At 43.6% G+C, this 121,896-nt stretch overlaps 2 protein-coding genes and 2 long non-coding RNA genes across 9 annotated transcripts; 2 read left to right on the forward strand and 2 right to left on the reverse strand.

Moving 5' to 3' along the window:
* Nucleotides 1-7,415: 7,415 nt before the first annotated feature.
* Nucleotides 7,416-47,865, forward strand: IRF2 (interferon regulatory factor 2). Of its 5 annotated transcripts, none has more exons than XM_086888374.1 (10): nucleotides 7,416-7,695; nucleotides 24,661-24,790; nucleotides 25,704-25,811; nucleotides 30,646-30,745; nucleotides 31,357-31,533; nucleotides 33,510-33,556; nucleotides 37,007-37,118; nucleotides 39,956-40,120; nucleotides 45,111-45,157; nucleotides 46,522-47,865. In XM_086888374.1, exons 3-10 carry the CDS (start codon nucleotides 25,725-25,727, stop codon nucleotides 46,831-46,833), a joined length of 1,047 nt encoding a protein of 348 aa, XP_086744500.1. In that variant the 5' UTR covers nucleotides 7,416-7,695; nucleotides 24,661-24,790; nucleotides 25,704-25,724; the 3' UTR covers nucleotides 46,834-47,865. The 5 variants fall into 5 exon arrangements, with proteins under 5 accessions (XP_086744500.1, XP_086744501.1, XP_023780797.1 ...); XM_023925029.2 differs by lacking the exon at nucleotides 7,416-7,695 and adding an exon at nucleotides 8,378-8,791; XM_086888375.1 differs by lacking the exon at nucleotides 24,661-24,790 and having other exon boundaries at nucleotides 7,443-7,695.
* LOC147653022 (uncharacterized) lies at nucleotides 8,798-65,781 on the reverse strand. Of its 2 annotated transcripts, none has more exons than XR_015286679.1 (3): nucleotides 65,514-65,781; nucleotides 13,271-20,682; nucleotides 8,798-13,228 (listed from the first exon to the last, which is right to left on the reverse strand). It is a non-coding gene; the product is annotated as an uncharacterized LOC147653022 (long non-coding RNA). The 2 variants fall into 2 exon arrangements; XR_015286680.1 differs by lacking the exon at nucleotides 8,798-13,228 and having other exon boundaries at nucleotides 17,589-17,717; nucleotides 19,724-20,682.
* A 14,824-nt stretch (nucleotides 65,782-80,605) lies between these two features.
* ENPP6 (ectonucleotide pyrophosphatase/phosphodiesterase 6) lies at nucleotides 80,606-112,445 on the forward strand. The gene is made up of 8 exons (XM_023925027.2): nucleotides 80,606-81,150; nucleotides 90,956-91,135; nucleotides 97,011-97,122; nucleotides 101,248-101,389; nucleotides 102,250-102,429; nucleotides 104,658-104,795; nucleotides 108,824-108,947; nucleotides 109,753-112,445. The coding sequence occupies exons 1-8, from the start codon at nucleotides 80,895-80,897 to the stop codon at nucleotides 109,974-109,976; spliced, it is 1,356 nt and encodes a 451-aa protein (XP_023780795.1). The 5' UTR covers nucleotides 80,606-80,894; the 3' UTR covers nucleotides 109,977-112,445.
* Nucleotides 104,401-114,637, reverse strand: LOC111927952 (uncharacterized). The gene is made up of 5 exons (XR_015287601.1): nucleotides 114,412-114,637; nucleotides 110,203-111,270; nucleotides 109,326-109,412; nucleotides 108,625-108,720; nucleotides 104,401-107,900 (listed from the first exon to the last, which is right to left on the reverse strand). It is a non-coding gene; the product is annotated as an uncharacterized LOC111927952 (long non-coding RNA).
* Nucleotides 114,638-121,896: the final 7,259 nt, after the last annotated feature.

Raw genomic sequence — 121,896 nt, forward strand, 5'->3', positions numbered from 1 at the left:
CAGTTTCCTTAAAAATATGCCACATAATGCCCCTGTAACCCTATCAAGATACGAGTAGCAATGGAAGATATTGGGAATAGATGACTTAAAATTGATGTCAGCTTTTACTGTGCCATGAAAGGTTTCTTGTTCAGACCCTGACACTGATTATCCACTCAGTTCTGAAAGCCTCAGTTACGTGGGCTTAGCAAACCTGAGAGCAGGGCAATGGCCAGAGTGGCAGAAATGACTTGTCAAAAAAGAAGTGCAGCGAGATGGGCTGCAGGAGAGATGAGTCATGGATGAGCTGCACTCCAGAAACAGCTCAGCAGGGCCAGCTGCTGCCTTTCAGAAAATTAACTTGCTGGACTCCGCAAGCTAGCTCTGAAGGTGCAGCAGAGGAGCTCAGCTTCAGCTAGCCCAGTGCATCCAGAAGATGCTGCATCTGCTCTTGCTTTGAGAGGATGGTCAGTTGGATGTGCAGAGGTTATGGAGAAGCACTCTGGAGATCAGTGTTTCCAGGCCACATACATGAAGGCAGTCAGCAGACAGGACTTCCTATCTAAAAATTACTCTTTTGTTAATAATTAAACACTTATTATTAATTATAATATATTATATAATATATAATAATTATAAATAATTAAACTGAGAAAAAATGAAAGAGCCAAAGATTTAAAGAGAGTGGTGAATTGGAAATGGATTCATAGCTTGTAATGACCATTTTAACTTCAGATAGAAAAGCCTTAAATTAACTGTTTGTAATTGGGTCCCTCTTTTTTTCTTTTTGTGGTTACTTTGGGTGGTGTTGCAATATGAGCTGGAGAGTACACCAAGGAGATGTAGCTGGAGCTGTACTTAAATAGCCTCCCAAAGTTGTAGCATCAGAGGCTGCTGCAGAGTCAGATAAGCTGGGGGGCACACTGAGAATTTCCTGTTTTGTCAGCAGGAAACCTCCTGAGGAGGACCCCCCCTTATTGGCACCCCTATGCCTCCTTCACCATTGAGAGGTCAGTGAGGTGGTCACATCCCAGCACCCAGCACTTCTTGCCTCTCCTTCTGAGATGGACAATGGTCCCTGACAACCCCCCTTGCCCAGCAAAGGGGTGCACTGGCACAGACCATGAGAAGTGAGGATGTGAGCTGGGATGCTGGTTTGTCTGTGTGGGCACATCTGTCAGGGGATGCCCAGCACAGTCTGGGGTAGGTCCAATGGGTGGGTTGGCTCCCTCTGTCCTCTTGTCCTCCAGTTTTGGAGAGGAGGAAAACACCCCTATCATGGGGTGGAACTTTTCTCCCCACAAAACCGTGGGACCATGGCAGGATTTAAGGAACAGTATCATCTGCTTCAGAGAATGATTGATGGGGCAATATGCCTGGTGAACATTTCTGCAACAGGTATCCCTGGAAAGTCTCTTTTTTATGTGAAAATCCACTACAAACAGGAAGGTAGAAAGAGAAGAGTGTCCTTCCCCTCTACAAAGAGAACTGAGCTATTTTTAACAATAAATAAATTTTGAATTAATAAATCAAAGGACGTGTTTATACATTATATGAAGCAAAGCTCTTAACAGCTGATTGTTATCCTGAAGAAACATATTCATTCTGCTTTGTCAAGATAATAGGCAACATATCACCTATCTTTATATTCTGCCTGAGTTTCACTGGGAAAATTGCCATAAAAACTTCCACTTCAGTGAAACACTCTATTGAAGCAGGGCTAAGCAGGATCACTTTCAGGTGTGATCTGCTGAAGCAGCCTGGCTCCCATCCAGGCTTTCTCTGCCAAGCTCCACTCCAGCTCTGAAATGACAAGATGCTGTACGTGTTTTTAAAGGACTTCTTTCCTCCCTAAATTTTCTTGCAAGGGCCAAGCGATGTGAGTAACCAAAACCATGTCACAGTGCTGTTAAGCAAGTTCCTGGTTCCCTTCTTTCTCTCCTATTAAATAAAGTGAATTGTGTACAGCAGCTGAGCTGGCAGAGGAATGGGCTGAAGTACTGCAGCCAAACAAAAGCAGTGACAAGTAACATAAACAGTCACTATAGTCCTCAATAGGGTTCCTCTATGTCACGTATTTGGTTTGGGCTGAGGAGACAGGCTCTTCCCTCCTACCTGTCCTTCTGCAGCTCCTAGCTGCAGCCAGACCAATATGATTTGGAAAGTAGAACAATTTCTTAGTAGAATAATGTCTGTCACAGGTTACTGTTTTATCCCTTGGCTCTTTCTGACTGAATTTGCTAAGGGCTGGATAAAACAACATCTTTGTGAAGATACTTGGCTTTTCTGAAACTGTAAGAGACTTTGAATTGCAGCAGAAAAGTTTTATTTTGCAGTTTAGAGAAACTACTCTTTAGAGATCTGGTCCAAGCAAATAGATTTTTCATCTGGAACACTTTTCTGTAATTATTACCTTAATTATTACCAATAAAAACAAAGCCACGCTCCCACCATCTCATTCCTTAGCAATCAGAAGAACGGCACAGCTGGAATATGAGAGCTGAGAAGTACTCACTAATTTAGATGCCCTGTTAAGCCTCTCATAGGTAGGTGTCCCTGCTGGCGCAGCCCAACCAAAACCAAAGGAAATATCCCACGGATGGATTTGCTCCAAAACGCGTTCAGGAAATTCCCTCTGCACTGCGTGAGTAGCACTGGGGTGGTGCTGCCAGTGCTCAGTCACGCTGCTGTCCCTGGCTCCCTGCTGCAGCTGGCCAGGAGGGCTCAGCCTGGGCTTCTGCTGCTGCAGGTGACACAGCTGCACCCCGCCAGGAGCGGGCAGGGGCCTGCATCCCATAGGAGAGAGGCCAGAGCGAGCCACACGCTTCCCTGCAGCCGCTAGAGTGGAGAAAAAAGGAGAGAAAGAGCACAAGTTAAGGAACCTGGACTAAATGAAGGCAAAGGAGGGGTGGGAGGCTCTCCCCATCCACGCTCCTGTGTGCACATTAACTTCAGATGTGTGAAGACTCTCCCTGCACTTGAGAGGAATTGCTCATGTCCTTTTATTTAAGGCCCTATTTCCCCAATTTGGACTTAATGTCAATTATTTTTTTTCCCTCCAGAGGCTGGGTAAGGAAGAAGAGACCCAGCTGTGTCTCCAGGGTTCTAGCAACAAGCTTTAGTTTCTATGAAATTTAACATGAGCATAAATAATTTTAGAACACTGCAGGAACACCAAAGTCCAGACTGTCCTTTTATTTACAACAGTATACACACAGAGTAAAAAACCAAAAAGCCCCACAATCAACCCCCTCCAACAAATGCAACTGATTTCAGAGGACAAATTAATTAGAATTTCTTAAAAGGTTAGCCAACACTTTTCCTTTACACTTTGGATGATTATTTGTGTTACAGTAATATGCAAATACTTTAAATACTTAGCCCTAAAAATCTCATGGGTTTTTTGACTGTTTTTCACTTTTTCGATAAGTAAGGTGTCATTACTATCTAGTATCTAAAAATATCAGTGCAAAAGATTACATCAGCATCAGAATGTTTTTCACAGAACAAATTAAAATTTAAAATAAGTTTAACTGTGCACCATGTCTAAAAATGGGTGTAGGCACTCAGGAAGATGTGGGTAATACTATTAAAGTAAGAATTACAAGTCTCCTGCAATTGATTTATTTTATTGATACTGGCCTGTAACATAAATTAGCTTTCCTACCTAATTGTATCAGAAAAATAAACAGCTGTAGGTGAGTGGGTAAGCTTGAGTCCCAGCTCCATGAGAAAATTCAACCTCTCTAATTCTACATATGAATAGTCCCAATGCCTGTGACACTGATTTTAAGAATCAAAATTATGGTATAGTTGGCTCCACATAAAGACAGGGTAAAATCCACATCAAAATCAGCAAAAATGGAAAATGTCATAAATGTTATTTATCTTTTTAAAAATGTTATTAAACTTTAAAAACAAAAGACAAGTAAAAAACAAAACCAAACCAAACAAACCCACAAAGATGGCTGGTATATTGTATACTTATTTATTTTCTGGAACTTAAGGGATTCCCAGTTTGAAGTTTTTTTCTCACAGCAATAAGCTCCAGGCTAGAAAAGAGACTCATTTGTGAAGGAAATGCAAGATGTTAATGGAAAAAACTGATTCCAGTAGCCAGATCTCTAAAGAAGGTCGTTAAAAGAATAAGTTGCAAGCTTTGACAGTTCTGCAGAGAAAAATCTGTGGACACATGATGCTTCTGGGTTAAATTATCTGATTTTAAAGCTGCCACATCTTACTGAAACAGCAAAGTCACAAGATTTTCTTTTTCGAAGGGAATGAGTCACTGCTGAAAGTTAAGTTTAGACAACAAAAGCTGTCCATTCCCATTATTTTTCAGCATTAAAAAAGGGAATCACAACAGAAGAATTAACTTCTGGTACAACTTCTGATTTTGTGGTGCTAGGAGACATGGAGGGAAAGGCCTTTGTCAATGCGCAGGATGCACCAAGATCCTTGAATGTGCTCCACTGGGATCAGGCAAAGGTGGTAGGAGGAAACGGCAAGAGTGAGCTGCAAATTCTGCCCAGTGGCTTCACTAGTGTTTCTCAGGGAAGTCAACTGTTTCCTTGGACCAAAACCAACCAATGCAATTCATAGCAATGCCATTTTGTGAATAGTGTCCTCTAAATGAGACATTAAATTATTAAAATGATGGTATTTTTTCTACATAATATTTACTGATACATAAGTTACAGTATTTTTCACAGCTGGCTCATCCTGCAAACAAATTAAAAGCACATACTAGGAAAAATAACAGCTACTGAGTACTGCAAAAGCCAGCCCAAGTCACTCTACTCTTTGCTTGGAGGGAGGTGTTGGAGCAGCATTCCTGCCCTGAACAATTTGCAGGCATTTCTATCCAGGACTTTTTGAAGGGTACCCAAGGGCTTCTAACCCTTAGGAATTTGTGGCTTTGGGGACTGCTTGAAGGCAGAGTTGGTGTCTTTACATTTAATAGACCTTGTGGAGTATTTTTTCTTCTGTGAACATGTACAAGTGCTTTTTTGGGATCCCCTGTGAACTACTGGCACCTCAAAGGAAGGTATCCTACTGTTTAATTGCCTGCTGCATGAAGGTCCACCTCCTTCTGTTTGCTTTAAATTGGCCACCTGCTATTATCACTCGATGCTCTCTAGTTCTTATATTAGAAAAGAAAGCAAATAATCCAGCCCTACTCCTCTCTACTCATTATTCTCTCTGGTCTCACTGTTTTCTGTCATTTACCACTTCTCTTCTCCTGTATAATCTTGGTCACTTAAATCCTTGAATTGCTCTAACACAAGGGTGGCTCCACATTCTTCTTTATTTTCATTGCTCTTCTCTGGATCTTTGCTATTTCTGCTGCACTTGGGCCAGAGTGATCATCAGGAGCAATGTGCCCATTCTGTTCTCTGCACTTCATCCTGCCATCTTCCACCAGCTTTGGGACTTCCACCAGTTTTTGAGTGCTGAACCAACTCTTCCATGAGTTATTGCAACTGTTAGATCTTATTTCTGACTGGGAACTAGCTGGTAAGAAATTTCTCACTTTCAATCAGTTTACTCCTCTCCAATCCAACCTGGCCATAGTAACTGTCTCCAGCCTGGTTAGAGGGCACTAATAACCTGCTGTTATGCTAGTTAGACCTTAAGTCTGTGAAAATTTGGCTTTAGTTATTGGAGTTTGATTTTGCTGTTTCTTTTGTCATGGAGTTCATAGCCCCTTTCCCTATAGCCACAGCCTAGTCTGATTCTCCTACATAACCTGTGGTCTGTCACTTTCATGTCTTGCTGATTATTTCCTTCCCCTGCACATTTATTCAATCAACATGCCAATTTGAAGCCAGGTGTCCCATATCCCTCATTCTCATTCCACTGTGGCTTCATGGAAATCAGCCTCTTTTGGACATATCTGGGAGCATCAGCCCCATGAGTAGGACCTTCCTTGCTTCTCTTGTGCAGCTTCCCTGGGAACCTGTGTCCCTCCAAATGAGTGTGGACCTCTCCTTACTGCTGGGAATGTTTCTAGAGAAGTTTAGAAGGAGATGCCTGATTTTACTGTCCTAGCTGGCACCTTGCTTCTCAAACCTCTTCCTTGACCTTTCCTACTTCACTGGTGCACATGTGAACCATGGCCACCTTCTAGGCCACAGTGATTTTTTGGGAAGTGGCAGATTGCTGACATCCATGGTCTCTGCCAACCTAAACTGTTTTGTGTTTATGTTCTCAATGCAAGGAAATCCTTTTCACGACAGGAAGAGGTCTTGTGACCCACAAGGGTAGACTCCCTATCTCTTTGCTAGCTCAGTGTCCTCTGCACGTCCAGGGATGCTGCCATAAAGGATCCTCACAGCACACAGCACCCGGAGAACAGCTCCCCCTCCATTTGCTGTGCAGCTGGAGAGCACACAGCGCCTTAACCACTCCCTGCACAACCCCGGTGTCCCGGCGCTTCTCCCACCGCTGCCGGCCGTGCATCATGTCTCGGTGCATCACGTACATTACAATGTACATAAATTACATTGTAATGTATCAGGGAGCTGCGCCTCTTGGCTACCCGAACACATTGTATGGATGCACACGTATAGACAAGCGTGCATGTGAGAGAGATGCATACACCGGTCTGTATCCATGTACAGCCTTTTGAAATTACTGCATTTCATATCTCCTCCAGCCTCCAAGCGCTCTTTTCCTTCATCATTCGTGTATGGCTAGGGCTAGGAATGGCGCATTGCAACCTCATTCAATTTTATTTACTGTAGATCGAATCGGGATTAGCAAAATCATGTGGAAAGCTTTGGTCTCTTCATTGACTCCATAACTAACGGCAGTTTGTATAATCTGTTGAAATCCAAGAACTCTCTCTTGAAGACAGCTGCTTGAGCCTCGCTGGGTTCTAAGGATCTGATCTGCGATTGTCCTCGTTGTGGAACTACGACATTGTCATTTTCCAAAGGCAATGACAGCCATAGCGTGCGCCTGTACCAGACCGAAACCAAGACTCCCACCTCAGCAGAGGGGCTAGAGAGACGCAAGGAGCGATTCAGTCGGTGCTGGTGGAGTGGCAGGGAAAACCTGCTTTGAGCCCTGGGTTTGAGTCACAGAACAGTGCTCCCTCGCTCCTGGCTACCCAGGGCTGGCTCCAGCTCTCGCTGCGCTTGTTGCCGGGGCTCAGCTGGAGCCGGTGCCGAGAGGGCGTCGGTGGTGGAGCCCCGCGCTCTGCCGTGCGTACCCCGGCGCTGTGCCGTGCCGTGTCCCGGCGCCGTGCCCCGGTGCCGTGCCGTGCCCCGGTGCTGTGCCGTGCCCCGGTGCTGTGCCCCGGTGCTGTGCCGTGCCCCGGTGCTGTGCCCCGGTGCTGTGCCCCGGTGCTGTGCCCCGGTGCTGTGCCGTGCTGTGCCGTGCCGTGTCCCGGCGCTGTGCTGTGCTGTGCCCCGGCGCGGCGGTGACGGGCGCAGCGCTTCCGCGCCCGCCGCCGCAGCCCTGCCCCCGCCGCCTGCGCGGCCGGCCCGGCCCGGCGGAGAGGCGGGGGGATTTCCAAGCGCCGGCGGCCTCGCCGCTTCCTCTCCTTGTTTTGCTTTCGATCTGGCCCTCTCTCCGCCCGGGCGGAGGCACTGAACTTTTAGTTTTGCTCCCAGGATTATTCAGCGCCTGTTTTCATTTCCATTTCGTGTCCCCTGGCAACGGCGGTAACCTTGAGGAATTATATAAGGGCCGCGAAAACGGGCCGGCAAGGTAATTTTGAATTGTTTTTTATTATTTTTTTCCTATTTATTATTTTCTTCTTGTTTAATTTTCATTTCATTTTTCCTCATTGCCGCCGTTTCCGTGTGCGGGGCAGCGGGGGGCTCCCGGGCAGATGCGCATCGGTTTTAAAAACAAAAGGTCGGGCTGCAGCGACCGGGGCCGAGCCCGATTCCGCCGCTACATTTGAGAAGGGGCGGGGGGGGAACGGAAGACGCGGCCGCGGCGGAGATGGAGCGGACGGGGGGCACCCGCCGTTTCCCGGGTGGGGAGCGAGTTCGGACGCACGGACAAAGGCGGGGGCGTCAGGTCGGGAGGGCCGCGGCGCGGGCCGGGCCGGACCGGGGTGCCCCGCACTTGTTGCGGGGTTGGCGGCTGCGGTGGCTCCGATAAGGGCAGGGGAGCGTTGGCGGCGGCGCGGGCGGAGGGCCCGCGGGCGGGGGGCGCTGAGGCGGGGGGGGGGGCGCTGCCCCGCGGGGCCGGGGGCGGGAAGGGGCGGGGCCGGCCCGCCTCACGGAGGGCCCGTTACACAAGCGGAGCGGCGGGGCCGCCGCCCGCAGGGCCCGGAGGGAGCCGCGGCCGGGGCCACGCCGGGATCCCACCCTCGGGAGCGCACGGCAGGGCGGAGGGGGGGAGATGGAGCGAGGCTGGCGGCGGGCGGGTGCCGCGGGAGCGGCGGAAGGAGGAAATGGCGCGGCCGCTCGGTTTCCTGCAGGACCGGCCTCCCGTGCGGGCACGGTGGCGCGGCCGCCTTTGCGGGCGCTGTCCTGCCCCGCGCTAGCGAGCAGAGAGCCAAGCGCTGGACGTCTGACCCCAGAGGGAAGTTAGCCTTTGATGTGTGGGAGCAGGATTTACTTTGTCTGCAGTACGCGGGGTCGTCCGTTCGAGCGTCTTGCCTTGGCTGGGTTCAAAGTTGCAAGTACCTGAAGGGTTGGGTCCCTCGGCTCAGATCCCCAGAGGTACTAAGGTCTTTAACTGCCGCTTTGATTAGTGTGAGTTCCTGAACAGCAGAGTCTGTGTCTTAACCTAACTTCTTTAGACACAGAGCTCAGATAAAGGAATTCCGGAGTGCAGAACTTTCCTTCCGGTACGTGTACAATTGTAATTTATAGCCCACCTTACCGTGCTAAGGTTTTGCGGACAGCATTCTCTTGCAGGTTCATTTACAACGAGCAGTTGTAAATGAAGGCCTCAGTTTCTGGAGATGAAATACAACATGTTTAGGTTTACAGTTATTTTGTTTAAGTCTTAACAACATTTGCAGGATGCCTGTGTTTGTACCACAAAAAGATAGTTGAGTGGAGCAGCAACATTTAAATTCACCCTAATACGGAGATAGTCACACAAATAGCAGAACTGATCTGTGAGGTAGATGGTCTCAGTCTGAATCACAGTCTTTCCTTGCCACCAGCCCTTTCAGATGCATCAGTGTCCCTCTTTGGCCCCTGTTGGTAACATGCTGCCATGGAATTACTTTGTGTGCCCCCTTCTTTTTGCTGGTAAACACCATGGTGAAGGGTGTGAGAGCTCCAAGTTCTTAAGTACAGTATCCCTTCATTGTGGCCATGTGCCACCCTGCAGCTCTTCAGTGAGGTACAGGCACTGCAAGGTGTCAGCCTGCTGAGCCCTGTGTTACCTCTCTGAGGCTGGGCGTCCCAGCAGACTGGCACATGCAGGTAGGGCAGTCAGACATTGTTATTGTTTGGCACATATATTAGCACTGCTACCCAGTTACTTTGCTGATGACAGAAGTGAAAGATTCTAGGAGGTGTCAAGTCAGTCTCTAGAGAAGAGCTGTTCATCACAGGCCATGCTGTGTGGAAATGGGTAGCCAAGAGGTATGAGAAGTAACATGCAGGCTGTTAGGAATTGGGGTTAAAGGCCCCTTTCTCCATTGAGTAAAGGTCTGATATGTGGGACCAAATGGAGTTAGAGGCAGTTTTAATACAGAGTTGAGAAAATTATGAAAAAAAAGGGTACTAGGGTTCAAGAGAAAATAAAAATATTTTTTTGAATAAATGGAGTCTACATTATAAGAATAGGCTTTATGTAAATAAATTTGCAGCCAGGCTATGTATGCCTTCATTGAAAACATGTGCTTATATATACCATATATATATATTAATATATGTTTGAAAACCAAACAGTGGGAAAAGCTGGTGGATAAAGATTGTAAAGTTTGCCATGACACACTCTCCATGGTGTTAAAACATCTCCATGATCAAATATTCAGAATATCAAAAACTTTGTGGCTGCAGAGAGAGGACTGAGTAGCTTGCACATGCATTATGTGGGAAACTTTTTGCTAAAGAGGAAATAACTGTTTGGGGAAATAACACAGGGTCCCATGGTTTGATGTTGACAATAACTGGCATGTGTTAAGGCAGAGTAGAGAAGCTACAAGAGTAGGAAATATGATTGTTAATGAGAGACCTCAGTTTCCCCCAAGTAGATTATGTCATGGCCCAACATGAAATTTGCCCAGGTGCCAAAAACAACCTGCTTTCTGGGTGTAGTTTGTACAGGTACACAGTGGGTAACAACTCTGGGCAAGGGACTGGCCAGCAAGAATTAAGTTCAGAATTTTGCATTTTAAATCCCAGCCAGCTCTAACATGACACTGGTCATAATGTCCTTAAACTCAATGTTGTTTCAGGAGCAGCAAAGGCAAGAGTTGTTGTGGCAGTGTTTACTCTTCCAAAGCAGATCTTCACAAGCAAGGAAAGAAATTAATCAAATGGTGAGAGGCAGCCAAAAGTGTAAAATAGTTGCAAGTGGCATGTAATTCTTCAAAGACACTAATAGTAAAGGCTCAAAGCAATTGGATGTCATCTGTCAAAAATACCAAAGCAGCTGAGCAGGCCAACAAGCAAAGTAAAGCAACCCAGTACAAGCAAAAAGACCTCTTTCAAATGTTAAGGTTGTCTGTTCAAATGGGGAAAGTGGAAAACAACATAAAATCTGTGTCAAACACAATAAGGTAAGGCAAAGAGTCATGCTGCTAAAGGCATGAGAACAATTAGATTATACTCTTTGAAGTGCATCAAACCCAGGAAGCTTGCTGATAAGTTATCCATGCATAGGAGTGCCCAAGGAAGATAAAGTCAGTGGAAGACTGAAACAAATTCTCTGAGCCTTGCTTCACCAAGAAAGAGTTTAAGGGGATTCTTTTGCAAGAGGCTTTCCATTTTTTTAAGGAGTGAACTTACCAAGGAGTTTTTCAAAGTTAAGGGTCTGTGAGAGAGAGTCTGAGAACGAACCAATGGGAAGGATAAAGTAGGAGGCAGGAGGTGATACTTGTTGCAGAGTTTTGAAACAACCTAAATGGAAAGTTGCTGATATGTTGCCTCTCTGTGTAACTCCTTGAGTAGGCCTGCTTTGGTGCTCCAGAAATAGGATGTAACAAATGAGCTGTCAGCTTTTCAGGGTTTCTGTGGAGACTCGGAACTCGAGGATGGGCATTTTTGGTTGGTTGGTTGCCATGGATTAGTGAATGGGACTACTGGACATGGGTGTAAATGTGAAACAGTGAGAAAGACTAAGCCTGACTTTTCTTGCCAGGGAGTTGAGTGTCATGACTCTTCTAGTGCTCTCTAAAGGTATTGCTGAGCTGTTGTCTGGTTGATGCAGTCCTTACTAAAGCAGGGCCAGTTTCAAGGTGGGATCAGTTTGCTTCAGGCTCTGCAGTCATGGCTAGTTTGCTCAGTGAAAACAGGTTGTACCCATCACCCCAAGTCTGCCTATGCCATCCAAGGGATGGAGGAGGGGATAGGTGGAAACATGACAAGTTTGCTGGTTGTATTAAATCATTTGGAGCATGAAAATCCCAAAGGCTGAACCACAAAGTCTGCAATAGAATCTTATTTTGAAACCATGGATGTAAGTTTGCAGATAAAATTCAGTATAGACCAATTTCAGTGTAATGCACATGGAAGGGATTGCAATCCTAATTTTCTGTACACAAAAATGAAGCATGAATTGACATTCTACTCAGGAAAAAAAATCATACAACTTTTATAATCCAGTGAAAAAATAAGCTCTGTGCCAAGGTATGGCTAATAAAGGACAGGACAGGTTAGGAATTATTAGGAAGGAGTTAGAAATAGAAAGCACCATCATGCCACTACAAATCCATATTTGTACAATCAAATCTACAAATCATTCCTGATTCAGGAAATAGTGGAAGTTGCTGAGCTACAGTGGAGGATGTCATAGATGATGAAGGGTAGGAAGGAGTTTTTGTGAAAGAGTAAGTAGCTTGGAAAAGAAGTGACTGAAGGGACCATGGGGATATTCTTTAAAATCATTAACATCATGAAGAAAGTGAAGAGATAAGTGAGACCCAAATAAAACAGTTGGGAAGCAACTTCAAAAAAACAGATGTTTGTCCTGCAATACATAAATTGTGGTGCTCACAGCCACTGCGTGTATGTCAGGGGTTTACTTGAGTTCATGAGTGATTAGGCAGTCTTTTGGAGAGAAACTTGCTGTGCAACTTAGCAGTCAGGACAGTTCAGTATCAAATTTTGGGCACTGGCTGCTGACACAATTACTGCAGATGCTGATCAAGAATCATTGCTGAAAACTGTTAACAGAAATTTCCACTGAGAAGTATAAGCTACAGTCCATTTGCAGATAACAGAGAGAAGCAAGACCATGTATTGCCCTTTGTTATGTGAAAATTGCAGCATAAGATTTTATCAAACTTCCAGAAAAAAAATAGTCTATGATGATCCTGTTTAATCTGGGCTCTCTACCCCAGACCTTGTTAACCCCACCCCAATTACAGTCAGGTTAAGTGTGTCCTGTATGCATTTAACATTGCATTGGAGCAGTACCCCTGCAAAATTCCTCTGACATTTGCAGGATTAGAACCACAGCTTGTATTTTGTGTATCTTATATTAAAAGTCATGGTCTGTTTCTAGATAAAGATACAAAACTTATCACGTGTTACTCTTGCTTATCTCTGTGTCTCATTTGTAAAGACTGCTCTTTTGAAACCTGATTCTTCAAAGTCCTACAATGATTGTGATATTGAGGGCATAAACCATGAGGCAGTGTTTACATAAGTTTTATTGTAGCTTGTGCTGCTACAAACTGTGATTAGTGCAAAACATTTTCTGATTTTTCCTTTGATATCTCAAGTGCAAAACTGAACAACAAATAAGTAAGCTGAAAAGATTCTGGATATGGTAAATGAGAGAAATAGATTTGTTAAGTTGCATATTCCTCATGTATGAATAGCATTATGCAAAGTATCATTCAGTGTAATTAAATAATTTCCTCTTGTGTTTTTTTGGTTTGGTTTTGGTTTTTTTTTTCCAGAAGTTTTATTGGAACTGTATGAAGGTACTTCTTTGTATTGACCATGTGTAAACTCTTGTGCTAAGATTAAAATAGCTACTTAAAAAACTGGAATCAACAATTAACAGTTAGTGAAAGGGAATCCATGTTAACAGTTTAATGTCAGCCTATGTGTATGTAAATATATATATGTAGATATACATATCTAGGTATCTACATCTATATATATCTATATTTAGATATACATATCTATATATCTACATATATAAATACACAAAATTAAGGTGTTTTGTATATAGCATAAAAAAGAAATAGTATTGTTAAGAAGTACAGCACATACTTCTTGTTGATAAACTGTGAAAAGGTTTTAATACTTTCTCTTACAGTTAGTGCTGGATGTGTTTTCAATTTACTGGAAGTTGATGTAAAATTTCAGGTCTTTGAATGACCTAGAGAAGAAAGAAAGAAAGAAAGAAGTGGTAAGCAATACCACTAAGTAATGTTTGGTTTCTGAATCTGTGATATATTGCAGCTTTCTGTATGCTGGAAATCTTCTGACCCCTTTGTTTGCTTGGGAGCAGATTGCATTAAATCAAGTACAGCAGTCTTTAGGACAGGCAAACATGTTATCTTATTGCAGCTTGGACACAAATCTGGGAGCAAACCTGCCTGCATGTGGCATGGTATTTCACTGCAGGTGCACAATTTAAATTTTAACTCTTAAGTTATTTTAACATTCAGTTGTTGCTATATAGGTTGCTATCTTTCAAGATAAGCCTGGAAGTAATAATTTTCATATTGCTGTCTATTAAAGAGTAGGGCAGATTGCTGTTTGATGGTTTTTCAGCTAACCTTGACAGGCTTGGTCTGTAGCTCTCAGCATATTTCTGGCCTTAGGAATGGTGTTAAGGTGTGTCAGAACTGTTTAAATTTGTCTTTGTTCTGAACTACATGTAACAGTGGATGTTGTCTAACCATTTCCCTTTTGCTGTAAAATTATTTTAAGTGCATTTTAAAGACTTAGATACTTAACATTAATAGAGTACAAAAGAAGGAAGAGTTGCTTACGCATTTGGTTTTCAAAAGTGTGACCTGTGTGTGGTTAAGTTCTGCTTTTTGATATGTATGGAGGGATATATGAGACTTGAAGGGCCTGAAAAGTGCACAGAAGACAAAGCCTGTACTGTAATATTTCTATTGATATTGCATATTGCTTGACAGTGTTCACAAGCCTCTTACAGCTTTATCTAAGCAAGATACTGCCTATGTTGTTTAATAAATTAAGGTAGCAATAAATTTAGCTCTCTATGTGTATTTCTTGCATATATGTATAACACAATTGATGCATGATATGGGCTTTTGTGCACTGGGTATATTGGCTGCTCTGTTAAGGTGTTTTGTTGAATCTTATAAATGGTCTTTATATGCAACTGAGACATGAATCAAGTGGAAAACAGTGAAGTACTGAATTTAATTGGATGATGTATATAAATCTATAAAATCAAAACTAAACAACCCCACCCCAAAACACTTTTCAAAATTGTGACAGCACCTTAAAAAGTTTATCTAAAATAAAAATAATTCTGCAATAGGAAAACAGGCAGGATAGGAGAGTAATGTTTTTAAATTACTGAAAGCTTGCCTGCAGCATTTGAAATCCCAACCGTGTTACATAAAAAAGATGAAAGCAAAACTTGAGGATAAAATTGAAACCAAATATAAACAAAAGTGAAACCGACTCCGTTGGTTTTCATTTCCCAGTTGGCAGAAATGAAAGAATAAACACAGAGGAAAGAAGCATGACAGCTTGAAAAATTAATTCAGTTTTACCATTTACTTAATCTGTTGTCTAAATTAGACTACTGCATGGCAGCACTCCCTTAGCAAACTACACAATAGAGAGTAGGGGCTGCACTCCTGGTTTATCCAGGCACCACTTTTCACAGCCAGAGGTCTGGGCAAAGGCCCTGCAATATGGGAAGAGGCATCTTCTTCAGTCACAGAAGCGCTGTTTTGAAATGCTGTGGCAAACACGTACACAAAGTACAGTGGAAGTGATGATGTCCAGGATGATGAAAGGGAGTCAGTAATTCAGCTGGCCAGAGTGCTTGAGTTTTAGTTGTGTTGAGATTCAAGCTGGGTATAGAATACATGGTCAGGTTTTTGGGTTTTTTTGTTTTGTTTTGTTTTGTTATTTGTTTTTTTTTTGCACTCCACCTTTGGAGTCATCCACTTAGATTGGAGGCAGATCAACAGTAACCAAAAGATGTAATCCAGCAGCAGTATGAAATTGAGTGAATGGTTTCACTCAATTTCCACAGATCAGTCAACAGCTATAATGTCCTTTGTGACCTTGAGAATTACTTGGTGAATTAATCAAAAGATGGACAAATGTTGGATGGCTGTGTAATCTCAAATGAATGTCCTTCTCCTATTTAGGGATGCATGTTTCTGGGCTGTATTGAAATAAGGTCTGGTATTGACTAGAAGCTTGGACAATCTCTGCTCTGCTAAAGCTGTACTGAGGTGAAATTAAAAACTTTAATTCCAGAGGTCCTGTTCTCACATATTTGAACACATTGCATTCAAACATATAAAAACTAAATTTTTTGGATGCCAGAACAATTCTGAGATTTGAGATTGATGAGAGAATACAAAGAAGCCTAACTTTGTTTAGGTTATTAATATTTATGCAGCTTAGATGAGAAATGAAGATGAGTTGAGTTGTCTCACTCTAGCTCAGTAGTATTTTAGGAAACTTCCGAGATAGAAATAGCTGCTGAAGATCACAAAGTGAGGCTAATTGCTGTTGGTCTGTGGTCACCACAAAAACTTTAAATTAAAAGCACATTTTATAACCAATCCTATTAACTATTCATATCCTGTATGTCCTGTGGCAGAGGAAAGAGTAACATTTTTAGAAAAAGGAGCATTAGATCATATCATTTCAACAAGCATAAGTACAAGCATTTAATACATAGTACACTTTAAGTGCATGCCTTTCAAATGTGCGTACAAGGGAGATATTTCTTGAATTCTCCAGTGTAAAGCAACATCTCTGTAATAACTAATTCAATTTAATTTTTGTGCTCAACACATCTGTGTCTTTCATGGTGCTATTTTTGTAACTGTAAATAAGTTCATGTGACAGACTTGTTTCCAGCTCACAGTGGGTGATTCAGAGGATCCCAGCCCCCAAGTCTGTGCCTGCCATGATCTGTCTGTAAAAAAAGTGTCTTAAGCATGAGAGTGTTCTTTACAAATCCAAAATAGTGTATACTTATTTTGAATACCTTTTCTTAGAAGTAAAGGAGAAATTGCTTTGCTGAAAGGGCTGGGTTTTCTTCTCTCAGTGAGGTTAGGCAGAGGTAGTTTATGTCTTTTGCTGCCGGATCTGGGTGCTGTGCTAACAATTAGAAGTTTGGGTAGCAAAGGTGTAGTTGTGGGTTAGCTATTAACTTCAGTGATAGAAACTGCCCTTGCCCAGACAATAAAATGAAAGCTTTAAGCAAATATTAAATCGCACTTTAGTGTAGTGTGTAAATAGTTCTTGCTGTGTGATGCAGAACAGTATGTTACACAAACAAAGGTAGCTGTGAGAAACAAGCCCAATCCAAGCAAGGTGTATTATATCAGGTGCAGGTCATGGCCAGTGAATCTGAAAACTCTTCCTTGAACATATTTCTCAGTGTTTGCTCTCTGGAATAATTTTTTTATGCATCCCTGAGTGCCTCTAAAATGTCATTGTCATACAATCCTGTCTGAGCCTCACAAGCCCTCAGTGTGGGAGCAATGAGATTAAACACTTTTCTTTTACAATGGCTCTTTTCTAATGTGTAGCACCCTAAAAAGTACTCACTCAAGGAATGTTAGGCAGGACACTGAGATAAAGATTCCCCAGCCTTTAAAAGGTGCTCTCACAGTTTAAGATCCCTATCTTGCATGTATAATTTCCCACTGGTTTCAGAGAGAGGCACAGTAAAAGTTCTTGTTAAAAGTTCTAGGGATGTCTCCTTAAACCTAGTCATGGAGCTCATGAGAATGCAGTGGTCTAACAGAACCATGCCCTTGAGTTGCATCAGTGAAGTGATTGTTTATAATTGTTGGAGCTTTAATAGCCTTCTGGTTTTCACCAGGCTGGAAAATTATTTATGAATCAGATGTCAAATGCTGAGTTTTCCTGTCAGCTTTAAAGAACACACAGAGTTTGTCTTCCTTGGGTTCCAACCGACACAGCTAAGCAGCAGCAGCAATTACGTCTTGGTATTCAGGAGTGGATTTGCATGTGGGCGCTTAATTCCAGAATAAAATTGATTACTGAGGATACTGAAATTGAGGATATCTGCTCCCCAGTGCAAGGAATTAATTACTCTCTGACAACCATTGCAACAAATCTCTTGTAAACAAGCCCCCCCACAAACTTTGTCTGAGTGAAGTTCAGGAAAGTCACTACCTCCCTTTTAGGCAGCTTTTGAGAGAACAATATTTAGAAATCCCAGATACTGAGGATAAATTATGCTCAGTCATCAGATGTAACACAAAGCTTAAGAAGAAAACAAATCAGATATTGGACTAATTATAAATAATCAATTTATGGCTGCTTTTGAGACTCCTGGAGGAGGTGGTAAAGCATACTGTCTCTCGTACAGATGTTGTCATCCTGATGCCTCCAGAATCTGGCATCTCCCATCTTCACTCCCTGCAAGACCTGAGAAAAAAATGAAGGAAACCCCCAGGAATTAAAGCTGAATTTTAAAGCTGAAACTAAAGCAATCATTTTGTATTGTCACCAGACTAGCAGACACCAATGCATGCAGATGAGCATTGTGGCAAGGATACTGTGGAGATGATCTTTAGCAATCTGTTAAAAGCCTGGCCCAAATTCCCAGCTGATTTAGATTGCAGCAATGCCAGAGAAGTGGATGTGCTCAGCCACAGACATTATGTTCTTCAAGTGTCATGATTATGTTCAACACAGGAGCCAGCACAAGGGAAATTTCATTGTGGGTATTGAGACGCTGAAGCCTTGCTTCATTATGGTTAAGGCCAGAAGCAAAAAAGAGCAGCTTTCTGGGTTTATTGTATTAAAATAAGATGAATTTTCTCCAGTGAACTTCTGGTCTGTAAATCCAAGGGCTAACTTTAATGAGGCTTGAGATCACTGCAAAATAACAACTCATGTCTTTGCTGCTGAGGGAGAATAAGCTCTGCATGGAAACCAAAGGAAAGAGTCTGTTTTGATGTGTAACGTCTGAATCCGCGCCAGGGCATGTTAACACCCTTTGGGTGGAACAGAAATGCTATAGGGCTGATGAAATACACTCCATATACAGTATGAGTTCTCACAGTACATTTTCCTGGGCGTGTTTAACATGCAGTCTGTAATGCTGATTTCAATACACATTTGAGTTACTTTTGCCTTTGTTTTTTTTGGTTTTTGTTTTGTTTTCAGGGAAAATTGAGTTTTTTGGGGTTTTTTTACCCTTGTCTCTTGAGGATAAATGGGCTTTTCTTCATTCTACTTTGTGTATCATACTTGGGTACAACAGCAGGAGAGGAATGCATGCTGAATGCTTCCCTCCTCCTCCATCTGCCTTGCAATGAGGTGGGCACAACCTGGACACTGCATCACAGAGCCTTGAAAAGCTGCGTAGCTGTTGATAGCATGAATCTGTCATGCAGCAGCCTGATTTCCCAGGTTTTTCACCATCCCACAAAGCTTTCCTCTTGGCAGCTATAGTCCTGTTGCAGCCCTGCCCTGTTTCATTTGGGAGCCTAGGGAGGCAGGTGAAGTATTGCCTGGTGGTTGCCTGTACAGGTCCTTCTTAATGGCCAGGCCATGCCTTACACCAGTCTGCCCAGGACCTGTGCTCTCCCACCCTGCCTGCTCTCCTATTCTTGGCTTTCTGGCCTGTCTTGATGAAGTTGCCTCCTTCTGGCAGGCACTGGAATAAGTAAGATACCACCTTTCCTGGCTGCAGTGGAAAGACCCAGTCTTTTCTGCTGCCACCAAAACATTAGGAAAGAGCAGGAAAAATATTGCTGTTGCTACAATGTAGATCAAGTGTTACAGCCAACAGGAGCTGGGTCTGTGGAGAAGACTGGCCATGGCCAATACTTCAATGGAGCTCGCAGCAAGAGGTGCTCAGTGAGAAGCAAATGCGCTAGTGATGTTTCCCCCATCCTTCCCTGTTCAACAGGCCATCACTGACAGAATAATGGAAAGGCAAAAAGAGGCACCATTACATGCAATTAAAAGACCAGAGAGGGAAGGTTTTGCTTTCTAACTAGTTTTGGGTCCAGAAAGTCTGTTACTGGCTTTTATGGGTTTTCTTGCTTCATATCTGTTTTCTAAGTGAGGATTTCACTTGGAACCTGTAACCCTTGTACCTCTAAGAATGGCAATGCCCACTTTTCCTCATTTACTACTCTTTGATGAAGTGTTTTGCTGTTGGTTGCAAAAGAAGATGTGGATATTTGCATAATTTGGGATTATCAGAAAGAAGTGCAGCACCTGTGGTAAGATTCTCCTGCACTTCATGGCAGACAGAAAATGTAGGCAAAAGTTTTGTCTCCCCCACACACTGTGGGCAGGGGGAGTTCAGGTATCCACAGTCAAAGCAGATGAGTAAAGTGCATGTCTGTTGTCCTTTCAGTGTCAATCTCATGTTCCTGAAGCATTTTTGGGCAGATGAGTCTAAGAGGTTTTCTTACCTGGAAGAAGGCTCTATCCCTCTGATTAGTTTGACTTCTAAGCAGGGCTTTGCTCAGAGTACAGATGGTGAAATCTTTGAAAGTGGTATTCACAGCAGAACAGCTGAAAAAGGTGGTCATATTGCAAAATCCTATATGAAGGCAGAGTTCAGTCTGTGACCAAAGAGCAGAATTTTGCTCCAAGTACTGTTCTTTAAAAAAAGATCATGTTTCCTTGTATGCTGGAACAGTCTTGGCACAGACACAAATACAGAACCCAGTTCTCTGAATCCTAAAATTAGCATGTGGTCTCATTTCAGCATATCTCTTTGGTCACACAAGATGATTGATGCTTTTCTTAACTGCATCAGCTTTAGCAAACAAAGGGAATGGTTTAAAAATTTATCAGCAAAGCACGAATAAAGATAACTTTCCAAAAAAATAATATTGCCCATTCTCTATTTGAAGAGAAAAGCTAAATTGATACCATGTAATATTCTGTACATGTCCTCTGAGGAACAGATGTTTTTCCACAGCTTTGAGCAAAGGCTGTGACCTATTTCACAAATGTGCCTCCAAAACCTTATCCCACCTTAACTTTTCACAACTATTAATAGTATTTCCAAATACCAACAAATCTTTTTACTAGGTACTTTGTGATAGGGAAAGAACTGCTTTTCTGGAGGTTTGGTTTTTTGCTGGTTTTATATTTTTTATTTTATTTTTTGTTCCATAGGAATATACTTTTAAGAAAGTGCCCACAGGCACAGAGTAGCTTGTGTTTTGGGGATAATCTTCATGCCTTTTCAGTTATCCAGATGCTGCCAGAGTGAAACTGAAGGAACGAGAACATTGTGTACTGCTCAGATGCAACTTCTGCCATGCCATTGCTTTCACTTTCTGTCTACAGCTGCTGTAATTCAAGTGAAGAGCTCTTCATTCTCAAAGGTTACACTTTCTGTATGGCAGGAGTGTTATCTCTGTGAAGGAAAAAACAAGTCAGACTTACTAGAATGTTCTTGCGGAGAGTAGGGAGGGACTACATGCTCTTTATCAGTCATTACGAAAATATGTGTATATGCAGATTGCAACCAGTTTATAGCTTGTTGGGGAGTAGCCTTCAGCATGTTCTTGAAGTTTCTTGCTGCAAAAAATAGGCTTACCTGACCACAGGACTAGCACAAAGAGTGCAGTAATTAAAGCTTCAAAGAAGATCAAAATAATCCTTCCATAAACTGTGGTGGCAGCGCATCCATGGGCCATGCTTCTTGTGTGGGAATGGCTCTTCACAGGCTCACAGTGGCTTCCCCCTCCATGCAAATGCCACTGAGCTGGGGCTGATATCTTGCCCACTCTCTGCTGGTTTGGGAATAATTTTATTGCTGTCTTCATGTCCATTGATATATTTAAGCTCCCACCCCCAAAACAGCAAATGCCCCTGACTGTGGCCCCATATAATATAATATAATATAATATAATATAATATAATATAATATAATATAATATAATATAATATAATATAATATAATATAATATAATATAATATAATATAATATAATATAATATAATATAATATAATATAATATAATATAATATAATATAATATAATATAATGACAGGTGGTAATAATATAATAAGGCAGGTGGTAAAAATAGAGCAAGAAAAGAGAAATTATATTCCTGGAGCTACCAATCTTAATACATTAATAGGAGGTATGGTTAAAAATAGTGATTTTTGAAGACTGGCTGTTTTACTAAGAACGCTGCACTAAGAATCATAGTGTAATATCCTAGCAGGTAGTCCTACTTACAATGCCTAAATGAGCTCCTCTTTTCAGACAGGGCAGAAAAATGCTTTCTGAGATCCCATCTGCACCTGACTGTGTTTCTAGGTGATTAGTTTTCCTAATCTCACCATGAGAGAGTGACAAACCAGAAGAAATAAACAAACAGGAATTATTTTCAACACAGTGCCAGAAAGACTTCAACATTGGGTCTCCGCAAGTATTAATCATTTTCCCATGTGCTCACCAAAGAGGTGCTGGGGGTCAGTACTATTCAGATCTAAAAGCACAGGAACAGTTTTGGATTAAGGGGTTCCTCCCTGTCCTTTCTACCACTAATGCCAGAGTGCCTTCCTCTCTTGGTTGTGCTGTCACTTGTGTCTGTGAGCAGGATGGGGGCCATGGTCCAGGTTCAAGCAGATGAGGAAGACTCCACAGAAAGAGGTGTTGCTTGTAAGCCTGCTAAGTTCCTGGACTTCTTCAGAAACCTTCCTATGCAAAGAGTAGCGTTAGCATGCAACAAAACTGGGATGGGACTGAAGGGTGATGGAATATGAGGTGCTTCTTTGCCACCAGTGGAGCTGGTGCTGGTCCTTTCCTCTGCTTCTGTCTTCCTCCCAGCTGGCTCTGTTCCTCTCCCTGGCTCCATCCATGGTCTCTGCAGTGTGGAGGAAGATGGTATCAAGTGAACCAAGGCAGGCATTACTCCTGGTTAACCAGAGTGTGAAGGTTCAGGCAGGCAAAAGTAACCAAGCTTCTGGAGAGGTTTGCTTAGGCCAGCAGATGGGTACCACAGCTCAGGAGGTCATGGTAGCAGTGAAGCCAGTGGGAACTGGATGCCTTGGCAGCTCTGAAAATACTAGATGTGCACTTGCCCCCGGTACAAAATATACAATGGCTGTATGTAACTTCTTCTAGGTGTGAATGTGCAGGGAAGTGCAACATGGAGGCTGACCAGGAGTGGGAGATAGGTGGGTAAGTGCTTTTAGTGTTACAGCCAGCTCCAGATGATAAATATTGATGTTTTGGTCTCCTTAAAAGGATTGACTGTTTCTGCTTTTTTTCTTTCAGCTGGGTAAACACTGGAGAGAGGCTAGCAAGAAACATGCCATACCTGCTGTTTTGTAGGGCTCACCTTACAGTTTCTGACTTTGTAGGTTTGTTTTATAATTGATATATTCTGGATGGTGAAACTGGCATGATGTTAGACAATGACCCCTGAAACTTTATATGTTTTTGCTGCCTATTTTGGAGCATTTCAAACATCTTTACAAACTGGAATGATTCTTAATGTCAGGTGATTTAATCTGTACTCACTGATGGACGGACTCCAGGTTTTCCCACCTGGAGCCAGTGGAATAAGGCTTCCAGTGCATCCAGTATTGCCATTTATGGACAAACATGAGCTGCTTTTAAGGCACTGCAGAAGCTGATGTTTCTTTCTGTACAAATAAATCATGCATTTGACAGCTCTGGATGGATATGTGGCACCTTCATTTCCCACTGGCAATTACTTGGTAGAGTTGACTTGGTATTTTCATCAAAGGGCTGCTGTTGACATGCAACTGACAAGAACCCTGCTACATTTTAGCACCATTGTGGTCAGTGCTGTCCTGAGGCAGACAGGTCTGGGAATGTCTTCTGAAGACACCCAGCTTTATTTTCAGCAGCATGTGCTCTTAAAGGAGCATGGGGTGGGGGTTGTATTTTGATGAGCAGAAGCATGGCTGTGTTTGTTCCGCTGTGAAGGACATAACTCCAGAAGATTCCCACTGTTCCCTCCAGCTGAAAATCTTTGTAGAATTATTTTTACCTGGGTTTGAATTTAATTTCAGATGAACAGGTCTTGGGAGACACTCCTCTCCTCTCACAAGCTAAATTTCTCTCTTGATTACCTTGGATTAATTTGTCTTGGTGTGGGTGATGGATGGGAAGGTGTGTGCTGACAGGTATAGTTGCTAATCCCAGAGGAATCCCAGGGTGCCAAAAAGGAGATGAGCATCTCTCTGCAGCATCTGCAGGGGAGCAGCTGGAGAAGCCCCCAGGGATGTGGGAGGGAAAAGAACAGGTTGGCTCAACTCTGCTGTTTGGGGCAAGACTGGCTTCCTTTGTAGTAGTGACTGTTGGCAGCTTTCGCATTTCCTGAAATGTGTTGCTTTTGTACAAAGGCAGCTTCTGTTTCTTCCATGTTGTCTGTCCCAAGTGGGGTTCATTGCTGCTGCTTTCAAGATGACTTTTCTGCCTTCTGTCTTAGTTGTTCATTCAGATGGGCTTGAAATTTGTCTTAGGGGCTCATCACCCAGAAGATGAGTCCGATTGCTAAATGGGAACATTCATATTGAATGTTGAATCTAATGCACAGTGTTTCCAGGAATTGTCTCAAAGTGCATGCATACTTAAAGGTACCTAACAAAGAAATGCATCTGTTGCAGATAATTGTTTCTTCTTTGTCAGACAAATAAAAATTTGCTCATGTTTTAAGTACAATATCATTTGCATTTTTCAGCTTTCACTCAAACTGTAGTAGGGGAAGATGGTAGAGATCTCCTGTACACATTCTGCAACCTGGATGAGGATTGTTGGTGCCAAGGGGAGGGGGTACAGCAGCATGGCCCGCAGTTTGCCACCAACCTGGGGGCTAAAAAAGCTGAACCCACACCACCCTTGCCCAGAAAACAGCTTTCCTCTTACACAGAGAAGGGATATGCACAAGGGCTTGTCTGCCGTTGGATTCCTGGGGTTGGCTGTTTTTTCATATCTGAAGTGAACTTGAAAGGGAGCTGAGCAGTTAAAACCATTTTCTGAGCTATTTTAGAAATTCATAGTTACTGCAAGAGGCTGCAGCCGAAGCACAAGTAGTAAACAAAATACCAATGCGTTTGCTAAGAGATTAGTGTGAGCATAGCTGCTGGTAAATGCTCTGAACACTTCAAAGTACCTTATTGTTACATTCAGGTTTTAATTCCTTATTAGTTTAAAGGAAATACATGTCCTCAGAGCAATGAGAGGAAACTTTGAACGTTTTTCTTCCTCTTGTGCTGGGTGTGGGCTTGGTACTGCCTAATTGTTAGTCTGTCCCATGTCTGTACTCCCATAGGAAGCGAGAACAAACCCATTTACATTTGTGACATTGCTGTATGCTTTCAATTTTTTCTTTCTCTTTTTTATTTTTAAGATCAAAGGTAGCAAGAATAGTGGAGCAGAGAAGTTAAGAATGATGCAGAGAACACAGATGTGAAGAGCAAAAGAGAGAGGAAGGAGCTGAGCCCGGTGCAGAGGGAGCAAGGAGAAGCAGCAGCCTAAATGCAAGTACTTGAATGTGGAAATGATGGGTTCCAGGGTGCTTAACAGGCATTTAATGTGGTGCTTTAATCTACATCTAGTGCCAGTTGGTTAATGTTTTCAAAATTTTCTGCCTCAGGTTCAAGACTTTGGACTCTTATGTCAATGATTTACAGCTCTAAACAGGGAAGTGGCATCAAGGTCATGTGTGCATGTGTGAGAGAGACAGAAAAAGAAGACTGTTTGAGTCTTAACTGGATAATATAAGGTGGTGTAGTGCAGCTGAGGGGTGTGTGAAGCACTCACTTCATAGCTGAACAGCCTTGAAATGTAAAATAACAGCTAATCAATGACTGGATTGATCAGAGAAAGCTGAAGGGAGGGAGTCAAACTACTCAGCCAGAACCAAAGTGGTCTGCTAAATTGCTGATGTAAAATGTACTTTTATTAATTCTAGTCAAGTTCATGGGTCTGAAATAGCCATTTGAAAGCTTTTTGTTAGCAGAAGCATCATTTTAGCTAGTACAGTGATACCTCCTGCATGTGATTTTTTTCGTAACATATTTTTTTCTTGGGAAAAAAAAGGTCCTCTGCAAATGCAGGTATGTGGACCAAAAAGAGGTATCTCCAAGAGTGTTTTTCTTTGTGACTTCTGGTATCCCACCTGTATCAGCAGACAAGCTTTTGCCAATATCCTATGTCATCTTCAGGTAAAGGTTTTCCTCATACAAGTGTACCAGAAGAGTATTTTCTGCCATAAAGACTTTATCATCTCAGTTGCTCTTAGGGGAGGCTCGCACACAGGTCTAAAATAATGATTTTATTTACAGTCATTCAGTGCCTGCAAAGCTTTAGTAAGTGTACTGAGCAGAGGTGGAGGAGCTGCCTGGGAGTTCTGCCTGGCAAACAAGTAACCTTGTCCCTTGTTCCTTGCAGCTCCATCCCAGGTGGGTGACAATGCCTGTCGAAAGGATGCGGATGCGGCCCTGGCTGGAAGAACAAATCAACTCTAACAGAATACCGGGACTGAAATGGCTAAATAAGGTAAGGGGGGCTGTGCATGCATGTGCTGAAGGGGAACTTGATAGCAGTGGCTGAGGTCTGCCTAGGTAAATCAGCTCATTCCAGGTTTTCAAAGGGGTGACGTGGGGAGGAAGGGCAAAGCTGAATGCTTCCTGCTGAACCTGTTCCTCCAGCCTTGCCTGCCAGATCTGAAGCGTCCTGCTTTGGCCTGGTGGATTTGTGGCTCATTTAAAAGCATTTTCCAACTCTTTGTTGTTGAAGGGAGTGTTTCTGGAGACTCTGCTTGGACTTTTTTTTAACCTAGGAACACATTGTTCAACAAGTAGCATCAGAGGGATGTGTTCAAAATACTCTCCTGAGAATGAAGACTGTGTTCTGTGTTAGACTCTGAGCTGAAGCAACAATCTTCTGCTTCAGACTTGTGAATACTTCTCAACCTGGGAGAAAACAGGGTGACTCAAACGTAATATTACTGGTCCTGAGCTCTTACTAAGTGCTCAAGACACTTTGAGAGCACAGTTATGAGCTCAAGAATGTCAGTGCCCAATCTGAATTTATTTTGATTGGTTGAGTAAAATCTGGGAGTGTATTTGAGACTTTGAATAGTAATGAATTGTGGAAATGTTATGTGCTTTCTGCACTACACAGGAGAGTAATTCACCACACAGAAAAGCATGAAGCTGTTTTTGCTACAGAGGCTACTTTATTATCAGAATGGGTGGAAATGCACAAAATCAGGTGCAGAAACATAGAAACTGCCTGTCTGATTAAGTCACTAAGCCAAATAATCTGGTATCCTCCCTATAGCAGTAGTAGTTGTGGTACTCAGGTGCTCATTTTTGGAGTTAAAGTATGACAATTGAAATTACTACTTCCTTTTTCAGCTTTCAAAGCTAGAAATGCTCATGACTATGAAATTATCAGGAGCGCTTTAAATTTCATCTGTGAATCTTGTTTCTCTGTAACTTCCTACATCAGTGACTCTCATAGTGTGGCTGGGTAAATAAATACTGCTTTATCCATTCCCTAGTTAGCTGCACTGTGAATTTGAGTAGGTCCTTGTTCATGCATAATGGGGTCATAGCTGAAGAGGAGACCAGTTTTTACTGTTGTCTTTGTAATTTGAGTCCCATGTTCAGGTCCTTCTCCTTGAATATCTCTATTTTGGTGTTAGGTTTCCTACTGACAGTCTATATCTGCTGTCCTTTGCTGGGCATTCCTGCCAAATCCTGAAATAATTTCTCTGCCTTGAAGTTTATTAAACTCTGATTCCCCACTTCTACCCTCTGATTTGGCAGCAGCCTGGATTGCTTTTATTATGCTCAACAAGGAAATTGCACTCCTGAGCATTTCTGTTTAAAAATGTTTATACATTCATTCCAACAATGGATCATTAAACCAAAAATATTTCTATTTTTACTGTGAATTCTGACCATAAACAAAGCCATGCATGGGATCAGTGAAGTGTCGTGTGTATCACAGCCTGTTCTATACCCACAGAATCAGCTTTATAGGTTGTAGTATTTTAATCAGAGCTTGGTTAGGGACAGTTCACAGTTTAGATAAGAAGATGTGTCAGATTATCAAGAGAATGAAACTCATGAGTGTGCCATTCTGGGTTGTCATTGGCTGTCTATTCTTGGGGGTTTTTTCTGAACTGAAGAAAGAATTACACCTCCCTCAGTTAGAAATGACAAATCAGGTACAGCTGACATATAATTCTTTCCCCTACTGTCAGTTCATCATTGTACCTCCAGAACAAACCCCTCCTTATAGGACTTAAAATGTAAATACTTGTGTATATCTCTGGTGAAAATGTTATCCTTCTGAGTGGCCTGAAGGAGGAAGGGAATTTTTTCACCTTCCCAGAGAGACAAAACTGGGAGGTGTTAATGAAACAACATAGTTCAGTAGAGGGCAGAGGGGATGTAAGGAGGGGGATTATGAGAGGTCAGTGTTCCTCATGGGTCTGGAAAAGGATACATTCTGAGTAAGTGTAACAGAGAGGCAACCTACTGATTTGAAGGATGCGTGGAGTATTACCTTGGAGATGGATACTAAGATTTGTCCTATGACGTTGTAGCTAATAGGTGATCTCATGCTCAAACACTTGCTCCAAGCATTTTGCAATGCCAGAGTTCCAAGTGATCACAGATCACAGAACATCCTGAGCTGGAAAGGACCCACAAGGATCATAAAGTCTAACTCTCAAGTGAATGGCCCATGAAGGGATTGAAACCACAACCTTGATGTTAGTAGCACCATGCTGCTCTAAGCAGCTGAGGTTTGATCTACTTTCCTTTTCATAGCTATTTCTGAGAATGTCACAGCTTTTCCCTTATGGTATTCACACCAGAGTTTGGTAGCAATTCCTGTTACAGCACAAAATTTTTGTGGGGTTTTTTTTTGACTTTAGGTGAGGCTAATTTTTTAACAGAAACATGAGATTCCTACACAAAAGTCCAGAGATGGAATGCTGGACCAGTCAGCACATGGTTTTCCAAATCTGAGAGAAAGCACTGATGAGCTCTTTCTTGCTAAGGTCATTATTAGGCAGCAATGACTGAAGAAGCATATAGGTAATGTTTGATAATGTGTGAAATAAAGATAAAAGTAAAGTAGTATTTAAATGAAGGTATCCAGGTAAACTAGAGCAGAACACTCACCTACATGGTATTGATGTAATCAGCTGTCTTTGCAGGATTTCAGGGAAAATTAGTTATTTTGTAATTGATGAGAAAATCTGTAATTTTTGTGTAGGAGTGTAAACTTTATATATATATATATATATATATATATATATATATATATTATAAAATTATAATACACATGGCTTCTGTGATTTTGTTATTTGTGTTATAATTTGGTATAATTCCTGTGCTTCAAGACTTCTGAGATTGTGAATAGCTTTCTGTAATGACCACTTAGACTGCTGTTGAGTGTCCTTGCAGCTTCTTTTGAAGCAATGAGTACAGTTGATGATGACAGCATGCTATGTCTGGAGTCTTGTTCAGTCTGCTAGGTTTTGAATTATCATATGGTCTATTTTAATCTGGTCTATTCTTAAAGTTCTTGTTGATAGAAACTGTTTTCTGTTGAAGTAGGATTTTTTTTCCCATGCTTATTATAGTCAATGAAAGAGTAAAGGCAGGGAAGCTTATTCTAAGTCTGATGAATACAGTAGTGTTGTGGACCACAAATAGTGGCTTTGAGCCTTCATTTTGACTGCTTTGAGTTGGGGAAAGAGGTATCTCTATTGATTTACTTATATGTAGAGGGAAAAGTAAAGAGGCAAAAGACAAGTGACAGAAGTGATGGAACTACATTAAGAGAGATTCAAAGTGTGAGGACTTAAGGGGATTGAGGAACATGTTAAATCAGTGCTTGCACCAAATTAAAGATGAAGCCAAGCAAGAAGGGAAGAATGCAATTCTGAACAAGCAAATGTGACAGAAAGGATTGAAGACAAGAGTTGAAGGACAAAATGCAGGTTCAGAAGATTAAGATCACATGGGAAGGAAGGGAAATAAACCTAGCCTTGGAATGAGTGAAATATTAACCAGACAGGGAAGAAAAGTGGTTGTTGGGGGAAGGGAAAGGGTGAAGGATTCATCTTACCCAACCAGATATCTACAATACAGATATTTAAATGAGAGCTGCCTGTCTAGAGTTGTATGTTGTCAGTAGAGGGAAATAGGCTCTTTTAGGGTGAAATTCAGGCAGCATAGCTCAGGTGGCTGCTGCAGGAGGAGGGTGCATTTTGCCCTGGAAGTAGTTTTCTCCTCATAGACTGATAAATTGATCTGCAGTGGCAGAGTTTATATAGTGCAAGATGTCTGCGTGTGAAGTCAGATAAGTATTCTTCCCAACACGGGAGAAAAAGCAAGGGCTGTGGAACAAACTCAGTTTGTATGGCTTTACAGAAAAGAGCACGAAGAGTTCTGAGGCAGCCCTCTAGATCAGGACAAGGGAATTCACGACCATATTGTGTGACATAAAAACACATCTGATCCAGCATCCTTCTGGCCCAGTATCCTGTGTGCCAAGCGCTTGTGGAAGGAGTGTAGGAAACAGGCTATTCAAGTTGTGAAAGCCATTTGGCCACCAGAGCTGGAGCTCCATCCTAAAACTATCATCTTTAATAGTTGCCAGAATCTTCCATGATCCCTTGGGGAATCAATTTATACTGACACCATGTAAGGCATGCCCTGATTTAGATGTGTGTTAAATGAATTTGTAAAAGGCCTTCCTTTGCATTTCTTTAAGTGCACTTCTCTTTGGTCTAAAATTTCTGAACTAAAATGTGTTCAGGTATCTTCAATGCACTTCTTCACATGAATGTCTGGTTTTTTTATCCCCACTGGAGAGATGTCTACCATTGATATATTCTTATATCTGTTTGCTTGGCATACATATTTGCAAGATCTTTTTTCTTCACCATTCTAGTATTTACTGGTGAATCTAAATTCCTTGATTTTGCTGTGTTCCTATGGTTGTTTAGTTTCGGATATATTTTTCCTAACCAGAGAAGTGTCTGTGCTGACAAAACTACCCTTTGTATGCAAGCTTAGAAATGTGTAGTACTGCATGTTTTTTCCGTGTGTCAGCTTGGGAAGCTGCCAGGCTTATCTTCCCTGAAGTGGCTTCTGAGTATTTCATAGACTTGGACTGTGTTCTGCTTTTGGTGACGCCACTGGATATTTTCCGGTTGATTTCAGTGACAGTGACACTGGGCTAGAAAGGAGCAAAACACTTAGAGATGCTGAAATTGTGCTTATAAATTAGTGACTTAAAATCATCAGTAGATTCCTCAAGTCTGTCAGTGTTGGCATTTCCTCTTTGTTTTCTCTTCCAGGAGATGAAGATTTTTCAGATTCCCTGGATGCATGCCGCAAGACACGGGTGGGATGTTGAAAAGGATGCTCCCTTATTTAGAAACTGGGCAATTCACACAGGTATTGGAACTGTCTTTTTGCAGGACAGATTTTCACATTGTTTTCCCTTTTAAAGTTACATTTCCTTCTTTCTTGTCTTTGTTTTTACTAACACAGAGAGTGAACTTAAGTTTCCAGATTTGTGGGAGGCTAAGTGTTTTTTTAAGGCCTATGATACTCTCCAGATTAATGGATGTGCCATAACTCATTTGCATTGAGGAACACAGTAAAACTTAATTGATTTAAATGTTAACAACATTGGGTTCAAAACTGTCAGATGTAGAGCACAGTCAGCACTTTGTAGACATAGGCCCTTAGGCTTTTTATGCCTTTCTATGGATTTGAGCCAGACATAATAAAGGTAAATGCTGTGCAAGCTTTTCCATCTTGTTATGGAGTCACATCAGATTTGCAGTACCCTGGGTCCTTCTTGAGCACAAACTGTTCATCGTCTGTTCTAGAAATGTGCATGAGAATGAGATCACAGCACTCTCTTGCAACCTCAGGTATTGTTAGTTTGCTTGTCATGGGAACCAAAGGCTGATAACTTGAAGCTAACCTACACTGCTATTAATTTGCCATGAATCTTCAAGTCACATGACATATGTGCCTAACTTTCTTTTCTTGCTTAGGAAAATACCAGTCAGGAGTAGATAAACCAGATCCAAAGACATGGAAGGCAAACTTCCGTTGCGCTATGAACTCCCTGCCTGACATAGAAGAAGTGAAGGACAAAAGTATAAAGAAAGGAAACAATGCCTTCAGGGTGTACCGGATGCTGCCGTTATCTGAAAGACCTTCCAAAAAAGGTAGTGGGCAGAGCCTGTCAACATGAAATGTTGTTGAGGACGTTGTGTTGAGGAAAACACCTACTGCAAGTAGCTCAGTATGCAACAAGCCACCAATGCAAGCTGCACATAGTGCCCTGGCTGTCTGGGAAATTACTAGAGCTTAGGAACAGCTGCATGAAAAATGGGCTACATTCAGAAGAGAGGATCAATGAGATGTGATACCCCCAAGGTGTTGATATTTGTCTGTTAAAGCTGATGGAGTTTTGTTCAGAATCTAGTCCCAGGTCTCCTTCAGTCAAGGAATATGATTTGGGGGTATTAGAACTCAACACATTTAACTGTGTAGAGGTAATTCAGAATATGGTGGCAGATATTTTGGTATCTTTTTTCAAGCAAGAGTACAGTTAAACTGGCTGTCTTGAGCTCAGTAAGAGCAGTACACTCTGCTCAGAACATTAAGCCACAAAACTACATTGTTAGTTACAAAGACCATGAAAAACCAGCCCACAGAGCACAATAATGATGAAATGGGAAAGTGTCTGAATCCCCAAATTTAGGGATTAAATCTCCTGCCTTCCAGGAGGAGACCTAACCACCAGGTCAATCTCATGAGTATTTGGTTTCTTTCAAAGCAGAAACATTGGTTTATTTAGGGCTCATGAGCTTTCATATGGCTTCCTTACTGGTTTATGCAGTAGAACAATGGTTTCCTTAGTTCTCTGGTATCCTGTGTTGTCTGCAATTTTGGATGAAAAGATAACCTGCAAACCAAACACACAGTGTTCCTCTAAAATCTGGTTCAGTTCATCTGTAGCTACAGTTTTCTGTTTTCTTAGATTGAGAAGTGAAAGGCAGATCTTTAGTTTAAGGTCAGTGTAACTGGAAATTATGAAGCCTGGCATTTTTGGGATAGAATCATACTGTGAAAGGGAGATCAACGTGCAAAAGGTAGAACGTTTGTTTTGAAACTGTTTCCGTCTCTTGTCAGTAGTGTATTTTGTATGTTTAGGCACATTCCCCGGGACTATAACATGACCCTTGGCAGTAGATTTGTGTAGGAACTACAGAAGTTCATCTTTGAAGCTGAGATTTTGGGAATTTGGGGGCTGTAGCAGGAGAAGATTCTGCAGAAAGTCCAGTTACTGTAAAACCTTGCCATAATTCGGGTCTCATGTATATTTTTACATGCCCTTTTTTTGTGGCATGTGGCTAAACATCCATGGTAACAAAGAATCTGGCTGCAAACATTTCTGATTTCTGTGGTATCGTGTAGTAGAGATGGGAGAAACTCCTGGAACTCTGTGCTAACAGTGGGGTAGAGCTGAGCTTGCACCAGCAAGACTGAGCTTCTACATCAGGTCAGAGCAAGGGCAGCAACACTGGGGTCTGCCAAGGCTCATGACATTTTGTGAGGGTCACATGCAGTGTGGTTTTTGGGATTCCCAAGTCCAGCATGATTGCATAAACCACTTTTGCATGAATTGTAATATGTATTTCCCTACCAGGTTGCAACTATTTACAAAAATATTGGTTGAGGTTTATTATGATCTCTTTTCATATTAAATCAATTAACAGTCTCCCTTTTACTGTAGCTACAGAGAAAATGTCAGAAATGTGATGAGACACATATTTTGATTTTTTTTCCTTTTACAAATATTTTTCTCCCCATTTCTTCTTTTTAACAGGTCTTGTTTTTTAATTTGTCATTCTTCCATATTTTTCACTTTGATTTTTTCACTGCAGCTGCTTTCCTTTGTCCCATAGTGGTTCTCTTTTGTTGCCTTTTAAAACACAAAGCCAGAGCACTCAAGGTGAATTTTTTGCTGCCCAGGCCTTAAAGGAAGGGTAAAATTAAGCAAAATATGTTCTCCCTTTACTAGGAAGTCCTGCCATTTTGAGGCTCATTTTAGGGCTATTAGTTGGTGAATATACAAAGTGTGAAGGGTAACTCATGGCATACAGGACTTTATGAAATCTTCCTTCTGTTGTTGCAGGAAAAAAAACGAAATCTGAGAAGGATGACAAATTCAAACAAATTAAGGTAAGATGTGTCTGTTTAATGGTGCAAGAGCTTGTGAATACAATCTGTTGCAAATATTTTTTAATAACACCAGCAGTATATTGTGGTGGGTACTTGCGAATGCTTGTGGTTTGGTTAAGTAACTACAGTTACCCGGCATGTTTGGGGTTTTTCTCTTTGAAATGTGAAGGCTGTTAAAGCCGTGACTTACGTCATCAGTGGACACAGCCCTTGTGTTACAATGCCTGGAGGTTGGAAAACTGGCAGTCTCAGCAATACGTTTGCCATTTGTTTGTCTCTGTAAGAAGTACAGTAATTAGGGAAGGAATGCTTCTGAACAATAGAGCTACCTTTTGGAGCAATTAATTTCTGTGTGTAAAGCACTGGAAATTAATTTTCATTGAGGCAAGGGTCAGAGCTGCACCTTGTGCTCATGTTTTGTCAGTTAGAAGGCCTCAGCTGTGAAGCTCTTCAGTCACAGCCTGAGATTTCTGCTTGCTCAGATCGTGGGCCCAGACTGACGTCTGATGTCCCTGTGAGGCACGGTGTTTCTTAGCTTTCACACCTCTGCTAAGGGCACCTGTGAGGTGGTCAGTATTTCACACCAGCAGGAGCTCACCTTCAGTTTTTTTAACAAAAAAGCAAATCTGAGAGATTTCAGACTCTTAGCTTTTAGGAAAATTGGTGTCCTTGGGCTGTGTGTAGCAGCTGTGTCTAGAGTGCAAGGGTATCTTGATCCCCTGCTGCTCACTTGTGAAGGGCTGTGCCACCCATGCTTGGGCTCAGGCTCTGCAGCCTCTTGGCAGGAACTTCTCTGGGCCAGGTGAACTCAGAAATGTGGGAAAAAATCCTCCACTGAAACCGTCTGGAAAGTGTGTGCTGCTGCAGCAGCTGTGACTTGTGAAGTTACACATCAGAATGCTATGCCTTTTAAATTGTCTTAAACCACTTTTTAACTACCCCGTTTGGCTCAACAGCCATGTGTGCTTGTTGTAAAGTGGCTGATGGCAGCTGATGTTCAGAGGGAGCCAGTAAAACTGCTTTGGTCGGAAAAGAGCAGTATGCCAGCACATACACCTACCTACCAGAGATACCTACTGTTAGTTCTTGTAGCTCTGAGCTGGGGTCAGGTAGTGCTCTTGTCTGTTCCCCCGTTCTGACGGATGTGTGCAGTGGCTGGCCTGCATTTTAAGAGCTTCTCTTTCTGTACTCAGCCACTGTTAGGCAGACTGTTGAATGTTGAAGGCTGTAGTAGTGGAGAAGGGGAGTAAGTGAATTAAAGCAAATGCACATTTCTGAGCATGAAAAATGCTTATAATTGCTTTGCTTGGTGATGTGAATTCCTGAGATCTGAGTTGCACATTTTGAATTGAATGCCTTTCAGTTACCCTGAAAAATCTTTTTCAGTGGAGCCCAGTGGGAAGCTACTCCACAATTTGCCTGGGAACTGCAATGAGGTGATAGCAGCAGAGGGAGAAGCTGAGAAACTGAGCACACACTTAAGCATAGCAAGAGCCTTGCAGTGAACTTCCCATTGTTGCCACTGCTGGATCCTGTGAGCACCCATAGCAATTGTTGGTGGGCTGAGTTTGAGCAGAGTGCTCAAGGCACTCACTGCTTATCCCTGTGCATGTGAGAGTCCTGGACCCTACCAAATCCCTGCTCCACATTAGCAAAGGTGCAAGCAAGTCTCCCACCCCACAGATAGGTCTCCTGACACTGGGCTTTTGGGCAAACAGAGACTGTCATTATAATTAAATAAATAATTGAAAAATGAATTCTCAATAGTGGGAAGGAAATGGAAATGTCAGAGCAACTCAGATAAAACCAGTCTGTTTCTTTTGAAACAAAGGACTGAACTGAGGCTCAAATTCTACCTTTTCCTAGGTGTATCCTTCTGACCATGCAGCTCCATATTGAGAGACATTTTTAAAATCTTACTGACAGCTTTCCCCATGCATTTAGCTTAGGCTAGACATCTGAACACTGAAAATTTAGGTGATTTAACACCAACAGTATCCAAGTCTTTTTGTGGATCTGGCACCATCACTGAATTCTAAGATGCATAATTGTTTCTGAAGCTTGAAAGGGGCTACTAAATAAACTTCTCTGTAATCAAGCCTCAGTAAAGTTCAGCAAGGGCTACATGCACAGTGTTTCCATGGGGGCTGCTCTGTTTGCTTTGTTGCACAACACCAGATACTCAGGGCTCCAGTGTGCAGCCCTAACCTATCTCTGCAGCTGTGACCCTCAATGGATCAATAGCAGCTAATTTTATCTTTTCCAGCTCTCCAGTTTTTGACCTGTGGGCCAGCACAACTGGTGCATCTCTTCAAAGACCTAGTTGCTGTTAACACTTAACTTTTCACCCTTCTGATGTGCCGAGGAATGTCGGGACAGGGTGCATGTTTGCCTTGCTTTAGTGTCTGGGGAGGTGTTTGTGTTGAAGTGACAATTATTTTGAGAAGATCACAATCACAGCATGTGACATCCAGAAAAAACCTGTCAGTATTTTGTGCCAAAGATAACAATTCATATGGTTAGTACAGGGATGAACTGGCACTGCAGGTCCTGAGGCTCACCTTTTCCCTGCCTTTGATGAAATGCTTTAGAGCAGTGAAAATGAGCACAGTGTGGACAGCTCTGCACCTCTCTGTGGGTATCTTTGGCTCAGCAAGCGGGGGAGAACTTGCAGCCTTGCAGGGCTGGTAGAGTAAGAACGGAAGACTTTAGACATTATAACCAAGAAGCCTGTGAGAGAGTCAATACCAGGGAAGAAGTTGCAGGTGTAGAATAATCCTTTTAAAGAAAACCTGAGTTAATGGAATTAAATTTTTGGTGTCAACTCTGAAGGGATTTTTTTTAGATTCCCACTCAAGTGTATCAGGCTTACAGAGAGGCATCTTGTGGAAAGCTCAGTCTGTGTAGAACAGGTGGTGTTTTCCAAATGCTGTTGCCCTGTGGTAATGTTTATGATGTGATCTAAAAGGCTGTATTTAGTGTAAACACTTTGGTTTGCTTTAAGGCTTGCTGTAGAGAAAAAAATAAGGCTAGAATTTAGTAATTGCTGTACAGAAACTAAGGCTTCCTTTTAGAGAGTGCAAAGAGAACATATTTGGAAGGGACTGAGGATGAATATTAAATAGAGTACTGTTTTAAAGCAGTGTTTCTTCCTTGTTTGTTTCAAATGTTAATCTCTTGTAGTAAATAGCTTATTACTTCCCTGCTCTCAGAAGGCTTACTCTAAATTTGAAAATAGCTAAAAATAGCTTTCATTTCGAAGCACAAGATTTGGAAATTAATTAGTCTCAGGCTTTTCCTCAGAGAAATACTTGTGTTAAAACAGTGTCTTGCAGAGAGCGGGGGGGTATATGGCAGGCAGAAGTGATGGGATTACCATCTCAAAACAAAGAGGTGAACTGTCTCCTAAAATAATGCAATCCTAACCAAACTGTACTGTTTTTATCCTAGCAAGAGCCAGTTGAATCATCTTTTGGGATGAATGGGCTAAATGATGTCACTTCTAACTATTTCCTGTCCTCCAGCATAAAAAATGAAATTGACAGTACAGTGAACTTTGTAGGTAAGTGCTCCTATGCTTTTTTTAGATATTAAGCACACAAGTGACTTCAAAAACCCTTTTGGTCTTCAAGACTTTCCATCAGCATTTTGCACTTCAGGGAGAGCCACAGTTGCAGTCAGGCAGTCCCATGTCTCAGTAGCCTAGGCCATGCAAGACTGTGGTTGCAGGTCAGCCCCACCACCTTGCAGAGACAGTGAGCAGTACCGTACCAGTGGGCTGTGTCCCTGGAGAGTAAGGCACTTACAGGCACTTTTAGCTGTCTTCTCGTGATGAGGACTTATTCCACATGGAATCCTCAGCCATGAGGAGCCAATGTCACGCAGGAGTTAAACTGCAGTCAGATGGCAGTTTCTCATTGCTTAAAGCAGAGGTTTGTCTAGAACACCATTTTATTTGGAAGTTCAAACCAGCAGGCAACATGTAGAAACTTGGTTCTTTTTACTGACACCTTAGTAGCAGAGATAGTTTTTAACATCATTGAGCTAATGAAAACGATCATCAAAGACGGCATTTAGAAACCAGTACATTAGAAATTAGCTGTCATCTCAGCATGTGAATAATTGGTCCTTGGTAGAATAATTGGACTGGGCTTTCACAGCTCTTTTTTGGCTAAGGTTGTCATTGCAGCAAGAGCTCCTAGTAATATGACCCACATACCATTTTGTCTAGAATTCCCCTTTTAAATGTGACAAATATGTTAGTATTCTGCTTGGAGAGATGGCAGAAATCATGTGCAGTGACTATTTTTGATCCCCATTTCTTAGGTCCCAGTTTTGCATAGTCATTCCCCTGAAGTACTTGTGTGGCTGAGGAGTTTGTGAGTAGTTTTGCTCTCTTTATGGCAGTTCATTTTATCAGCTGCTGCTTTATAAGGGTATTAGAACATGCTTGTTGTTCCTACTATTATAACTTGAAGGGGTAGCACCATCGTGCTATTAGTGCTTCCTGTTCACTGACTGAGGATCGAGTAGGGAACTGCCATCCAGTGTTGTTTAATTGTTGAGATGTGAGGTGTGCTCCTCATCCAGACTGGAGAAAGATGCTGTTATTTAGGGTTGCAGAAAGGATTTTAATGTAAACAGGGAGGAAAAGGTAATTAGAATTGTTCTGCAGAAAGACAGAAAATCAGCTGCAGGGAATGAAAGACAAACAGGATCTGCAGAGTTTCTGACATACATGCAGCTCACTGGAAGCTGTGGCATATTGCCCAAGCGAGCAGTAGTTTTTGCTGTGCATTTTATCTCTCAGGGTGGGTAAGAATTTGTCAGGTATTGAGGAAAAAGATAAAACAGTGGATAGCCTGCTTGTACCCTTAGTGGGTTGCGCAATATTGGTCTCTCTGAGATAAAAAATTAACTGTGTGCGCTCTTTCACCACTCTCACCACACTCAATAAAAAGCTTGTTGTTTCAGAACCAGGTAAGGTGAAATAAAGGGGAAACAATATATCTGAAACATAATTGTAGTAATTGTAGTGATTCAACTTAAAAAAAGTCTATCTAGTATGTATGTCATTTTCTTTATGCTGGCATTGTTTCTTAAAATACACATCTAAGTTTTGAATATTTTTCCAGTGGTTACCTGTCACTTCACAAAGCAAAATAATATGCAGCTTTTCCCTGGGAAAAATACCTGTCACTTTTCTTTTTCAAAAAGCCCTGTCTAAAGGTAGAATGCAGGAGTGGATTATGTGTATAGACATGTGCATTCGTGTTCATTTATCTTAGTTCATGCACGAATAGATGCTATCTTTTGACATTTTCAAATTTAATAATTGGTATACTCAGATTACTTAACAGAAGAATTGCAAGATCTGTTGTATTTCATTGCCTACATGTTTTTACCCTCATGGATCAAGAAAAAAATGGACTGTTTGAACAGCATTGTTTGTACAGAATTTAGCCTTTTGTTCCTTTTGAAGCTTTATGTTCAGTGAAAGAGTATCTATGGTCTTTTCCTTGGGTAACCATGGTTTCAGGCTAGCCATCCTCTGAGATAGCTCCATCCCTGTGCATTCTTCTGATCTAACTTGTGGCTTTCAGTTCTATGCTGGATTAATGCATTTGTCATGTGTTCATACAGCTGGGATGAAAGGAGGAGTTGTGCAAGACAGAGGAAATTCTGTCAAGCAGCTTCAGACAAGTGAGATTCTGGCTTTTACAATGCTTTTGCTTTGCTCAGTAACTGCTTGGTACCTGGGTTTGTCAACCTTTTTCCAAAGGTTGTTGTGTAGAACAACTAATATCTGCAAAGCATTTCAGGACACTCGGAAAACATCCACTGTTGCTTCACTTTGTAGAAATAAGTAACACTCCTTTGATATTAAATTTCATGTGCTCTCTTGGTATTAAATATCATGTGCCTGGGGGAATAGGAAACCCCTCTGTTAATAGCTAACCAAACTGTAGCTTTCTGTCACAGACAGTGGGGATTGCAGGTACAAATGTTATTTTCTACGTAGCGATGGCGTTATGAGGGTCGGTGAGAATAGCCATCTAACGAGCAGAAATTTTTCACAGATTCATGTCATATGTACATCAGAGTTCCACAGTGTTTGGCATCACCCTGTGCCTAGGTTTTTGCATGCCAGTTCTGGTCGTCTGTTGTATAGTTTACATGAGAGCATTCAGGCCATGCGATGTTGGCAGCTTGCTTATTGAGGATCACAGATTTCCTTTAGAACTCTCACTGAAACTTAAATCCTCTGAAAGCAGGTGGTAGGCATAGAAAAAAGTGCTGAGACTATTGAAGACTCGGTCAGATACCAAAGCAGACTCTTAGAGATTCAACAGGGTCAAGATGTTATCAGTAATCAATTTTTTTGTTTCTAATCCCAAGTTGTAGGACAGTCACACTTTGATGGCAGCAGTGAGGAGCAGGTGATAGTTGCCAACCCTCCTGATGTTTGTCAGGTGGTAGAGGTGACAACAGAAAGCGATGAACAGCCCCTCAGCATGAGCCAGCTGTATCCTCTACAGATCTCCCCTGTCTCATCCTATGCAGGTAAGCAACTGGGCATTTCTTTACACTCCTTTTTCTGGAAGTGTTTGGAAGACATCAAGGGAAAGAGGGCTCTTTTAGGGTAGCTAACAAAGATTCAGAAATACTCATCTGCCTTCTGAACTGTTAATGAAACTCAAAAATGCACAGTCCTCTGCTCATTTCCTTGGGAAACAGCTTGACAGATCTGAGTTTGGAAATGTGAGCTGCAGGTTTAAGCCTGCGAGTAATGGAAAAAGAACTTTTCTGGGTATCATGCAGAGGTCTTTTAGAGAGGGATTTTCAGTGGTACAAATGGCATGCTCCCTGCCTTACTAAAGATCAAAGGTCTTTTTTGCTCTATGTTTACTCAGTGTCAGCACAGTGTGCAGTGCTAAGGGGTGCACTAGTGACATGTATGCAGATATCGAGCTGAGGGTCTGCGGGGAGTGGATCTGTCTTGCTGCAGACTAGAAGAGCCATGTAGTGACTGATAACGAGTGATCTTTCAAGCAGCAGAGCTGTGGACATCTGGCTTCCAACGTCTGCCTGCCATCTGGATTCTCTGATACCTAAAAGGAAGATAACAGGCTTCCCCCTGGTCCCAGTGAGGGTGGTTATGGTTTCTCTTTCCATCTGGCCCCTTATTTTCATATAACTGTTAGGAAGTAAGAGTCGTTGGCACTAATTTATCCCTTATCCAAGCCTAACATTGTGTTCAGAAGTTTTTAGGAGAGAACAGACACAAATGTACATGTGGACATGCTATATAGGGTCCCCACAATCATATAGGCCTTGTTTCATAGGAAGCAGGACAAAGCCACATTTGAAAGTAGAAAAGGTTTCAGATCCAATCTGTCCTTTCTGTTTTAACATGGTGCTAATTTGCAAGCCTTAGGAGACTGGGTGGAAACACAAATGTCACCTTTTAAGGCAAATTTAAGTGTAAATTGTTCTTCATGCACTTTGTTGCTTTATACATGATTTTGCCTTTGACTCATTAGGCTGAAATTTCTTCCAGACACATTTTATAAAGTATGTAGTTAGTAATTTTTATCTTTGGGACCAAGTGAATAGTATGATGTTCTTTTGGATTGTCTCCACTGTTAGTCTCACACATTGATAAATGATTATGCTTCCCAACATGTTTAGTCTGCAATGACCAAAGCATTTAGAAGACGCTTGCAAAGCCCAAGGCAGCGAGATATAAGAGTTCTTGAATGTATTAGCAGCAGGGAGACAAGGGCCTTTGAAACATTTTTCCTCTTTACAAACGTTTCTTGGAAAACTTTTCCATCTATGCGAACAGGACAATGATTCAATCTTTTAACTACAGCTATAGGATGTAAATTCTTGAAATGCAAACAGAAGTCACTGTTCTGTCTGGAAGTCATGGTGGTTTCTTGAATGGGAATGATAGAAAAGGGTGGTCTGGTGACCATCTTGACGTGAGCAAATCACGACCTACCTGCCCTAAAGCCATTGCAACCAGCCTGCCTAAGGAAAATGAAGATGATTGCAATACTTCTGCTATCCCCTTACACTGTCTTAGTACCTTGCTGGCCTTCAGTTGTCTTAACTTGTACCTGGACCTGCCAGCCTGAAACTCAGATAACAGAATTTCATGCCCCTGGCATGCTTTTGAGTGCATCTCAAGGCAGCTCTTGATGATCCTGGCTACTGTACCTACAGGCCAGTAAGAAGTGGGGTACTGCAAGGGTCTGTCCTGGAACAAGCCTTATTTAATATATCGATGAACAGAAGATATGTTGGAGACATGTTTGTGAACTTTACGTGTGACACCAAATAGGCTGCACCAGTCAATATGTTTGAAGGCAGAACCATCATCCAGAGAGCCCTGGAGAGATTGCAGGAATGGGTCAGCAGAAACCTTATGAAATTTAGCAGGGGCACATGTGAAGTCCTGTGCATAGGAAGGATCTCTGCAGCAATAGCAGCTGGGGCCAATAGTATGGAGAGCAGCTCTGCAGAAAGGTGGGTAGGCGGCGAGCTGAGCACAAGACACCAGAGCACCTCAGCCACAGAGAAGGCCACCAGTTTTCAGGTGCATGGCCAGTAGATCTAGGGAAGTGATTATCCTACACTACTCAGCACTAGCTGCACTACTTTAAAAGTACTGCATCCAGTCTTGACCTCCCCAGTTCAAGAAACTTGAAAACAAACTGGAGCAAGTGCAGAGATGGGCTACACAGTGTATGGCCTCTCACTCTGTGAGAAGATAGAGGGACTGGGGCTTGTCTGACCTGGAGAAGAGATGGTTTTGAGAATTCATAGCAGCTGCTTCTACCGCAGGGATGTTTCTGAGAAGGCAGAGCCAGGCTCTCCACAGCAGTGCACAGTAGGACGATGAGAAATAGCAGGCTAAATTGAAATAAAAAAAAATCAGTCTAGTTGGATATAAGAAAAAATATCACCTGTTTCACCACAAGGACAGTCAGGCAGTGGGGCAAGATACCCAGAAAGATTGTGCTGCCTCTATCCTCAGAAGTTTTCAAGACCTGAAGGGATGAGGCCCCAAGCAACCCAATGTAGTCCTGTTGCTGGCCCTGCTTTGAGCAAGAGGTTGGGCTGTAGACCTCCTGAGATCCCTTCCAGCCTGAATTCTTCTATGAACTGCTTTTTTATTTTTTTAAGAATATGTTTTCTTTTGAGGCCAGACTGAGGACAAGAGTCTGTGTGTTAGAACCCTGAAGTTTCTAGGACACTCTTGTGACTATTTCTGCTGTGTCTTGCTCCACACAGACCTGTATAGAACCACAGGAACCATGGCCCTGTGCTTGTGGGTTTGCTCTATCAGGTGCTACTGGCTGAATGGCAGGAAAGAGTATGACCATAACAGCTGTGCAGGAACAGTTAGCTGAGCTTTTCTAAAACAACAACCAAAAAAAAGTAGCCAGATATGTGAGCTGTCCTATAAAAATCTGGTTTATTTCAAAACACCTCTGGTTCCTTTCTGAGGTTACTCAGGCAAATGGTGTGAGTCGCCCATGTGAGTTTTTTCATATATCCGCTGATGTCTATGAAATCCTTTTGGTTTTTATTTCCAGGGCTGTTGCAAACTGCCTGTTGTGTTTGACACTGATGTGAATACCCTTCTTGATAGAAATAACCTCTCTAGCTTTCCATGCCTGCGTGGCTAGCTTCCCTGTCTTTGCTAACTATAGTGCTATCTCTTGCTCAGCATTTTGTTAAGTATAAACACCAAGGATGGATTCCTCTTCAGCTGCATCACTCTGTTTTTGTTGTGACATGCTTCTTCATGTCAAGGAATATCTGTTACTTGTCTTTACATGGATTCCTTCTATTGATTCTGTCTTCAGGGCTGCTTCTCCTTTGTATGAATTAATTTTTCCTCTCCTCCCCCCAATATGGCTTAATTAACCAACTTAGTCACATTGGCACATCCTTCTCTGCTTGGGTCAGTGAAAGAGAAGCCCTACAGTGCATTAGCTTCACAGGGCAATGCAGTTAGATTTAATGTTTTGGACTGCTCCTCTGCTTACTGCACACTGTGGTGGAGACTGGCACAGGAGAGGTGCTGGCTTTTGGAGTAGCTGGGCTGGAGCAGAAGGACTTTGGGTGCAGTTTAGATCCTGGGGTCTGAAACAGTGATTCAGCCCTTTGCAGTCTTCTGCCTAAACCTAATGCTTAGCCAAGCCTTGAGAGGATGGCAAGGTAGTGCCAGTCATGATCCATGCTCTCTTAGCACTCGTGTTATGTCCAGTGCAGAGCATGAGGCTGGTCTCTGGGAAGGCAGAGTTGCAGGGCCTGTACAAAGCAGTTTGCATGGACTAAAATGCCTAACACAGAGCTGAGGGTGAAAATTGGGGTTTCAGAGATCTCTTGCCTGCTATGATAATTCATCACATCATTCCTTGAATTGTGTGATTTCTGTGTTCCTTGTGGATGAGCATTCTCTCTGCAGCCCTGCTGTGGGGGTTGGAGTGTTGGTATCCTGACAGATGCCTATGGTTATCCTCCCAGGAAACACAACACAGTGATTCAAAATCCCACAAGCTGAGGGGAACCTGCAATCTACTCCTCCACTGTTTTAGTCTGGGGAACCAGTGGCTGTGCTGAAGGCAGTAGCCATTGCTGCAGACTGTAAAGATGGGTTTATGCCCTGTCTCAGGTGGATCTGAGGCACATTAGTCTCAACCACCCATGGGCCAGGAGCCTGACACTCGGACAGTAGGAGATATGTCTTCAGGCACATGTGGGCTTGAAAATCCAGTAAAAAGTCCTGGGTTTCAGGCTCTTCTGCAAGGGAGGGATGCAGCTGTGGGAGGATGGGTGTCCCACTGGAACTGTGCCTCTCTATTTGTGCTCTGGTTGAAGTGATGAGGGTGAGGGAGGCCCTGTGCAGTGGGGAGAGGTGATGGGGCTGGAAACTGTAGTATTGCTATTTGCTCAAGTGGTGGGTGAAGGGTTGAGAAATAGGTTGGGGAGTGGTAGCAAAAGCAAAACTATACCAACTGTACCATAGTATATCAACAGTAATAAAGCCCCAGAAGTGTCAACAAGCCCTTGAGTGGCAGGCTGAGATAACAAGTCATGAAACAAAACCACATTTGTCTGTTCTAGGGTGGAGTTGTTGCTGATTTTTCCAGAAGATAAAGATTTGGACAGAACTTTGTCTGTTGCAGAGCCTGGAGTAGGGATAGAAGGGCAAGGGAAAGGGGCAATCCCCTGCTTGCTGGAGATTCTTCCCAGAAAACACAAATCTACTTCTTTACTCTCTGTTGCTGTCTTTTCCAGAATATAGACATGCCAACTGTGATAACCATGTGAATTTACCCCATTTGTTCAAGGCAGCTGTGTAACTGTCTAGCCCTGCTGGGGCAGGGTCTCCCTGCTTCTCCATTGTTTTCTGGTTGTTTGACTTGACTGTTTGCTTCCACTTGTTGGACATACATCAGGCCTCTTGAGTTGTAGTTTATTACTATAGATAGAATAGCATTAATTTAATTTTTGTTTCTATTTTGTTTGACAGAAAGTGAAACAACTGACAGTGTTCCAAGTGATGAAGAAAATGCAGAGGTAAGCACTGTCTGGATTTTTAGCAGTTTGGACCAAGGTCTCAAGATCCATGTCCTGAGATATTTTTCCCCTTCTCCATTGCAACTCTGTCTACCAGTGGAATATTCATTTTGGTAGTAGCTGGGTGAGAAAAGCAGACCAGGAAGGACAGACAGACAGGGGACACAGACATTTGGATGATTGTCACAGAATTAATATCTCTACAAATTAATTTCTCCTCATCTGTCCAAACTACGAGGTTAATTTGTATAATAAGATGTTCTGCAGAGCCATCAACAGTGCCAGCTAGTATGTTAACATGATGCATGATGTTGCTGGGTAGCGAGTATTTTGTCTTGGTTGGAAGCTCACTCATTTCATTTTCCTTGAGTGGCCCTGGAACTCATGTAACTGTACGAAATGCTTACATGTATGACTGAAATGAAGCTAGAATGTTTGAGGTAGGTGAGGCAGGAAACTTTCCTGAGCAGTCAGTTGGGTATTGCTGGGTGAAAGGAATCTGTGGGTAAAAAAACAAACCTGGGGAGCTGGACATATACAAAAACACCACTTGCCTTTTATTTTGGGGCTGCTGTCAAAGTACCAGACGTACTGATCTGCATGTGTACTAAAGGCAAAGTGAAGCTCATTGAGGGCTCTTGGATGCCCTGTGCTCCAGCTGCATTTTTGCATAAGGCCTTTTGCAGAGCTCTCTCCTGCTGTATCCCCCACCAAAAGCTCTCTGAATCCTCCTTGGAGGAACACCAGTTGTGCATCTGTATCAGAACACAGCTAACCCACCTGGTCTCTGGTGCCTTGGCTGGGGTGGTACCCATAGGGAGACCTCCTTCAACAGAACATGCCATTGCAGCATATGTGGTGGGCAAACAACTGAGTGCTCATCTTCCCTTGATGAGCTCCTTCCCTGTGATGAGGGATGTACTGTCAAGTGACAGTGGCTTCCAAGCAGCCTCCCCTGTATTGCTAGTTTGGGTAGTGTTGGGTCTCTGTGCCTGCATCTTGGCAGGAAGATGCTCTCTCTCTGGTACCAGAGGAGACACTACCATTTGGAGTTCTAAAGGTCTGCATTGATTTTTGTCTCTGGCATACTGGGAATAAGGCCTTTATTTTCCATTCAGAAGAGCAGATAGTGCCTCTTGAGTGCTGGAGAGCCAACAAAATTTAAGCATGTGACTTCAGAAAAGGAGAAATGGTTGAGAGTAAAGACATCCTAAGCCAGTGGCTAGAGGCTCAGGCTCTTAGAGTTGGGATAATTCCTGTTCATTTTGCAGATATTTCTGTCTTCATCTTGTTACTTGGAGTACTTCACAAAGTTGTGTTCACTTATACAGTCTTTCCTTCTTTCTTCCTTCCCCCATTTCTAGGGACGACTTCATTGGCAGAAAAAAAACATTGAAGGCAAACAGTATCTCAGCAATCTAGGAATGAGGAACACTTCTCATATGCTTCCCAGCATGGCAACTTTTGTAGCCAACAAGCCTGACCTCCAAGTCACCATCAAAGAAGAAAGCTGCCCACTGCCTTACAATAGCTCCTGGCCTCCTTTCCCAGACATCCCTCTGCCACAAGTAGTGTCCACAGCCTCCACAAGCAGCAGCCAGCCAGACCGTGAGACAAGGGCCAGCGTCATCAAGAAAACGTCAGATATCACCCAGTCAAGAGTCAAGAGCTGCTAAGCCTTTGACAGTGTGGTTTTTTAGCTTTGTTTTGTTTGGTTTTGTATTTTACGTTTCTCTAAGAGAGGTTCATCCCTTGACGCACACAAGACAAACCCTAAGGTAAAGCCTTGGCAATATAAAACATTGCAGTGTCTGACTCCAGTGCCGGAGTGTTTTTAACTCAGGACTCCAGCAGTCAGTGTGTATACCTGAACCCCTATTTCCAAGGTTGCTACATAGGAAAAGAACCCAAGAACTTTGGCCCACTCACAGGTTCCAGTGTTTCATAAGAGGACCAACCGACCACAAGGGAAGTGGTGCTGCTGCGCTTCTTGCTGTCAAGGCTGTGATGAACTGAAAGCCTCAGAATGGGAGAGAAAATGTGAACTAGCTGGAATATTTTTAAAGAAAAATCTATTGTGAATATTGTACATAGTGCAGTACTAGCAAAGTTGCAGTCTGCTTCTGCACCTTATTAAGAAAGCACTTACAAAAGGCCTTTTATTACCTTGCTCTACTTAATGGCACATTGAAGGTCCCTCTCCACCTGTATTCTTTTCCAAGGCTATTCTTGCTAAAGTGTCTTTAAAGAATAGAGGAAGGGAAAGGAAGCTAAAACTTTCCATGTGGATTTCATATGTTCTGAGACTGCTTTCATCATGTTTGTTTCTAATCTGCTATGCTTGAATGCCGCGTGGTACAATAGAAAAAAGAAAATAAACTTATTACAGAGATATTATGCAAATTCCCAGATTTAAAAAAAGAAGAAAAATACTCTAATTCTAACCAGAGCAAGCTTTTTTATTTTTTATACAGGGGAATATTTTATTCAAAGTAAAATTCTAAAGTGAATATAATTTTTTTTAATCTTTTCTACAGCAAAATTTATAATTTTAAGATTCAGTCCTTGGTTATCAGCAGTTATGACATCCTTGTGGCACATTTTTTTTTTAATTTTGTAAAGGTGAAATAGCTTTTATGAGCTCATGTAGCAATCAGATTATCCTGTGGATTGATAATAAATATGGTATATAGTTAAATTTTTAATAATCCTCTTGTTTGTCTCTCATTTTTAATCTTTCAGAAGCCCCAGATGGCATGGGTTTGATAGGTGAATGTGACCTCTCAGAGTGAGCAATTAGCGTAAGCTGCCTTTACAATTTCTGGAGCACCCATCCAACAGAATGGGAAGCGCTGTGCTTGAGGCAGTTCGAGATGGGAAGAGCAGCTAAAACTCAAAGGTGCCTTATTCAGGTTTAGAGGTTGGGAGCTGGGGCACCTCTTCAGCTGTGGTACTCCATGGCTGTGCTTTGAGCAAGTTACCTCATGGAAAGGATCTTGTCAAAATCCATCCCCCACCCAGTGCACACTCAGCTGTACTTCCCCCATTCCTCATAGATCTCCTTGTGGCATGCTTGCATTATCCTTGTCTGGGAAAAAAAATCTGATTTTGCAGTTTCAAGCAATTAATGGAATGAATCAGAAATCACGTTAGCATTGTCCAGGGCTTTTAACATTACTACACAGTGTCAAGTCCTGATTCCTGGAAAGCTGTAGTGTATCTAAGTAAGGGTGCACAATGACTTGCACGGTTGTGGTGGTGGGCAGGCTGTGTCCACTGCAAAGTGCTGTGTACTTCGGGCTGGCACAGACAGAAGTTGAGGGCACTCACCCTTTTACAGTTTTTTTAAGGTTGGGTGTGACACAGATTGATTCAGGTACATAAAATATGTGCACAGAGTGCCCTTCAGATGTGATTGCCATTCTCATGCCAGCCTGACAGGTGTGTGTGCTGAGAGCAGTGTAGTGGGCTGAAGAGCAATAACATGCACAAAAATGGCTGTGTCACAGGGAGATATGCTAGCTGGCTATTGAAAAGGGAAAATAAACAGAAGAATTTTCCTGTGTTCTTAACCTGGTCCTACAGTTCCAAGCTTCATCACAGGTCCATGTGAAATTTGTAATTTTGTCACCCACTGCTGGGTGGCCTGGGAAGACAAGATTAGAGCTTTGGTTAGAGTTGGGAGAAGAGGAATGCCCAAGCAATACTTGGAGTGGGACTGAAATCTTGCAAGGGTTAAAATTATGGATGTAAACTTCCTACTTTCTGTCCCTTTCATTTGGTCATGCATTTACCTTTCTTGTTTCTTAGTTTCCAAGGCTGATTCAGGTGCTTACATGGAGCCTGACTCCCAACAGGGCTGCCAAAGCAGAGTGAGGGCTGAGCTGTCCTTCCTGTGTGTCCTGCCTGACTTGCCTTCAGTAAGCCTGGCTGGTCACTGGGGTGAGAAAATGGTTGCCCAAGGGCTGCCCAGGGTATAAAAACACTTGTTTGCAAAGAGCTACCACTTGCCAGGAGAAGGATTTGCTGCTCTTAGCCTTACCTATCTGAAACTTAGGAGTAGGCAGCAGGGAAAGACAGGCACCTTCATCTTAACCCGTGAGTTAAGCTTTACATAGCTGAAAAAAGTTATGCGGTCGCATCTCCCCTCTGGTCATTCCATGTGAGAGTCAACACCAGCATGCAGATGGCCAGGCAACCTGGCTTGCTCTCCCCTTGATCCTCCGAGGAGGGCAGCTGAGCTGCAAAACCACTGTCCCCCACCCTGCTGCAGCAGCTGAGCAACAGGAGATACACGTCCCCACTCTCGGAACAGGGTGTATGCTTGGCAAAATCCCCTCTTCTCAGGGCTTGTGTGTTTGAAACTCTTCCAAGAGGTATCCAAACATGGGAGTTACAGTATGTATCCATAACACTGATCCATCAAAGACAGTATACACCTTGCAGAGACAAGGTGATGTCTCCACAACGTGCTCAGACCAAATGCGCTGTGGGGTGATGAAATGCAACAGAGGATTTCTTTGGGCTGGGACATCAGACGTTCATTCTGAAATCCAGGTTTCTACTGCGTTTGTTACCTGTGTTTGCACAAAATCATAAAAACCATCCAGCCTTTAACAGCATAACTACCAGTTCAGCTCTGAAACTCTGGAACCAGGTGCCTGTCCATTACTGCTACAAGCAATACCAAATTAATCTTGTGCAATTCTGTGATGTGCTCAGCCAACCTGCCTGCAGGAATCTCTGATGGAAAGCTGGGAGGGAAGTAACGGAAAGCAGTCAAGGGAAGCTGGGTTGGATCTATTCCCTTGACAGGAAAGCTAAGACCAGTCAATTTTTTTTTGCAGGAGAGTTTATGAATGATTAATTTTTTTTCTTGGTTTGGAAGGGGTCAAGACTACTGCTGAAGGACTCCTGTGAAGGTAGGATCACTCTTTCCATAGTTCAGCTGAAGTAATGGGAAAAATGAAGGAGAGCATGAAAATGAACTAATGTTCCCAAGCATAGGTTTATCCAGGTATGCTTATGAGTCACATAATGTTATAATCCAGGTTCCTGCTGGACATCCTCCTGGAGCCTGGCAATATCCTCACACACAAAAGATATTCAAATCCCATTCAAAACTACTCTAGTTGAGTCAGCTCAAAATTCCCTGGGACCAAGCCCTTACTCTTTTTTTTTCCCAGCAGGTAGGGATGGCCTCAGTTCCTGTTTGCAGCAGTGGCCACCCCATTCCCTCCCCTGCCTGCGCGCGTCAGCATCTCGGCAGGTGGGGAAGCATGGTGTACAGCCTGATGCTTTGCATCTTTGTTGGGAGTTCCTGGGAGGCAGTAGCCATGCATAAGCTGAATATCTCTTCTTTCCCACAGGACTGCAAAATACATTCATTCTGTATTGGGATAAATGCGAGAAAGGAGGAAGTGTGAAAATTGTCCATGCCATTGCATGCTTTGGCTTTCCTTGGGGATCCTTGGAATCACCAAGGTTTGCTAAAGGGTTTCTGCCTGGGACAGCAAAAGCCATCTGGGTCTTTAAATCATTCCCTCTCACCCAAGATGCATCTCTTTGTCTCTTCTTTCCCCCTGGGCTTGCTGGGTTTAGAACAGGCATTGCTACACCCTTTGCTCCAGTCTCTCCCTTCCTGTCACTAGCTTGGATTGGACACCTGGTAGGGGAGCCAAGAGGTGGCCATGGCATGGGGCTGTGTGATGGTGGCTTGTGTAATAAGGCCGGGGGCCGGGACACCCATCTCACATCCTTGGATGCCTCAGGGAAAAATTCCCTGCCCCTGTGCCCTTCTGGCATCATCCCACTTGGTAGTGCAGGTGTCAGGCCAGGCTGGCTTCATCCCTGCTGCCTTAGGTTAGCTGCTTTTGCAGTCTGTCCCTTAATTACTTTTGCTGACTGGATTTATTATGGGGGGCTAGTGAGGGGATTGCTGGCATATGTGTGGGTGTTTCTTAAGCTGGAGAGGGTGCACTGTCTCCCTGCTTATGCTACAGCAGAAGAAACAGCTCAATGACCTTTCTGGTGAGTGCTTTGAGGGGGATTTCCACTTCTGCAGTAACAGCAGCAGGTGCAAAATGTTTCTGTCAACAATAATGAAAATAGTAGTGGGGAGAAAGGAAGCCATGGGGACCACAAATAGTGCTTTGCCCAGGAGCCCAGACTTCTGAGGAGGCAAAGGCTCTTCAAATGAGCTTTTTTTTCCTCTGTGTGGCAGCTTTAAATAACTCAGCAAAGGCACAGAAAACCCTATCGAAGATTGGTGTATTACTTTTTGATGAGTAGCTGATGGTAGGTAGCTCTTTTGGGCTAGTTCTGCTCTCAGTTGCACACCCATGGTCTAAATAATTCAGTAGCAGCTAAAAGGTGTGTTGCATGCTTCTTGCCACTGCAACTCCAAGCACTGCCCAGCCTCCTTGGTGAATCTGTGATCAGAGCTAATTTTGGACTGGTGTCAGAAGGTGAAAAGTCAGTGGAAATAGCTCCTTGTTTTACACAGGCTAGTATTGGTGTAGAGACAGTGGAGAGGAATCCAAGTCATTGATTTTATTTTAATTTTGTAAGGAGCGCATCTCTCAGACCTCAGTGTTGTAGCTGTTCTCTGGAGAACACGATAGTGCCTGCTGTGGTACTGCCTTCTTTCCCTCCACTCTTCTGAGGTATGGTTTCTCAGCTGATTTACACAACTCACCCTGCCCTCTAAAGTCAGGGCCTTTGTATATGTTTCTCCAGACTGTTTCTTAGGAGAAGGTGAACTTTTAAGGTGTCCAAACCCAGGTAGCAGGATGGGGATTTGCCGAGGTGCTGCATTATTAACCCCTCACAGTTTCTGCCCTGAAACATGGGGGAGCAACAGGAAGTTGGGCGGGTGCTGTGTGCCCGTTTAGATGTTATCTCTCACAGTCAAGGCTGTCAAGTTTCAGTTTTCAGTAGTATTTTTACTCTCAGGCAATTTTTAAAAATTTTTTTTAAGTACTTAAAAAAATTGCACCACACAAGTCACTGTAACATTTTAAAGGCCATTTTTTGTTCCTCTTGCACACGACAAGGCACAGGTCTGTCAGACCCAGCAGCTGGGATACTTTTCTGAATACAGTTCTCTTGAGGGCAAGAAAATACAGACATACAAATAGGGGTGTGGGCTTGTTTCTGGTGCAAGTCCTTGAGAGCTGATGGCTGTTAAAGCATATTTTTGTGCCTGGGGTGGGGTCAGTCTCAGTGCCCCGGGAGGCTGTGTCAAGCTCCCAGGTGGTCGTGGCATTTGTATGCACATTCAGCCACCTGGGTATCTGTGGGGCTACTGCAGCCCAGCCCAGCTCCTTCTGCCTTCATTTTTGTTTTCCATTTGGCTTCCCTTCACATCCTTGGTTCCTTTAGCCAGGTTTCAGCCGTTTCACACAGGCACTGTGTGATTCCTGCAGCTGGAGTCTGTCTCATATCCCTTCCAATCTGGTCCTCCCTTACCCCTCCTCCCTGGCTGCCTTTCTGCCCTCTGCCCCCACCAGTCTGTAGGGCTCTGACAACCCCCTTGCCCCACCCTCCAATTTTGCCCTGTTCTACGATTTGGTGCTTTCATCCTCTCATAAGCAGGCTCCAGCAGTGCTCTGTAGGGAATCTGTAGGGAATACTTTGATCCTGTACCACCCTTGGGCCAAAGTCTTGGACTAAGTGAACTTGATGGACATTCTATGGACACTTTATGGACATTTTATGGACATTTTGCAGGACTGGTCCTAAGGGAATGATATATGTGTATTTTTCAAAGGAAGTGATGTAATTAGGATGTATTGGATAAGCATGACATAAATGGTGTGGGATAAAGAGTGGAGAATTTGCTGCTTTCAGCTGGGGTAGAGTTGATTTTCTTCATAGTATTAGGAGGAGGCTATATTTTGGATTTTGAGCCAGAACTGCCCATTGTGCCAGCTAAGCCTTTTTGCCTCCACTGGACAGCCGTGCAATGGAAGAGGATAGAGCAATTCACACAGATTACATAAAACATGGTGTGGGGCTTTCCCCTGCCCCAAAACACCACCGTGCTCCTCCCAATGCGGCTCATGGAACACGAGCTGGGGGCTGTGCACCCACCCACCACCCACCATGGGCCTTTGGGGTGCTGTATCTCCCCGTGGGGTGCTGTGGCACTGTGCACAGCCACAGCCCTGCTGGCATGAGGGCAGAGGACCCTGCAGATGACGCCATTCAAATGTCTTTCCCTAAAAACCATTTCCCTGAAGGTTTCCGCTGCCCCGGCACACGTGGTGTGACTCATCCTGGTATTTGCACTTTTTGCAGCTTCCTTTGGCATTTGCCATACTTTGCTGGAGAAAATGAGATAATTCCTGTTTTGCTGGAAGGCCTTACAGTGTCATGGAATTTTGGGAGAATATTGCTACTCTGGTGACTGCTGTTTGGAGACACGAGTTTCTCGGTAAGATAAATTTTGTGAGCATCTGATGTTTATTGGTAGAGAAAAATTTACAGGGAAAGTGTAAATGAGCGCAAGCAAAGCTGATACAAGGCCTCTTCTTGGGCATTTCAAAGGGTTCTTCTAAAATGAATTATATAAAATCAATTATATAAAATAATAGAATCTCCTGAGGTTGAAGGCACCCACCAGGATCATCAAAATCCAACTCCTGGACCTGGACCTGCACAGGACAGCCCCAAGAGTCACACCATGTGCCTGACAGCATGGTCCAAACACTCCTTGAGCTCTGTCAGGCTGCTGCTGTGACCGCTTCCCTGGGAGCCTGTTCCAGTGCTCAGCCATCCTTTGGGTGAAGAACCTTTACCTGATTCTCAACCTAAACCTTCCCTGACACAACTTCCTGCCACTCCCATTGGTCCTGTCACTGGTCACCACAGAGAGGGCATCACTGCCTGACTCTGCTTCCCCTCACAAGGAAGCTGTAGACCATGATAAGGTTTCCCCTCAGCCTCCTCTTCTCCAGGCTGAACAGACCAAGTGACCTCAGCTCCTCCTCACATGGCTTCCACTCAAGGCCTTTCTACACAGAATGAATAGCTCTAAAATTAATTGTGTGGCACTTAGGGATATGGTTCAGTGATGGCCTTGGCAGTGTTAGATTAATGGTTGGACTTGATGATCTAGGAGTAAATGATTCTATGACTAAAATATAAATGCAAGCTTTCTGAAAAAAAAAAAAAAAAAAGAAAATAAAATTGAAATATCAGTTTAGAATCAGTTACCCAGAGATAAACAACCCACTCTGCCATGCCTGCCATGGCTGGTGCCTCTGGGGAGTCTGGTCACCCACATGCCCTGTGCCAAGATGAATACACCCTCCCTTGGGGAATGCACCCAAACATCCCAGCCAGCTCCTGCCACAGCTGGAGAGCCAATGTGGTGGAGCCAAACACTGACTGGCACAGCAACTGGTAAAAGCTGGGGAGTTCACGACACTGTGACAGCAGGGCTTCCTTCTCACAGTCAAGTGGCCACCTCTGCTGAAGTTATCCTCACCTGAGCTTGTTCATTTTATGGTTTTATTCTTTCGGGTTCCAGATGGGATAAAAGAAAAGCAAACCCAGAGCAGCTCAATAAACAGTAGGGAATTACATTTACAGCAAGTCCATATTTATTCATGGAAATCTGGTTAACTGGGTTCTAAATAGTTTTACTTAAATCTCTGAAGTTTCTGTCTGAATAAGGTCTTTAAAAGCAGACAGATGATACTAAATTAAGTTCGCTGCAGGCTTAGCTGCAGGAACAAGTTATCCCATCCCACTGATCCACTCTGCAGCAAATGCTAATTTGAGGTAACATAGCCTTGATGAAGGAAAAAAAGGGGATTAGCTAAAGGAACATCCATCCCAGCAAGTCAGGGTGATGCAATTTTTATTTAGATGCTTTAATTAACCAGACACCAACTTCTTGTGTAAAAAAGCTTCTCTCTGCCCTGTGGGACTCAGAGCATTCAGGTGCAGGACAGCAGTATCTGAGGCCACTTCATCAGAATTACTACCCCTCTCTCTCTCTGTGCACATAATCACCACAGTCCTGCCAAGCTGAAACAATGTCCCAGCTGAGTCACTTCAGGTGAAGCCAACAGGATGTGCACTGGCTTCCCTTCCCTTGGCAGCAGCACAGACATCCCCGGCGGCACGCCGGGAGCTGGTGTCTGTGGCCAGATGCAGGCTGTCTGGCAGCGGCTGGCACCCTCTAGGCAAGAGGTGCTTTTTCTCCTCCTGTGCTAAATGACACACAATGCCAAGCCATTCAATTGCCTTGCAAAAGAAAGCCTGGTCTCAGCAGGCACAAAACAGCCAGGGTTATTTTGGTCCTCCTTTGGATGTTTCTTCATGTGCTAACTTGAAGTAAGTTGTTACAAAGATAGGCTTCAGCATCAAAGAGTAGTGTGAGGAAGAGCAAGCTGCCTGCCCCAAGCCAGCTGGCCTCAGTGGAAGAGGAGAAGGCATCAGGTACAGCTGTCAGGTCGCCAGGTATGGCTCCAAAGCCCCCAGATGGATCTGTACCCTGATGGAGAAGAAGGATGGAGGAAAAGTGTGCTTGAGGGTTTCTAGAGAAGGGCTGTCATGGGATCTGGGGAAGGATGTCCTGCCCAGCACCTCTGCTGTTTTTTCCAGTGGCGTTTGTTGATCTGGAGACAAGAACATGGTTTGTCCCTTAGAGCTACAACAGCTCTTATGTTGTATATCCCTTAATATGTGCTCAGTGAGCCCTCAAATTCCTTGTTAGGACAGAGACAGCAACGATATCCTCCAGGATATCCCCACATCAGCTCAGATGCTGGGGTGCCTCTGCATCAGGGGTGCAGAGCCTGAATGGCCATACCCTGATGTCCAGAGGGCTCAGGCTGTGAGAACTGCTGTAATTCACAAGCCAATTGCATTTTTCCTAGACACCTCTCCTTGAAGCAAACCAGGTCTGTTTGGCCAAAGCTCAGGTTACCCTTCTGAATGCTGTGTCTGTTGGAAAACAGTGGGAACCCTGTTTTTTGGAAGGGCAAATCATGTGCTTGAATAAAAATTTGTGCCAAATTTATGCTGAAATTTTATCTGCCTGATAAAGTTTATGTGCATTGATTGAGGCCAGTTCTTCTAGATTTTTGGCAGAGGCCAAACTGATGGAGACTTTACTCTTAGTAGTGCCCATGGCCTTCAGCTTCATTTGACCATCTTTTACACGCCCCTTATTGTAGCAGCAGCACCTTTCACAAAGTTCAGAGTCCTTCACTCAGGCAGTAATGTCCTTCAGCTGACAATCTTCACACCTTCTTATGCATCCAGAAAATGCCAAGAGCTGCTTTTGCCACAGTGCTACCCTGCAAACTCACACTGGATTGTTTCTCCAATGGGAACCCCACACTGTCTATCATCTCTGCTTTCCAGGATCCAGGGCAGAGCCTGCCCTCCTTGTTCCCAAGCTGCCTATCTTCATGCTTACAAAAAACCCCAGTATAAATACTTTGGCAACTTAAAAAAGAAAAATGAAATAGTATTCCTCTTTGACCCCATTTCTATTTAAAATCCTGCCAAACTGGGTGTCTCCTGCAAATACAGATGCAGTTACTGTCAGATGGGCAGTACTGCCCAACAGAATTGAGCTCAATTCCATTTTTGTCACAATTGGGCAGCAGTTTTGCAAAGGTCCAACCACATCTTCTGCTGAGACTGCACCCTCATTCTGCTTCTGTATATCTCTGGTAGGTGTTTCTGCTCTGCTTGGAATGAAACTCCTTTTTTCATTGCTTTCCCTGAGTAAATATGTACTCAGTGCCATGACATTGTTCTTTGGGCTTGGGCTGTTTCCAGATGATTAATTATTACAGCCATGAGGTAGTTTTTACAACAGGAGGACGGGGATGTGCGTCAGATTGCTGGCCTGAATGGACCGGTATCCTGTCTCCAAGATTTGGACGAGTACTTGGACAAGATTATGGGAGCCAGGGCAAGTGAATTTGCCTTGCCAGCGTGAATTTGTCCTTGGTAAATCCCCCTGCCATTTGCTAATCAGCATTTTGAAGAGTTTTGTCTGTTCAAGACACAATCCTGACACGGTCAAGAGCTGGAGGTTGTATCCGAATGATTATTTAATCCCAATGGACATAGCTTGTACAAATGGGTGCTCTGATATTCCCTGGCAATGAGTTTCTTCATCCAGATATATGTTGTGTAATAAAGCACTGCTCTTCCACTTCTTCAGAGCAATTGCCTGATAATTTACCATAAAACAAGCATTCTGATTTTGTCAGATATACATGCTAGGAAAGTGATGGCATGCCCTCTATGTTCACATTTCCCAGAAAAACGCCTTCACGTGGTTTGGGCACCTGTTAAATCTCAGTTACCTGGACAAATGCATTAGCAAGTGGCAGCATTCAGTGATGCTCTCTGGGCACACATTACTGGTGCCACCTCTGCAGGAGCCCAGATGAGACCTACAACATTTGTGTTTGCTGTGTCCCTGGGTTGCCAAATGGAGACAAGCGGTTGCCGTTCCTGAGCGGTGCTCCCAGGAGAAGAGCGGTCAGGGAGAGTCAGCTGGCACGAGCAGTGCTTTCAAACTTGAGCAGCCGAGCACGACCCACTGTGTAACTCATCCCTACTGCTTTGGGAAGCATTCTGGAGCTGCCTGCCATTGTGCTCCTGACCATGGGCTACGGCACTCTGCAAAGAGACAGTGCTTGTGAATGTCTTCCACTCTCTATTTCCAACCATACAGAGAAAAAACCCCATTGTTTGCAATGAACAAACCTGTATTTGAGGGGTTTTTGAAAAGCTTTTCCTTCAGACCACTGTCTGGTTTTCACTGAGGAGTGTTACTTTCTTTTAAAGAGGAAGCAGGTGCTTAGAAAGGATTTGTTTTTGCAGTGAGGGGAAATTGCAGCAAGCTTGGATGTAGCTCAGCCCAGCTTTGCCTGGTCCAGAAAGCCCCATGCTCAGCAGAGCTGTGTGTCTGAGAATCCCTCCCAGCCTGTGGGGTGGCAGCAGCCAGCACCCCCTTCCCCTGGCAGCCCAGGCATCCACATGAGCTCACACCTGTCCTATGTGTGCCCACCCTCAGGCTGTCCCCACTGTGAGAAGGGCAGCAGGCTCTCTTTACCTTTTACTGCTTGATAAAAAGGAGATATGAGAGAAATTTCTGTGGTGACAAAATGGGCCTGGAAAAAAGTGTCACTGTCACTCAGGGGCTGGACATGGCATCCTGTACTTGGGGAGTCTCACAAGCTTTAGCCACAAGCCTAGACTTGACAGGGATGGGAAGGGGGAGGAGAGGAAGGTAGTACTGACTTGTTTCTCTGTCCTTCTCTTTGCCTACCCTTTCTTTCCTACTTGAGGGAAGGTGGCCACTGGGTTGAGAAGCTTTTGAGCAGGATTTACTAACTGCTATGTCACCTGCTTCTCCACAAACCTGGCAGAATCCAATTATTTTCTTATTATTCACAGGCTTTTCAAAGAAATAAACACAGGTAATCAGTTTTAACCAGAGATTCATTTCACCTCACTGCCTCACCAATACTTTGACCATTTCAGAGCAGTTGTGGATGAAATGCTGTTTCATTACACAGAAATTGCTCACAAACGTGGGGAGAGGTCCCACTATCCACCCCCACTTCCCACGGCAGTGGTTTGCAGGCGTGCGGAGCCAGGGTGGCCACGGTGCCTGTGCCCAGAGGGATGCTCCGTGTGGCCTTGGGAGCAGGCAGTGAGCAGGAGCACGCTGAACAGCAGCTGATTCCCAGGCTGTCTGCTGACAGGTGGCCCTCGGGGCAAGGCCAGCACAGGGTTGAGGAGCAGGGCCTTGCCCCCTCTCGGCACCCCATGTCTGGCACTGCTCAGTTCAGGGGCTGCCTGGCCATGGCACGGGACAGGCACAGCCTGCTTACCCTCCTTCCCCTCCAGCAGCCCTTTGCACAGGCCTGCTGACTGGAAGTGGGGAGAGAAAAGAAACAGGAACCTCTCTTTGGAATCACATCATCCCAAAACTGAGAGAAGAAGTGAAAGTTAAATAAAAGGGATTGGTTTTAGTAAAGGCTGTTGAACTTCCTGACCTCACAGTGAGCAGTTCCCATGCTACAGTCTGTGGAGGCATAGCTTGATTCAGTGCAACAGTTTCAGCTCTGTATTTCCTGTCACTGTTTTGTATTAATTACCACCTGGCATTATATGAAACATTCTCTTGGTGTCTTCTAATGTGGGGGGAAATCTCAGATTACATCTAGAGTGAAATCTAGCAAAAAAGTATTAAAATCTCAGTTTCTGAGTTACAAGGGAAGCATCAGAGGAAGGTAGGTGCAGCTTTCTACACCCACTGTGGTTAGTGTGACATATCACATACTTATCCTAGCCCAGAAAAGAAACAACACCTTGACTACTTTTCGGTGCCTGCATCTCTCAAAAAACTCTGTCACAGTACAAGTGTGGATCTGATCTTCAGACGAGTGGTTCATACAATTTTCACTTGTGAGGGCTGAGAGCAGCATAGTAGGAACTCATACCCAGTAGGACTTTCAAAAATGGTTGGGTGGTAAGGTTGAATGGCAAGTCAGGAAGATTTCGGCACCAACACTAGTGCAAATCTAGCTTGAAATCCTATTAAAACACTAGGAAGACAACATGTTAGCAGGTACCAGTGACCTCACAGGTAAGTCCAGTCACTTGCCAATTCTGTTCCATCATGAAAAGGACCCTGTTATTTCCTCTTGTTTCATCATTGCATGTCTGAGATGTGGTCAAAACCAAGTTTGATCAAAAGAGGCAACCTTTTTTTTTCAGATTGCAAAAGGGAAAAAATGGGATAACCACAAGCATTGTTCTGAAGTGTATATGACTAATCCATGAAAGATGTACAGAGTTACAATTTCCATGGGAAAATAGATGAAAACTATGGCATGCTCCCCCACAGCTTCCACAAAGTAAAACTTCATTGTGATCCAGGACTCAAAAAACAGTGTCTCCTCTCAGAGAGACTCAGGATAAAGAGTTTCTTGAAATATCATTGAAATGTACTGTACTGAGCATTTGATAAGCTTCCCATCCTCAGGATGATACTCGCATCTGTTGCTCTAGGAATAAGAAAACATTTCATATTTCTTAGACAAAACTAGGCTAAGATGGAATTATATCTGGGATCAGATTAATAAACTCCAAGTAAAACATATTACAGGACTGTTGCAATTATCTATCAAAACAAAGTATTTAAAAACCATAGAAAAATCAGGTCTGCAGGTAAATTTAAATGGAAATGTAAACTCATGAACACAAAGAGACATAGGCAACCAAGCACAGCAGGGATGATGGTGCCTCTGTGAGCATGGTGTCAGTCCAATTCCACAACAGCTGAGGGCCCTGGGGCCTTGTTCTTAAACAGTTTTACCATTTGAATGAAAGGATATATGAAAAATGGTGCAGATTTGTTTTCATTAGGTCTAGATATTATCCTGGAACTCTTCCCCCTTAGTTGGTATAGACATTAGAGTATGTCAGTCCAAAACCCCAAATTTATTATTAGTTCTATAAAAGGTCATAACACCATAAGACCCTGCCTTACCCCATCTTTAGCTTTCCAAGCATGCTGCCACATTGACTTTCTATAAATTTATAAAGCAGTTATATCCTCTCTTCATTTTAAAAAACAGTTCTATCCTCCTGATACTCATGGGAAGTTAGACACCCAATCTCTTATTTTCTGATTTCCAGACCAGCTTACAACTGGTTAGATGACATGCCTAGTTATGGCTCCCTCACCCAAATATTTACTCTTGGTTGTAGTTGCCAAAAGCAATTCCACCTAATTCATACCTAAGTAGCCAGAACCACCAGCCATCCCCCCATCTCCAGTTCTGCCTGCTGGCTTAGGAATAGCCTTTCCCCCTCACACAGAGATTTCTTTAAACTCAAGCCTGTAAATAAACTACTTTGAGGTTGGAGTTTCGTGTCATTTCTAGGTCAGACTGAAAAATGCTTCTAGTAGCAATAAAAAACTCCCCACCCTCCTTTCATTTCAGCTAAGTTTAAAAGATATCTCATCCACATGGTTCATGTAAAAAACCTCTCACTCCCTCTCTCAAGTGGTTTGATGGGGTTTTACATCTCTGTCTGATCTGCAAGGATTTTTTGTGGGCATGTACACAGCGCCTGCAGTCCCTGGGGCAGGTAAGCAGAGCTGCTTCTTGACTCTTGGGCTTCGCTTCAGCTCCTTTCTTAGAAAGTACAAGCCATGCAGAAAGCCTTGTTGAAAAGTCACGGCATGCCTTAGAAAGTGAGAAACCTGCTCTTGGGCAGGGCCTGAAAGTCTGCCTGTTATCACCACACTCCGAAAGCTCGGGGTCGATGGAGCTCCCCTCAGCCCTTGGGAGGCAGTGGGTGGATGCAGGGGTGGCAGAACATCCCAGTCCCACCCTCTGGCCCCCTGTGGCTTCACCATAAGCAGTTAGTGAGTAACCACCATGCAGTTTAATCTCATACTATGTTATGCAGCAGAGACAGTTTAAAAATAGGTTTCTTGGTGGCAGCCCTAGCTTCCCATCCCCTGAGGTATGTCTGAGTCTGGCTGTGGCCGTCATGGAGGCAAGAGCTTTGCTCAGTAGAACATGAACTGAGCAACTTTTTCTAACTAGGTTTCTGCAGATACTTTGAAGGCTGACAGTGAAGTTGCTGCTGTGGATTTGTTTTGCCTGTATTCTGGAATTGAAATTTGTCTCTAACAAAAGGGTAGAGGGAAGAAGAAACACTGGGACCTGCACTACTGCAAGCTCTTTGACAGAGTGGATTTAGATGCAAAGTAGGTGTGTGCCATGGCGTGGACCAGAGTATACAGAAATGAGTGTGACACTGATGAGCAGAGACAGCCCCAGCAGCAACAAAACTCCTCTCCAAGACTCCTCAGATGAGATGTAAGGAAGAATCAGGTATGGCTGCCCTGAGGTGGGGGCATTTCCATCCCCCTCTCCACCAAAGCATTTTTACCATTTCTGCTTTCAGGCTGTGCTGCTCAAACTTTTGCAGAAAGCAAGTTACTGCCCCATAGCCCAAGGTTGTCTTTCTGTTCCCCAGCAGGCTGAGAGATCATCCCTGCAATGCATGTCTCTGTGGGAAGGGTATCAGAGACTACTTTTGCCATGCGAGTGTGAGACTACCCCATGACTACCCCACCTGCATACACCAAAACCAGTATACACTTTGGAAAAACTGAACTTTGCATCAGATTGACTTGAATTTGATGATTTAATGAGAACAACTCATAGACACTGCCTGTTCTATCTTCTGTATCACATAAAGGTTTGCAGATGGTTTATGAGATGTTATGGTCTGTGCTCTGACAGCTGCAAGATGTTCAGGTTGTTTATAGAGACTAGAAGAGAACAAATTCAGCCTTGGCCCCTTCCCCACCTACATGTGAAGCTATATGTGGAACAAAGCGTCTAATGTTTGCACTGAGCCTCACTTCCACTTGCAGAGCTGAAGACATGAGGAAACAAGAGCAGAAGACTGCAGGACCTGAATACAATCGCAGACGTTTGCTTGAGGCTTCTTTCAACACCTTGCTCTGCAATACAGCTTTAATCTTTTCACTGTTATTCTGATCAATACTTCTTTCTGATACGATCTTACTGGGGAGAAAAGGTGCTTCCTGAGGGGACCTACAGCTGTGCATCCAGAACAGACATGCTAAAGTGTCTGTAACCTCAACATGACAGGGAAAAACTTTACTCTGCCAACACCAGCCCTTCTCAGGCTTGTCATCACTTGGCAATTTTTGGTGTTCAGACATGCTGCTGACAGAAATTGTGTGAGTTGCTTAAACAGGAGAATCTGTGCTCTGGATAATGCCAGTGAATCATCACCAAACTTCTGGGAAAAGGTTTTTATCAAGGTTAGCCAACAGAGCTGCAAAGTCACCTACCTCAGAGAAAAATGTCACATGTAAAGCAGCAGAGGGGAGAAGTCTTGGCTAAGTAAGGGAAAGGCTTAAGAACTGACATTACTCTCTGAGAGAAGGGATAACTATCAAGTGCACTTTTATTTGCTGTGAAATAAATTAGACACACCAAGCAGTAGCATTTACAGAGAATTCTGCCTGGTCCTGCAACAGCTATGAAACCCAAGACAACTGGAAAAGCAAAATCTGCTTAGTGTGTGTTGAAGGGACTGCTCCAAGCTGCTGTCTCTGATGGGTCAGCCTTTCCCTGCCACAAGCTGTGCCAAGAGCTGACAGTGCACTGTGAAGGTTGGTGTGGCTGAGGAGCTTCATCTACAGCTGTGAATACAACCTAGCTGACTGAAGTAACAGCAGTGACGTCCGAAGGCTTGTGTTTCATCCTCCCAGAAGAGGTGCTTTGGTGATCAGGAGCTTGCCAACAGGCTGTCTTGCTCTGAAGGGGGCTCCTCACCACACAATGGGACATGTGACTAGGCAGAAAGCCCGGGGAGAAATCTCACTCTTGGATTAAAGGGAAAAGCGATTTTCACAGTTTCCAGGAATTAATGGTGAATGGTAAGATCAGGTAGGTTGATCTTTGTGAGCATTATGTTAAGGACATCTGAGAATAGCAAAAAGCGATTGAAGACACATCAAAAGAGTGGCATGCTCAGGATTTTGTAAGGACACAGCTTCTCTTGGGACTCTGACAACAAAATAAATATGAATTGCAACAGACCAGGACCCCATCTGACTCCAGAACAACTGAAAGGAATCTTGAACCTCGGAGGACAGAGATAGATTTCAAGGTGCTGTATGGCTGAAGTGATGAAAAATTGTTACACTTAAGAGACTGCAGAGCACAACACCACTGCCCAAGCAAGGAATCATGCTGCAGAGATCAGGAATGGCATAACAGGCAACAAGCTAAGGTCTAAAGCTTTTAAAGTTCTTAACTCAAAACAAGTGCAAGTCCTGGATTCTGGGAAAAGAATGGGTGGGAAGAAAGAGGAGAGGAAGAGGAGGATTTAAAATCTAACCCAAGGAAAACCTATGTTCTTGTTGTAAGTTAGAAGCATAAAAATATACACTCACTATAGGCACAAAGGCATTAATCTTTGTTATTTGACTGGGGAGGCTCAGAAATTCAGATGCACAAGGTTCCTGTTTCTGTGTCATAGTGAATATTGCTATGAAGCATGGATATTTGGCACTGAGCAGATGGCAAGAACCTGGAAGGGATTCAAACAACAGTAGACATGATTTAGGAGACACTGGAAGAACTGGCTTGAGAAGCAAGCAAACAAATGTGAAATGGGATGAGAAATGTGCTAGAGCTCTTTAGATAGTATAAAACCACTGAGAGAGGAACTATTTTGTTTTATAGAACAGAATATAAACAAAACGAATGTGCCATGAGTAACAAAGAGCTCTAAAAAATTGACACTAGCTGGTCTCACTGCCCTGATTTAAGTTACCAATCCTTTTTCTTGCATCTCAGTTACAACAGGGGCAGCAGCAAGCCAGGCAGTGCAGCCTCCCCTCCACCGGCAGCCCAGTGCATTGTGGATTTAAATTTTCACCTTTTCCAGGCTAGAAGTGCACCCCAAACTTGGGTGACCTTGGGTGGCCAGTGCAGGTCTGCTGCCATTGTTCCTGCCCCAATATCTCCAGCAGTGTAAGGATAAAGAGGAAAAACAGTGGTTGGCAATTTCCACAGCTACCCCAGCAAGAGCTTCTTGTTGCTGTGATTAAACCTCAGCAGAAGATTCTCTGTGAGGATCTTCAATAAATCTGTATGGGGGTGAGGTAATAAAAGCAAACACCTTGATCTGGTGCCCCATACCAGAACCCCTCTTTTGAGTACTACGCACTGTACACAACTCCACTTGCTCCTTACAGCTGCCTGGCCAGCAGCTGCTGGGCACTGCTTTCCTCTTTGGCCGTACTACCTGCAGTGCATCAACAGATCAGGGAGCCCCAAGGACTTCAGATGATCTCCCCCACTCCTTCACAAGCCCTGCGCACTGCAGGAGAGAGAACCAGCGGCAGGGGTGGGCTGCCTCTTCAGAGGAGCCCACTCCTCGAACTCCTGAGTGCCAGCTTTTATCTTGCACATGCACAGAGAGCTGGCAGCATGTCGAGCATCCTTGCAGCTCGACCCCCTCCCTTTCCAGCACTCATCCCTCTTTCTAAAGAAGGCATGAAATTGCAGATGCCCATACTGAGCCCATGCAAAATATTTCAGCCCATTCACATCAGAGCTTTTCTGTGAGGCATGGCTTGCTCCCAGCTGGTGGCCCTTTGTGGGATGCTCATGACTGCAAGTGACCAGAGGGGTGCTTTGCCCCCAGTGGGATGCCTGCCCTTGCACCCATGCATTACCACCCCCATGCACTCATGCACCAGTGCATTCATGCACCTGCACACCCATGAACCCACCTTCCCATGCACCATGAATCCATGTGCCCGGGAAGCCGCAGCAGCTCCTGCCAGCGCTGCAGCAGTGCTGTTTGCTGCCTCCATTCAGTGGCCATGGCAACTGTTGTTGTGTAATGAAGTGTTGCCAGGATCCAGGCCAGGAGCAGAGCTTCGAAAAGGAAATGAAAAATAAAAAAAAATAAAAAATAAAAAAAATCAAACCATGGAAAGGCATGATGTCCAGCCAATGAAATCCAAGTACCCTCTCTGCCTGGCGTGACACACACTTTTCCACGCTGGCTGCCTGCAGCCCAGCCTTGCCACTGCAGACCCAAGGACCAGCAGATGAAGAGTCACTGCTCAAACCAGTGCATTCAGCTGTTTGTGCTACTGTGTTCTCCTTTTCTCCCAGCGATAATTAAGAACAAATTGTATCTACCACCCATCTAGCTGTTCTTTAAAGTGGTTCAGACAATGAAGCACATCTTACCAAGCAGCTAAGCCAGCAGAACAGGCTACTTACGGCAGGGTACCATGCCACAGCAGCTTAAATACTTGTTCTTTTGACCCAGAATTGTTTGCATTTGCTTTGCTGAAAAATCCCTTTGTTGAAAGAAGAAGTGTTTTTAAAAGTACCAGAGCTTGAAGGTCTCTCTCAGTTTGTCTACATGAGGAGCAAATTCACCAAGGGCACAGGAGGCCTGGGTGCAGGGAGGCCTGAGCCCTTTCTGTGCCAGCCAGTTCAGATGCAGGAACCTCATCCCTGCTATGGTGAACCTTTGCCAGGCCAGAGGTGTCCCAAACAAGCGTATGAGCAGTACACTGCTCCCTGCAGAGCTGCAATTCAGCTGGGTTTTGCCTGGGTGATTTCTGAATGCTTCTCGTTGCATAACAGGACAGAAGGAAAGACAGGCACTGGACAGGGAAACTGTCACATATTTTTTTTTCAAAAAAACAGAGGGTGAAAAAGCAGAAACAGAGGTGAAGGAGCAGGTATTAACTGCCAGCCTTTAATCCCTGGATTCCACAAGGGAATCTCACCTCTGCAGCCTGTAGCCCTTGCCAGGCTGGCCTGCCAGAAAGTGAGTTTGAGAGAATGGGGGAAATGGAGAAGGAAAACTGTTTTCTAAACAAGGGAAGGGGAAATTGCCTCTGTCCCCAGACAGAGTGGAAAGATGAGGAAATGCTATGTTTGCACTGGGCAATTTCTGTTTTTCTCTCAGGGTTTTCAATCAACACTAGCCTTGGTAACTGGTGTCTGTGAGCTAAACACTCTGAGACAACAATGCCGTGAGGAGAAAAAAAAAACACTAATGGAGCTTTAAACTACTTGCAAAAAGTACCTGGTGGGTGCTGTTTCCCTGCCGCTGCTTTCAGTCACTGTACAACCTAAAGTGTCCCGCCTCAGTCTGAGCTGAGGAGAGCCCACAGCTCCAAGGTAGCGCTCAGAGATGCTTTCCCTCCCGGCGAAACCTGGCAGCTTCCCTGGCAGGATCCGCCGGGACAGCCTCAGCCTGCGGGAGCCGGGCAGCAGCCAAGGTGGCTAATGGTCTCCAGGAGATGTTAGCCGCCTTCTGTCACGCCCGGGAGAGGGGCAGGAGCTTCGGGTGAAAGCTGTCACCCCTTCAAATGTATAAATGCATGTTTATTTAAGCAGGGACTCCTCCATGGAGCTGCAGGAAGGCGCTTGAGGCTCGGAGCAGAAGCACTGGCGTGTTTGGGCTGACATCTAGTGTCGGCGCCTTTCCTCCCAGCGCGTCTGCGGCGGCCTGAAAGGAAGAACGAAGAGGACTTTCCTTGGGATTAGTACTTTTAATCTGGTCAGATGCCTGAGCCATAAACCCGCGAATATTTTTTCTCCCTTAAAGACCGAATTAAATAATCATAGAACACTCAAAAGTGGAAATAAGTATTGTTAAGGAAACTTCTCTGCCCTAGATTTCCTGCAGCAGAGTGTCAGGAGTCTGACTTCAGCAGGGGGGAAACATTAGATAATTGAGTGGTACAGCAAGAGGAACAACTCAGTCTGGGTGGCCACAAACGAAGGAACTTCTGGGCTTTTATACCCTTACAGTCTATGTACCTGTTCCAATGGTTATTTTCAGGTCTGGGGTCTTCCAGTTGTTCACTAGCTGGACAGGTATCACACTGTGTCACCTTTCACCTGTGTTTTTTCTGGTTTTGAATTAGTTCTGTTCTGACCTGTCCACATGGTACAGTCAGAAAAAAATAAAATTGTAGCAGGCTTTTTATCTGAAGCTGCAGAAACTGACTTCAGGCTTGCAAATATGTGAAGGAAGAGGAAAATGTGTTTGTGCCCTACTTTCCCCACAAAAGTGGGAGGGATTCTTGTGCAAGGAGAGTCCCTAGGTCCTGTTGGTCAAAGTCCAGAGTTTTTATGCAGGAGCTGGCTTTGCTAAAAGGGTCAGGTAAAGTCAAGGAGCAGATCTTATCATCCTGATAGAGCAGGCATCCTGCCATTGAAGCTTCCCCAGGAAGTTTCCTGTTGCTGTTTAACCTTTAAATATGTGGTCTTTCTTGTCAGATTTCCCATCAGATATCCCATTTCAGACAGCCAGAGAATTCATACTCAAGTTCAGATGGTGCAGGAATTCTTGTGGAACCATAAACTGTTTGCTCTGTGCACACACTTGAACTTCAGAATGTACACAGAGATACTTTATATTAAGCTTTGACCCATTTAATGACAAAATAGTCCCTGATATTGCATTAGTTATAGTATATTTTACTTTATTATAGTAAATATAGTTAAAGTATATTTTAGCATTCAAATATAGGCATATATGCATTTATGGCCACTGTTTATGTTTAATACAGACTATTTCTTTATCTTCATGTCCACATTGCTGCCATCACACCGCATGCAGTCTGCCTCCCCAACATAAAACCAAATTAGCAGAGAGTTGATCTTGGCATGTAGAAACAGCCACTGAAAACAAATCTCTGGAGAGGAACAAGCCTATCACCAACCTCTGCAGTTACTGAAGGCATCCTTTAGTGCTAGGTTTCCTCCTGGCTCAGCCACGATGCTAAGGGGTTTGGATGGTGGATCCTCTAGGGAGAAAATGGTCTGACATAGCACAAATAGTATACATCAAGGGTAGTAGTAAGGGTTTGGGGTTTCATAACGCTCTTCTGTGATACCAAGGCCATCACAGCACTTGAAGAACTGGAGTTTTTTTCCAGAAGCCTTATTCCTGAGACAGCTGCTGCTGGAGGTACCCACTTGGGCAAACACTGCCTCCACCATGGCAAACCGCAGGAGAAGGGGCTGTTTTGAGACCATACCTCAATTTTTAATGATGTGTTGGCTCAAAAGAAAAAAAAACAACCCTCTTCTCTTTTACAATTTTTTATTCTTTTAGAGTGACTGCTGTAAAGCATTAGTGGTTTCACATTTAATAAAACCATGTAATGCTTTTGTTTTGAGGAAAGGCATACTAGCAGCTGCACAAGGGCCACATTAAAAAAAAATATTTTGGATGAGTAATCATGAGTTTCTGCCTATGAGCTATCCAGAATGAAACTTTGTTCAGAGACTGATGCTTCTCTTGTCTTCTTCAGAAGAGTTTTTTCCAAGCTACTCTGGTCAGTATCCCACAGATGAAGTCGCCCAGTCCAGTGTTTTGGCTGCTTGGAAGTGCTGACTTGCTTCCAGGGCACTTTTGAGTCTTGCCTTTTGGCTAGTGGCAGCAGTACTGTGCCACCCACTGACAGCTTTCTAAGGAAAATGTCTCACACTGGAGTATGAGCAGCATTTACCTTTCAGTTTCTTTGGCTTCAGATGTGCTTCAAGTGGCATCAGTAGGAAAATCTTTAATGGCTCATGCAATGTATCTTTCATTACTATTCATCCAGTGTCTTGCTGACAGATGCTCATGCCCCACATTTTAAAATAACATGCTTGTAATTCGTATTTAGAAAGTATTGGTCCAATTCACCACTTGTGAGTGATTCCTGTGGCATATTCCACCATGGCAGCAGTGCTGTGCTGGTAAGGACTGAATGAGCAGGGAGTGGTAGCCCACGGCACTCCCAAGGGATGTGCCTGGCCCCTGTGCAATGCTTGCTACCAAAGGAGAACAGAAATTGGAAATCATCTTCCCAGCCTACCAGAGCCATGAAGGATGCTGGAGATGCTGGGCACAAGAAAGTGCCTGGGGAACAGTGCAGTGACTGGCAAGGGCAACATGAGCTGCCAGCACTCAGATGAGAGGAAACCACATCAGAGGGACTCAAGCTGGTGTCAGCTGTTGGGAAGGTAGAATTAGAAAGAAATTATAAGTATGATTTTGTAGCCAGAAAGGCTAAGGAAGAAATACAAATGATAGCACGGTTTGAATAATTCAAAGAAACCAACCGGGCTGGTATGCCAGAACACATTCTTTCCTGCAATAAAACCAAGCTGAGACCCCTCATCCCAGCCTTATAAGGAAAGGTCTGAAGGACCCTGAGATAACTAAAAATATGCAAAAATAGCGATTTCTATAGGTTGTACACAAATGTTACTATATTAGTATACTTAGAAAGATTGGTTAGAAAAAGAATAGAATATTCAAAGGTATAGGTTATATAAGTAGTGGTAGAGAAGAGCTCAGTCTCTTTTCTCTCTTGCTTGCTCTTTTTTCCGTCTCTCTTGCCCTCTCTCTTGCCCTCTCTTGCTCTCTCTCTCTACCTCTCTACCCCACGCCCTGAAATAAACTTCTAACACTTAACTCGATTATAGAGGTCTTTGCCGTGTCTCTGACCGTCCCCAGAAAGCGTCTCCTACAGTCAGCCACAGTGACACCGACTCTTTCCCCCAAGGAAGGGAGTGGATAGCTCCAGTGCTGTGCACACAGCATGGACAGCATGTCAGCATGGGCTGTGCTTCCACAGCTAAGGACCACCTCCTGGATTTGGGCCTCACACCCAGCTGTGGGGACCTCAGTACTTCTCCAGTCCAGCCAGGGTGGACACAGTTTGAGACGCTCCCTTAAAGCACGTTGTAAATCCCTGCCCGCGGTACTGGAAATATTCCTGTTTCCTGAGACTCTGCTGCCTCTGAGCTGGTGCAACCATTTCCAGCTTGTGGAGGAAACTGCAGCTGTGGCAGAGTATAATAAAATAAGCCAAGCTCCAAATGAGCAGAGCAAACAATCTCTTAACCTTATTTCTTGGAAAAAAAGATATCCATTTCAAATGTTTCTTGCACCTGCTAAATGCATTAGCAATGGTGTTGTATCCTGAACGAGGAGTCCTGATGAAAGAAAAATAGCTTCTTTGTTGTGATCTGGTGTGCCTGTGACAGCCATTCAGGAGATGATTTGCAGCTCTGTGCTGGAAGCTGGACAGCCACACTCGGTGCTCACATGGTTGCTCTCCATCGTTTCCAAACTTCCTTGAAAGAGCTGAGCACTTTGCCACCTATTTTCTCTTTCAAAAAACATCAGAATGAGGTTTTGCATGTGTTGACAATGCCAAGGGAAAAAAGTCCTTCTTGGGAATTGGAGGCAGAGGGCCACTGGCCCTGGAGGTTATTACAGGGTGTCCAGTTCCAGCAGCTGACAGCACTGCAGGAAATCTCAGACGTTTTTTTGCTGCCATGCCGTGGATTAACACATCAGCATAATGTAAGAAATAAAAACACAGAAAATGTGAGAGCCATGTGCTATTAAAACAGACTGGTCAAAGAGCTTGGTTGGTGTTGGCCTGCCCCAGGGGCCTGGTGCTGGAGGAACTGCCCGTTCAGTTCAGGCCACCAGCTGCCTCTGCTCTGCCTATGTGGCCTTAGCCACGCTTTTCCATGCTTTTCTGCATGGGAGGTGGCCAGGGGCTAACAGGCTGCAGTCCAGAACCCAGTACCACAGTCCTCGTCGGCCCTGAACCGTGGCCATTTTTTTAAAATAAGTTTTCATTTAAAAAACGTGGGGAGATGGGCGGTGGGGGGTGGTGTGTGGGCTGACTACTTCTGACACAGTATGTCAAATTAAAGAGTTGTGGCCTGCAGCACTCATAGGCACAGCACAGGGTTCCCTGGAAACGAGGTGAGAATGACCTTCGGGAACAGGAACTACTTTGTCATGCCTTTCTGTGGTGCCTACTGAAAGCGGCAGTGAGAGCACATCATTTTGTCAAGAGGCATGTGCAATTTGTTTTAGTGATAAAAAAGGAAGGATGACAAAGAAAAGTTTCCAGTGGCTATCTTGAGCAGGGGAAAGGGCACATTTTTCACCTGTTTCTCTGCTGGAGGTCAGCGTGGTGCCTTCCAGCCCATCCCACCCCTTCCTGCCCTGTCTCAGTCTCAGGGAACAGTATGGGGAAACAAGAAGTGATTTGGCTTCATGACAACCTTCCTTGCTCCCTGATGTTGGAGCTGATGTTGGAGGGCCACCAGAAGAAAAGCACCTCTCAGAAAGATTGCAAAGCACTGTGACTTCTGCCATCCCCTGGGATGATGGCTGCCCAAGAAGAAATAAGCCTTCCTAATGTTTATTTCTTGTCATTTCAGGTAATCAGAGCTTTCTTCTCCAAGAAAACCGTAAAACTACCTACAGCTTTAATTTCTCTAAATCATTCCAGCTGAAGGGAGCACTCAAGAGCAGCCCAGTGCGGTGTCCAGTCACTCAGGCAAAAGGGGCGACAGCGTGCACGTACAGATCTGCTTCACACATGCTCCCCCTTTGCTCGTTTGCCAGTGTCCAGATGGGCTTTTCTGGGCTAGAAGAAAAGCTGTGCCACCAGAGGATGTGTAAAACATCAGGACAAGCAGGATCCTCTTGGCTGGAGGCAAGGAGGCCTCTCTGCAGGATGGAGATGGCCCCTGGAGTCCAGAGTCATTTACAAAAGAAGGAGGAAAGGAAAGCCGAGGCTCTTCAGGCTTTCAGGTTTTTTTTCTTCAGGTTTTTCTTTTCAGGTTTTCTCCTGGCAGCATGACTGTTGCTTTCTAGAAAAGGTGAGATTGATTAAAAACATATTGACTTCAGGATGTCCACGTGAAAAGAGTTTTTATATAGTACTAAATAGGAGCCTCCACTCTGGGGATTTATTTCAGGGAAAAGAAAGGTATGATTTCACTCAAGCCTCTGGTAAGGGCCTTGATAGAGAGCAGAAGAATGTCAAATGACAAACTGTCTTCACTACCGGAATTGGAAGATGTGATTATAAATTTCAGTACTGTGGACAAGAGCAGTAATACAAAGTCACAAAATCAAGGTACCAGAAATAGGATGCAGATGTGGCATAGTGAATTAAGGGCAGCCTAAACATCTTATCTGCAGAATCCAGATCCCATTGAAATCCTGCTAAGGTCTGCTTTGACTTGCAGTAAGAGATAATGAGGACAAAAATCGAGGGATTTTGTCTCAAACAGATCTCTGAGTACTCAGATGGAAAAATCAGATCAGATACCCCAGGGCTAAGGACGGTTCTAGCTCCTGTCCTCAGATGAAAGGTTCCTGCCATCACTGAGACCAGCTCCTGCCATAAGTAATAGTCAGGATTTCCCAACCTGAAAACACAGCTAGTGAGAGAAAGTAATGCTGGTCCTGATGCCAAGATATGACCTTGCCTTCCTGGTGCTTAGACAGGGATGGGACTTGACCTGTAAGAAAATCTGATGCAGATAAGGCATTGCTTGAGAAGTTGTAGTTTGTTGATGGAGAAACACCTAAAGCTGGGAAACAGATATGCGGATATTTCTTTACCCAGAACAGTGGTTAGGTTGTAAAACAGCTGTCTCGTCTCTGTGGGAGCCAATTCCCTAGAGGTGACTCAACAGTCAGCAAGATGAGAACCAGACAGTTGCAGTTTCTGAAAAATGGACAAAACTGATACTTTAAACTGTGTCCTCCAGGTGAGGATTTCAACCTCCAGCATAGCCTTACTAATGAATAAGATACAGTAATGAAAAGCCAGGACTGATGAGATCAAAAATATGAAAGCCAAGACAGACAATTTGCAGTGGCACACCAAAAATGTAAGGGCAACTGTAGGCAGCAAATTCTCTGCAGCATAGGGCATGCTTGATGAAGGCAGCCAGCCTTTGGCGCCTAACTATAAATATTCTCAGGTTAGCTTAAATAATTACTGCCAGAATAAAGGCCTGTTTCTTTGTTAGTTCATGACGCAAGCCTAGCTCCCTCAGTTTTTAAGCACTAATGTCAAAAGTTAAAGCTGAACTCCCTATAACCTCTGCACTAAAAAGGATGCCAAATGCCAAATATTTTTGAGTTTTAAAATGACGTTTTATGCTAGACCTGGATAGTTTACTTTGTAGATACACTAAGTTGAAGCCAATGTTTAAGTCTCTTGTGCTCCATGTAGAAATCTAGCAAAAAGATCAAACATTGAATATATTTTATTCTTGGAAAGTAGTTACTGGAGCACTGATTTGCCAGATATTTTAACCTCTCAAATTACATTTCATTAAATTTCATTTAATGGGAAAATATGAAACCCAAATACTTTGCCTAAATAGGTCTACATTTGACTAGCACTAGATGGCTGTAAGACTGTGCAAGATTGTTAGACTTTCATCTCATACTTTCATCTTTTAAGGCTGATGCTCAAACAAGATCATACCCTGACAGGAATCATGACCCTTGCTGTGCAAGGAGCTGGTGGACATGCAGAATACCCTGTTGTTTTCTTGGAGGAGCCACTGGCATATGAATGAATGTGTTTGAGTTCAAGTCTTGAGGAACACGTTAGTGTCACTGCACAGCAGGATTAGTAACACCTACTTTATTTGGTTGATTATAGTTTTATTTTTTACACTAAATAAATTAATTGCTCTTGATCAACATGCTTAGCTTGCCACTCACACCATTACATGTTGACCCCTGTTTCCAAAATTGCAGTAAAGTCCTTCACCACAGTCCCCCACCATAGGAGAAATGACCACAGAGCAGAGATGAAGTAGAATATACAGTATCCAGGTGCTTAGGACTGACTATCTGGTTTTGCTATCTAGCAAACTTACCTTCTCCGATTTTGACAGAAAAATACATTGCACAAGGTTTCCTCAATGAGATAAAACTCCTGTGTTACAGAACACCGATGTTCAGACAAGCACAGTCTTGAGCTAATTAAATATTAATGTTGCAGAGATGTGAGTTATAAATATTGGGGAAATGGTGGTGGTGGAGATGGGTTGATATCCAAACAAAACTTGGTTTTTCTTTGGAAAGGTTCTTTGGAAGGGGTAAAGATTGGTTTCAGTCCGAGAAAATGACACCTTCCCCTTGAGCTGCACAGTCCTGTGCTCAGGCTGACACATAATGAGGTGAGGGAGGAGGTGGTCTTGTGTCACATGCCACCATCAGCTGGTGCAGGCTACCCAGTGTTTCTTGACTTGAGGTCCTCCATATCTTTCAGTGACAGAGGTTCCCTGTGTAGTGAGTTGAAGCCCGCTGGTGAACGGTTTATTTTTCTTAACTGCCTTCACAACTGCTAGGAAGCAATTCATAACCCTCCATGCCTCTGCAGGGTTCAAGTCAAAACTGTAATTCAAACCCACACCAGCTATATGAAACATGCTTTTCCTTAGGGGCCTCTTTTGGGACCTTATTTGAAGGGATATTTGCATCCTCTCCTTCCCACCTCAGGCATGCAGATGTGCAGCCTGTCCCTCTAGGCAGCAGCTGGCTGATATAGGGGGCTGACATCAGGCAGCAGTGACTGTGTTAACTCCTGTTGGAGACATATCCCCCCAACCCTTCTCTCTCCTCTCCTCTCCTCTCCTCTCCTCTCCTCTCCTCTCCTCTCCTCTCCTCTCCTCTCCTCTCCTCTCCTCTCCTCTCCTCTCCTCTCCTCTCCTCTCCTCTCCTCTCCTCTCCTCTCCTCTCCTCTCCTCTCCTCTCCTCTCCTCTCCTCTCCTCTCCTCTCCTCTCCTCTCCTCTCCTCTCCTCTCCTCTCCTCTCCTCTCCTCTCCTCTCCTCTCCTCTCCTCTCCTCTCCTCTCCTCTCCTCTCCTCTCCTCTCCTCTCCTCTCCTCTCCTCTCCTCTCCTCTCCTCTCCTCTCCTCTCCTCTCCTCTCCTCTCCTCTCCTCTCCTCTCCTCTCCTCTCCTCTCCTCTCCTTTTCCACTGCAGCAGTTCAGATATCTGTGTAAAGTGGGAAAGAGTGAGCTGCAATTACTGCCCAAGAAAAACCATTAAGAGAAGGTTCTCTTGGAGGTCTGGATAATGACCATATAAAACTGGGTTAAGAGAGCTACTAAGCAAAACACTTGAAAGGTTCTCCCACTGATTAAATACTCCTGTTCACTCTCTGTAAGAACATAAAGTTCTAGGATGGGTGGAGTTGGTTCTGTTTGTGTTTACCAGACCTGAGTGCACTTTCTTCCAGTGAATTTGTCCCACCTATACTTTTAACAGTCAGGGTCTCCCGGGAAAAGGCCTTGAACCCCAAACAGTGCTATGATGAGAAGAGCCACTCTCTTTGTTCATTCTGGTTACACTTAATGAAAGCACAGCCTGTTCCCCGTTGTCAGGGAGCTTTCTAAGAGCAGTGCTGACAATGATGCACCAAGCCCATGCAGCTCCTTGCAAGGAAACTGGGAGGCATTGAGGGGTCTCCTCTAGTTCCTTAAATTTCTTCATCTCCAGGACAATCTCCATTTTCGACTAGAGAAGTTATTGATATGGCTTGTGACTGTTGTAGTGAAGGACAGAGTAAGAGATTTGGAGAGGTGCTCTCTAAACACCACAATTGCTTGAATTGAGGCACTTCAGAGAATATTAAACAGCCCTTGGCTGTCAATCAGGGTGGTCACTGTCCCACTTTGATGTGCTCATTATTCAACACGTGAATGTTTTCAGTAAGACAAGTCTCATAACATAGGTAGGTTAGAGGAAAACTTTGCCTCAAGAAACAGTGAAATATACTGTTTTTCTTCAGGAAAGCTGGAGTTTCTGGCTTTGAAATGCTCTGTAGTTAACAAGTGTGTGACTTTCTCATATACATCTGTACGTGACTGACAGTAAGAGCAACCCACTTCTTATGTCTTGAATTCCTCGTGACTGAACTACTGCACACCACAAGATCACAGAAATAACTGACTTCACATAAAGTATCATCCAGGAAGATCTGAAGGAGCAGTAGATGCCTTGCCTAATGCACACCTCCATGCAGAAGCATTTGTGAGAATGCACACAGCAGGAGCAAAGGAACTGATACTAAACTCCTACAGCCAATTACTTCTACCAAGGTAAGATCTTCTGTCAGCTCAAAAGGCTGATACACCTATTGCCAGAGGTTTTCTGTGGAAGCCAGCAGAGGGGCTAGTACCACCTGTGACTTTTTTATCTTGGGTTTGGTGGGGAGAAGAGGAAGAAGAACCTTAGACCAGCAGAATTAAAACTTTGGACTAGCACAAACCCTCTTCCTCTTCTTCAAAGAAATGCAAGCAGCTCAAGGCTTTTATGTCTGGATGTCGCCTGCCTTCTTCTCTAATGACAGAAAAGGTACAACCAAACTAGTAAGTCAGGCTGTATTGGCCTAAGTGTTCAACTACTACTGTGTGTGAAGGAGAACAGGAACTGACAAGCTGACAATGAGTCATGTTATGATTTCTTATCTTTCTTTCAGAAGAGAAAGAAGGACAAGTTTTCCTCTTAGATTTTCTAGTTCTCTGGGGAAAAGGGAAAGGATGTTTTACTTTTAGCAGCTGTTGTTCTTGCATGTGCTCCTGGACTTAAGAACACAGATAGAGTTGTGCTGCCAGGAAGGCTGGTATATCTGACAAGGCAGATTGAATTATTGGTGTGAGCCCAGAGAATTTTTGTTCATTTCTATTGTTGTGTTTGTGATTTCTGTAGGACTGAGAAAAAAAGGATAGATTCAAGGACACTGGAGGCAGATTTTGCCAAGAGTATTTCTTGAACAATCTAAGTGGTTGAGGATCTTTTCTCAAACAATTTTGAATCAATGGGGTATCTCCTCATGTTCAATTTGAGTTGAGGGATTTTCTTTCCTTTATGTATGCTTCTTCCTAAACCCTGTCTAACAGCTAACTAGTGAGGACTGTTGTCCCTGGACACCAGCTCAGGCTCTGATAGCTTTTGTAAGAGCATTTGTATCAAAATATTGTTGTGCTGGAGTCTCCACGGCCATCTGGGGCTTTGTGCAGACAGGGTGCTTACAAATGAATGTGAACCAAAGCAAATCAACATTGCTTGGCATGAATGAAATGTATTGCTAGGATCTGTCTCTGCCAAGCTAGACTGTTTGGCTCCAGTCCCACTCTTCAGGGGGATTGTCTGTCAAAACACAAGTTGGTATTATACAGCATCATGGTTTCATGGCTCACTAGTCCTTTAACCCTTCTCAGGCCTTACTCTTATTTGTTAAGTGGAAACCTGTAAATCTCCAGTTCTTAAGGCAGACTTGGAGCTCTGGTACCTTGCACCAATGACACTGAGCTCATGACACTCTGTCAGCTCAGATAGAGCTTTCTCTTAAGGAACTGTTAAATAAAAAGAGTGCAACCTTTTTGAAATGGAGGCATTATTTCTTTTGCCTTAAAATGTGAAGAAATATATTTTGTACCATCTCATGGTGGAAGCCTGGCTTCTTGGTCTAACCACCTCAAAAACCTGGTCACCCTTTCAAGGTGACAGTCCATCTCAGACACTTTACTGTTTCTCCTTTATTATCTCATTCCTTCATGGACAGCAGCTGTTGTTCCTGCTGAGCTCTGCTGGTAAGCCCAGAGGCCACACATTAGAGGACAAGCCAAGACATCAGTGTGAATGACCTCATGGGTCTGCCATGAGGTGCGTAATATTATTTCCCTCCCCATTTCTGGACATGTTTCTGAGTTCATTCAACATAAGTATGGACATAATAAATTACCACAGTGGCTTGGCCAAGACATGACACTACAGGTAGCTCCAAGCCCATAACACAGTTTTTGCTATAGCGAAAATCCACAGCAAGCACTAGTAGGAGTGCTGTCTCTGAAACAAGTTCTGTAGGGCTGCCTCCCTTCCTGGAAGTCCAGCCAGGGACAGCAGAAGGATGTGCATATTCTCTTCAGGAGGTAGATAAAGTGGCAGATCCTCGTCTGACACCCCTTGGAATCTGGAGATGGCTGAGAAGAGTGGTGACTCTCCATAGGTGTGACACACAGCACGTGCCATCCCTCAGGCTGCCCACACCACCGCCCAGGCTGTCACGTCGCCCAGCAGCCTGGTGTGCAGCTGCAGCCTGATCCCTGTGGGCAGGGCAGTGGCAGCCTTGCACGGGCTGGGACGCTGTCAGAGCACGGACCGACTGCCCGGGTCACGCAGCCCTGTGGCTCTCCCTCACGTGGCAGGATCTGTGTGTTTTCCTTCAAAGTTCAGGCTAGAGCATGCCAGTACTGCCTGGCTCTCACAGGCAATGTCTGCTCAGGGGACCAGGACCTTTTATCATCCCAGGGGACCACAGTCCAGATTTTCTTCTTGTGGGCAGGAAGTCTTATGGATGGCCCCAGGGCTCAGCTGTCTCTGACACAAGGTATGGCACAGCTGTATGACCCCAGGTTGGTTTTTGCTGAGAAAATTGCTGCTGCACTGTGAGAAAATAAATTAACTATGGCCAAGCAAGATAAGAAAAGTCAAAACATAGAATTAAAGTTGTCAAGATGATGATAGCTAGCAATGCAAGGCTTCAAAAGTAAATGCTATGTGAAGAGGGATAAAGCCCTGAATGGCTAGTTGGTCTAAAGATGCCTGAGCTGGAGCTTAGAAATGCTCCAAGTCCTTGGCTCAGGTTTAACTGATGTGAAAGTATGTCCCAAGTACTGGACTCCAAGATGGGAATGGAAAAAGGGGCACATGAAAAAAAAAGGGGGAAAAAAAAGTGGCTGGGCATATGACAGAGAGGGAGATGTCCATGAAGAGTGCATTTAGTCCACTGATAGGGAGGAATTTTACTGAGAAGGTGAACACAAGCACAGGCAGCTGAATGGCCTGAGCAGTTCTGCTTGGCTGCAGGCTCCTAGTCCATCCTCTTCCACTTTCCTGGAATGACCACCTCCTACAGAAAGTGCCAGCAGCCCTTCCCTGACGAGGCATCTTCTTGAGCTGGAAGGCCTGTGGGAGGAGGGCATGGACAGCACATCTCCAGCCATGGAGATACTGGGTGCTGGTGCCCATGAGCCAGAGCTGCTGCCTGCAGGTTACCTCTCCCAGGACGATGTTGTGCAAAAGGCAAGCCAGGACATGAAAGGGGCTTGCAAGGCAGTAAATAAGTGTTTGGGGCAAAGGGGGCTGAAAGTTGTCTTGCTGAGCTTGCATGCAGCGCAGTATTAGGTAAGAGGTAACTGAATGTGCTGGATGTGCAATGGGGAGTTTTACAAGGAGCAAAAAGTTCAGACACCTACACTAGGGTGGTGGCTAGCTATTGTTACCTTCCCCAGGTGGAAATATCTGCAAAGGGCATTTCTCACAGTTAGACAAAGTTATGAATTTTTTTATTTGAGAAAAATAATTAAAGTAAAGCAAGCAATGTGCAGCTACGATGGCTGGCATACAACAGGCGCTGGCATTGCATTAGAGGTCTAGTTAGGTTTCTGTGAAGAACCTGGTGGTGACTCGTGACTAAAATGTGAACATATTTTTCGTTTTTAATATGAAATTAAGCACCATCCAGCACTGAATATCTAAATAATATCAACAGCCAGAAAATAAATGTAACAATTATTATCCAGCTGAATCCAAATTTTTCTGCTGGTGCATCAGGAGCTGGATTAGTCCCAGGGTAGTGCAGAGGAAACAGAAGGGACAGAGACCTTTGCAGAGACTCGCATCCAGGTAGACAGAAGTGAGCCTGCTCAGCTGGAGCTTTGCAGTACCACCATGCCATCGAAATGCTGGACCTCAACTTACACATACTGCACTTTCCAGCTGGGGAGATACTTTAGTCTTAATCTCACTCTGAGTTCTATGGGAAGGCGCTGCCGGGGAGATGAGAAAGCCCGCGCTGGCGCTGCTGGAGGTGTGGGGCTGTGTTCCGAAGGCTGCAGCCCCCCTTTGCGAGGCGCTGGGCTGGCGGCTGGGTGCGGGCTCCGCTCCGCTCCGTGCCGGCGGCGGTGGGAGCGCTCTGCGCGCCGCGGCCCCTCCTCGCCGGGGCCAGCGGGCAGCGTGCCCGCCCTGCCCCGGGAGCGCCGGCGGAGCCTCCCGAGAGGCTTAGTCACTTCTGTGCTGTGCGTTCCCCACGCTGCGAAGCATTTTCTCCTGCAGCTGGGAAACACCAAGCTCTTCCCTCAGCTCGAGGTTAATCATCTGCTTTCAATTAACCTGTGACCTCCCACGCCCTGGGCGCTGTAGCTTTAACGCGGGCGCTGGGAGCGGGAGGGGGACAGCAGTGCCAGGTCCGGCCTCGGAGCTGTCGCGGAGCCCTCGCTGCCGCCTGCCATGGAGAGCCGCAGCCTCCTCGCCGCCCTCCTGGCCGCTGCCCTCACCGCCCTCCTGCCGCTTCCCGCCGCCTCCTCGGGACACCGCAAGCTCCTGCTCTTCCTGCTCGACGGCTTTCGCTTCGACTACATCGATGACAGCGAGCTGGAGGGTCTGCCGGGCTTTCGGGACATTGTGAACATGGGGGTGAAGGTGGATTACATGACCCCAGACTTCCCCAGCCTCTCTTACCCAAATTACTACACACTGATGACGGGTGAGTACTCGTATTTCTGTGCTGTGATGCTCCTCAGAGCTGCCAGCTCCCCGTGCAGAGGTGGCAGCTTCCTGTGACTTTTTCTTCCAAATAAGATATAAAAATAACCAAAGTCGTGCTTTTAGCTGGGAGTTTAAGAGCACTGTGGCATTACAGCCCAGTATTGTTTCTCTGAAATGTGTTCCAAATTTGGAAATGCCACCTGGAACTAATTTTTGAAGTTCCCTTTTGCTCATCCAAGGTGTAGCCGTGTCCTACCTGCTGCTGCCTCAGCATCACGGCCAGCTGGGGCTCCCTGGTGTGAGCACCAACGAGGGGCTACCGCATATATACAGAACATAGAGACAACTGGGAATGCATGGAAAATAAATACAGAGACCGTTCAGGGGCTTTAATAAAATGCATGTGAACTGTGTGGCTACACAAAGAACTTATTTTCAGTCAGCGGGTCTGTTTTGATAAGTTCAGCATTACATTTCTTTTTAAACTGTTCTTCTCTTTTGTTAACTTTGCTTTAAGTCCTCATATCTGTAATAATTCAAAATAGCCAAATGAGAAAAACAGGATTTTTGCTTTTACTCTCCTGCAGTTTTTCGGAATGTTCAGGGGAGGCTTTTAGAAAATTGAGACGACAGTCATAGTTTTCATTATGCTGATTTGCTTTTAATTTTATGTGGAGGAACATGATTACAGTGACACTAGGAAGGTGCAGAGAGTAGAGCTGGACTATTTCCTTCAGAGACAGACACCAAGGAAGCAAAAGTTAAGTATAAAAACCCAACAAAACAGATCTCTTTTCTGGAGTTTCTACTTGGATTTTTCTCTGGAGTTATTGAATAAACAAGAGTTTCCACCTAATGAGGAGGAGTTAGAAAATCTTTCCTCTCCTAAGATATGTGGCATCTTCCACTATTCTTGGAACAATGCAGTGCCCAGTGATTCATAAACTGCTTGCTGGGAAAGCAAATAGATGCCATTGTAAGACAAAAATCTGACATCAGTTGTGCCCAGCTTGTTTTGAAACTGCTTAACCTCTTCTTCTCTCTCTATCAAGAGAAACTTTCCTCTTGCTCATCTCTGATCAGAGAAGAATATAAAACCATCACAGAGTTGGCTTTGATTCTTTTTCATTATTTGGTGCAAATATACAAATGCAGAATAAATGCTGTGACTGAAAACAGAGGTGTTCCACGCTAGGCCATGTTCTTTAGTTGTACATAGACAAACTGACCTAACATGTCATAGGTGTGAAAAAGTCTTTGGATGAACCTGTTAAAGAGAAGAAGAAGAGTGAATGACATTTTGTTCCTAACCACATTTAGTCATCATTCCTACTAAGTGTGTATACTTAAAGTGAGGTCTGTAGTCCTCAGCCTTTTGAGCAGTTTTTGAAAACCTCATATTTTGTACTCACAAAGAAGGAGTTTTGTTTAGGTGATGAAACACCACTACTGGGCTTTTCATACTTTTAGTAGAGTTCTGCACCTCAACCTGAAGCAATAAGATAGTCTGTGAGACTCAACTCTTCTTGCAAGTCTCACAGACTCTATGATAAGGATATCAAATCAAATACAATTGAATTGCAAATAGCAATTCACCTTCCCAACACATGAGTCACAGTAGTATTAAGTAGGTCAGGAACCAATGGAGGACTAAGTTTAGATGATGAGTGTTGCCCAGAGGAAGATACAAGACTGGCCTTGAGCTGTTGAGGTATTATTGAACCCCACAACTGTGTCTTGGCATGACAGCAGGATAAATCCCATAGCTGCACTGTTTTTACCCTTTGGGGCCATGGTGCCATTTCCAGTGAAAGGAGGTTTTATGGGGTGGTGGGGTTAGGAGTGCAGAGCATGTGGCAGATGTAATGTTAAGCTGTGTTCAGTCTGCATCCATTAAATTTGCAAAGCTGATACAGGTTTTGGAGACAATTCAGCATGGCAGGGTGACACAAGAATCCTGCTTAGGAAATGGCAAGCTGCTGTCTCCCTGGTGCTGCTGTAAGGGTATGGGGAAACTTTCCTCACATCTCACCAGCCATGCACCCCCTCTGCTGCAGGCAGACACAGCTGTAATGGTCTTATTGCTGTTTGTGACTGGGATGTCTGGGAGTTAAATGCTCATAATTTCTTTTGGGAAATCAGGAACAAATTATTCTTCATGTCTTGTCCTACACTGCTGTTTCAGGAGCTGCTAAGATAGTCAAATTTTAATTTCCAAAATGTTGTATTTATCTTTGTAGTATATTGGTATCTTTCAGCTAAATCTGTTTAAGAAATTGCACATTCCCACCCCTGGCTTGTTCATTATTCGTTCAGGAGCATTCATGGCTGCCAGGACTTGGACAACATGTGCATTAAAGTGTTGCAGTTCATGTGTATCTGGCTTGCCGCTATTCATTCTTGTGAGCAAGGCCTTTCCCTTCTTCCTACTGCCTTTCACCCCATGTCCATGCAACCTTCACTCCAGAATGGTTGAGTTGTTACTAAATGAGAGAAGTTCTCCCTCATTTCTCTGGCTTTGGAGGAGGACAGTGGACTCTGCCCCTCAGATACCATCACTGTTGGGACAGGTCAGTCCCTTCAGACATGGGCTCACCTCCTCCTCCTGCCCAGACCCACAGGCAGAGGTTATGGAGATCAGCAGCATTGGCCCCAGTGCTTCTCAGTGCAGATGCCAAATAAATACAACTGTAACTGTTGACCAAAAGCCACATATCTAAAAGCAATTAACATATGCCAATGAGAAGCACACCCCTTTCTGCTGAGGTGAGGTGCTGGGTGAAGCACTGACACAGCAGGACAAATAAGGTCCAGCCTGGTGAAATCTTGGAAGGGAAGCATGGGAGAGAGGTGACTTGCTTGTGGATGTCCAATGCTGCAGGGATATGGCAGAGCTCTTCATGGGTCCCACTCCCACTGCTGTTAACCTGTGAGAAGATATTTGCTGGAGCTTCCCCAGATCACACAGAAAGCCTCAGCCCAAAGCCCAGAGCCTGCTTAGAGGTCTTTTCCTTTCCTGCACACCTACCACCATCATGAGAAAGAAAACCAGAGCATAGAAAAATGTAAAATCACCAAGTAATTCAGTTTGGGATGAAGCTCCAGTCTTTCTGCAAGCCAGAGCATGGCATCAGGACCTGCTATTTGCTTGAAGAAGCATCAAACAAAAGCCAAATCACGGCTGGTACAAAGGGATCTTGCTGACAAGCAACCGGAGAAGCTGTTTTGTTACAAAAACCTGGTGCTGGGCAAGGTAGCTCAAGGATGTGCTGGCTTAAAATCCAACTCTTCGAAAAGCAGTCTTCTCTAGCAACTTCCTTTATGCTATGTTTCTTATTATTGGCTTCTACTGCGGCAGAAAGACTTGGTTTTAGGTGGTTGGGCTGCTTTCTGAGTTGCTAAACTGAATCCCACCTGGTGTCTGGGCTCTCCATGGTGCAGTTACAATATTGCAACTATTGCCCTGAGAAACATGACCTGAAGTATTAGGTAAAAGGAGATGCAGCTGTGATGCAGCTTTTGCAGGACTCTTTGTGGGCTTGTCAAAGGAGGGAAGAAAGTGTCCAAATACATCTATTCAAAAAGGCTCCCTTAATCATACCATATTTGCTTTGGAAAGGAAGGAATTAAGACCACAAGCCAGCTCAAGCTGTTATCCGGCGGGGAGTTTTAAATTTTTCCCTTTCCCTGCTGTGGCCTGGCTCTGCAGGGAGCTCTCATGCCAAGATCAGTGGAAAGTCTGAGGTCTCCCCTGTAGCCACTACAAGCAGGAGTTACTGCTTCAGAGCACTTCATGCCATATCTGTCAAGAAAAGCTGCTCGTGGTCTGGTTGGGTCTTCCTTACCTGACAACCTACAGGTGTTGGAGGGGTGATAAAGCACTCCCTGCAGCCCAGCTCTCCTGGATTCTCCCCCAGCTGAGAGCACTCAGGGGTACCTCACATTGCCAGCCAGCATAAACATGAACAGACAGTATCACATCTGATACAAAAATCCAGAAAGGATTTATTTTCCAAGATTGTAACTAGAAATTATGTTTTTCTGGCAGTTTTCCATGTGGATGTGCCAGCTGCCTGGTCAGCTGTGCAGCCCCACATCCAAGAGTCATATTTCACTTCTCCATGGGAAGCAAAGGGAGCTCCTGATCACAGAGATGGGTGGGGAACTGCTTGGAGAGGAGCCAGTGAGGAGCCTCCATGTACCTCTTTGGACAGGACCTGATTTTAAATAAGTAGCAGAGGGGCTGTGAGGTCCCCTGAAGCTTGAGGGGTGGAGGAGAAGGTAGACTAGAGGACATTTCAATCTCCTGCACGTGGAGTGAGGAGAAGTTGTGGCCTTTGCCGAGATGTCCCATGCTTGCTGTAACACAGTGATGACGTGTTTGGGGCTTGTCTAAAATACAGGGGTGGTGTGTGTTTTCTCAGCCACTGCAGCCCATCCCTATGTATGCCATCACCTCCTCCTCTGAATAGCAGGAGGGAATGGGGCAATATGGCAGAGTTCCCACAGATAGGTGGGAGGTCCACTCTGCCAGACTGAATTTCACTCGCCTTCCATATTTACATCTTCCCTTCACTCCTCACTCTTGATGTTGGCATACTTAACTGCTGAGGGCTTGGGTGGATGATGCCAAAGTCTAACAAACTGTCTACATCTGTTTGCCCCTGAGCACAGCAAATCAATACACACTGCACCCCATTTATTCCATGTTTTCTGGGAGAAAATACCCTTTGGGCTCCAAACCCTGGAATCCTCTGGAGTCTGGCTGATGTGCACACATAGTAGTATATTTACTGTTTACTGTGAGAGGTTTCCTGATTAAAAGCACAACAGCTCCAGGCTCCTCCCACTCAGTACCTGAAGGAAGTCCAGTCTGGTGATGGTTCTAGTGGATGCCTCTTTTCTGCTGCACAGTTAATGGCATCCTGACTCCAGCCTGGTCCAGAAAAGGATGTTTACAACTTCTGTTCAGCAGTTAAGTGAGTTCTTAACCATGTAAGCGATACCTGCATGTTTTCTGAGGCATAAAAAATGGAAGGATAGGAGTACAAGAGAGAAGTTTATTACATATACATGAACTATCTCTACTTCACTGTCCAAGCTTTGAAAAGATCCAGAAGGACACAAAGTACATGATGAGTGACAAGGGAAAATGGCTTTTTTTTCTTTTTTGTCCTCTCAAACAGCTATAGATGTCAGCAGCAGAAATTTAAAATGTTCTGTCTGTGAAATACAGCTCTGAAATCAAGTATCTTCCTTTTCTTGGATTCATTAGCTTTTCATTTCTGAAACTCTGTGTTAGAAAACAAAAGAGTATGAATAAATCTGTGGTAATACTTTTAACTGGCAGGGAAAGGGTACTATCCCAGCAAGAACAGGCTGGAAAAGATAGTGGGAACCAGGAGGATTTTCATTTTCACATTCTTCCTCTCACTTGGTTTATTTACCACCTGCAGAAAGGCTGTAATGCCAAGCATCAAGATTTTCTCTTTCACACACCAAAATATTGCAAAAGTCTGTTTGCTTCCTACCAGTTAAAAAAATGGAAACACTTCTAAAGTGTAGAACAGAAGTTTTTTCTAACACAAGTTCACAACACTACAAATTGAAATACAGAGTTTTTTCCTTCTTACTAGCTACAATCTCACAGCTCACAACTAGTGTACCTGCTACCAGCTGTTAGTGAAGTAGGTATCCACATCTCAAGGTATTTCTTAGCCCAGAGCTGAAGTCACTGCCAGAGGCTCATACTCTGTCTAATAGTGCAGGCAGCAGCTTTGTCCATTGTTCTGTCCAGTGCTTGGAGCTTCTGTGCCCTTGAGCCACACCCAGATCTGGGGGTTCAGGGGTCCCAGATTGATCCCTGAGCTCACCACAATTCAGGAGAACAATCAACAGCTCAAAGTCCTGGCTCTACAGGGACGCAAGACCTGACTTCCCACAAGAATGCATCTGCAAAATCTCAGCTGGATGATTTATTAGCTGTTTTTGTGCACCCCAGCCCTGGCCCATGATGAAAGAACTCAAGAGTTTCAATCTCTTACTAAATGAATCCTCTTTAGGGGAAAAAATAATGCTGTGTATAGCAGAGATTTTTTTTTTTCTGTGCTTTTTGATGCAATCCTCCTTGAATTGCAAAGTCTTGCCCGATGCAAGCTAAGGTGTTCATGCTTTGGCTCTGTCTGATATTAGAGGTCATAGAAATTTGAAAAGATATTGTGAGCAAACTCCTTTGGAACATGAATTGTCCATGCACATCATGCAAGTACTACTTTTTCTTGGGGGTCTGCAGATGGCAGGGCCACTTTGCCCACACCAGTGTTCCCCCCAGACTTCTCATGAGCTATGGCTTTCTCTGAGCTACTTAGGGTTTAGCATGTGGTCTGTAGTCTTTGTCATCAAAGCAGAGCAAATGAGAGCCATCAGGGGAACAGTAGAGCAGGGCATATATCAAAGCTCAGTTTCTGGGGAGAGCAACCACTATATCTGCTCCAGAACAGGAATATGGTGCTGGTCCTATTTTCTTCACCCTTATGGGAGGCGGCGTGAGCAGAGGGGAGCATTTCCCAAGGCAAGTCATCCAGCTGTTTGCATGGAAGAAATTAACTCTTCCCCAGATTGTGTAGCCCTGTGGCAGCCTGTTTTTTCATCTTCCTCCCTGACTCTTATTACTTTCCAGAGACTGGGGGCATCGTGGTGGGACGTGAGAAGAAAGGTCTCACCATAGTGGCAAGGCATTTATCTAATATTGCATAGCACATTTAGCTAAATGCATGTACTGATGTTCACCATCAGATTACGGTACCTTTGTTGCACTGGCTAAGACACACACTGTGGGTTCTCTGATAAATCTGATTTGCTCAGTGCAGAGATGGCAAATGCCCCAGGAGCACACACTCTGGCTTCTGGATCTCACTCAGCGTTGCTGTGCTGCTGCTGTGGGTGGCCAAGTGACTGTGTGTTTTGCTGGTTTTTAAAATTTCATCTTTGTTTTGCAGAGATTCATTTGAATGCTGATGAAAGTGCCTGGAAACATGGGAATGTGCTTTAGACAAATGCTGTATGTAGTGTCCAAGTAAGCTGTAGCATGCAGACTTGCAAATGCTTTTGCTGGCTCTCTTCCATAAGGATACAGCGGTTATCATATTCTTGGGAACTATACCCTCTTTGTTTTCCTCTGTTGCTTGAGGAGGGAGTAATTTTTACTACAATTACAGTGAGTTTAAATAGTGACATCTGTATGCTGAAATTGCTTTCTGCCCTGTTTCTATTTTTGAGACTCCTAAGATAATGTTTGATTACAGAGGAAAGCTGCAGTAATGGAAGAATAATAAATTTGGAATGTTATGGTGACTCTCTAACACCATGCTGCTATTTTGAAAATGATTCAAAAGAAGCACACCAAAGGTAATTTTCTTAGGCTGGAGAAAACAAGTAAAAACAGGATATAAAAAAAAGGGTCGGAAAGGTGACCCAAAAGAAACTTGAGAAATGGCCTTAATTCTGTGAACAAGCACCCTGGGGGAGAGGGGGTGGGGGCAGAAATGCCTGTTATTCTAGGGCTTTTCAATCTGGTAAGCAAGGCTCAGAATAGCCATGGTTGAAGATTAACAAAGGTCAAAAATAAAATTAGAGATCAGGCATACTTTTGAACAGTGTTTACTGATAACAAATATTGGGAGGAGCAACCCAAGGAAGAGATTAATTGGTTGATTATTGATGTCTTCCAAGAAGTTTCTAGGGTGTTTCTGAGACACAGGCCTCAGGGAAGTAGACATGAATGCATTAAATTGTCATGTCTTCTGATCTGTTGCTCACCTGATCTTTCCTGACCCTGTGAACCAGGGATGTCTGAAATGAAAACTGATGCCTTATAGTCTTCTAGGCCTCTCTTCCAATAGTGAAAAAAAGGATTTGGAGTCCATAGAAAATTGAGCTAATCTTATGTGGAGAACAGAACACTATCTTCTGTATCAGTTCAAACAGTTAATTAAACTTCCCAACAAGACTACAGAGAACAATCTCCAACCTCTTCCTTAAAAATGTGGACAGACAGCAAACCTTTAAGTCCTATAGGATCAGTAGCAGCTAGAGCTCATTGATTCTTTGTGAAGACTACATTATTCATCATACAGATCCCTAATACGTAGGTTTCACACTGACAGAGCTTCAGCACTGACCTGTAAGTTTCCCGAGCTGGCACAAACTGCCCGCTGCAGTTTATCAGGTTGATAGATGCTTAGGAACACATGGACTTTAAGAAGCTGAGGTTGTCCTGTAAATTGTAGGGCTGCATTTTTGATGCACTATAGGGTCTTCCTTCTGTCTCTTTTGAGACTTACAGAAAAGAGAGCACTTAGCAGCCTGAAGAGAGCAGATTACTGACCATCCAATCCACCAGTTCTCCTATATTAAACCTGTTTGGCTTAATATGGTAAGTAGTGACTGCCACAAACTGGGACCTCTTTTTTCCCTCTGGGAAGGAGGAAATATTCTGCATAACTGAAATACTTTTTAGTAGGGAAGGAGAGTTCAAAATCCATTTCAAGATCACATGCACCCAAAGTATACAGAGTCCTCTGCTTGAAATGACGTCTTTTCAGAACACGAATACTAAGGTTATTTCAGTTCTGATCACCATGCTCAGGCTCAAAATAATCAAAGCCTGTTATCTGGATCCCTGCAATAACATGACTCACCAGCTAATGAGGACAGTGTATATCACATGCTTTAGTCATTGCTTTTTAAGATATGTAAATAAGGTACTTCCAGTACAACTTATTCTTCAACATTTCTTTTTCCATTTCTGTTAATTCATCTTCAGAATAATTATTAAAATATAGCATCTTCTCTTCTGACAATTACAAGAAGTAGAAGATATCTCTCAATTATTATATACTAGTTTCTTGTAATATGAAGTTGCCCAAGAGTCTCTCAGACACAGTAAGAGGCCTGAACATATCTGATGAAATTATTGCTGTGCCCACAACCAAGAAGAAAGCATGATCATTACAACAAAAAAAGAGAAAAGCTAACAATAATGGAAGATAAAAATAACCTAAATGTGTTTGCCTAGTTTTCACCTGCTTGCAGAAAAAACAATGTGCCCTATGGATAAAGGAAGAAGAAATGTAAGTTTCTCAATATTTTTCTAGATTGTGGTTGTATCACCTTCTGTTCACAGCTTGCTTTCCACAGCCCTCTGGCTGTGAGTACTGATGGGTACCTTAAAATGGCCTCAGACTTGGCAGGCATTGGGTGTGTAGAAGGAGCCAGGTATCAGCCAAACATGTGGTGCTTGCAGGCTGCTGCTGACTTAGTTTGTGTGTGAGGCTGGGTTGAAATATTGAGCAGGACACGGGGTGCAAGGCATGTTTCTTCTGACCTCAGCTGTCTAAAATTTGGCTGCCTGAAGCTGAGAAAAGGCTGCAGTCTTTCTCTACCAATAATTGAGAGTGTATGCACCTCCATGTACCTGAGATGCCTGTCTTAGGGCGGCATGAACTGCTTTCTAGACATGACTCTTCTTATCCATTGATTGTGAAGGGAACACAGGAGCCTGACAAGCTCCAGCAACTAACTTTTGGGTGTCTGAACTGGGGGATTTAGTAAGCAAACTGAAGCACCCCAGTGAAAGGTAAGAGTCAGGGAGATCCTGTTCAAGGTAAGAGATCCCAGAATTCAAGACAGGGCTTTTCAGCTGATTTGCTGGATGATCCAGTAGTAGCAATGGTGGTGCTGCCAGCATCCCTCTACTGAAGAATACCAATCTGATTGTGCTGCTTTCTTCTCTACTCTCAAAGGTCGCCACTGCGAGGTCCATCAGATGACTGGAAACTACATGTGGGACCAAAAGGCAAATGTATCTTTTGATATTGGTGTGAATAAAGAAAGTCTGTTGCCTCTCTGGTGGAATGGATCAGAGCCTCTGTGGGTCACAATGATGAAAGCTAAAAAGAACGTTTCCATGTACTACTGGCCAGGTTAGTATGTGAAAAATTGCTACAATGCAGCTTGACATCTGAGCGCTACATATGCTGTAGGAATGGCTCTCTAATACAAATACAGATAGAAATACAAATAGAAATTTTATGTGCTTTACTAATCAGAATAGAAATTAATTAGATTTTATTCAGTCATGATAATTTGCATATGCTTAGAAATGAGAACACTGAAGTGTCACTAGAGGCAGCTTTCCACTAAATGCTAGCTTCAGGAGGGTGCTGCCTTGAAGAGCATGCCCTCCTCCATCAACAGCTTGTTCCTCTTGCCCACCTGTAACTTCTGCTATGCTGAGTGGTTGCTCCATGAATGGTTCATGGTCCAAACAAAGTTAAACAGTAACCACCCTCCCCCAGTGCTTCTTTGGTTTTAATCTGGAAATTAGTAGCTGAGAGCTGAAGATGATCTGCTCTGTGGGGACAAGAAAATACAGCTGAAAGCAAAGCATCCTTGTCCTCTGGTCATCTTTCATTGTCAATTCATCTGTGGTCCCAGTTGCTCTGAGTCTGAGCCATTCATTTGGAAAGACTTGGCCTTTCTGTTCCTCGTTTGTTAGATATTGGACCACGAGAATGACTAGGGATGTGTAATAACAAGTCCTTTTTAACGAACAGAAATATTGTATCCCCTTAGGGATATGTCTTTAGGGACTCATATGGAAATAGATGTTCCAGCTGAGCAACCAGACCAAATCCCTTTCAAAGCATCCAGTTTCTCAATGTTTTTACCTTCTAATTGATACCTACACTAAGCAGTCTACAGATATCCTCAATGTGCAAGTGTGGGCTGGAGGACCAGAGTTAGAAGAGCTGTACTGAATACAGACAGTGCCAGCAGGGCAGTGGCAGCTGACTCACACCATGGGCTCCTGGCCAGCTCGTCTCTGCATCCCAGTGAACATGTGCCTGGCCACAGTCGTTCCATGCAATGTGGCCAATGGTGTCCTGGCAAAAAGCCCACGATTCTAAGGAATGGAAGAAAGAGCAAACCAAGATGAAAAACATTGAAAAGCCATCCAGAGTGTTTCTACAGTATTGAAGAGCAAAAAGGTCTGAGGGTAACAATATTGCCTTTATGGACTCAGAGGCGGTCAAAGAGTTTACATCAGCCCTGGAAACATGCTGCTTCCTACTGAAAGTGCCTCAAGTGATCTAACAGCAATGCAAATAGTAGGATATAGAAATTATACAAGAATGTAGAAATTCTTCTAAAAATTTGCAAAAATATCTCTTTTTGTAGACTATTCATTTTTAACTACTATTGTAATTGCTCTCAATAGGTATAATTATGTACTCAGTACATGTAACAGCCTATGGAGAGCCGCTGAAATCCAAAAAAGCCAATATCACTTTCCAATAAGTGCCTTTGGACTTGACCTAGCTCCTTCATGTTGCCCTTTGAGCAGTGTTTCCCAGGGGGAAAACACGAGGTGTGTGTATATATATATATATATATATATATACATATACCCTTCACTCTGCCTGCTATTTCTAGCTGAAAATTGCAAGAAACAAGAGACCCTTTTTTCCCAGTGCTTATGCTCCCAAGTGCATGCATTGAACTCTCTTATGACATGGAGGGGGAATTTTTGCATGATCTGGCATTTTAGTTGTGGACTGTGACATGTACCTCTGTCTGTCCTTAATTATTTATCTGTGATGGCTGACCTTTGGCAAAGCAATCAGTGCTTCAGTTCAGCAAAAGCTGAAGCCATGTTTATTTTAAGGATACTCCAAATGCAACAGAATTTGTTAGTTTCCCTATATGATTTTTTAATAACCATTTTCCTGTTCCATAGTAAGGACAAAATCCATTAAAAAATTCTCAATCTACCATTTTAAAGCTTGAATTCTTAACAAGCCATTTGAATGAGAAGCAATACCAAACAAAATGAAAATAAAAGCCCAAGATTTAATAATCATGGCGAGTAGAGGTCCCACAGACATTTGCACTGCATATGATCTGCTATTAGCTATTCGCTTTCCAGCCTTAAGATACACTACTGCTTAGTAATGAATCTTGCAATTATGATAAAGATCCAAACAGGAAAAGTTTGGGAAACTCTTAATAAGAGCTGCAATATATAGCCAAATTCATCACACTGTTCTGGAAGATGCTATTTTGTCTTTAGCCAGCAGTAAAGACAAACAAAATCAATGAACCATAGCAGGAATGCACTGGAAATGTCAGAGTGCAGATTCCCAGGATTAACTTTCACCAGTGCCATTTCCTCCTCAGAGCTAGTTCCAAGCTTTGCAAAGTCTGAACCTGCAAAATCTGCTACATTTTCTTCCCTACATTCCTCTCTTGTGCGTAGTCACTGCCTAAACAAATACAATCCAGACCCCAGCACACTGGAATAGAGAACAGGAGAGCCCCCAGATGTGAACGACAATCCCACAGTTTTATCTGTGAGTCTAACATAAACCCAGCAAAGACAACTCATAGGCAGAACACATCTGGGATCTCTTGACTCTACAAGCAGAGGAGCCAAACTATCACCATGCTGGGGGTCCCAAACACCCCTTCTGCCAAAATATAAGGCCTTGGATTGTAGGGGTGTTTTGCTCCCTTCTTCATGCTGTGCATGGGGTGAAAGGCGCAGCCCCGCTCCCAGGTTGCCTGTCCGAAGCACTGCTGCTCCAGCAGGTGGAGAATGCCCGGAGTAGTGCAAGAGCATCCAGGCAGTACCACTGAGGTCAAAGCTTTGGAGTGGTCCTCACCCTCAGCCCAGTAAGTGGTGTCATCCCTGGTGCTCAAGTTCCTTCATTTTCCAGCAGCCTATGCAACTACTTCAGCTGAAGTGCAGTGACAACTTTTCTAAACACAGAAATGAGAGGGGGGAAGAAAAAAGACTCTAAACTCAACTTTTGCCATTTAAACACAATATTTACCAGACCATACAGCTAGTCTGGAAAGTGTTCAAAATCTTCTGTTATGACATGAAGTGTCCAACTGTTAAATAAATGTTTAGAAATGTAATTTAAAGCTGGCAGAGATTCAGGTCTCCATGTCAGATAGATAAAGAGGGGCCCATATATCACTCTGAAAGAAGTCCTTACTCCTCCTCCAGTAGTTCAGGTTTTTAAATAAAGGTTTAGCAACATACAAAAGCATGCAAAGGTATCTAGCATTACATCTTAGTAAATACAGCTTAACTATTTGTAGTTTAACCAAGAAAAATTTAGCATTCCCTTTGGCTGGCTCCAAATCTGTTTAAATTTCCTTTCCCATAATATCTAAAAGAGAAAATTTACCATCTGTCCTGGTCTTTACCAAAATGAAATTTAAATATTAAAGAGTCTTTATTGCCAGTATTTTGGACTTGTAACAAGGCTCAACATTAAAAACCCTAATTTAAGTTGTATTCATCATAGAGACTAAAAAAAAAAAAACAAAAAAGGAAAAGTAAGCTCTTGGTATCAAAGCATCTTGAATTTCCAGTGGTACTGTCAATGAACCGCACACTCAAAGACCACTATTTCATGGCCAAAATGATTTCTAATTATTGCTACCCTGTAGTCTTTTACATCATGCCCGTTACTTACTTGACAATTTAGAAATAGCAAAGATATCTCAGCAACTAAAATATCCCAGATCCCCAAGAGGTTAATGTTTCCAGTTAAAATTATCTTGTGAGTAATTCTGAGGAGTATTATTTCAGAAAATTACAATCTGATGTCAGTATCTGAAGGAAAAAGAGGCAAAATGATCATGTTAGTCACTGCCAATGAGCAATCATCCACCTGAAGTAAAACACAAGGCATTTCTAATGACTTTCCAAATGCATTCTTAACTTCTTCCCTGGTTTTGGAGACAATCTTGAGCCAGACTCAAGTATGAAAGAGAAATTGGCTCCAAAGTTCCAATTCAGTCCTGAAATACTAGCAAAGCCCACAGAGGACTACTGCATCACCTCTAGCATGTGAGGTTGCTGAATGACCTAAGACATCCTACAAAAGACTCTGAGAGAGGAGCTCTGTGCCCTCAGGGAAGAGGACTTCCTGGATATGACTTCAGGCCATTCATGGAATACATTTTTCTGATGATTTGGTTAAGTATCAGCTTGGACCCATCTCTGCTGCACAGTGTAATTTCTTGGGGATGTTGAGTGCAGATGTACAGAAGTTTTATTGCGGGATGATCTAGACAGTCCTTGTCAAGTATTCTGCTGGCTGTTTATCCAGGCTGCAGACAACTGTCATGGTGGATCATGGTGGAGAGATGAACACTAGAGTATCTCCACGTAGAAAGTGGAAGATTAAGTCATGTGTTTGGGGCAATAGGGGAAGAATGAAAAATGAGCACCATCCCATAGTTTTAATAGAGATAAAAATTAGATACAGGTTCAAGAGTAGGTAAATTCCTTTCTTACAGGAAAGTAAATCAGTTGACTACATTTGATGTTTATTGTTGAAAATAATTAATTAATCATAATGGATGGGATCCCTTGAAACATACAAAGCATGTGGAGACCTGGGAGCCACTACCACAGGCAAAGAGACTGAATCTGTCAAGTGCTACGGCCCTTTAACTTTTGGAAAGAGTAATTTCCATCTGACTTACCTGGCTTTCTGCAAATTGGTGAAGATTTAAAAAATTTCCTAAGCCTAAACATTTAAATTTTTCCATTTTTTCATTGTACTCCTGAACTACCACATCAGAAGACTCCTAGCCAGCTTGGCCTGCAAGCAGTGTGCTTCTCCCTGTGTCCCAGTGTCACATCAGTCATGTGAGCTCATGGGAGCTGAGATGCAAGACTGGCATTCTGTAGATTGAGTGTCCCAAATCTGTAAATCACCTCTGATAGTATCTCTGCTCGCTCTAGGCCCCTCCCTGTACTTACACCTCCTTCTCATGCCCCAAGCAACAAGTCAACTTATGACAGCTCTTAATGCCCATCACTTTCCTCCCAAAGGAGAAGCAGAGGGACCCAGATATAGATAGATTCAGGCTTTGGCTTCGAGCAGCCTTTTTGACCAGACTATGCTGCTATATACAGAGGCCATTTTGCAAAAGGTGGGGTTTTTTTGTTTTGATTCCTCCTTGTGCCCCAGGAATACATCAGAAAATGCCTAACTGTGATGGGAGGACTCTGGGGTTCTGGAGTGATAATTCAAATTAATCCAGTGTTTCTGGAAGCATACCTCTTTTAAATATTAATATTATTCAGCAGCATAGTAACTGGAGAGCAAAAGGGCAAAGAAACCTCACAAAAACATGTTTTTCTATGTTCAGGGCCATGTTCTCCTGTAGGATTTGTCGCCATAAATTTTTAGGCCGCAAAACAGACTTTATTTTGCAAGGAAGGCTGCAAGTTACCAAGAGAGTTAATTGGTTTACACTGTTTTAATAAGACCTCCTGGGAAACAGATATAATAGTGGAGAGCCAGTATCACATAGTAAAATAGAGGTTTATAGAGGATATTGCAACATAAGATACAGTGCGTCTAACTGGAAAGTATTTGCTGAACTTTCAGAGAACAATATCTAAATCTATTATGTTGGAAGCCTGGAAATGAGGCTATATGGCCCCAGAAGTTAAAATATAAACAAGCTAGTGATTTAGGTGGAAATGGTCTGCCACTAGGGAATCACACATTTTATTGTGGGAAGGTCACACAGAGACCTTCCTTTTAGAGAGGGAAATAAAAGGATCCAATGCACAGTTTGTTACAAGCACTTGTCAAACCAACCTCTCTCCCCTTTTCCTTTGCCAGCCACGTGGTTTCCTGCAGGGAAGGCATAAGGTAAGCAATGTCACAGGGAATGTACAGACTTGAACTTGGACACCAAGGTGTGTGGGGTCTGTGATCAAGGCGAAATAGCAGAGCTTACCACATTTTTTTTTCGTAGGTTGCGAGGTTGAAATCCTTGGAGTCAGACCGAGTTACTGTCGTGAGTACTTCAGCGTCCCAACAGACAAAAACTTTGCAGATGCCATCAGCGATGCCCTTGAATCTCTGTGGTACGTCACTAGATTTTTGCAGTGTGGGTTTTCCTCTCTCTGGGACAAGTTTATGGATTTACTGTCAGGGAGATTTTCAGGATTGGCTTCCAGGTAGGAAGATGGGGGCCGAAACTTCTTTATAGTATTATCATAGAAACACCATAACAGAAATAGGTCCTTATATTAAGAATAGAGGGAAAGATGTTCTCCTGTTTCTGTGTAGGCTGCAACAAGGAGACATCCTGACTTATTATTTTTTTAAATTAACAACTTCAGGATGAGCCTGTGCCTGTCTGTTCACTGAGCTGCAAGGAAAGGCTTTGAAATGCTTGTATTTAGAGAGGAAATTTGGAAATCCTGAAATTCAGCTCCAGTCCATTGTTTATGAGACTGATGCTTTGGCTTTTTCTTCATTTTAGAACATCTCAAGCAAAATATTTTCAGAGTGGCCATTCCTTTTGTGCAAATGTGAGTATAGAATAGAGTAGAATAGAAGAGTTCAATTGGAAGGGATCTACAACAACCATATAGTCCAACTGATAGGCATATATCTCTCAGGCAACTCCTAGGAAAAATGTATGCTCCAGACCCAGCTTTCAAGTTCCACCGTCTCTCATCCAAACAGTTACAAGAGACAATTCCACATAGGCTGTAAAATCAGGGAAGATAGCAGCACCACCTACAGAACCAATGCCTTACCTTGGCTATAACTAAGCTCCTCCTTTTAAAACCTTGTTGATTCTATAATAAATTCACTCCTAGGAAACCCTTCTACTTCAATACTTGCAACTGCCATACCAATTTGAATCTGAAATGTTTTGTATTCAGATGCTGAAATAAAGGCTCCAAAATTATGAGAGTGCTGGTGGAAATGTTGCTCCCAGTTGGACACTGGGTCCTGCTGCACAGGTGCTCACAAAGAAGTGTTGTTTGCAGCATGGGCTTTGGGCTTAGACAGAAGGTGTAAGAGACCATGTGAGAGGTTTTATCCTGAAATTATTTAGCTTAGATTTAAAGAAAGTTACCTGCATGTGACATAAGGAAGCCATATGTGCCATAGAAGGTTTTCTGGAGATTTTGCAATGTTTTTAATTCAGTTAATAAAAAAGGGAATGGAAGATAATAATACAGACACCAGCACTTACTGTAGGAAGCTTTTTGGCCTGGATCATTTTGGGATGGGTCAAGATATACTTGAAGCCTCCTGCCTGGTTTCTGTGAAGCACAGTGTATAAAACCACTCAGTGCTGTTTCTCAGCTTTGTAATTGTGAATACGGTTAAAAGTGTGACAGAAACTGTTAAAAGTACCAGCCTTTCAAGCTGTTATTTTGGGTAGCTAATTCAGTCCAAGCCGCAAGACTGCCTGTTGCTGTCTGCAGTGGAAAAGGCAAGGGACACAACAGTGTTGGTGGAACAACTTGCAAGAGGTGAAAGCTGATGATTTCAAGAAAAGTAAAAATCCCTGCCACCAGGATGTCTGCCATAAATAACAGCTACAGTCTTCTGAAGTGCCCAAATCCTACAGATCATCCCAGCACGGCAGGAGGTCCTGTCTCTGGTGTCTGTTTACACACCATCCCTGGTGAATTTCTTCCCGAGTTCTTTTTCTTTAAACTAAGTGCCCTGTCTCCAACAAGGCAGGAAAGAGGAAAAGTGAATGATCTTAGATAAAATTAATAATCAGGTTTGGGTGTAAATACTGCAGGGACTTAAAGTAAGAAGGGAAGGTAGGGAATGAACAGATCAAAAATCCGTTAGGTTTTCCTTACTCTTTCTCGCATCCACCCTCTTTGTTTATTTCTTTAAGATTTAGAAGTTCCATGCTGTTGAGCCTGCCCATAAGAAGTAAAGCCTCTGAAATGCTTTAATAGTAGGCATATTCGTTTAGCAGGATTTAGCATCTCTGAGTAGAAGAGTCTTGGGCTTGTCATCTATATCTTTTGCAAGTGCTTTTGACTTTTGAAGCTGTTTAAAGGCTGGCAAATGCAGTGTGTTTCCTTTCCACACCTCAGACAATTGGAAAAGCCCATTAGGCTGAGACTGCCCTTACCTATATGTGAGAAAACAGCCTGTGGCAAGGGCAATCTGTTGCCTGGAGCAATGCCTTGCTCAGTAGCCCTAATAGTAGCTATTAGTAGTTAAAGAACTGCACTTAGGCTCCCACCAAGCAAACCTTGCAGGGACTCCAGGGTAGATAAGTACCAAACTCATCAGGGAGCCACTGAGCTTCTCTTACAACTGAAGGAAATCATCCTTCAGCAATATTCTCCAGTCTCTTCAAACAGGTGCTTCAAGACCACTATTTGAACCAAGAATATTCAAAACAAATTCAAGCACCTCTTTTTGGCATGGGAAACTACACCCTTCCTTGCATCTTTTCAACAACTGTAACTTAAGGGCTGATGTAATCTACCTACCTTCTTGAAGAGGTGTCACGAAGACTGCATTGTGCTTGCAAAGGGTGCTGGTAGAATATAAAATACTTTTTGGTATTGCCATCAGTGCTGTCCAACTTTCTTCAGCAATCTTTTTTAAGTCATTTATTTGTAAAGTTACTGGTGATGGAATAAGACAGGGACTAACAGAAAGACAGAAGGTTTGCTTCCCCCATGCAAACCATGATAAGGGTTTTCTTAGAAAACTTAGAAAACCCTTTTTTCCGTAGAAAACAAGCAAAAATGGAAACAAAGTCAAACTCCAAACGTGCTGTACCAAATCCTGCAAAGTCCTAAGCATGCTGCATTACTGAATTTGTCCCATTGAAGTAATTAAATATTCTTCCTTACAGCACTGAGCCCTCACTGAGAAAACTCACCGTGGCCTAAATGAGATCACTTTTTTTATGCAAAAATCTTTTTCTTAGCTTCTATCTTGATCAAAATGATCATTTACTTACCAGTGAGAAGACATAAATTAGTTTAAGTAGCTCATAATACAGGCACTGCAGCAGAAGAGAACTGTTCCAGTAGGTTCAATGATTGTATATGCAATAGAGAAATTACAGGGTTAAATTTTAGAAAATCATTTATGCCTAATACAGATGGAGAGCAATGCTTCAAATGAAACTGGGGAGAGGGTAGGGCTGCTTCATTTAAATTATTTTAAAATCTTGTAGAGTGAGGAACCACAGTGTTCTGCAGGGCCAGAAGTGGAGAAATTCCCACCACAGCAGGTACCTTCAGGTTCTCACAGGACTGCTCCTTCTTCCAACTGAGAAATGCAAATGACAGACCCTAATACATTCACTCAGTCTCTCACCTCTGTTTTGCCTCTTCTGTCCCACTCATTACACCAGACTACCCAGGTGTCTTTAATCAGAGATGCTGGACTAATAAGTCTTTTTGTAGGGATCTTGATATGGATGAGCACATGTAATACAGACGGCATGCTCTGCCATATATTAAGTACAGCACAAAAAGACTGGGTTTGAACCTCATGAGTATAGGTTTGTGATTTTATCCACACAACATCTCTCAGGGAGATTTACAGTGAACAGTAAAGTGGTCATGAAAATGAAATTAAGCACTGATGTGTGCGCTATCCCCACTAATTAGGCTGAGAGCAATCAGTGCAGAAAAGTGTGATCACCTAAACTTGTGCAATTCTGAGATTCTGCAGTTCTTAGTTTCCCTTGTTCATGTTCCTGAATAAAAACCCGCTTCTAAAATCTCATCCCAGTTCATAGTGCTTGGTATTTTGTAAGGCAGAGCACATCCTGAGTTGACCTCTGTGGTTTGGAAGACCTCACACAGGAGAAAGCCAGAAGTGCCAAACTTTAATTAAAGCACATTTGACTGGTAATTCCCATAATCCTTTTAATAGGGGCATTCAGCACAGAAATCAGAATTTCTTTGTTATTAAAGCCTTCCTAATTCAAAGAGGTTAGTAGAGGACTGCCAGGCCAGCCTGTGCTTGCACATGGCAGTTTCCACCTGCTGCTTCTGATGGGAGTCTCAGGCAAACTCTGGAGACTCTGGGTCTCAGAATAATGAGCCCAGCAGCGCAATAGGTGGTAGGACTGTACAGGCTGGAAGCAGAAAATGGGGTTTTGTGGCCCTATATGGTAGTGAAGACAATGCCAACAGCCAGGAGGTCTTCATGTGTGTCAGCCTTTCACTCCTTGCCCTCTCTCCCACACCCAGCAACAACAGTGCTGAGATGGCCGCAGTGTACTACGAGCGTATTGATGTGGAAGGCCACCACTATGGCCCTTCGTCCCAGCAGCGGAAGAATGCTCTGAAGGAAGTGGACAAAGCCTTGAGCAACATGATCTCACTCATCAAGGTGAGTGGCATCCATAAACTCCAGGGTGCCTAGAGAAAAGGCTTTTAAAACTGGTCTTTGTGGCACTGCTGAGAGTCTATTTAATACCTGTAACTGAATGCAGTGGCTGTAAATTTTTATTTCCTGAGAAACAGGCTACTGAGGTCATGTGGAAGTCAAGGCACCATTACCCTGATTATTATTGTCATTGATGGCATTATAACCCTCCTGGTGGATTTATACCAGTAGCCCCAGGAAGCCACAAACCAATACACGTGTTTCTCTGTTTATGACTTGTGTTGCCAGCTGAACTTTATTGTAGGCAAAGGAATCAAAATTATGTGTTTCCTAAGGTTTGTGGAATCAGACGATTAACTTTTATAGTGGTTTTTATGACAGTATCCAGAGCTCTGTACTTTAAACTTAGTTTTAAACAAGCATTATTGAAATTATTTTGCAGCGAGAAAATCTTTTGGGTAAATGGCAACTCTATGAATATTTCTGACAATGATAAATGCATGTTGGGGTTTTTATGTGTTTCAGTGAAGAGAGGAATATGTATTTTCAATTTCACTAAATATTAAAAGCTCTAATGCTAAGTGCTCATATTTGGAAAAGAGAATGGTATCATAGCAAAATTGCTGTGTGGCCTTGTTTTGGAAAAACTCTGGCGCGAACCTCTCAGACTCTTCCAGAGCAGCAAGTAAAAGTGGAGCACCATTACGTGTGGTGGCAAAACACATTGCAGGGTGTTCATGGATGTGATCCTTCTGGTTAACTTCCACAGAATCAGTGGAGGTCAAAAGGTAAATTTTTCAGCAGGCACAGACAGTGCAAAGCTCTTACATGGCCCTAAAAGTTGTTGTGCACTTTCTTCACAGAGCAAAGGTCTTCAGAATGACATCAATGTCCTCCTCTTCTCTGATCATGGGATGACAGACATCTCTTGGACAGATAAAGTGATTGAGCTGAAAAACCATATCAATATGAGTGATACCATACAAATGAAGGACCGAGGTCCTGTTGTGAGCCTCTGGCCAACTCCAGAGAAGCATGCAGAAGTGAGTACAGCCTAGTTGTACCTCTCAGCTTTGTGTTTTCTTTGTTTTTATGCCAATTGTGTCTTCTGTTTTCTCTAAACATCCAAATACTGCTCTCAGAGATGTGTGCAAAAATCAGCTCTTATCAGGAGTGAGACTTGGATCCTATGACACCCTTGTGGTGCTGGTTTCCAAAACTAAAAAGCATGAACTTTCATTGTTATACGGCAAGGACATGAGCTTTTAAACCCCACCCCCATTAACTTTTGATAAATAGCTAAAAGATTTTAGCTCAAAATGCACTTTTACAATTTTATATGTATTAGTCAATTTATTGACACTCTAACTAGGATTTTCAAATTATCTGAAGCAGGTTCAGGCACTCATATTCCAGTAAACTCCCACTGAGAAACCAACTCCATTAGACCAGAATTGCAAAAAATATTATTTTACAGTACTTTCCTTGGAGGAAATTTTGATGAAGCATATTGGATTGAGTCAACTGTAAAAGCTCAGTCCTAGAACTTCAGGGTTTTAAGGGATAAATTAAAACAACAGAGAAAATATTTGGAAATCACTTGGAAAAGAATGAAAATGTAATTTTTCTGACTAATAGAGTAGTACATTATAGTCTAACCAGAAACCAATGCATGAGAAGTCATTACTGCTGTCCTCAGAATATAGGTAAGTGGATGTACAAAATGGAAAAGCTATTCCCCAGACAAATAGTTTTGGTTTCTACATTATATTTTATACAGTTACAGTATATTACAGCTTGTGCAATTTTTTAAAAGAGAATATTTGCTGATCTTTGCACCCAAATGGTCTCTTCAGGAATTGTGTGTCTGTGATATTGTGAACATTTCAAGTAAGTGCCAGAACTGGTAGCTGGCTTAGAGGCATGCATGAGCAATTCACTCACAAGTGCATCACAGGGGATCACAGCACTGATATGCTTAACTCAGAGCTCCCTGTTTTTGTAGGCCAGACTTTCAAACAAGGGCAAGTTGCAACTTCACACAGTCATGGGGTTTCATCCCACAAAGCTCTTCAGCACATGCTTCTCTCTCATTAAACAGCCTAATATACCTAAGGAGAATAAAGTACAATGACTTATACTATGGTTTTGTTTCCTTTCTTCATTTCTTTTTAGGATTTCTTACTGGAGGGCTGCTTTTTAAGCAAAATAAAGTCAGTTTTCAGTTTCCCAATAGCTAGATTCTCTATTTCTAATGAATTTTAAGGAGCATGTTTATGAGTTGGAGATATTATAACATAGTGGTTATCATCTCTAAGAATCACCCCATTTCAAAATACTGGTGACCACTCTCTAGCCCAAATCACAGTGGGAGGAATTGTGCCATCACACCCTGGTGCTGTCCTTATGGTCACTGCACATCAGTGCACATATCTGGCACATATGCACACACAGGGGTGACTTAGCTGAAAGGCTAGTGAAAAACCTTTCATTCTTTGAAGAATTGAGCTATTTATTCCTGAAGATTATTTATATTTAACTTGTTAAAGAACAATATAGAGTCTGTAGACTCCAACAGCTACCTTCTCTTTGGCATATGAACATCTTTTTCAGGCATTTAAAATCTATTTTCTGAATAATTTGTATGATTATATTCCAGACAGTATGATTAATATTAATAAACCACTTGCATGGCATTGTGCAGATTCAAAGCTGCAGGCTTTGGCTAATTAATCTCACATCAGATAACTAACGAAGCAGATAACTGAGCACTATCAATGTCTTGATAGCGATTAACTGGGTAAGTGCAAGAAACACAGGTGAGGTGACATTCATTCTGCACTCCAGAGCACAAACAGGGTATGAGTGGCAGACACTTAAGATGATATTGCTTTTCCACATCTGTACATAGTCCACATGGTGCCTTTGAGTGTCTCACCACTTCACTCACTGCCTCCTGTGAAGGTGTGGTTTCTCCTGGTCTGTTTCTGTAGGCCAGTACACTCACATGTATACATTTGTGAATGTGTGTATTATAAATACATATAATACATGAATTCATGCATTCCTATGCATTTTATGATCTGAGTTTTCAGAATCTCCTAAGCCACATAAGCAGGTTTTGTCCAGCCATGATCTTCAGACAGGCAAAGTCTTGGTTTTAATGTGCTGATAATTAGCCATCTTGCAAGTTCAGGTGTTTACATGTACCCATGAGTGTATTTATGATCTTTACAGCCATATGGTGTCCTAACATTCATCTGTTTTGCAGATATATCAAAAATTGAAAGCTGTGGAACACATGGATGTTTATAACATACAGGATATTCCAAACAGATTTTTCTACAAAAAAGGAAAATTTGTGTCTCCACTAACTCTCGTGGCTGAAGAAGGATGGTTCATAGTAGAGGTAAAGTATAGAAGCAAAATACTTAGACAGGAGTGTGAAAATGTACAATATATTGCTGATCATTGAGTTAAAGTCAATAGACTCACTACAAAACTAATGTCAAATTCTTTTGTGTACTTAAAAGAACTTAAAGGTATTGCAGCTATACTAAAGGCAGACAGTTAAACAGTCGAGATGCCTCTTTTTTCTCTGTTGACATAAAGCAGTAGTTCTTGTTTTTCACATTCCAGTTTTGTTGCCTTACTCTTCTTCCCCCTGCCATCTACTTCCATTTCAGGCACAAAAAGAGTATTTCCATTTCAAGTCCTTATTATCCCTCCACTCAGCAGTACCTTGTGGCAACTTTTCCTTCTGCCTGGCTTTCCTCCCATCAGACTGTCCTAAAAATGCCCCATTTCTCCCAAGCCCACCAGTCTCAAAAGGGTCAGACTGGAGATTTACTCCTCAGAGATGCCCAGCGCACACACCAAAAACCTGGGAACTTGTTTAGCAGAGAACCCAGGCATTAAGAGATTTTTTTATACTAACTTATTTTCTTACTATAAATTGTTGTTATTTTGTGCTTTGTCACTACTGGGCACCTCCATATTACAGATAGTGATTGCAGTTCAGCACAGCTCAGAGGGTGAGATAATTTTGTATCTTCTAAGGAGGTAAACTGAGCAGTGGTAAGTGATTTGCCCAAGGCCATACGTACCTTAAGTTGGCAACAGAACCAAGAAGTCCTGGGTTTCTTTCATGTCCCACCATAGTCAGTGCATTTCGTTGCTTTGCAGGTTATTGTAACTCAGCATCTTCTTTCATGGCCTTCAGAGCTATTGCTCACCAAGCTTTGCTCAGCACAGTCCACACGACCACATTTCTCACTACCCAACCTGAATTTAGCATAATAGTTTCTACAGCTAGATAAAAATGCACCTCTAAAAAAAAACTGTTGGCTTTTAAATACAGCTGGGTGAGTACCACATTTCTGATTTAAAAAAAAAAAAAAAAAAGTATAAAAAGCCAGAGTTAAGATTTAGACAGGTAAAATCAGAATCTGAAACATTTTCTCCAAAATTATTTTAAAATATTACAACTAAACTCTTTTGTACAAAAGTTCAAAACAGAACATTTTTACATATTCTGTAGAAAATAAAAAAGCACTTAGAAAATCATTGAAACTCTGACAAACCTTAATAACAGTGCAGCAAACACTGCTGCTATGATAATTATTTCTGTCTCTCTGCCCATTCCTTCCCATTGTTTCTGATTTTCAAGAATGTCCTCTCATTAATGCTGTCAGATTTTCCTTCTCTTTGGTACATTTTCATTATCTGTGAATGGGATATGAAAATGAAAGTTTCCTGTCATGTTTTTAAAGAAATGATTGAGCCTTCTATTATACTTCCTGCCCAAACCACCGAAGAGAGGATGTGCAGCTCTTCCCTGTCGTGCTCCCAGGGTTTTTAACTCTCTCTTGTCTAGTGGATAGCTAAAAGCTGTTTGAAAAAGGGGATTTTGTTGGTGGTGGTTTTTGAAAGAGACAAAGGGGTTGTATCTGGAAAGCTGTTTTCCTTATCATGGAGCATAGGAACTAAAGGCCATCTACAGTTTGGTTAAAGCAGGGCGAGGAGGGATTTCACACTGTATCAAAGCTGATCTGCTCGTATCACCTTGTTCCCTTCACATGACTGAGTGGCCCCCATTCTTTCGGCCTAAGATACCCCGGCTGCTCTTCTGGGCAATGATGTGTGCTAGCCCTCAGGACTGCAAGCTCACTCTGTACCCATCCCAGTGTACTTTCCCAGCATTGAGACATCACTTGAAGCACATTTCCTAAACATGCCCACTCAGGCAAAAGTCCATTGTCCACAGTCTCAGAAATGCCTGTTTCATCTTTGACAAGGATTGCTAGCCCAGGCTTAGTCTGAGTATGAAAATTTTTACATATTCTGAGTATGAGACAAATTCTCCATCCCATTTGGACTTGCAAGGCCGGTATATTGGTGTGCTGCCAGTGTTCTGGCCCCAAAGAAGCCCCAGGAGTTTGTGGGGTTTGCTGTAAGGCACTGCCTGATGCTCCAGAAGGGCAGTGCTGGGATGCTTGAACAGCCCTGTCCCTCAAGCTACTGCTGTTAGTGTCTCCATTTCCTGAGCTCTCACTTCAGCTGCAGTTATGAAAGTCAGCAGTATGTTTTCTGACTCAGCTGGCACCAAAGATGATGGAAATGACTGTGCCTTTGCACATTCTGTTGCGAGTAGGTGTTTCCTGATGTCTGAGTGGGTTATGGAAAGCACACTACCTCCTTCTGCATTTGATATTTCTGGAGAAGCAACTGTATCCAGGACATCTGCTAGGGCCATGGAGTGGTGTAGGTATGGCAATGTTACGATGCTGCCAAAGAACCATCACAAATTTAGTGTGACTTCACTTGTCTGAAGTATTCCTAATGCTGTACATATTGCCTGATGGCAAGCAACACACTTAATCCCCAGGAATCACTGGAAGCTGCAGCATAAGGAAGTACTATGGTAGGAAGATGAGAAGCCTGCTCCTTGGCTTGCTCTGAGCAGGGAAATAGATGGGAACAGGAAAAAAAATTGGTAGCTAAAATAGTTTCATTTAATCTGGAACAGATTACCCAGAGAAGCTGTGGAGTCGCTCTCACTGGAAATGTTCAAGAACTGTCTGGATGCAATGTGATCTAGGACAACCCTGCTTGAGCAGGGAGGTTGGACCAGATGATCCACTGTGATCTCTTCCAAACAGATGCATTGTGTAGTATTCTGGAATTATCTGGTACACCTGTCGAGTATTACATATGAAGAAACAGGGGGTTCTCCTGGAAAATAGTTGGAAGAGCTACACCTCTCAGTCATCACTTTTGCTGTCCTCAGTGCACAATCAATTTTCTTTCTTAAGGAAGAAGACAAAAATCAGACAAAATAATTGTTTATAAAAGGAAAGGGATCCTCAGTTAATCTGCTTCATCATCTGCAGATCTGCAGCAATATTTGCCCAGAGTGGGAATGTGGGAAACTCTTCTGGGGCATCTTCTGTCCTTCTGTGCCTGAGTGAAGGCCAGACCTGGACACTCTAGAGGACTGTCTGCAGCTCCTTCTCTGTAATTATCAGAGAAATTAATGTCATGGGTCTGATAAACTATCAGTTCATGTTCTTTGTTTAAGTGAAATTCCTGACATTGTTTTGGGGTAATGTGGAGTACCACATCTGTCTGCTGCTATCCCTAAGGAGCATGGGACAGGACAAACTCATGGACAGGTTGGTCCAGCATTTGATCAGCTCCTAGGGACTGCTGCTCTGACAGATATGACACTGTCATAGGTAAGAGCTGTTAATACAAAGTAGGAGAAAGTAAGGAAGGAATTTAAAACAGCATCTTAAGTGCAATATGGGCTAGAAAGAACAAGATTTATAACAACTAATTAATAAAGCAGAGATCCACTGAGCAAGGAAATAAAACAGAATCTAGGCCACAGAGAGTGTGACTGTCTCAGGTCAGAGCCAGTGTTCCTTGGAACAAACCTCATTGTTTTAATATGAAAACAAGTAGGGAGAAGAGATAGTAATTAGAAAGTATCTAGTAAGGGTGATATTTGTATTGTTAGGCTTACTAGCCAAATAGAGCAAAAATTACTTATTTTTCTAAGGTGTCAATGGCACGTGGGGCAGAACAACACCCCAGCAAACCCACTGGGAAGTGCATGGTGCTGGGTGGAAGAGCAGTGCTGCAGGCATGGGGAGAGGGACAGCACCTTGCTGACAGGTGTCACATATGACTGTGGTACTTTGTGCTTGTCTCCCAGCTGGGAGGTGGTTACTCACTGTGACAGCAAAGCCACGGGGCTTGGAGTGGTGTAGGTATGGCAATGCCCCTCCTGGGGATGAGCTCCTGTGCAGGTCACAGCACATTGTGGAGGGCTGATGGGGTAGAACAGCACATGGAGACACAACACAGCACCCCATAGTGCCCCAGCACAGCCCAGCAGGCAGGCACTAACCACTCTTTGCTGTTGTCACCCAGAGCAGGGACAAGCTGCCCTACTGGGAGAATGGGACGGGGAAGAAGGAGGCCTGGCAGAATGGCTGGCATGGCTACGACAATGAGCTCATGGACATGAGAGGCTTCTTCCTTGCATATGGACCAGGTACAATGCCATCACCCCAGGTGTTCTACTTCCCCTGCAGCCCCATGGTCCTCACCCCTGCATCCCTGTGGCCCCTGGCACATCAGGACCCTGATGTAGCACTCTGCGACAACCAAAAATTACAAATAGATGGCAGGATTTCCTCACTATGGAGGGTTTGTTGTACTGCACCTATTTTATAGCTGAAGAAACAAGTCAGAGAGATGTGAAGGGATTTGGTCAGCCTCTCTCTGATGTCCCAGTGCAGTTACTATCTCTTTGCCCTGCTTTCCTAAATTTTGGCCTAAACTTTCAATTCTATTTGAAACACATGAATCCTGCTTTTGTTGCGGGATTCAGACTCACTATAGCGCTTCCTTTGGGAAGGTTGCAGCATACCTCATGCACCTGTCTGATGGGCAGACACAAAACTCCTGGTTTCCACTTCATCAGGCCCTTTAAACAGGGCAGAGCACCAGGCTGCAACTGCAGACAGGAGTGAAAAGCAGAATGTGCAACACAATTATGTCAGGCTATTAAGTCTATCAAGCACATACAATACAGTAGCTCCTGTACCTAAAACTTCACGTCTTTTTTCAGTTTTTTTAGTTTAGTTTTTAGAATAAAATTGGTCTAGAAGTAAAAATAATGAATAAAATTGTTTAAAATATTTTTGCTGAACCACATTGTAAATTACATAGCATGCCACATTCTAGCCTGGTGAGTAAGTCTCAATAAAGGCAAAGGAACCCTTGCCCCCCAGCACCCCACATTGCAGGGACTGAGCCCAAGTTGCATAATGCCAACTCCTCTCTTTTGCCTGCAGATTTCCGATCCAACTACCGAGCGCCTCCCATCAGATCCGTGGATGTTTACAACATCATGTGCCACTTGGCAGGAGTACAGCCAGTGCCCAACAATGGCTCCTGGTCCAGGGTGGAGTGCATGCTCCGAAACACAGCCCCCTTGGCACCACTCCCCCTGTGCAGCAGCTGTGTCCTGGCATTAGCTCTGCTCTCCCTGTTCTCCAGGCAGATCTCCTTACTGTGATCCCTGAACAGTGTCAGTCAGTGTCACCAGCAACTCCATCCTTCTCCATTTGTTTTTTTAAAGTTCTTCTTCTGAATAATAGCTTCATTAATAGAGCGCTGTCCCCCACCCCTCCATTGTGCTCCACCAGGCATGAATCTGACCCATCCTGCATTTACAATGGTTTTAACATGAAGCCATGTTTTGTGCTGCTCCAAACACAGCCAGGGACAATGCTGTCACTCACCTAGATTTACAGCACTGGCAGAATCCTGGCTGGCTATTCATGAAGTTTTCTGGTGGGTGCACATGGGGATCTCTGAGCATCAAACACATCTCACGCCAGCATCTTTCACTGAGGAGCTCACCCTGGTTCGCCATACTGAGAAGTTCAGGAGTGGAGACCAACTTCTTTGCATTTAGCTGGGTTCATCCTGGTTCAGCCCTTCATCTCCAGCTCCACCAGCAGCAGAGCCCCATCTCCTTACAGCACCAGCCAAGCCCTGTCTATACAGACACAGCTTTCAAAGAGCCAAGAGCTTTGCTGAGGGACCATGATGCTGAGAGAGGTGGGTCAGCAGGAAAGCAGTGAGAGCATCCTACTTCTCTCAGCCTTCCCTTTATTTTCACCAACATGAGTACTGGCTCTGCCCATTTCCAGGGCCAGGCTTTCCTCACAGATCACAGCAAAGGGGAGGGTTGGGAAAGACAAATGTGAAAGAAATCCTCAACTTCAAAGCCAATGGGAAAATGAATAGAAATCTGGACACACAAGGGTGAGGAGAGCATAGGATGAGGAAGCCTGGCATTTAACAGCCTCTCTGCTCTTCCTGGTGAAGATAATATCATCTGATCACGTTTTGATGTTTTATACCCAAACGAATTTCTGAAGGCTTTTCAAGACTTACTGCTCTTCCACCAGCTTTTGCTCTCTATACCTCTGCCTGGTGATCAGCACATTTCCCTTTATTCTGCAGCAGGGAGAAAGGTCTACACTGATAGATCTCCCACTCTCCCAGCTAATCCTGGTGATTATTTCCATGATGGGCCATCAAGCACAAACAAAGTTGTAACAGCAAAGTTAAATTAAACAGCAGGAGAGGATAGAGCTGTTGCCAGAGGTGCCTTTGGGAGTGCACAGCACTTTGTCTGATATAGTTTTGAACCAGGAGCTTTCAGCAAGAAACTGCCTTTGGAAGGACTGAGGTCCCTCCCCATGTAAAACAAACCTCTAGGACTTACTACTCTTGTGGATCCAGAGACAAGCACGATCTGGGTATGTGTGGTACAGTGCATCTAAGGGTGAATGATTACACTGTGGGGAAAAAAAACAAACACCAAATTAAACTTGACAAAAGACTTCTGTAATAGCTGTAAAGATTTATGTAATGTATTTTTAAAGCTCAAGTGAACCATCAAATCAATTGGGAGAAAAATGGAAAAAATCAGGCTTTGTTATTAGACTGTTGAGTATAAAAGGCAATTTAGTGCTTTCGAAGCATTTGCAGTAGCTGTAAAACAAGCACCTATTGTTCAGAGTTCCCTGTTGCTCGTTAATGGACCAGGCTCAATAAAATCACTGGAGCAGATTTTTGAAGAAAAAAGATAAAAATTTTAAAAAATCAGTATACAAGATAACCAAATTACCAAGTTTTGCCTGAAAATCATCAGGATAGACACCATCAGTGCCTGCTAACCCCTCCACTATGTTCCATTTTAAGTCTTATCAGCAAGCAGAAGCCAAGGTCTTCTTAGAGAAGAAATGTTTCTAAAGGTATAAGGGTATATTCAACTTCTCATACAAACAGAAATTTAAAATACCAAATTGGGTCCCTTGAGTTGTTCTATGGATGGCCCATGACACACAAAACCAATCCTTGTGAGTACTTTGTGTAACTCATTTTTGTCAGTGTCCACATGGAAATACTGAAGGGTAAATCCAATTGCAATATGATTTGTTTGACCTTAATGCAAGCATTTTGTGTATGGTAAAAGTTACTTGGTCTGTAAAAGGAAAATTTGATGGCAGACCTTCAAGGAGCTCACTAGCTTCAGGAAAACTACAGCTCATTATTTTTCTTCCTCAGAAATGTCATACCTCTGAATCAGTTCACGTTCTCATTCAAAAATCAAGTGTCTTAACTCTTGCCTATTTTTCTGTATACTATGCAATGGAGGTGGGTGTATTTTAAAACCTATTTCTGAATGATGTTTTTATACAATGACTGATTGCGAATGAGTGAATAATTCTAAAAATGGTGTTAGAAAAAGCACTTCTTTGTAAATAGTGTAAGACTTTTGAAGAAAAAAAAAAGCCCAAAACCTTCCCTTCAACACTCTGCCTTTCTTGTCTAATTGCTGCATCAAAGTGTGATAAACAGTGTTTGAAGCTTGTGCTGGTTAATTATCAGAAAGACGAATGATAACATTGTTTAGAAATGGTAAAGTTGTCAGCATGTAAATTAAGGACATTAAATGCATCACACAAGATGATGTAGCTTCTATATGCAGTCCTTTTTTCCAGATGTATTTCATTGTTTAACCTTTTAAGCATCTGTTCAGGAGCATGTCATTCCCACTAGGCAATGGACATGACAAAACATTTTGCACTTCTTAGAAGAGAAGAGGTGAGCCCTGGATGATTTTTCCAGACCCACTTCTCTAAGCCCACTGTGTCAACATCAGATCAGCTGTTTGCACAGAAATTAAGAGCATTGTCACTGGTAAGAGGCTGCACTAGGCTCAGGCTCTCCAGAGCCCCACTTTCCCACTGAGAGATGGTGCAAATGTCAACAAGACCTCAAAAACCAACATTGGACAAGGGGGCCCTCCTCCACTCTAAGCTACACAAACCAACACGGTCCATGGATGAGATTAATTTAATAGAAATAAGTCTCCAAGCCTATTCAGTAGAATTTATCTCCTTTTCCTTATGTTAACTGACCACAGAGCAGGGAGTGGGCTCCTCAGTACAGGAGAGACGTGGAGGAGGATGTACAGGGATGATGGAGGAGGACCAGTGTACGTATGCCAACGAGTCCTTTGATTCACAGCAGGACTCCCTCTGAACCAGTAGCACTGCCAAGGTCTGCCAGAGGTGCTCCCCTCATGTTCCATGAACATGGGTCCTCAGAAAAGGAAGGTGCTGAGGGACTGCCTGCACAGGAATAAGAATCAGTCTGCTCCCCATGGCAGTGCCAAAAGTGGTAATTTCACAGCTAAATAAGTGGAGCCCTTTTTACCAATGACCTTGGTGGCCATGCAAATGTCATGGCTGGCTAAGGCTCAGCGGGTGAGCCCGCCATCATTCCTGCAGATACAGCCTGCCTTGCCTGCACAGACTGAAGCCTTGTGGAGACACTTCCTCATTGGCACAGACACCGACCTGCACCCTTCACAAGTACAGAGACTTCGCAAATAAGGAGTGAATGAGAAGTTTTTGCTGTGCTGGTCATCTTCCTTGTCTCCTAACTAATACATCACAATATACCACAAAATCACAGAGTATTGTAAGTTGGAAGGAACCCACAAGAATCATCAAGTCCAGCTCCTGGCCCTTCACAGGACCATCCCCAAGAATCACGCCATGTGCCCGAGAGTATTGTCCAAATGCTTCTTGAACTCTGTCAGGCTTGGTGCTGTGGCATCTGTCAGATATTAACCCATACACCTCAGGGCGAGGTGCAGGCCAAGTGAGCTCTGGGAAGTGAAAGGCATTGGAAACGTCACATTATCATATTTCCTGCCTGGTGCGTCCCCAGCCCGGCCAGGTGTCTGCCCAAGATGCGGGAATGTCTTGTGCAGCCACACCACCGCACCAAGGCTGCCGCATGCCCTCCGTGCTCCAGGAGCTCCACGTCTCTCCTGTACTGAGGAGCCCAGAAGGGGACACAGATGTTCCCACACGCTGCCTCTCCCCCTCGCTCCCCCGTTTTTGGCGCGGGCAGCCCGCCAGGCCGAGGCGCCGCGGCCGCAGCGCCTCAGGGCCCTCGGGCGGGAGAGCCCCGGGCCCGGCGCGGGTGCGCCCCCTGCCGGCCTGCCCGCAAACTGCACTCGGCACAAGAGCGAGCTTTGCCTTCAGCGAGGCGGGAGAAGACTGGGCCTTTGCCTTCCTTCTGCGTCTCTCATCGCAACTTCTCCTCTTTCTCCCCTCTAACTCTCCCGGTACCCTTTGTGTAAGGGCCGATTCCTCACCCCAAACCTGCCGCCTTCATGTAGCACTCTGAGCAAGCTTCCCACCTGCTCCTGCTCCTGTTTCCACAGCAGGATGAGTGGGCAGAGCAAGACCTTCACGTGTACGTGGCTCTAAATGATTCAAGAGAGGAACCAGCTGGATGTACTTCCCACTCTCAGGCTGCATCTCAAGCTGCCTTTGTTGTCATTAGAGCCTGATCCCACCGGTGGGAAACAAAACAGATAAAAGCAGGAGGGAGAGGGAGCAGGGGGAGTGACACACCTGTTGCTCTGCCGCTTGTGTCCACTTGTAGCTTGGCTGGAGGTTGAACGCAGAATCCTTGGGTCAGATGTCCCAGCAGTGGCACACTGCGAACTCTGAGCTTTTGTCACAGCAGGGAAACTCCAACTAAAACAGTCACAGATTGGGCTGAGGTGGGGGAAATTCAGTGCCCACTTTCCACATCAGCACAGATCAGGGCTTACCTGAGCTCCAGGGAGCTGCTTTTGATCCTCCCTTGGTCACAGCAAATGAGGGATTTTAGTGTCAGTATTGTATCAGCCTTCAGGAGCAAGGGGCACCAGTGCATGCATAGATGATGTTCCTCTGCCCATCACCAAGGGGCTGCAGGCAGCCAGCCCCAAAATGTCAGCATTCTCTGCTGGGAATTCATGTCCAACCAATTTTCTGTGGCTGCCACAGTGGGCATTGACAGCTCTTGAGCAGCTTTCTGTTTTTCACAAAAAATTAATAATACACTAAAACATTACTCATCACTTAGAGTCATTGTTCGGTGAATATTAATTAAGCCTCAAAATTGGCTGGAGACACTGTCATTGCTTCCTTGCCAGATAGAAAAAGGGAGGCTGAGGTGGCATCAGGTGTTGCAAAGGCTTTGGAACACACGTCAGGCTTGCAGGGGGTCAACCACAGTCCCTACTGAACAGTCACTCAGCCTGCTGCTTTCACTGGGCTGCCTCTATTCAAAGGCTCCTGGCCACATAAGTGTATATAACTGGGCCATGTGTCCATTAGAGGCAGTTTTAACCTTTCTTCACTGGTCCCACACGCTGCTCATCCTACATCATTAAAACAACCACTGCATTGGCATTCACTGTACCCTCTATTCAGGTTAGTTTTACCCTGCAAAGACATGACCATAGAAAATGGCTCAGCAGGAGCCTGCTTCTGATTTCTGAGAGGTGCCTCACACCCTCTACATGATCCCTGGGCAGAAGAAGGCTCTGACAAATTAAAAATGAATTTTTTGGGAAGGGCTTATTTGCTTCACAATGTGTCCACCCATCCATCCATCTGTAAATTGCATTCTTCCTTGATATTTTTACCATGTACTCCATCCTGGTGGAGCTTTGGGGTGCAAGACTTTGTTTCCTTGTTTTCCAGAGTAGGCAGCAGTGTGGTTTTCATCTTACAGCTCATTCACTGTCCATGAGAATGCAAGGGCTGAGGGAGGGGTAACCTTGCTGTCCTCAGCTGAGGAGATTCTGTAAGATAGAGGGAAAGCAGCCCTTGCTCATCCACAGAGGGATTCTCCAAGCACAGCTATAACAAGGAAGTAATTTTGGGTGTAAAAACTAACATTCTAAGGTAGCCTTCAAATAGCAGCTGTGAAAGAGGGGAAAAAAAATTTTTTTGAAGAGGGAATTCAAGTTTATGAGTTGGATTATACAAACTGCTTGCTTATATTGCTGCAGGGGCTGGGTGAAACATCCTAAAATATCCCCTTCTGCCTTAATCTCAAGTGGTTCCTTACAAGAACACTTCTGCCAAAGAAATAGATTACTATTTTCCCCCCTCTAAACAGAATAAACTGGTGAGGGCAATGAGCTTTCTTTGTGTTTCATACAACTTCTTTCTTCAAGAAGAACAAATGGGATGAACAAACCCAGGTCCTACAAAGATGATACATAATATCCATAATGTGGGGAGCTTTCCAGCAGAAGACAGACTCTGTTTTATGCAGAAATAGCTGAGTGCAGCCTGTAAAGATCTAGCAATTAATCACGCGCTTGAAGAAATACAACACGCTCATAGAGGCTGATTTTAAATGCTTGCTGCTCCAGTTTGGACAGTGACAAATTAAGGCCCCCACAAAAGCAGGTGTGACTCTTGAAGAAGCCCTCTGAGGGCAATTAAAAATGGGAAACCAGCTGGTAACTGTGCAGATGTGACAGCTGGGGCAGCTCAGGAAATTAATACAAAGGAGGAGGATGGAGGAATAAACGGTGTAGGAGCAGAGGCAATAGAAACAGGACCTGCTCTCCACAGGGGGTTGCTCCATGGCAGGTTAAGTGGGATGGGCAAAGTGGTGGTAGCCACATATTCCCATTGCACTGGAGAGCTGCCACACACAGGCTTCAAATGAATCCCTCACAAAAGGACCCCAAAAACTAGAGGAGCTGCTGCTTTGTGTGTCACACCATTTCCCCTGGTGCCCTGGGGTCGGCTGAATTCAAGGATGTCTGAAACAGATGGCCTGGGCACATCTGAAATTGTCTGTGGTACCCTGTGATGGAAAAGGCAAGGGATGAGATCAACAGTGGATTTTCCCAAATGAGCTTCAATGAGCTCAAATCCAACAGGTAATATCCAGCCAGGTTTCACATAAAATGCTTTATTGTTCCTGGTCAGTTCACTGTCTCCAGTGTTCACTGTTCTGAACCAGTCAAGAAAACGGTTGTTTGTCCCATTGAAAAGATAGGAAAAAATTCAGATACATGACAGATTATAAGGAATTTTTAATTTTCCATTAGGGGTACCATTTAGGAAGTGTAAGCAAAATTATAAATACCACCATGTGAACAAACAATGTATCAGTACAAACCAGAGCTCCTCAGACCATTTGGAAAAAGATATCCCCATGATTGTCATCAGTTTCTCAGTGCTGCTCCTCACATCTACTCCTACCCTGCCTTTCTCCACACATCCAGTGAGGCATCATTGGGACAGAATTTACCTTCTACCAAAGTGCAGGCTGGAGAACTGTTCCTATCAGTCTGTTATTCTAAAGTAATTTCTTGATAAAAATCTCTTTCCTGTTGTGAATTATATGGACTACTTCTCAGAAAAAGCTGTCAGCACAGATCACTATACTTTTTTGTTCTTTTTTTCCCCTTGTCCACAGGAAAGGTATACTCCTGTTAATACTAAGCTTTGGCATCGTTCCAGGAAGCTGAGCAAAACAGCATTTCATTTGAGACTGCTGATAAAAGGGCAGTGTAGGCAGGGTCTTTACCAGTTTCAACCTCTAAATAAAAAGATGTCTCTAGTGAAGAGCTGCTTGGCCACTTGCCTGACTCTGTGAAGCTGAGTATTCTCCACTCTCTTGAAAAAAAATCTTGTTTTGTTGGCCCTATTTCCAGCATAGTGTTGAAGCACAGGAAATTTTCTGTGTAAAAGGAGTTCTCCTTCTGTGTTCCCTTCCAACACTTGCTGATTGTCGCCAGTGTGGGTCATGACAATCCTAACAGTGAAAATGTAGCCAGAATGCCAAATAATAAGGCAGGTGGGCAGCTTCACTGTGAGAAAGTACCATCCACAGTACCTGTATGCTTGGGCACATGCAGTCATTGCAGCACAGAGATCCCCTCTGGCCTAACAGCTTTCATATGATAAATGCATCCTAAGACCAAATAAATTCTTTTATAACAAGCTCGGCACCCAGGGTCTCAGCCAGGGACAAGGCTGCCAGCTGGCCAGGAACAAACCCAGCCTCAAAAAGCAGGAATTTTTGGCCAAAAATCCTGCAAGGGTGGAAGAAAAGATGCAATCAGAGAGAGCCACGAACACAGCCTGAGGCTCTACTGAGCACACAAACAGCAGCCACAGGGTGGAGACGATCCCTGCCAGCACTTTTCCTCTGAAAGGATGGTAATGGGCTAATTTGGAACTGGCAATAGGTAAACAAAGAGAAGATACACGATGAATCTTACAGAATGACCTGAACCTGTTCTTTATCCCCCTTCCAGTTCACCTGACAATCACAGCTAGAAATGGAGAAGTCCTCAAATGATGTTTAAAAGGTTTCATGTACCAGCATGGCAAACAGAGCCAGCAGCAAAACTTCCCTGTCTCCAAGAAGGGACATTAGTTTCTGGATCAACAAAGGTCCACCCATCTCCAGACAAATGTTTTAAATGCAGTGAAAGAGGTTTTCAAAGCTGTTTGTCATTCTGTAAAGCTTTAGTTTTCTGGGACTTTATTTTTTTTTACTTCTGTCTGAAAAATAAGTGGGTTTCTCATTTTGTTTTTATTCCTGTACAAACTTTGTTTTGGTGAAACTTGTCTGCTGCCTAACAGCAAAGCATGAGAGGTAATTGTCTCTCAGTATTGGGTTATAGATAACAATAAAACCATAAAGGCAATATATATTGCCTGCCTTAGGTTTGAGGACTTCTGAGTTCCTTCATTATGAATTAATAATAAATCTCCAGAGTCCACTGGCAGCTACTTAGAAATAAAGCACTGTGGTTAGAAGACAGAATGACTTTCTTCGTAAGTAAGATGGATGTGGGGAGGAGAAGACAGGTCACTAATCCCATCTATACTAGATGGGACACAGCCCATGATGCCAGGGAGGGCTCTGGGGAGCTGCCAGCCTGCCAGGCACAGGAGCCATGGGACAGCAGAACAATAGAGCTGAGAAGCTTTTTAGGTTTCCTTTTCTACTTTGTGGGCTGGATGTGTTCTCCTCCTCCATGGGGCAAGGCAAGTGGAGAGGGCTCCAGTTGGGGTCCCTCTGTGGACTTAGCACCTCTGCCCCTCAGTCTGGTCACCAGGGTGGCCTTGTGCACTTGTATCATGATGGACAAAATGGTTCCTACCCCTCTCCTCCTCATGGTACCTGCCCTGATACTTCTGCCACAGATTTCATCTGACCTCTGCCTCAACCCAGAGTCCCCTGGGAATTTTCAGCACTCCTTTAGAAGGAAAGAAAAAAACATACTGCTTTGTCTAGGTTAAAAAAGAAGAGGGGGAAAAAATAGGTGGTTACCATTTTACAGAGCTGTGCCAGGGTCATGCTTTAGGTGAGTTTTACAGCTGGACCAGTTACAAGTATCTTGAAGTCATCACCTGCTTGTGTCACAAAGGAGCACATTAAACTGCAGCAGCTGGATGCCCAACAGGACTTCTCTGTTCATGTTGTGCCTGAGCCAGAGGCCTGCACTAAACTGGACAGAGAAGAGCCCCTCCCTCAGCACAGCCTCCTCACAATGGGGGTGAGTGGCAGCAAGGGGCTGGGACCCCACAGCTCTTCAGGGAGGAAGCTGAGACTGGGGATTTGATTCAAAGCTACTGAGCAAGGAACAACGGTGTGGAGACCTCACTGTGGAGGCAGGGATATCTACCATCTGCCATAACCAGAAAGTCAAATGTCCCTCTCTGCTGTCCTTGTCCCTGTCATTGCCCATAATCCTAAGGCACCTAGCCCAAAGGTTTGCACTTCGGAGTCCTTAAGTATGCAGTCTTGATGGCTGCTCCTGGCAGTCACTGCCCAGTGGTGTGTGCGCAGTGTGTGCATGGTGGAGACAGCAACAGCAGGCTCCAGGTACATGGCTTATAGGTGGGGTTTGCATCCCAACCCTTCCAGTGCACAAGCTGCCCTGTGAAGTTCATTACTTAGATCCTCATTTTCTAAAAACCCAGCTAATAGGACCTAAAAAGGCTGTAGTGCTATGGCTCTGCTCCTGATGTGCATCCTCTGGTAGAGAGGTTTCATCAGCAAGTGGTGCAGCCCATCTGTGCTGAGACTGCAACTGGAACCACCGCAGGATGCATGTGGGTGCCCAGGACAGCCCTTCCTGGAGCACAGCCCTGCTTGCAGCTGAAGTGCCAGTGCTGGTGTACCTTTTGACTTCTGCATGAGAAAAGCCTATATCCTCAGAGGCCCCTGACTCTTGCTTGTCCTCTCACTACTGCTGCTACTTTGCAGCTTCCTGCCAGAGTGACCCTCTTCGGCACTTTCATGGCAACTGGCCTAATTTTACCAGCAACAAGCAGAGGGACAAGAGGAAAGAGATTGAGAGAACTCAAAACAAAAGGCTTCATGTTTCCCTAAGCAACCAAGCAACCAAAGCATGTAATTATTTTAGTGTATGCACAGTCATATTGGTAAATTTATTTACTGTCTTTGCTTACTTTCTCATAGCTGGCAATACAGGGTTAGGTTTTATGTGCTTATTAGGATGAGAGATAAGAAAAAAGTTGTTAAATGGAAGTACTTGGGATTTCCCGTTCGTTGTCCCCATTCATCACTTCTGTGACAGCTGGACTAAAAATACTTTGTTAAACATGAGAACCTACAGGCATAGAGGGAAGTTGCTTATAAATGCAAGCTCAGCCATCTCCACACAAAACCACAGGCGGTTATCAAAGCCCCAGCATCACTGACTGCTCAAAACCCTTCTCTCTTCACGTACCAGCTACAGTAAACAGGAGTGTCAGAGCCATGGGCTCCTTCCCTACAGTTTAGGAAAGACTTTTAAGTAAAGGCCATTTTCTTCATATCCATTCTGCAAAGCACAGCTGAATAATTTGCTTTTTTAAGCATTTACCTGAGACCTTACTTGATGCCCAGAGGAAGACAGATGTGACCTGGTGTTCCAGTGCACTCTGGGGCTTTGTGTCTCATCTTTGAGCCCTCAAATCACAGATATGCTGGACAGAATAGCATTTAGTCTTTAAAAAAAACAGGAGCAGCAGTCAAAAGGAGGAAGAGAACAGAAAGGACTAAAATATGGGTGTATATTTACATTCCAAAACATTTTTAAAATTAAAAACTGCAACAGCACGGCTTGAAGGGAAATGCTGACATGAGCACCTATCCTGAAGTTGACCACATTTTCTTCTCTAAGGTCTTTGTGATAAGAAGAGAAAGTAAAAAAGGGGAAGTAATGGAAAAGTGGGAGAAAGACTCTAAGATTAGAATGACATTTTTAGAGGGGAGGATGCGAAATGGGCCAGAAGACTGTTGTGTCAACTAACATGTAGTGGAAAAAAAACCCCAACCTGAAGGAGAATAAATGTCAAAAAGAAGCAGAAGATGAGGGGATTCAATAGAAGAAGGATATTATAGAAAGTAAGTTGTGAGGAAAACAATAGACTAAAGAAACAGTTGAGAGGCTGATGGAGAAAAATATCTGAAGACCTTTCAAGAGTTATCATATAGATGTAAGGTATCGGTAGATACAGAGGGATGTAAATCTACTCAGTGCTCTCTGCAGAAAAGCGTGACCTAACAGCAAGAGTGTACTTCCTCAGACAAGCAGTGGAATGCAGTGGCCCTAGATATTTTCAGTATGTTACAGGCCAAAAAATATCACTTGATCAAGATCTTCAGTTTACCTGTCAGCAGAGTAATTATAAAGAGAATTCAAGCCAGCCTTGCAAGCAAGTTTTAAAGTGCAAGGTTTGGTAACATTGGACAACAGTAGTTTCTTTCTAGGCAATTAATGAATGATCAGTCTATTTTAGCACCTAAAATACAAGCACACCATAAGGATAGAAACAAAAACAAAGCGCTGTGTTAGGAGGAAACAGTGCTTGCAAACTTCTCCAGTAATACTGAAAAGGCCTTGAAAGTCTGAGTCTACCAAAACCAAAAAACTGACTTTGCCTGTGCAAAGCACTAGGTCAGTGCTGGCATAAAGTCCTAACCTAAACCTGTCTGGTTTTGGGATTTTTTGCCCCCATAATTCAAAATGCATTACTTCATGAAGATGAATTACAGTGGAAGCAGATGGATGA

The sequence above is a fragment of the Cyanistes caeruleus genome, chromosome 5 (assembly GCF_971803275.1).
Source record: "Cyanistes caeruleus chromosome 5, bCyaCae1.hap1.1, whole genome shotgun sequence".
Classification (NCBI taxonomy): Eukaryota; Metazoa; Chordata; class Aves; order Passeriformes; family Paridae; genus Cyanistes; species Cyanistes caeruleus.

Coding starts and splice junctions, on each gene's coding strand:
- IRF2 (XM_023925028.2), top strand. CDS start 25,364: ATGCAGGTATGTGGACCAAAAAGAGGTATCTCCAAGAGTGTTTTTCTT. Junction 37,119..39,955: donor CAGTACAGTGAACTTTGTAG/GTAAGTGCTCCT, acceptor TCTAATCCCAAG/TTGTAGGACAGTCACACTTT. Junction 45,158..46,521: donor GTGATGAAGAAAATGCAGAG/GTAAGCACTGTC, acceptor CCCCATTTCTAG/GGACGACTTCATTGGCAGAA.
- ENPP6 (XM_023925027.2), top strand. CDS start 80,895: ATGGAGAGCCGCAGCCTCCTCGCCGCCCTCCTGGCCGCTGCCCTCACC. Junction 81,151..90,955: donor TTACTACACACTGATGACGG/GTGAGTACTCGT, acceptor CTACTCTCAAAG/GTCGCCACTGCGAGGTCCAT. Junction 102,430..104,657: donor CTCCAGAGAAGCATGCAGAA/GTGAGTACAGCC, acceptor TCTGTTTTGCAG/ATATATCAAAAATTGAAAGC.